Source organism: Nycticebus coucang, chromosome 13, assembly GCF_027406575.1.
Source record: "Nycticebus coucang isolate mNycCou1 chromosome 13, mNycCou1.pri, whole genome shotgun sequence".
NCBI classification, from domain to species: Eukaryota; Metazoa; Chordata; class Mammalia; order Primates; family Lorisidae; genus Nycticebus; species Nycticebus coucang.
Genome location: NC_069792.1, coordinates 45890274 through 46034452, shown reverse-complemented (window position 1 = coordinate 46034452; position 144179 = coordinate 45890274). Strand labels below are relative to the sequence as shown.

Below are 144179 nucleotides of genomic sequence, written 5' to 3'. Positions count from 1 at the left end.
TCTTTTTTTCATTGTATTCCTACTCTCTGGAACAGTGCCTAACACATAGTCAGGGTTTATTAGCAATTTCTAGAATGAATGAAAAGTAAATTCCATTAGTGTATTCCTTGTGGGGAAGGGATACATCAGCAAGAAGTCAAGAAATCTAACAATGTGGATGATGCTGTCTGAGGCAATTGTGACTTTTCTTCTTTTTCCTTAGCAGAATGTATCCAGGATATCAGCTAAGCTACTACTATTATTTATTTGTTTATGTTTGGACACAGAGTCTCACTCAATTGCCCCGAGGTTGATTGCTGTAGTGTCATAGCTCACAACCACCTCATACTCTTGTCTCAACCTCCTGAGTAGCTGGGATGATAGACACCTGTCACAAGGTAGAGAGGAGGAGTCTTGCTTTGTTCAAGAGCTCCACCCACTTTGGCCTCCCAGAATGCTAGGATGACTGGCATGAGCCACTGTGCCTGGCCTGAGCCACTGCTTTTAAGTACTTCTTCCTCTGCTACCCCACTGAAAATTTCTGCAATGTTTTCTAGTGAAAAACTTACAATCACAGAGGATAGATCAGCTTTTGGTAGAGTTATAGTGCACCCCATGACTGTTGAATGGAAATTTTCCTCTAAGGAATATTACTTTTATAATAATCCATTCATTGGTATTGCATTCTTCTCTATTAATACAGTTTTATTATTTTTGAACTTCAAAGAATATTTAAGGAAACATTTGTGTGTATTTATTATTGAAATGAAATATGATTATGGCAAATGTGAGTTTATATGGAAGCAAACATACCTCTGAGTTCCTGAAAATAGTCTGTTTATTAGGTTCAAAAACGCTTTCATCCAGGTTAGACGTGACACACGAATCACTGCAAACTCATTGAATTAAAAGTTGATGGGAAGCAAATTTCGGTAATAAAAAAAACTTTTCAAAACAGTCACAGAGATAGCATAGACATGGTACAGAGACTGGTATAGTCCTGATTCTATTTCAGGAAGATAAAACTTAAGGGTTGACCTAGGCAAAGCACAGGTTCTCCTGTGAAAATCCAGAACAGGAGGTTATTAAATTTTATCTTAATAAATCTCACAAAAAGATAAGGTCCACAAGGTGGAAGTTATTTTTGATTGTTAAAGTTCAGGAAAATAAATCCATATTACACCAATCTATTTATATCTTTTTTAAGCAATCAGAACATCTGATCATTTAGAGCACACCCTCACTCTCCAACCCCATCATAAATCAGTATGAACTACGTGTCTGAAAGACATCTACAGACTTCACAGAGCAAGTACATTACATATGCCACTTGGTTTTTTAAGAAAAGCTATTAGAAATTCCAGAATGAAAAGGTACACTCCTCATATTTTTTCTGTCTGTTCAAACAATTGGAGAGTTAGGTTACGATGTCAAACTTCCTTCTCCCGAGGAAAATCTAGTCATGCTCCCTCTGTCCCATCTGGTTTGAGTTTGCCATTAGCTGAGTCACTTAGCAGTCTTGGGTCAATAGGAGAGTTCCCTGATTTCCTGGAGTGGGTTTTTTTTTTTTTTTTTTTCCCAAGGCTTGACTTGAGAACAGTACAGCTTCTGCCTGTGACATGATTGGAAAGTCCAGGTCATTGTATCTAATTGTTGGGTATTGTTTTAATAAAGCAGGCATACAGAATCTTGCATCTATACTTAGTGAGGAGTGAGAGAAAGTGGTTGTGGTTTTGGGACAGAAAATAAAGACGAAAAGGAAATCTGATTTTTCCATATGGCAAACAGTCATGGTCAGTGAAGGATTTTGCTAGTGTGAAGAGGAGCAGTTGTATGCTTGAGCTCACGAATTCAAGACCAGCCTGAGCAAGAGCTAGACACCCATCTCTAAAAATAGCCAGGTGTTGTGGTGGGCACCTATAGTCCCAGCTACTCAGTCCCAGGCTGAGGACAGAGGATTGCTTGAGATCAGGAGTTTGAGGTTGCTGTGAGCTATGACACCTCAGCACTCTACCCAGAGGGACAAAGTGAGACTCTGTCACAAACAAACAAACAAACAAACAAAAACAAAACAGGAGCAGTTGTAAAGTTATTTCCTTAGGATTCTAAAGCAGTCTCCTCCTACTTGGCAAATGATGTACTGGCCTTCTTTGAGAAGCCAAACTCCATTGGTGGCTGCTAAACAGGACTATTATTGCTCAAGTACTCAGTAGTGCATGCATTAGTGCTATTGCCCAAAGACCATTCATTTTACATAGGCACAAGATGAAAGGGATACCAATAAAGAGGGAGGCTCCTAAAATAAATTTAGTTGAAGTCATTTTTTTAATTCTTTCCCCTGCTGGTAAAGGGATACTAATTTTTAAAGAGTTCATCTGAAAAGATTAGAAACAGTAGGCAGTGATCGTTTTTTCATTTTGCCATGAAGAAGTTGCTAATTTCTTAGCCTGTGAAAGAATTTATGTTTTTAAGAGCAATATTATTACGATGTGATTGACTCATGGCCAGCTTAATGGTTAGTATTCTTTTAAAAGCATCATATTTTTTCTATTACAGACCAAACATCTGTTTATTATATTATAGAAACCAATTTAAATACTGATAATTCAAAAGATTAAAATAAGATAATCAAAGATAATTCAAAATAAGATAATTCAAAAGATTAAAATAAAATAATCTCAACACCGAGACTGTTGTTGAAGTTTTTTTTGTACACTCTATATGTGGTACATACCTAATTTATAGATTTTTAAATCAAAGTATACATATATTTTTCAAACTCACAATTTTCACCAAATATATTCTGTTCTTTTTTTTTTTTTTTTTTTGAGATAGAGTCTTACTCTGTTGCTCTGGTAGAGTGCTGTGGCACCATAGCTCACAGGAACCTCAAACTCTTGTGCTCAAGCAATCCTCTTGCCTCTGCCTCCTGCGTATTGGGACTACACACACCTGCCACAATTCTCAGCTAGTTTTTCTATTTTTAGTGGAGATATGGTCTCACTTTTGCTCAGTCTGGTGTTAAACTCCTAAGCTCCAGCAATCCACCTGCCTCAGCCTCCCAGAGTGCTAGAATTATAGGCGTCAGCCACCCTGCCCTGCAATTCTGTTCACTTTTTAATGACATAAGATAGTTTCCTACAATTCCAGTTAAGGATGTGTATATATATTCTATTATGGAGGTGTGCAATAATTTATTTAACAACCTTCAAGAAATATCAGTTGACAGGCACTCTGCTAGGCTTATTAAAAGTCACTACAAGTAAGACATAATTCTATTTATTTATTTATGTTATTAAATCATAGCTGTGTACATTAATGTGATCATGGGGCACCATACCCTGGTTTCATAGACCGTTTGACACATTTTCATCACACTGGTTAACATAGCCTTCCTGGCATTTTCTTAGTTATTGTGTTAAGACATTTACATTCTACATTTACTAAGTTTCACATATACCATTGTAAGATGCACCGCAGGTGTAATCCCACCAATCACCCTCCCTGTGCCCACCTCCCCCCTCCCTCCCCTCCCTTTCCCCCTTCCCCATATGCTTAGGATATAACTGGGTTATAACTTTCATGTGAAATCCATAAACTAGTTTCATAGTAGGGCTGAGTATATTGGATACTTTTTCTTCCATTCTTGAGATACTTTACTAAGAAGAATATGTTCCAGCTCCATCCATGTAAACATGAAAGAGGTAAAGTCTCCATCTTTCTTTAAGGCTGCATAATATTCCATGGTGTACATATACCACAATTTATTAATCCATTCATGGATCGATGGGCACTTGGGCTTTTTCCATGACTTAGCAATTATGAATTGGGTTGCAATAAACATTCTGGTACAAATATCTTTGTTATGATGTGATTTTTGGTCTTTTGGGTATTTGCCTATTAGAGGAATTGTAGGATTGAATGGCAGATCTATTTTTAGATTTCTAAGTGTTCTCCAAACATCTTTCCAAAAGGAATGTATTAATTTGCATTCCCACCAGCAGTGTAGAAGTGTTCCCCTTTCTCCACATCCATGCCAACATCTCTGGTCTTGGAATTTTGTGATATGGGCTAATCTTACTGTAGTTAGATGATACCGCAAAGTAGTTTTGATTTGCATTTCTCTGATGATTAAAGATGATGTATTTTTTCATATGTCTGTAGGCCGTGCACCTGTCTTCTTCAGAGAATTTTCTCTTCAAATCCCTTGCTCAGCCTGCGATGGGATCACTTGTTCTTTTCTTGCTTATACGTTTGAGTTCTCTGTGGATTCTCGTTATTAAACTTTTGTCGGAGACATAACCTGCAAATATCTTCTCCCATTCTGAGGGCTGTTTGCTTGCTTTACTTACTGTGTTCTTGGCTGTGCAGAACTTTTTAGTTTGATCAGGTCCCAGTAGTGTATTTTTGAAGCTGCTTCAATTGCCCGGGGGGTCCTCCTCATAAAATACTCACCCAGACCCATTTGTTCAAGGGTTGTCCCTGCATTCTCTTCTAGTATTTTTATAGTTTCATGTCTTAAGTTTAAATCTTCAATCCAGTGAGAGTCTATCTTAGTTAATGGTGAAAGGTGTGGGTCCAGTTTCAGTCTTCTACAAGTTGCCAGCCAGTTCACCCAGCACCATTTGTTTTTTTTTTTTTTTTTGTAGAGACAGAGTCTCACTGTACTGCCCTCGGGTAGAGTGCCGTGGCATCACACGGCTCACAGCAACCTCTTAACTCTTGGGCTTACGCGATTCTCTTGCCTCAGCCTCCAGAGCAGCTGGGACTACAGGCGCCCGCCAGAACGCCCGGCTATTTTTTGGTTGCAGTTTGGCCGGGGCTGGGTTTGAACCCACCACCCTCGGCATATGGGGCTGGCGCCCTACTCACTGAGCCACAGGCTCCGCCCCCAGCACCATTTGTTAAATAGGGAATCTTTTCCCCACTGAATGTTTTTAATTGGCTTGTCAAAAATCAAATAATGGTAAGCAGCTGGACTCATCTCTTGGTTCTCTATTCTGCTCCAGACATCTACTTCTGTGTTTTTGTGCCAATACCATGCTATTTTGATCACTATCTATTTATAGTGTAGTCTGAGATCAGGTAGCGTGATTCCTCCTGCTTTGTTTTTATTTCTGAGTAATGTCTTGGCTATTCCATGTTTTTCCTGATTCCATATAAAACGAAGTATTATTTTTTCAAGATCTTTAAAGTATGACAGGAGAGTTTTAATAGGGATTGCATTAAAATTGTATATTGCTTTGGGTGGTATGGACATTTTAACAATGTTGATTCTTCCCAGCCATGAGCATGGTATGTTTTTCCATTTGTTAACATTTTCAGCTATTTCTTTTCTTAGAGTTTCATAGTTCTCTGTATAGAGATATTTCACATCCTTTGTAAGATAAACTCCCAAATCTTTCATCTTCTTTGGCACTACTGTGAATGGAATAGAGTCCTTAACTGTTTTTTCAGCTTGACTATTGTTGATATATATAAAGGCTACTGATTTATGAATGTTGATTTTGTAACCTGAGATGCTGCTGTATTCCTTGATCACTTCTAACAGTTTTGTAGAAGAATCCCTGATGTTTTCCAGATATACAATCGTATCATCTGTGAAGAGCAAAAGTTTGATATCTTCTGAACCTATGTGGATATTCTTGATCACCTTTTCTTCCCTAATTATCTAAAACTAAAGTCTAAAACTTCCATTACAATGTTAAAGAGCAGTGGAGACAATTGGGCAGCCTTGTCTGGTTCCTGCTCTGAGTGGAAATGATTTCAATTTAACTCCATTCAATATGATACTGGCTGTGGGTTTACTATAGATGGCTCTATCTGTTTGAGAATGTCCCTTCTATACCAATTTTCTTAAGTGTTCTGATCATGAAGGGATGCTGGATATTATCAAAAGCTTATTCTGCATCAATTCAGAGAATCACATGGTCTTTGGTTTTTAATTTGTTTATGTGCTGATTTATATTTATAGATTTATATATATTGAACCAGCCTTGAGACCCTGGGATAAAACTGACTTGTCATGATGTATAATTTGTTTGATGTTTTGCTGGATTCTGTTTGTTAGGATCTTGTTGAATATTTTTGCATCTATATTCATTAGTGATATTGGTCTATAATTTTCTTTTCTTGTTGAGTCTCTTCCTGGTTTGGCGATCAGGGTGATGTTTGCTTCATAGAATGTGTTGGGTAATCTTTCTTCTTTTTCTACATTTTGGAACAGGTTGAGTAATATAGGTACTAATTCCTCTTTCAAGGTTTGGTAGAATTCTGATGTGAAGCCATCTGGTCCCAGGCTTTTCTTTTTAGGGAGATTTTGTATGGTTGATGCTATTTCAGAACTTGATATGGGCCTGTTCAACATTTCCACTTGATTCTGGCTAAGTCTCGGAAGGTGACGTGCTTCCAAGTATTGGTCAATTTCCTTCAGATTTTCATATTTTTGAGAATAAAGTTTCTTGTAATATTCATGAAGGAGTTTTTGAATTTCTGAGGAGTCTATTGTTATTTCATCTTTGTTGTTTCTGACTGATGAGGTTAGAGATTTTACTCTTTTTTTTCCTGGTTAGGTTAGCCAAAGGTTTATCTATTTTATTGACCTTTTCAAAAAACCAACTTTTTGATTTATTGATCTGTTGTATAATTCTTTTGTTTTCAATTTCAATTAATTCTGTTCTAATTTTGGTTATTTCTTTTCTTCTACTGGGTTTGGGGTTGGAATATTCTTCCTTTTCCAGTTGCTTGAGATGTCCCATTAAGTTGTTAAGTTGCTCTCTTTCTGTTCTCTTGAGGAAGGCTTGCAGTGCTATAAATTTCTTTTTTAGGACTGCATTTGCAGTATCCCAGAGGTTCTGATAATTTGTGTCTTCATTGTCGTTTTGTTCCAAAAAATTGGCAATTTCCTTCTTAATCTCATCTCTGACCCAGCTATTGCTCAGCATAAGGTAATTTAACTTCCATGTTTTTGTATGAGTATGCAGATTCCTGTTGTTACTGAGTTCAACTTTTATTCCATGGTGGTCTGAGAAGATGTAAGGAATAATTTCTATTCCTTTAAATTTGCTGAGGTTAGAGTTGTGACCTAAGGTGTGATTGATTTTGTGTATGTTACGTGGGCTGATGAGAAGCATGTGTATTCAGTTTTGTTGTGATGAAATGTTCTGTAGATGTTTGCTAAATCCAAATGTTGGATGGTTAGGTTTAAATCTAAAATTTCTTTGCTCAGCTTCTTATTGGAGGATGGATCCAACACTGCCAAAGGAGTGTTGAAATCTGAACTATTATGGAGCTGGAGGAAATCAAGTTGCTCATGCCTGTGAGAGTTTCTCTTATAAATTGAGGTGCATTCTGGTTGGGTGCATGGATTTTAATAATTGAAATCTTATCATATTGAGTATTACCCTTAACAAATATGAAGTTACCATTCTTATCCTTCTTTATGTTTGTTGGTTTAAAGCCTATTGTATCTGCAAATAAATTGCAACATCTGCTTTTTTCTGATTACCATTTGCCTGAAATATGGACGACCATTCTTTCACCCTGATTCTATATTTATCTTTTAAGGTAAGATGTGACTCTTGTATGCAGCAAATATCTGGCCTGAGTTTTTGTATCCAGTCAGCTAACCTATGTCTCTTTAGAGGACAGTTTAAGCCATTCACATTAATGGAGAATATTGATAAGTCTGGTAAAATTTTGGGTATTGAGTTTTTCAAAAGTCCAGTGGACGTTTTTAATCCTTTCGCCACTGTGGAAGGTGTAGTTTGATCAAAAGTTTCTGAGTGAGTTTACTTTTTTGGTAGAGGATTGGGCTGGTCGTTATGGAGGCTAGGTCTGAGAATATCCTGAAGAGCTTATTTGGTTATGGCAAATTTCTTCAACATATGAATTTCCTTAAAGTATTTAATTTCTCCATTATAAATGAAACTCAGTTTAGCTGGATACAGGATCCGGGGTTGAAAGTTATTTTGCTTTAGGAGATTAAAAGTCGATGACCACCGTCTTTTGACTTGAAAAGTTTCAGCAGAGAGATCTGCAGTAATTCTAATATTCTTCTCTTTGTAGGTAATGGATTTCTTACGTCTGGCTGCTTTCAGAATTTTCTCTTTCATATTAACTTTAGTGAATTTAATTATGACATGCCTGGGGGATGTCTTATTCAGATGGAGTCATGCTGGGGTTCTGAATCTGTCTGCTATCTGAATTTCAGAATCTCTTGTCATGTCAGGAAAATTCGCTTTCGTTATTTCATAGAGACGGGCCTTTGTGCCTTGTGAAGCCACTTCATCACTTTCAGGGATTCCAATGAGGCGGATATTAGCCTTCTTCTAATTATCACAGAGCTCTCTGAGAGAATGATCCATTTTTGTTCTCCATTTCTCTTCCCCCTTAAGAGTTTGGGAGCATTCAAAGCCTTTGTCTTCAATGTCAGAAATCCTTTCTTCTGCTTGCTGCACTCTGTTACTGAGAGATACTGCTGTATTTTTCAGATCTTTGAGGGCTGCAAATTCTTGCTTCAGTGTTTCAAAATCTTTGATGGGTTTCTCATTAAATTCATTAAACTCTTGAGACAACTTTTGAATTGCTCCTTGAATTTCTAATTCCAAATTTTTCTCCAATCTATTAATCTTGTTTGCAATCCAAATTCAGAATTTGATTTCTGACATCTCGGACAGCTGTTTATGAATGGGATCTTCAGTTACATCTGCCACATGTTTCCTTGGGGGGGGGTTGATCTTTTCTGGTTATTCATTTTACCAGAGTTTTCCCACTGATTCTGCCCCATGATTGTTTTACACCATTTGATTTTTCCCCTGGAGCTCTGTCGAGGACCCGTACAGTGGTATGGCCTGAGAAACTGCGGCCCTGTTTGGTGTGGTGGGGCTAAGTGGTTCTGTCTTGTTTTCAGCTGGTCTCTCTTTGACCCTAGTGAAACAGTTACTCTGGGTTGAAGTCTCAGCTGTGGAGAAATACTAGCAATTAAGTCACCCTGCCCCCCACAGGCAACAATTGGAAAAGGAAAATGAAACCTTCCTAGAACCACACACCCAGGGCACCACTTGAATAGTCCTCAGGCAATTGGCTCAGTTCAAAAGGTCCAAATCAATTGTCTCAGTCAGCACCTGTTTCAGGTTGTAGAGTTTAAAAGGTCTCTGGCACCTGTATCACAGGGGTCTGGTGACTACTCAGATATGGCTTGCTCCGGTGCTCCGTGTAGTCAGGAGGACCCATCCAGGAAATAGATCAGTCTGGGAAGGTTGATGCCTCCTTCCCCACCTTGCACCTATGTCACACCCAGTCACTGATAGCCTGGCAGTTGCCTGTAGTGAACAGATACTCCAGTGGTTTTCACCTGCCTGAATCACAAGGAAATCTATTTCTACTCAGCCAGGCAATTGCTCTCTGCCTCTATCTAGCAGGGGGAGGTGAGGCCTGACCACCTCGGGTGCTTTATGGAGGTTGGGGGGGTGTTCACTCAGTTCCAGCCCTACCCTGATTCCTGTTACTGACAGAACAGAACAGAAAAACTTTGTAGGAATTTGTTTCTGTCCCTGCTAAATTCTCCTGCAGAAGAGAAGTTGTTTTGAGTTCCCAGAGCCTGCGCCTCAGGCCCTGTCTTTGCTCCTGTAGGTTTGTACTTGGTTACCTGTCAGTTCTAGCCTCCTGTCTTCCTTTGTCTATAGGCTGACAATCCCCTGAGGGTCGGGTGCGTTTAGGCTCAGTAAAGTCGTCATCTGGGTCAGCCCCACCCTGGGAACTTCCCAGCTCTGTGTGTGTGTTTCTAGTCCTCGTGCTCCATCCAGGCTGGTACCACCTCAGGCAAACCCTTTACTCACGGGGCCTGCATTTCCATCCCAGATCTGTTCCGTGGTGGTTGCCACCTGAGTAGATCTCCAGCCTCCTCTGGTTGCCCAGGGAGACAGGTGGTGTGGCTTCGAAATATATAGGAGTGAGCGCTATTGTTGCCAAAAAACGGCTGCTGCTCTGCACCTTGGGGCACCGCTGCTCTGGTGTGGTTCCCTCTCAGCTGACCATCCTCTCCTCACTCCCATGCCATAAAGTCAGCACTGACCACCTGCAGTTTAGGACCTGTCCATACCCCTTGAAAAATCACCCAAGAATCTGGGCTCCTGGGCGACAGGCCTCCAGAACTCAGAGTGAGAGTGGAGGGGAGTGCTGGGAGCTTAGAGTTGCAGGTAGAGAATATATACAGTTTTATACAGTTTTATGCCTGGCAGGAGAACACCGTGGCCCCCTAGTAGGGGAGGTAGGTCCAGTTTTTAGAGGGTCTCTCCCGTGGAGTGTAGTGGGAGGACCTTTGAACTCTGCTCACTTGTTTGTGGGGCACTCCGAGCCGTTCTTATGGGGGAGGAGGCTCCCATCCACTTGGTGGTGGATTTTGTACCTTTTGTTTGTATCCTTGGGGTCACAGCTGACCTCAGGGGGTTTGATGTGCATTCTTCAACCTTCTCTCTTGGTGCAGCTCTAATCCACCAGGTTACTTGCTAAATTTCTGTCCTTTAACTCTCCTTCTGGATGGGAGCTTCTGTGGAAAGCTGGCTTCAGTCAGCCATCTTGTCTCTGCCCCTGTAAGTATTGCAAAAGGGCTAGAAGATGGGTTTTCCAATACTCTGGAATAAATGCTCTTGTATACAATTTAGGTCCATGACGCCAGGAAGGCAAATGGAAAGTACACAGGGAGGAAGATGAACTGTGGCAAAGCCTTTGTCATATTATAGTGATCTCGCAGACTCACTGGGCTTGAGGGTGTGTGTGTGGCTCACCCTCAGCAGCCAGTCAGGGTTTCTCTATGGAAAAGTGGAGAGGAGCTCACGGAGCTGCTCTGCCTCTGCTTCACTGTACACTGCTCCACATACAGTACATGCAACCCCAAGACATAATTCTTGTCTCCAATGAGTTTACTATCTAATGTGGTATACAGACAAATAGCAGCCTTTTGCAAGACAGGGAGTTAAAACAGTGATGGGCTGGGTTTATCAGTTTTCTATTTCTGCTACGACAAATTAACACAAACTTAAAGCCTTAAAATGACACTTTTTTTTTTTTTCTTTTCCAATTCTGGAGGCCAGAAGTCTGGAATCTTTTTTTTTTTTTTTTGGAGATTCTCGGGAGGAATCCATTTCCTTGCTTTTTCCAGCTTCAAGAGTTGTGCTCCTTGGATTTTTGGCTCCTGGTCCCTTCTTCCTCCTTAAAGATAGCACCATAGCATCTTCAAATAGATGTTTGTTTCATTGGTCACATGCTTTGTTTCTTGGATATTAAAACCTCTCTCTCCCTCCCTATTATTGATGTTTGTGATTATATTTACAACCCAATCCAAAAATTCAGGATAATTTCCCTATCTCATGATTTTGCCAGAAGGTGCAATCATTTTTGTCATATGAAACAATATTCACAGTCACTTTGCTAAGTGACTTCTAAAAGAAGATATGCTAATAGCCTGCTGCTATATGAAAAAGTGCTCAACATTTAGTCATTAGAGAATTGCGAATCCAAACCACAATGAGATTAGCATCTTATCTCCTTAAGAATGGCTAGTATTAAAAAACCAAAAATTACAGACATCAGTGAGGATTTAGAGAAAAAGGAACTCCTAGGTATACACTTTAGTGGGAACATAAACTAGTGTAGACACTGTGTAATATTGTATCGGGATTTCCTAAAATCTAGTTAGGTTAAGTGTGAAATGTCTGATTTCCTTAAGTACTAAGTTTGACAGTTTCATTTGTATTGTGAAGGTACATCCTCATTTTTAAAAAAAAAATTCATAGCAATTTGTGTGAAACTGGATTAGTCAAAAATTCATATTATTTTTGAACGTGAGTTTTCTAATGCAGCCAAGACAGTGCAGACAGCTTCAAGTATCAGTGAAGTGTTTAGGAAGGATATAGCTAATAAATGCACAGTAAGTTGATGGCTTGAGAATTTCTGTTCTGATTACTTTAATCTTGAAAATGAATCAAGTGAGCAACCTGAGACCAAGGTGGATAATTATGAACTGAAAGTTGTAGTGGAAGTGAATTATCTCAAACTGCACGTGAATTAGCGGCAAAGCTTGATGTTACTATTCCAACAATATTGGACCATTGGAAACAAATGGGCAAGGTAAAGAAGCTAGATGGATACCATATGAATTAAACAAGTATCAGATGAGAAATCATTTGGAAGCTTGCCTTTCTTTGCTGTCACAGCATAAAAGTGAACCATTTCTACACTGTGTTATGTTAAATGAAAAAGTTATTCTTTGTGACAATTGCAAGCATTTGGCATGATGGTTGGATAAAGAGGTGCTGAAGCACAGTCCAAAAATCAAATATTCATCAAAAACAACAACAAAAAAGCTAATGGCATCTTTTTGGTGGTTGAGAGCTGGTATTATCCACTACAGCTTCATGAAACCTGGTCAGATGGTTATAGTGGATGTCTACTGTAACCATTTTGATGAAATGATGAGGACGCTGTGATTAAGCAGCCAAGATTGGTCAATAGAGACAGGCCATTTCTCTTTCAAGACAACACTACTGCACAATCAATGCTGCTCAAACTACAGAAGCTGGACTTGGAAACTCTCTGTCATCCACCATACTCACCAGATCTCACACCAACTGATTCCCCCTTCTTCCAGGTTTTGGACTACTTGCAAGAAAAATATTCAATTCTCAACAAGCTAGGGAAAGCGCCTTTTACAATGTCATCACCACTTACTCTAGGATTCTTAGCTGCTGGCATGTACAAGCTACCAGTACCATGCAGTACTACTCAGCCATAAAATGGCAATCTATAATCTTTTTTGACAACGTGAATGGAAGTGGAAACCATTCTTCTGAGTGAAGTATTATAAGAATGGAGAAACAAACAAACAAAAACCAAATTGAAACTTATCAATTAGCATTTAAGTGCACATAGGGAAGTAAATCTCAGTGAAAGTCAAGCTGGGGAGACAGGAACAGGGGATGGGTAAATTCACACCTATTGGGTACAGTGCACACTATCTGGGTGAGGGGCACGCTTACAACTTTGACTCAATCTGTACAAAAACAAAGTACATAAACAAAATGTGTGTACCCTAGATATTCTGAAATTTAAAAAAAAAACTTAAAAAAGGAATAGTGTGAAGGCTAAAAATAAAATAAAATAAAAGACATAGGAGGATCGTTTGAGGCCAGGAATTCAAGACCACCCCGAGGAACATAGTGAGACTCTATATCAACAAGAAATAGAAAAATCAGCCAGGAGTAGTGGCATGCATCTGTAGTCCCAGCTATCTGGGAGGTTGAGGCAGGAAGATCACCTGTGCCCAGGAGTTTGAGGCTGTAGTGAGCTATGATTGAACCACTACACTCCAACCCAGGCAACAGAGTGAGAGCTTGTCTCAAAAACAAAAAACTAAAAATCCTGCTTGTGGAGACTGACCTGCTTCTCTCTCTCTGGAAGTATTTTCACTTTGTATAGCTCCCTTCCCTCCTCTCCCCTCCCCTTCCTCTTTCTTTCCTTTCCTTTCCTCTCCTCTCCTCTCCTCTCCTCTTCTTTCCTTTTCTTCCTTCCTTTCCTCTTTTCTTTTCTCCCCTCGCTCCCTCCCTGATAATAAAGTTTGTGTAAGTTTGCCTTGTGTCTGTGATCACTCCATTATGAGCTCTACTTGGTACCAGGACTCATTCTTGACATTGGGAACAAAAGACTAAGGAACATTCACATCTAACAAGAGCAAACTATTGATAGAGATTAAAATCAGCCCTGTCTATTGTACAGACTGTTTTCTCTTTAATTCATTACTTACATTGGGGTCAGAGATACCACTAAGCGGGGCAAGGAAGGGTTTCCCACAGACTATCTCAAAAGGGCTTAATTTGAGCCCACTTTAGGGAGTGCCATCCTGATCCTGTACAGTACAGTAGGTAATACCCTATTCCATGTTAAGCCTGTTTCTTGCCAGAATTTGGTGGGAGGGTGTGTTAGTGTATGGCTCATCATTTCTGTTTGACTTATAGGTTGTGGTCTCCATGATGAGGGTGACCTGCGTGTGACTTACTGTAAGGCCTGTAAGGCCTGACTTACTCTGAGTAATTTCAGATGTAGAGAAAAGAGCATTGATACTCTGAACAGACCATAGTAGTCCAAATCTGGGAATTATCTCTTCTAACAAAACCTCTGTGACTTCTGTGGTCCTCCCAGGCCACATGGGGTAGGCTTCCAGCCTTCTAGAAAAGGCATTTACAAACACCAGTTGGAACTTGTAAATTCTAGCAGCCTTAGGTGTTTGAGTCAAGTCCACTTGCCAATCTTCAAGAGGGCACATTTCCTTGCATTGTACTCCTTGTTTAGACAAGTAATATTCAGTCTTAGGGTTATTTTTAGCACATAGTTGGCAGCTCTTAGTAGTGTTTTGTATAACTTTTCTTAGGTGTGAGCCTTCTAAATACAGTTGAGTCAGATTGCAAAGGCATCTTGGTCATAATGAGTCCCCGCATGTAGGTGTTTTAAGACTGGATACAACAATGGTTCTAGGAGCAAAATTACTTAATAATAATTAATTTTCTACTGTGTTTTTAAGTCCACAGTGGTAAAACCTCATTCCTGGGCTTGTTCTTCATCCTGTTTTTTATATTAGAGCCTAGAATCAAATAGGCTCAAATGACGTATTAAGGGAAGTCATGCTTCCTGGCTGCCCATTTGGCGTTTTGTCCGCAGAACAGTTGCCTTTAGCCACTTGGGAGTTGTCCTTTGATGTGCGAGGTGGTGTAGGAGTGCTACTTGGGAGGGCAGAGCAAGGGCTTCCAACAGTATTAATATTTCTGTCAGGTGTTTTATGCCTTTGTTATTAGATGTTGAGGGCCCCCTGTATTTCAGAACTGTTCTCTGTGTGTGGGCCGCCATCAAAGCGTATTTGGAGTCATTGTATATATTTCCTATTTTGTCCTCAGCCCACTTCAAGGCTCTAGTCGGGGTAATCACTTCTACCTTCTGGGCTGAGTTGTCAGTGGGGAGCACTGGGCTTTTATTTCCATAAAAAGACTGTGCTGACCGCAGCATGCCCAGCTCATCATTTTCCATCTTCCATGAAGCTGCTCCTGTTTGTGTGCAATTCCTGGTCTGGTAATGTCATTGGATGATCTTGAAAGTCTAGGTGACTAAAGTACATGCTATTGAGAATCTCTAGACAATTGTGTTTTTTCTTTTATCTCAGATCCAGTAGCAGGTAACACAGTAGCAGGATTTAGTGAAAAAGTTGTCTGTAAAGTGAAATATGGATTGGCTGAAAGAATGGCCTTGCAGGGTCCCATCCTTCCTGCCATTAGCCAGTACACCCCACTTCTGTTCCTGCAGGGTGAGCGCTTGATGCCAAAAGTATCCCAGAATGGACTGTCTCAAAGTGAATTTTTCTGCTTCTTGGAGTTTATTGTATGTGGCAGTAACTTCCCAGAAGCAAGTCCATCACTCTTTAACAAACAAATACAAATGTTTTAAAAAATATGCTATGGGCTGTGGAGAGCTTCCAAACATTGGATTAGAACGCCCAGTGCTACTCCTTATAAGAGTTAAGTATTTTTAGTCATATCTGATGTCTGCCCACACAGACTTGTTTACCTTGTTGTAGATGTCTAGTGAGAAGAGTTCCAAGAGTTTGTTACCATTTTCCTCTAAATAGGTGAGGCGCATCTGAAAACACAGAGCATGTTCAGGCAGAACCTGTAGGCAGAGTTGTTTTTCTGGAGAAAAAATTACTGTGCATTTAATTTACAAAGCAAGTCCTGACTTAACATCTGGATGGGGCATTCAGACATCTATGTGTATAGAAAACTCTCTTAGTTCCAGGTCGCCCATTAGAGACTAATGGCTGAAGACAAGCTTTTTTTTTTTTTATTTTTTGTAGAGACAGAGTTCACTTTATTGCCCTCAGTAGAGTGCCGTGGCGTCACACGGCTCACAGCAACCTCCAACTCCTGGGCTTAAGCGATTCTCCTGCCTCAGCCTCCTGAGTAGCTGGGACTACAGGCGCCCGCCACAACGCCCAGCTATTTTTTGGTTGCAGTTTGGCCGGGACCGGGTTTGAACCCACCACCCTCGGCGTATGGGGCCGGCGCCCTACTCACTGAGCCACAGGCGCCGCCCTGAAGACAAGCTTTGTGCTGTAATTTTCCAGTTACCCTTGCTATACACACTGTTTGCTTAGTGCTCTCATCCATTTTTATATTTAACACAGAATATGTAGCTCCTTTGTCCACTAGAAAGTCCCTTAGTTCCCTATTGTCATTTGTACCTAGGCTCCTGTGGAGATACCACAACAGGACTGGAGGGATGAAGTGGAACCCTGGCCCCCGTTGTCCAAGTCACATTCCTGTTCTAGCACCTGACATGAAGATTTTTCTCCATTTCCTCCATTTCCTCTTGGGGTTTTTTGTTTGTTTGTTTTGGCTTGGAACAATCTGCCTTCCTCTCCTCATGAGCAAACTGATTTTTACCAAGAGCAGCCTGTTGCCTTGGCCTCAGTGAGGGTTTTTTTCTGTTTGGTGATGTGCCTTTCCCACAGCGTCTATGTATACGATGGGTTTCTCTGGTATGGTGTACGTTAAAGTCTACATCCACCAACTGGAAGGGGTTTATGGGGAAGATGAGTTGATTAGTCTTTCTTGCCTAAAAGCCAGCAAGTGCCAGATTAGTTTGAGCAACTGTGATTAAATTGGCAGGTGCCATGTTACCTTAACTAATTATGATTAAGCAACGTGACATCATTCTTACATAATTAGTTCTTGACCCAGAGCCCCTGGTCCTCTGGTTCCTGGGCTTTCTGCTGTGTAGACTTCTGGTGGACTCCTATGGGGAAGCTTCTTAAGCTAGCTCACCTGCCCCAGGGCTGAATGAAGGCAGATGTCCCCCTGCTTGCTCACCGGCCACAATGAGCTGAGTTAAGGGCACGTCACAGCTATCTGCAGCTCCTCATCATTCCTCTGGTCTGTCTGAATCCAGTGCAAACCTCCCCAGCTCCAACCTCTGGCACCTCAGGGTTCATCCAAAACACACCACCTAATTTTTGCAATTTTTTTCTTAATATCTATGGTGCTTTGTAGAATGAAGGTCATGTTAACCATTCTCATATTTTCAGGGGCTTCTGGCCCTACATCTCTGTGTTTATAGTAGGCTTGATATATACATTCTAAAATTTCAGAGGACTCGGCAGTAGATTTTTGGGAATTCCCTTGACCTTACTGAAACTGTTTCTTTGGTACTCTCTTAGTTCAACCAAAATACCTTTCTTTAATAATAGCCTAATAGGCTTTCCCTCCATTATTAGGGTTCCAGGTGGGATCAACTGAAAAAACTGGCCCTGCTCTGTCAGAGGGCCCACTTGGGTCCTCCTCATGCGGTCTCTATGCTTCATCACCTGCCTTGTCTAAAACTTGCCTCTTTTTGTCATCTGTTAACAGAACATTTAATTGAGTCTAAATATCAGCCCACATGGGTCCGTGGGTAGGGGGAACGGAAATAAACAAATCATTCTCTGGAGATCTTCTCTGTACAATGGATAGGAGTTTTTTCAGTATAACAAATTAGAGGGTAAGAAAGCTCTAAGTCCAGTCTAAGCCCAGCAGGTTACTGGACTAAGATTACTTAATCTTTCTATTGGATGTTGACTTATTAGGAATTGTCCTAGAGCTCCAGTGGCGCAGTGGGCTAGTGCATGGCATCAATATGATGCTAGGAATTGTCCTGCCCCAGGACATGCCTGCAGGACTACGGCTGAATTGGGAGCATTGCTGGGTCTTTGAGAGGGAAGTCCATTTCAGCACCTTCTCCATACTGTGATGGAGCTGTTGCCCCTGACACAATTCCCCTGGAGGAACAGGGGCCATTCCCAAGGGCTAGGAGTCTTGCTACTATTGGTAGTGGGGTACTCACAGAATTAATCTGACTTAAGTCTTCATTATCTTTTTCTTCTTGTGTCTTACTTTCCAGGTATGGCTGTTCTTTTTTTACCCATTGCACCATCAAATTGGAGCCCTCATTAGTTGAATCGTTATTGTGTAAAATCATAAAGGCCTGAACATATGGTATCTTGCTGTACTTTCTTGATCTTTGACAGAACACAGGCTGCCAGAACTTGAATAAACTACCTTTCTTTCACCAACATTTGCCTTTTGTCTGGCTCTTGAATAGTGGGTAGCCAAGCCCATGTTTCTCAACACTGAGGGCTGTATCCGCCCTGGCAGGTAGAATGGTGGGAACACTCATGCTCTAAGGATAACGGCTTTAACCTCTAGAACTTGCTATCTTTCCTGTTGCTTTCTTCTGTATGTGCTACTGCTGTAGAGTACTGGCCCCTGCTGACGTGCACGAGCCCAGTTTTCTCTGATTCAGTTCTCTTACCCTTTGCCCTCTACTCTGGCATCTTTAGAGTGCTGTGCTTGAATGGTGTCCAAGTCAAATACAATACAGGAACAAATCTCTGAAATTAAAACATTTTAATTGAGAAGAAAGAATTGCAATTCAGGGCATACATACAGAATGAGTGGTCTTTGACACGCATGTCTGAAGAACAAAGAGAAAATTAGATGTTTTACGAAAAGGAGAAATGTTATGAATTGCTCCCCCAGTAAAGTTTAGGGACACTAGTAAGCATTTTGGGGAGCGGCAAACTCTGATTGGTGAGCTACAATGGGTGAAACTGGGTTTAGAATTGGAGCGGGTTGTTTCAGTAGCCAATAGATAAGACTGGTTTCAGGTCACAGTGGACAGTTTCAGAAGCCAGGATGGCAGAGAATTACACTCTGGGAACAACGCTGTGTGTCTGGACTGCTTTTTCCCACTGGCTACTTGACTCTGCTTTAGTTGAACGTGACAAGAAGGACCCAGTTTGTAAAAGCGACTTTCACACTGAGTGTAGTCTCTATGCCCCAAACTAAACCACCAGCAGGGAAGCCACTTTGCAATCAGTTACACTTGGATGTTCATGAACCCTACATACTTACACTTCGTGGGCTCCTTCCTCCATAAAATGTTTAAAGCAGTATATTTTATTATTGAATGCTTATAAAGACACGTAAAATCCAAGCTGTATTTGTTGTTATTATATTCAATTTCCCTTCTAATTTTGAAAGAATTGAAGTTAAAACATTTTCATGGTCTCTAGGCTGCCAGTATTAGTTTTCTTATTTCTCCCTTAGGATAAATTCAGCTTGATTGCTCAAAATGAACCTAAATTTCTAAAACTTTATTCTCTCCAGGGGTTGAAAGAAATTTAGAATTTTGAGTCTTTTAACCCTGCTCAGAAGACAATAAAATATCTTTCCTTTATTCGTGATGAAGTGTGTGTCCAAAAAACCAAAGAGTTATTTTTTTAATCTTTTCTTTTACTTGTCCCTTTAAATTTTGTATCATTTGAATAAGGTACACAGGTGGAAAGCAGACTGGTGGCCATCCTGCCAGCTCAGAGCCTTTCTTATTGACTATGACCTCTTCAAGACTCAGGGTTGAAAGCTACTTAGCAAGTGCCTTGGACACAGTGGGAGGGAAATGAGAAGTTTGTGAAAGCTCACCAGTGTATGATTAGTGAGGGGAAGATACTTTAGACTCACAAGCAATGACAAAAAATTGGAGCTGTTTGTTGACAGCTTCCCTATATGCTCAGAATCACTATACTCAAAAAGGAAATCAACAAAAAATATGAAAGCTTAAAAAAATATGAAAGCTGGAGTTTTGGACTGATTATCTATCATAACAAAGTGCCAGGTTAATCAGTCTTAATGAGAAGTAGAATAATTTTCAATGAATAGTTTCTGGGTTCTTATTTTGTGAATCATTTTTTTCCTACATCACTAGTTTTCTTTTTTTTAGTTCATGTCTTCTATTAATTCATATATAATTACTTGTCTTTTGATTGGCCAAAGCAGTTACATTTGCCACAAATACCTATCAAAGTGTCTGGCCATAAAAACTCCAGCACCAGGCTCGGCACCTGTAGCTCAGCAGCTAGGGCTCCAGCCACATACACTGGCGTTGGTGTGTTCGAACCCAGCCTGGGCCTGCCAAACGACAAATACAACAACAACAAAAACAAAACTCTAGCACCACGTTCATCTGAAGGACACCCTTGATTTAAGTGACTAATTCTGCCATTCTCATTCACCTTATAGTATTTCAGGACAGCCAAGTTAACCTACTTTCTCTTATGCTTATTCGTGGGAGTGGTATAAGATGACTTCTTCCTTTTCTTAGCACCACCACAAGTCTCAACACAAGATGAAGTGTGGACTCCTTTGAATGTTGTAGTCGAAGTACATCCATCTTTCAGTTGTTTGTCAGCAAAAATCAGTCTTCACTGATGAGGAGGAATTCTTAATTCAACAGTTACCACAGAACCAAACTAGGTGGCTGGGCTGAAGCTGAAGGTTATCTTCTGTTTTTTAGCATTTTTTCAGGTGTTGAATTTGGGAGTTCTTTATGTGGTTAATATCCTCAAATTGTGGTATTTTAGTGTGCCCAGTGCTTTACACTGGCTTTCATAAGCAGAGCCTAAGCAATGCCCATTTAATATTTTAAGAGATGAAACATGCCCCATTTTAATAATTTAATGTACCAGTAGCAAAAAAAAAAAAGTACACTTATATTTGAAACACACATTTTAGATGAAAAAACAAGCCAATGTTTTAAAAACTGGGAATTAGAGATCATCTGGGTTAAATTGGTGGACTACACTTTTTTTATATTAAACACTTGAAAAAATATTTCAGTTATATTCGTGATTAGATGAATGATCGCACCTGACTAGCAATGAACTTTGTCAAATTGAAGGGAAGAGGCCTTGTGGCATTTTGTAGACCTTATACTTGGCCTAGCACCATTCTACATTTTAATTAGTAACATGGATAAAATTATAACACCTGAAATTTGTCAAATATGTGAATGACAAGCTGGAAGATTCCGGATTTAGGAATAAAAAATATTTTGAATGAATGGAAGTAGGAATATATTTAAAAAATTTAAGAGGAATAAAGGCAAACTGTGATATATGGGCCTAAAAACCCAACTTAATTCCTTAAATGTAAAAAAGGAAGAAGGAAAAATGACACAGGTATAAAGGCAAAGGATTTGTCAGCTAGTAAATATCAATTCAACTATGTATGATATGTGACTTCTAAAAAATGGGCTTTTATTGTCTTACTTAAGTATAAGGGAGGAAATGTCATCTATTCTACCTGTGTTGGGAAGACCTGACTAGGAACAGTGTGTTCAGTTATGGCTAACATACTTTGACAGGAATATAGAACTTGCTTCTTAAATAACCATTGAAGGAAAGTAATTATTTGGATGCGGAAAGAAAAATCATCAGAAACAGGAGAGTTGCTTGGAAATATATAAAATGCTGTCATATGGAGGAGGGATTGGATTTACCCTGTAAGCTATATTAGAAAGGTTTGGAACCAGGACCAATAGATACATATACTACAGAGAAATAGATTCTTAAACTAATGTCTGAAAGTACTGATAGTACTGTTTGGAGAGGAAATAAATTGCCTAAAGAGGCAATTATCTCTCCCTTTATCAACAGAAGTATTTAATCACGAGATAAACATCTATTAACATTTTTACAAAAATTTGAAGCACCAGATGCATATGTATTCCCTTCAACTCATTTAGTAATCATATGACATCACATTTTAAATAATTAAGAAACAGGTTAGAGGAAATATAGAAACATTTCCAGGAAAAGTATTAAAAGCATTAGGCCAAGCAAAGACATTTTGTTTTTAAAGGGAATCTGGGTGTTTGAGTTTGAAAGACATGATCCAGAGGAGAGAAAAAGCAGGTATTAGTTTGGGAAGTAGGCTCTGTGAGATGGGAGGTATGATTTTTGAGAAGAAGCACATTTCTGAAACTAATATTTGTGAGGATGGCTAAGCATGAAAGTTTACTGATTTTTATTCCTTCCCAATTTGCCGTAATTTTTCATCATAAATTAGAAAATTTAGTATTTGACTTAGGGGGCAGAGGATTAAAGATGAAAGAGGAGGTAAAAACCAGCCCCGTTTGATACTATTGCTGCAACACCCCAGTCTTTCATAGCATAGCAAATTTCTTCAGTATAATTTCCAGCACAAATTGGTTTGTTTCTCGTATTGTTTCTCCTATTACCTGACTTTTTGCCTGTTATAATTCAAGTCTTTCTCCTTTCTGAAGATCTTCCCTAAAGAAATGAGTTGTAGATTCTAATCCATTGATCTTATTATCATATTTAAGTAAAGCAGTCTTTCCAAAATGCAAAACATGACTAAAATTATTTTTGGAATTCAAATTGGAGCAAAGCAAAACTAAAATTGTTTAATCAAACTTCAGTTCAGAGACTGTAAATTCTGAAGATAAGTGTGGCAATCAGACGTCAGGAAAACCACTGTGAACCTAAAGGGAAATTATTTTATGCACAAATCTCCAGTGTTTCTTAAAGCAAAAGGTCTCCAACTTCAACATGATTAAAAATTGCCCGGAGAGTTTTCTAGACCTCAGCCCGAGACTGAGTCGGTAGATCTGAGACAGCAGTCATGAATGTTCATTTCTAACAAGCTCCTGGTGATGCTGATGGTGCTAGTCTGTGGACTATACTTCTTCGTAGCACTGTTTTAAAATATGCTATAAGGAAAAATCTCTCTAGCATCATCTAATACTATCTAGTAACAAGGTAAGATTATTAGGTCCCTTTCTGGAGAAACTGAATCTTAAAATCTGTCATTCTCCTTATTACTTCTATGATTGTTAGCACTTTCATATACTACCTATATTATGATATTACTAATAATTAATCTTTTTGATTACAAAATGAAAATTTATACATTATAGATAAAAAACAGTACTTGTCACATGAAGAAATTTATTTTCAAACTGAATACAATTAAAAGATAACTATCAAATTCTTGTTCAATATTGTTTCTGGAGTTCTAAGTCCAAAGCCTTGACTGTTTTCGTTAAAAAGGGGGATAAAAAAGTGACAGCACAAAATTGAGATATTCTCCTTTATTTAATTAGAAGGCTCAGAAAAGAACTTCCTTACTGTATAAGTCAAATGTTACTTAGTACTGTCTACATAATTGCCTAAAATAATCCCACTTACTATTAGCTGTATTTGTACTACATCTGGGAAAGGTGATTTAAAGGAAACATCTTTCAACAAACTATTCATTAAAGAGTTATTTAGAAAGTGCCTGTTCTGTGTCAGATCCTATCCTATGACTGGTCATACTTAGCTTCATCTCCCCTAAACATCACTGCTAGGAAGGGATGAGAGCTCACTGCAGATTCAGCTTGATCCTTGATACCATCTCCTTATTCATCAATCTGTAATAATTCATGTAGAAAGTTTGCAGACTGTGATGATAGATGGCTGCCTGTGTGTCTTCCATATAATAAATTATGGAAGAAAGTGGCTGGTAAGCACATCATAGACTATGAGTTTTTAGATCTCTACAGAAACTGAAAACATCAGGGCAAAGTTGATTTTATTAATCCAGATATACCACATTTAATTGATATAAAAGTCAATTTGAAGCTAATAATATTCAAAAGGGGTTTCTTTTTAGAATATGTATAGAGAAAAGGAAAAGTCTTCAAAAGAATTTTCTCTATTTATTTCCTAAATTAAATCTTTAGCACTTTAAAAAATGTAAAAGATAACTCATGTGTTTGGTTTTCATTTTTCCATGTTGATTTCCTTATTTGCAGGTTAATGTCAAATTCCAAAATAAAGATTAAGGGCGGTGCCTGTGGCTCAAAGGAGTAGGGTGCTGGCCCCATATACTGGAGGTGGTGGGTTCAAGCCTGGCCCCGGCCAAAAAGTGAAAAAAAAAAAAAAAAGAGTAAAATACTTATTTTAAGATAAATCGCCTCAATGCCATCTAATTGCTTTTACTCTTATTCAACTTTTTTCAGGTTGTGGGTCTGGTGCTTCTTAAAAGTTTGTGCTTCCAAATTTATACTGTATCTCACATTTTGCTGACTTTGCTATTCAGAAAAGGGTCATTATTCTTTGTACATTTTCTTTTAGTAGTATATCCCATCAACCAATGGCCTAAATTTGGTGTAAATGAGAGTTAAGAAAATAGAAGAAACAGCACAGCTATTGTACAGTGATTAAAGAGCACAAGTTAGATCTACATCTGCTCTCTAAAGTTGTACACACTGTATTTATTAAACGTAAAAAGCAGGTGGCATATAATGTTGTACAATGATAATAATATGAAGAAACAACTTGCTCCCAAGAGTATATAGTTTAAACGTGGTCAGGAGGAAGAGTGCAGAAGAATAGACATCAGGCTGTTAACTTTGGTTAGCTTGGTTGTTTGGAACAATGGGGATGGCTGAGCTTAACAGTTAGGGCAGATAACCAGTATTTGAAGACATAATTTTTTTCTTTATATACTTGTATTATCTTACCTTTCAAACAACTTTTTTTTGAGACAAAGTCTCACTCTGATGTCCTGAGTAATGACCTGTGGCATTATAGCTCATGGCAACCTCCAAGTTTTGGGCTCAAGTGATCCTTTTGCCTCAGTTTTTCTATTTTTAGTAGAGATGGGGTCTTGCTATTGCTCAGGCTGGTCTCAAACTCCTGAGCTCAAGCAATCCATCTGCCTAGGCCTCCTAGAGTGTTAAGATAATAGGCATGAGCCTGAAACAACTTTTTAAGAAAGAATACATTCATAAAACTTTAAATTGTAATCTAAAAAATATAGTTTAAAATGAATAACCCTTTGAAAAACATTTGAATCTGGCATTATAGGGTAAGAATGCTGTACTTTCTCTGGTGTATAAAGGGTATATATTTCATAAAGTCAAACTGCATCTTAAGACAAGTAACAAATCATCTACCAAGAATGTAATGTTAAAGTAACTTTCTGTCAGAAACACATTATACCTTAAGACACTGTTATGGACAAGAAGAATAATTATACACTTTAAAAAACAGTTTCAATTAACAAAAGAGACAAAAACTTGCACTATGTAGCAAAATGCAAGCTTTTTACTTACATTAATTTAAAAAAAATACTGCAATGTCATGGAAGGAGACTAATATTTAATAAAAGCAGAATCTTTAGTAAAGTCTCTAACTTTCATATAGATTTTATAAAAACAATATCAAGGCAACATAGATATAAATATCCTTTTATAAACCAGTATTTTTCTTGTAAAAGACTCAATTATATGCTTTTATTTTGAAGTAAATTTAAAGAGGGTGATCTAGACGATACCAGTACTTCAGGGTAAGGCTGAAGACCCATTTGTTTGTTATCTTTCAACTTTTGTACTATAACTTTAGCAAATTCTTCTCCTTGGATGTCAGTGGTGTCCAGTAATTGTCTGACTTTTGACGTCCTTGTAGGCTTGGTACTAATAAGTTCATAGTCTTCCTTCATGATCAAGTCTCTGGACAGAAGGGCGTCTAGTGACTGGTTAAGGCAGGCTTCTGTCATTTGGCTCACAATGTCTTCCCTTTTGCTCTGGATCCACTGTTGGGCCATACCTGGCTGTAGATGCTCTGTTGATAAGCCAGCCGAGAATAAACAATTGAAAGGTGAGGACAGATATGTAGCAATGAGCAAAATACATGAAAAGGAAATAAGGCTTAAAACCTCATTTTCCTATGATTATGCCAATATGGAATACCAATATTTTTGGGGGGATGCTGTTATTTTTCAGGAAACATTCAGAAATTTGGGTTATCTTTCCCCTTACTACACATAAAACACACTGCCTTATTGTACGCTAGAAATCCTGGCCCAAAACTTACTTTTTCAGTTTTTGTCTTTAGGTCTGTTTATTTTTTTCCCTAAATATAAAATATACCTGCATATGTGTTAAATAAACAAGGGTAATTTTTTACCTTTAATAACATTAAGCAAAACTTCCTCTCAGTTCTCCCTCCGTAGTTAGATATTCATGGAATACTGTTTGGGCTGTTAGTATATGTCAGCATTCCAGTCTTCTGGGATTTGAAGTGCTTTCTTACTTAAGAAGGTATACATTTATCACATTAAAGAAATAAAGACAAATAAACCTTAGTGTATGCCAAATCTACTGATCTATATGCAAGATAAATGGCATCATTTACAAAGTGTCTTACAGTAAATATTTACCTGAATTTCCCTCAGCTGTGAGTGGATTAATTATTGGTGAAGAGTATGGAACAGTTTTATCACAGAATATCGCCTTTTGTGATGCAGAAATGGTATTATCCCAACTGTGATTTACTGAACAGCAATGCAGCTTCACAGAAAAAGGGTCTTGAGTTTTTCCTACAAAACATATCTTCATTAGGGGTAGAATAGTCTTCAGATATCCCTATTAGCTAAAATATCAACATCTGAGCATATGTTATAGAAGGTAGGCTCCAATGTACAGCAGAACCTCTGCTGATCACCTAGCAACTATAACATACTGGTCAACATATGGAGGTGGTGAACATAAGGATCTAGACCTACTATATTGATATGTACCAGTGGTGCACGTGTGGTCTATGACAATTAGGTCAACTGGAGGAGGAGGTCAATGCAGGGAGGTGGTCCACGTCCACTATGGAGGAGCTACTTGTATTTAGTTTTTTACTGCTATTATAGATGGTTAGGAAACCTAATTCTGCAAGCAAATATTTTTTAAACAAAAAAGGGTTTATAAAAAATATTTTTATCATACTGTAACTTCCATGTATGACTTGATGTCCTGTGTAAATTACGAATATGGATTTTTTCTTCTTCACATAGCCCTGCACTTCTTCTCATTGTCTTCTTACTCCTTCTGTACTTTCAATGTGTCTTCCGAATCTATATGTCTTTCTACTTTCTCCTTCGGCCATCCTATTCAAAGTCAGGGCCTTAATCATCACCCCTATTCCCAAACCCATATAATAAACTTCCTGTCTTCATTCAACCCTAGCCTTACAGTTTCAAAACCTTCTGGCATCACCCCCATATATGCTGCTAATACTTTAAATTAAGAGAATTAAAAAGTTAATTCCTCTTCATTCCTTTAAAACCTGCTTCAACTTCTATTATATTTTCACTAATTGTACTAATGTTCTCCCAGTCACAAGGGTCAACAACTTACTCAGGTTTACCTCATGTTTCTTCTCTTCCTCCTCGAAGTGAAAAGTTACAATCCTACCATCAACTTCTCCAGGACATCTCCCACCACCCTCCCTTCTTTCACATGGCATCAGTTCTCATACTCTCTTACTGGCACTACAGCAAATAGTATTCTAACTAGTCTTGCCAGTTCAAGTCACCTTTCCCTTTCAAAATTTCCTACATATTTTAACCAGAAAGAACCTTCCTAAAGAAAAAAAAAAATTAGTCACACACTTGCTCAAAAATTTGCAATAGTTGCTCCCTTTCAAAGCACAAAGCCCAAATCATTGAGTGTTAAAATCAGTGACAACTCACCCCAATTTTCTTTCATTGTCCACCCTCTTCATCAGCTCAACCAAACTACTTGCTATTCTGTGTTTCTTGCTTCTGTGCCTCCTTGTTCCTTTTGCCTGAGTTGTCCATCCTTTATAACTAGAGGCCCAGACTTCAGCCAGAAAGAATTTCTTCATGATGACAGCACAGAGTAGTGGAGTGACATGAAAATATTTATCAAATGACCTGACTTCAAGTTCTGGATTTGCCAGCTACATGATCCAGAGAGTCTTCAATCTATAAAAGGAGGACTATCTTCCCTCACAGGTTGTTGTGAAAGTACTTTGTAACTTCCACTGTTCAACCCTAGTTCTAGATGCACAGCTATTTTACATCACTTTCTCTTTCAGTGGGTTATTAGAAACACTACTCCTCTTACTTGTAATAGGTGTTGCTTTTTTCATTTCTTTCCATAGCATCTAGTGTAAATACCTTTAATACTTATTTGTATTTGTTGAAGATCCCACTACTATTTTATATCTTCAGCCCATGTCGCTTTTTAAACAATGAGTTACAAATGCAAATGAAAGAAATGTTCAATATAAACCATGATTTGCCAAGGATATGCTCTTGAAAGAAAATGGAAAACCTGTAAGTCAATACTGATTGGAAAATTTACGTACTAGATAGAAAGTCATTGTCTTGAGGAGCTGACAGGGACCTGGAGGTTCCAGGAGAACCACTGTTTTTGTGGAGCTGAGAGGATCCACATGATTCCTAAAGCAAATAGAAGGTAAACGGTTTACACTAATAAAAAATCATTTTTAAAGTTACATAGCTTTAATTTCTAAAAAGTTCTTGTTTGTGGCTTATTACAAATAAAGAATCAAAACTACTAAAAATTATACTTTAAAAAATTAAAGAAACACATGCATCTAAAAAATAACCAACAAAGATAAACTTAATTCTTAATCAACTCAAATGGCAGAAATGGGGCAAAAATGAAACATTGCAAATAATTATTTTTTTTCTGTATTTTCCACATGAACTCTAAGGATCTGGCCAGAGGACAGATTAATGGATGATAAATTTTATATCTGCAATTTTAGTCACTTACAGATTTAGAAATGTCTTTTCAAAGCACATAAAATTCCTTTTAACAGAGAGGGGTGGAATACCATTAAAAAAAGTAATGGACAATTTTGAGTCCACTTCTAGCTCCCTGGCTCTCAGGCTGTCTGTAATATGTGTACTGCCTAAATGCGTGAATGGACTCAAGGATCAAATGGCTCCAGGCATGGGCCACCATGGCTGGCTAACTTTTTTTTTTTGCAGATATGATGGTCTTACTGCACTGCCCAGGCTAGTTTGGAACTCCTGGCCTCAAGTGTTATGTCGAGGTGATTGAAAAACTATGTATTGTGTTTTAAGGTTCATTTTGAAGGTATTACAGATTTAGTATCCCTTAGCTGAAATGTTTGGGATAAGAAGTATTCCAGATTTCAGATTTTTTTAAAATTTAGAATATCCATATATACATGATGAGATATCGTGGGGATGTAACCCAAATCTAAATACAAAATTCATTCATGTTTCATATATACCTTATTCACAAAGCCTAAAGGTAACTTTATATAATATTTTAAAATAATTTTGTGCCTGAAACAAAGTTTTGACTGTGACTCATCACATAAGGTCAGATGTTGCTATGGTTTGTACAAAACTCATGCTGAAATCTCATCTACAAGGCAGTGGTGCGGGGAGGTGTGTGGTTGCAGGGGAGGATCCCATGAATAGCCTGGTGAAATTCTAGAAGCGGTGAGGGGATTTCTGAAACAGGCTTGTTAAGGAGCCCGGCCCCTGCAGTTTTACTCCCTTGCACTCTGTCTTGCCACCTAATATCTCTGCACAGCCTGCTCCCCCATTCATCTCCTACATGAGAGGAAGAAGCCTGAAGCCTGCACTGGATCTAGCTGTCCAATCCTGGACGTTCCAGTCAGCAGAACTGTGAGCCAATAAAACTCTTTTCTTCACATGTAGTAAATTACCCAGGCTTGAGTATTCTGTTATAGCAACACAAAACAGACCAAGCCAGGTTTGAAATTTTCCACTTATGGCATCCTGTTGGTTTTCAAAAAACTTTGAATTTTGGAGCCTTCTGAATTTCAAATCTGTGGATCAGGAATCTCAACCTGCATTATTTTTCTGAATCTATAAAGTTTACACACATACACATGTATACTTTTGTTTTGTTTTGATGAGACAATGTCCACTCTGTTGACCAGCTGGAATGCAATGGGGTGACCACGGCTCACTGTAACCTCCAGTCCTCCAGCCTCAGTGATCCTTTTGCCTTAGCCTCCCAAGTAGCTAGAACTATAGGCTTGTGCCAGCACACCCAGCTAATTTTTTTTTTTTTTTTTTGTAGAGATGGGTGTCTCACTATGTGGCCCAGGCTAGTCTTGAACTCCTGACCTCAAATAATCCTTCCATCTTGGCCTCCCAAAGCATTGGGATTATAGATGTGAGCCACCACACTGGGCCTGAATGTATTTATTCTTTTAAAAATGACAAATATGAAGTAAGTCTCAATGAATACAACTAAAGAAATCTTTCTTCTTTGATGGTAACACAAATGTCTTTTTCTCTTATTAATTACTGTAAAAGGTAAGAATCAAATGGCATAAATATAGTAGTAAAACTGTAACCACTGATTTGCCTATGTGTTAACCTGGGATGCCATTCCTTGCATAAAACAATGCCAAGGACAGAACTCAATGACAAAGAAGCAAGAATTGTGATTTGATGGGATGAACAATGAATTGAGAATAGGAGAGTTGGGTTTCAAATTGTAGATTGCCATGAGCTATCACACAAATCCTAAAAACATCTGTGGGCTTTAGTTTCCAATTTATAAAAAAGAGAGCTAGATGGAATGATTTCCATATTCTTCCCATATTTTGAGTGCAACATATTTCTTTTTTACCTCCTGTGGATCATGAATTACAGGTATGTTCAGAGATAATTCCATTTTCTTCTTATCACATGGGTGAGGACCACATGAAGCACTCTGTAACTAAACACAGACATGCACTTTAATTGGAGGTGATTAGAAGTAAAATATGTACATAAAGTATAAAGTATGTACTTAACATACTTTATATGTTTATACAAAATCAACGGAAAGAAAATCCAGACAGTTGAAAACATAACACATAACATATAGGAAGAGACAGTGTAGAATGCGAGAAATAACTTCAGAGACACAGACTTTGAATACTGCCTAATATTAATAGGTGACCTTCAGCAAATTATTGATCTTTCATAGTTTCAAGGCTTCATCTTTTAAAATGTTAATAATACAGGGTGGCCGTAAAGTTCACGTGCAATTTAAAATTGCATCCTGTATGTGCAGAATGTATATGCAGAATTGCTCTAGACACTGAGATAATGGATATAAAGTATCTGGCACAAACTAGATAATTAATAAATTTGGGTGTACATGTATTTTTGCATGTCTGTCTATAATTATTAAGCATTTACTATATTTCAGGCACTGTTCTTTTAAGTACTATTATTATTTTCATTTTATAGATAAGAAGCTGATACTTGGACTAGGTAAAGGAGGTAGTGTGTCACACTGGAATGGTGGGGCCATGCAGCCAATCATGGTTTAGATTCCTGAGATACCTAATTGACCTTGGGCATGAGATTTAAAAATATGTTTTGCAGGCTGGGCACAGTGGTTCACACCTGTAATCCTAGCATTCTGGGAGGCTGAGGCACGTGGACTGCCTGAATTCACAGATTCAAGACCAGCCTGAGCAAGAAGAAGAGACCCTATCTCTACTAAAAATAGAAAAAGTAGCCAGAAAGGTGGTGGGTGCCTGTAGTCACAGCTATGCAGGAGTCTAAGGCAAAGGGATTGCCTGAGCTCAAGTGTTTGAGGTTGCTGTGAGCTATTAACACCATGGCACTGTACTCCAGGTCAACACAAGAAGAATTGGTATCAAAAAAAAAAAAAAAAAGAAAAAAAAAAAGAAAATCTGTTTTCCAGGATTACTGCAAAAAGATAAGTATTTAATAAATAGTAGCTATTAAACAGATGATTTAAATATTATACTTTTGTATTAAAATTATTAAGTGATTTACTTCTGTAAAATCAGACTTGAATTAATTTGAATTAATTTCCATCACTACTGAGTAATTTAAAAATAAACCTTTTTAGTCTGCTTTTTTACCCCAGACCAACATAATGCCAACTACTCCTTAGAACTTTGGAGATTGGTGGGTTCCACACTAAGCCCTCCATTATTCATATTTATGACTATCTGCTCCATTACATGACTAAGGAACTTTAGGAGGAAAATACTCCTAATTCACCTGTGTAGACTGTGTATATAATGTACCTAGCTTAGTACTTTGTACACAATAGTTTAATGAATATTTATAAATTTTTGTATTTCAATTTTTTTTCTTAGAGACAGGGTCTTACTCTGATGTCTAGGCTGAAATACTATAGTGTGATCATAGCCCACTGCTGCCTTGAACTTCTGGGTTCAAGTGATCCTCCCACTTCAGTCTTTTGAATAGCTAGGACTACAGTTAAAGCCACCACTTTTTTTTTTTTTTTTTTTTTGTAGAGATTGAGGTGTCACTATATTGCCAAGTTGGTCTCAAATTCCTGGCCTCAAGTGATGCTCCTGCCTTGGTCTCCCAAATTGGTAAATTTACATATATTTTTAGTTTTTGGCTATGTCTCTGTTATGTAAGGTTTTTAATATTCTTATAAAATTTATCAAAACATTTCTGATAATGCAAAATTTTTGACTTAGTAACACTATTTTTCATAAATGATCAGTTATGATAATTCAAATGACTTATGAACTACTAAATCAGTCCTTAAAAGGAAATGAAATTAATATTAAGGAAAAATCATTTGTATTTACATTTTACTATTCAAGATACAGGAAGCATTTACCTATGAAAACCTGAATTGTAAAAGCCAGTTTAAAAGGACTAAAAAATGTAGGAAACTCAAACAAAAGAAATAACCCTAATAGTGATCTTTGTTTTAAGAATTTTTTTAAAAGAGGGGAGGTCTTGCCATGTTTCCTAGGCTGTACTGGAACTCCTGACTCAAACGATTCTCCTACCTCAGTTCCCTAGTATCTGGGACTACGGACATGGACAGTTGGTCCTGACATGAGCTAGCTGTGTGAATGGTTGCATAAGTAACTAACTTCCCTATATAGTTGTCCCCCCCGTTCTCCGTGGTTTCACTTTTTGCAGTTTCAGTTACCCTTAGTCAACTGCGGTCTGAAAATATTAAATGGAAAATTCCAGAAATAATTCATAACGTTTAGGTTACACACAGCTGTAAGCAACATGATGAAATCTCATAGTGTCTAGCTGCGTCCCACCCAGGATGTGAATCATCCCTCTGTCCAGTATCCCTGTGCTGTATGTGCTACCTGCTCCTTAGTCACTTAGTAGCTGGCTCAGTTACACTGGGTATTGCACTGCTTGCACTCAAGTGACACTTAATTTACTTAATGATGAACTCAAAGTGCAAGAACAGTGATGTTGCATATTGTTATAATTGTTCTATTTTATTACTTAATGTTAATCTCTCACTGTGCCTAACTTACAAATTAGTTTGTTATAGGTATACATATGTGTATATATATATGTGTGTGTGTGTGTGTGTATGAAAAAAACTATTAAAAACTATATATATATATATATATATATATATATAGGGTTTGGTAGTATCTCTGAGGTTTCAGACATTTACCGGGGGTCTTGCAATGTATACCAGTGGATGAGAACTACTGCAACTCACTTATCTCATCTATAAAAAAATGAGATGATATTCTTGCTTTCATAATTTCACAGAATTGATACAAAGGTTTATGTAAAAAAAGAAAAGAAAAAACAACTACGACAACTCTAAGTAAAAGTAGAACAGCAATGTAAAAATACTGATGAAAATAGCTGAGTGTGGTGGTGCATGCTTCGCAATCCCACCTACTCTGGAGGCTGAGGCAGGAGAATCACTTGGAGCTGGGGAATTCAAGGCCAGTCTGGACAACACAGCCGCCAGACTTTGTATCTAAAAAAAGAAAAAAAAGGGAAATAACACTGAACATTGAAGAAAGCAATGCTATTATTAAATAGCATTAAGATGACTGAAAATAAACTTTATTTAAAAAGTACAAATTTCTTCTTAAAATTAACAATCTTAAATATAGGATCCTAATGTTTAAATTGGGGACGAAAAGGGAGCGGGAATGGTTCTCTTCCCTTTCATAATAATCAGACAACAGGCCCTTTTTCCCACCTTTGTTTGGAAAAACTGAAAGAAAAGAGAAAGCTGTGAGGAGAAAAAAGGGAACTAAAAAGATCAGGCAAAAATAAGTGTTATCAGAAGTCTGTATCTATTAAGAAGTTAAGAACTTGGCATACTCTGGAAAAGACTGTGCCTCACCAGCATCATGAGAGTGAATGAAAAGTTATCCGAACTAAAACACAATTTCTCTCAGTTCCTTCTTTATGCACTTCCCTTTTAAACTTTAGGTTAGATCAACAGATACCACAAAGTACAGGGGCAAGCGGGGTCTTTCGGGAGTAAGTCATAGACTGTGCTCATTCACAACCCCAGAATTTGGTTAACTGCTGCTTTTTATCATCACATATTAAGAACATTGTAATAAAACCCAGCAAGTGTTAAGCTATGCTTACTTTGCCCTAAAGGACTGTAGCTGCTTTTTGGTAATAATATCAAAACAATTATTGATAATATTACAACATCCTACAGTTAAAAGTCTCCTTCAATTGTTTGATCCACAAGAGCCAGACTGAGTGAATATGACAACTGTCCTAGGAAATTCATATCAAAGTTAAATGCTACTGCCACTTTAGTCTATGTCACATGGAGTGTTTGAGATTAAAAAAAACAATTAAAAAGTACACCTTTTGGCCTCAGTTGTAATAAAAATTTGACAGCTTAACTGGCAATAAAAAATGAAGCGAAGAAAAAAAAGGGGAAATAACACTGAACGTTGAAGAAAGCAATGCTATTATTAAACAGCATTAAGATGACTGAAAATAGACACTTTATTTAAAAAGCGCAAATTTCTTCTTAAAATTAACAGTCTTCAATATAGGCTCCTAATTCTATTACTCCGAAGGTATTAAACTTTTAGGATAATAAAGGTAGACTAAAAATTAAACATCTCTGGTGTTTCAGGGCACTCACTGTACATAAGTGGCTTTTTTATTCATTAAAATTTGGATCTGATTATAAGAATGCTGGAAATGTCTTCAAGATAGGAAGGTGGGCATTTGCATAAAATAAAATCTCTTTGGTAACAAAGAAAAGGTAGTATTTTTTGGTAAGCTCTCCTACCCCAAACTGTAGCCTCTATCTGTGAAAGTATGTTAATTAAAAACTAAAAACCTCCATAATTAATACATAGTTGTTTGAAGTTTTAATTTCTGTTTCATTTGGCAATTTACCTTTGTTTTCTTTAGCTGAATAACAGCTTCAAGAAAAGTTATTTCTTCAAATGTTCTCAAAACAGGTTCAAGTTCTATTAAACATTCTAAATAAGAAAAAAATACAATTTAGGTTTATATTATTTGTAATCATTAAGTTGAAATGCTAATATTGAACTGGTAAGGCCCCAAGTCAATTTTCCCTTAAACTGATGATATTCAATTTCCAAAATAGCCTTTGTTACTGACATAAAGATAGACATAGTGATGAAAGGAATAGGATTGAGAGGTTTAAAAATAAACCTTTATAATTATAGGTAACTTCTTTTCAACAAAGGTGCTAAGCTAATCAAACAGGGAAAGGATTGTCTTTTCAATAAATGATGCAAAAAGAGTTGGATATCCACCTGAAAATAAGACACAGTTAGACCCTTACCTTACATCCTACATAGAATGAATGTGAAAAGGGACCATACATTTAAATGTAAATAAAGGAGAAAATCTTCAAGATCTTGGGCTAGGCAGAGTTCTTAGGATATCAAAAACAAAATTGATAAGTGGACTAAAAAAAATAGAAAACCTTTGCACTTCAAAACACTATTAAGAAAAAATGAAGAGAGAAGCCACAGACAAGGAGAACGTATTTCTAAATCAGGTAGCTGCAAAGGGATTTGTATCTGGAATACACAAGAACCTTGACAACTCAATAGTAGGATAAACAATGAAATTAAAAAACAAGTAAAAGTTATGAATGTCATTAAGAAGATATACACACGGCTAGAAAGCACATGAAAAGATGCCTAATATCATAAGGAAATGCATATTAAAACTGCAGTGAGATGCTACCCCATACTCACTCAAATAACTAATTAAAAAGACAGAAAATAACAAGTGTTGGCAGTGATGTGCAAACACTGAAATCCTCATACGTTTCTGGTGGGAACGTACAATGATACAGCTATTTTGAAAAATTGGCAGTTTCTTAAAAATGAAAGGCTACATTTGTCATATAACCCAGCAATTCTACTCACAAAAGAGAAATGAAAATACATTTATGCACAGACTAGTATATGAATAGTCATAGCATTATTGTCCATATACCCAACAAGTACAAACAATCAAAATGTTTATCAACTGGACAATGGATCAACAAAATGTGGGACATCTATATCATTTAGCAGGAAACTATTGAACATACTACTGACTCATGCTACAACCCGAAAAACATGATGCCAGGTCTAATGAGCTTGATGCAAAGGACCATATATTATTATCATTCCATTAATATGAAATGCCCAGGAAAGGCAAATCTATAGAGAAAAAAACAGATTAGTGGTTTCCTGGAGTTACAGGTGAGAACAGGTGGTGAATACAAATGAATATGAGGAATTTTTCTAGAATGATAGAAAAAATGAATTTTTTTTTTTTTTTTTTTTTTTTGGGACAGGGTATTGCTCTGTTGCCCAGGCTAGAGTGCCATGGCATCATCATAGCTCAGTGCATCCTCAAACTCCTGGGCTCAAGCTATCTTCTGCTTCACCCTGCTGAGTAGCTGGGATTACACGTACATGCCACCATACCTGAATAATTTTTCTATTTTTTATAAAGACAGGGCTTGGCTATGTTGCTCAAGCTGGTAGAAATGTTTTAATATTGAATTATGGTGATAACTTAAAACTGTAAAATTACCAAAAATCAATGAAGATATGCTTAAAATAGATGAATTTTATAGTATATGTATTATACTTCAATGGAAATTTTAGCGACTACTTTGAGCTGGTCATTTAATTTGCATTATTTTTCAAGGAATATTTTATTCAAGGTATATAAATTACTTCTATAATTCAAAAGGTCATGATTAAAACTGTACTCACTTAAGAAAGATGGTCTTTCATCTGGATTTTGGGCCCATCCACTTTCTATTAGAGAGATCATAAGCGTTCGATGAGGTATATCATATGGCAAACTTTCTTCACTGGTGTCAGGTCGATGTCCTTGTGACACACTATACATAATCTGCAAAGGATTGGTGACTTCTGCCAAAACAAACAGATTTTATTTCTTAGAAATTTATTGCGATCTAGTGTATTAAATATATTCTAAAACTAACCAAAAGAAAATCAGGGAATCTTAACATTTTAGGAATAATTAATTACCTCCCTTCCCGTAAATACATACATATATATATATATATATCTGTGTGTGTGTATATATGTATATATGTTTGTATATATGTGTGTGTATATACATATATCTGTGTGTATATATACATATACATGTGTGTGTTTGTGTATATATATAATATATATATATATAGCCTTTATATATAGCCTATATATAATATATATATATATAGCCTTTGCCAGACTTGTCTTTCTTCTATAGGAGGAGTTTACATTCTCATCTCATTAATTTAGGGTTTGGCTGTGTGATTTGATTTGGTCAATGTAATAAGAGTAGAGCAAAACTAAGTGAAACCTAGTACAATGATGAAAGGCTACAGAATTAATACCTAATGAAAATGAGAAACAGATGTTTATTCCATAAAAACATCTTGAGGTTGTTATTAGTTATACAACAAGCTGACTGATACAAATCTCAAAGTAATCCAGAGAATAAAATAGATTATTCTTTAATGTTTTTGGTCTTTACAGAAGGAACAGTGATTAAATATTCATATAAAAAGTTTCATAGCTAGAATGGAATTTGGGAAATGCTAATTCAAGACTCTCACTTTGTTTGTGCATGGTGGCTCATGCCTATAATCCTAGCACTTCGGGAAGCTGAGGCAGAAAGACTGCTTGAGGTCAGGAGTTTGGGACCAGCCTGAGAAACATAGTGAGATGCTGTCTCTGCAAAAATTAAAAAATGAGCTAGGCAGGTGGTGTGCACCTGTAGTCACAACTACTTGGGGGTGGTGGTGAGGCAGGATGATGACCTGAGCCTAGAAGCTTGAGGTTGCAGTGAGCTACGATGATGTCAGGGAAGTCTCATCCTGGCAACAGAGAGAGAGCCTGTCTCAAAAAACAAAACAAAACATTCCAAACAAACAACCCCCCAAGCCCCCCACCAAATCCCTCTCATTCTGCAGATGACAAAAATGAGAACTCAACAGAGCTAATTACTGTCAGACTAAGAATTGGAATGTAGAATTTTCTGATCCTTAATCCAACATGCTCTCCAGTTTACAGTGGATTCCTAGCTGATAAGTGTTATGTTTTCATAGCATATTTTCCATAAAATAGATGGTAGGCAGATTTAAAATAAGATGAGCTTCAGATAGTTCTGAACATGGCCTACCAACATGATTTTAATCTAGTATAAGAAAATCAAAGCTTATTTACCTTCAAAAGGCTGTTTTCTGGATAACACTTCCCACATGATAACTGCATAGCTGTTTAAGATGAAAACATACATGTTATACATTACAAATTAACTCTGCACAATAAATTAAAAGAGCACTGTGAACTAGGATACTATTTCTGAAATCAATAAGGTAATGAAATGCTATATAAAGAATCACTGTATACAGCCAAGATGGTGGATGCTCATATAAAGATTTGTTTTGAAGAAAAAACTAAAGTTAATTTGAAGAATTAAGAAATTACTCTAATAAAAGCTTAAAGTTACATGCAAGGAAAACTTTTTGTGGATGATTTAACACTGGTTTAATTCTTGAACACCCAGATAAGCCACGTTAATTACATGGTTATTATTTTTCATATAAAATAAAGAGCTATTAAAAAACAAAAAGGTCTTACATGGCTCTATTCAATTGACTCATTCTGGTCTCAGTACACTCTTCTCTGGTGGTAAAAGTATTCTCCCCACAATTTAACTACAGTACTCAATCACTTACTCAAGTTGCACAGAATTTATGTTTAAGATAAATGATTGAATAGGATATGTGCACTGGAATTCTGCCACATCATCAAATTAGCTATGCATTCAAAAAGGACTCATGGAATTGATTAGGTACTAGAACATTGTCCTAGTGGAGAGAGGACTACAGAGGAAATTCCTACCCAAATCAAAGAATATATATTTTTTCCCTGACCAGGAATACTGACATTGAACATAAAGGCATAATTCACAAAATTAATGACAGATTTAAATTGGTCTGTTTTTATAGAATCAAACCAGTTTTCAAGAATTGTTGACTAGAACATAGTCTTTGCTTTAAAAAATATATCCCCCCCCCCGCCCCACAAGGTATCATTCAAACTGAACTAAGAATAGTTCAGGTATAGCCACTAACATGAACTGGCTGACTTTGGATTTAATGAGAAGTAGCAAAAATTAAAATCTTTTTGGAGAAGAGGGATATATAATTTAAATATATAATTTTCTGGTAGAGATACATAGCCTTAATTTCTAAGATGATGCATTTTTACCAGGTTAATTTATTAAAGATAGCAAAAAGCTATTTTAAAGAGCTATAAAATGTGTTCATAGTAAATTTAGTAAGTATGATTTTGCATTCATTATTATGAAGAGACAAATGTAAGTCATGAATGAGGTGAACGCTCCAAATCCCTAGTCCTATGCATTGCAAATTATCATCTTCCTTTCTTCTGGCCAAATAATGTCAATCAAAAACAATGTATTATGTTTGTTACTGCATTATGAGATTGTAAGTACTTGTATACAAAATATGAAAACACGATCTTACCAAATACACTGATTTGTTACACAGAAATTTCACACATATTCAAATATTAGAGATCCTTTAAACAGAAACATTCCCAGTATGATTAAGAGTTTATTTCTCTATAAGATATATAGATATCAAAGGGTGAAAGGTTAAACAGGACGAGAAACTTAAAACTAAAATGTTAGGAACCAGTGTTTCCCTCTATTTCTCCAATCATATATGATTAAACCTTTAAGTATATTATAAATTGATACAACAAGAAGGTATGCTTTAAAAGTCTTTTTCTTTTCTTTTTTTTTTTTTAAGACAATTTGTTCTGCTGTCCAGGCTACAGTACAGTGGTGTCATCATAGCTCACTGCAATCTTCCTGCTTCACCTTCTTGAATAGTTGGGGACCACAGGCATGCATCACCATGTCTGGCTAATGTTTTTTTTTTTTGTAGAGATGGGGTCTTGTTCAGGCTAATGTTGAACTCCTGGCCTCAAGCAATCTTCCCGTTTAGCCTTCCAAACAAAGTGCTAGGGTTATAGGTGTAAGCTACCACACCTAGCCTAAATGTTTTTTAAAAATATAGAAGTTGCGGGCGGCGCCTGTGGCTCAGTTGGTAAGGTGCCGGCCCCATATACCGAGGGTGGTGGGTTCAAACCCGGCTCGGGCTGAACTACAACCAAAAAATAGCCAGGCGTTGTGGCGGGCGCCTGTAGTCCTAGCTACTTGGGAGGCTGAGGCAAGAGAATCGCTTAAGCCCAGGAGTTGGAGGTTGCTGTGAGGTGTGTGATGCCACGGCACTCTACCCAGGGCCATAAAGTGAGACTGTGTCTCTACAAAAAAAAAAAAAATATATATATATATAGAAGTTGCTTAAAGCAAGGTATTTTTAATTTGAGACACATTCATCACTCTGGCTTCTGTAGTTTATTTTTACCACAGTTATGAAAGAATAAAAATCACACTTCAAAATGTAGCTTCAAAGTCAACCCTGAGCAAAAGTAACTTTACTGTACCTGTATATATCATGCTTGACACTGGCCCTTGACTTTTGTCCAGGTTCATAGTTTTCAGGTGGCATATATATAATCGTCCCTCCTTCTGGTGCAGATTTGCTACTTCGTGATTGTGAGAGGGACATCAGGCGCCATTTTGATAAACCAAAATCTGCAATCTGCAAGGGAAATGAGTATGTAATTGAATTCAAAAGTTCTCTCCTTACAAACTTGAAGAATTGACTGTCTTTGTGTATATTCATTGTACTTGGATCATATACCAGAGGAAATGTTACATGTATTAATATTTTATTTCGATATATTCCATAGTTTTTTATGAAATTAAATTCCATACTGGTGAGCCGAACAACTCTAGATGTGATACATACTATACAGGCTTAAAGTTTAGCTCAACATAATGAATTTCTTTTCTTTTCTTTTTTTTCCCCCCTTTTTTAGACAGACAGGGTCTCACTCTATTGGCCAGGCTGGGACTTCTGGGCTTAAGCTATCCTCCCAAATCAGCCTCTGAGCAGCTGAGATTACAGGACTGGATCACTATACTTGGCTAATGTTTTTATTTTTTGTAGAAGAAGGGTCTCGCTACATTGCCCAGGCTGGTAACCTGGCCCGTCACAAATTTCAAAAGAGAGACTATGTTTGGAAAAATTAAAGACAAGTACTTTTTTGCCTGATTTTTAGATAAGTGTATATACTGAATACCTTACATTTTATGACAAGTAGCTTTCTAGTATATCCTTTCCAAAATCACCTGCTCACAGAACTGATAAGTCTATTCATCTCACATAATTGTCACTGGTCATTATTTACAGCTCAGGTTTATATGGTCTTATTCATAATACCTTAAACATAGCATCTTCAAATTCTGTAATAAGCAAAATCTCAATAGCAAAGGTCAATATTGTATAATTCATGCCTATTGCTAAAAACAATAATCTAGTGGCAATAGTATAGTTAGTACATAAGGAATGTTTATGTCCATTACAATGGTGCTTAAAAAATTAACAGTAACATATTTTGTATTTCTGATCTGTCCTTTACAGTTTTGCTTCATTTGTGTATGTGTGCAGACATTATACAGTATCTTTAGACTCTTTAAATATTTAAGAGGTTCTTTATGTTTAAAAAAATGAAAGACATAAGGACAAAAACATATTTAGTGAACAAAGGTAGTATGGGAAATATTTAAAGAAACTTAAATTACTTAGAACAGTATACTGTATACTTGAATTCGATAGAACAGAATGAGCTTCATCTAGCACATCATTTGAGTCAATTATTTAAGTCTTAAATTTTTACTAATTTGAACAGAAAAAATGTTTATTAGCATTTAGATGAATTGAAGATTAAAAAAAGTTATGGCTCCTAAAAAAGGAGGGAATAAATGAATCTTCACATGTTTACTATAACAAAAGAGTAAGTCTAAGAAAAAAATATACAAAGTCAAGAATATTTTAAATTCTATTCATAGAAAAAAAGCATTTCCTATTGATTGATGGGAAAGAGAAAGTAGGAGTCAACAACTATTACTGTTTCTGTTTTTTCTCTATTGAGAATAGTTTGTCACTGGGTTTGGTGACTCATGCCTATAATCCTGGCATTTGGGGTAACTAGCCTGAGCAACACTGCTAGACTTAATCTCTAGCAAAATAAATAAATAAATGAATAAATAAGTAAATAAAATAAAAATTGGCCATGCGTGGCTGTGCGCCTTTAGTTCCAGCTACTCAGGAGGAGTGCTTGAGCCCAGGAGTCAAGATTACAGTGAACTATGAAGGTACCACTGTAATCTCCCGCTCTGAGATGAAGAAAGTAAAGTCCAAGGAGGTCAAAAAGCTGATAAAATGCTAGTATCTTATACTTTAAGTTAGTGAGAGAACTTGCAAATACCTTCACAGGTATTAGTGTTCTTTGTGGGACAAAATGGAGGGGTCTACAGTACATCAGAAAAGTAAAGTCAGTTTGATTCTGAAAAGGAAAAAAATGTTGATTTTGCAAATCTACATACAGTAGTAGACCATCCCTAAACCCTGGTGTCTTAGCCCAACACTGTGTGAAATCTTTTTTCTTTAAGGGACTAAATAAATCTCTTTTAAGAGGGAGGAGCCTTCCTAGCCTAATCAGTTCTGTAAAGACCTCACCTTTAATAGAAGAATCACATTGGCAACACCTGAATTTTGGAAGGGACACATTCAAACTGCAGCATTCTGTTCCTAAAACTCTTCTGCCCACAAGGCCCTGCCACTCTGGGACTGTGATGACTTGAAGACTTCTGAAGTGCCTTTGGGATCATTCTCCCAAAGTCCTGATGAGTGGCACCTGGTTTCCTCGGTCCCTATTAATTCCGTCATTAAATAGTTGCTTCACTACGCATTTGATTTTCTCTCCTAAAAATGATTTTTAATTCTATATATGGCCAGGCTGAGAATTCTGCAAATCCTTACTCCACTTCCCATTTGATTGTAAACATCAATAAATCACTTCTCCTTATGTGCATGTTACTAAACTACACAGCATCCTGAACACTTTGCCTCTTAGAGAGAGTTCTGCTAAATATTTTAGTTTATCACTCTTAAGTCTGTCTTCCACAGAGTCCTACAACACAGGCATAAATCAACCAAGTTCTTAGCCACTTTACAAAAAGGATGTCCTTTTATTCAGTTTCCACTTTCCAACACCTTGTCTCTCCTTTCCATTTGTGACGGAATAGCCTACATTGTTCCTATCCTACCAACATTCTGCTCCTGACCACTCCAGTAATCTCTATGAAGAATGTGGCTTTCTCTAAGGCTCTTTCTTCTCCTCAGCTCTCACTAGCATTAATTGCCCCATTCACGGCAATCTAGGCTTTTTCTGGCATTTGCTTAAAAATGGTTTCAGTTTCTACCCGTTACCCAGTTTCAAAGCTGTGTCTACATTTTTAGGTAGTTGTTATAATAACACTCTACTTCTCTGGTACCAATTTCTATTCTCAGTCCATTTGTGTTGTTGTAACAGAATACCACAGATGAGGTAATTTATAACTAACAGAACTTCAGAGCCAGAAGCCGGGATGTGAAAAATCAAACTACCAACATTTGGTCTGGTGAGGGCCTTCTTGCTGTGCCCCCACATGGCAGAAGGCAGACAGGCAAGCTAGCCAAAGGCTGCACAAAGCCTTTTTTTTTAAGGGCCTTAATCTCAATCACGAGGGAGAGAAAAGCCCTCATGGCCCAATCGTCTTTTAAAGGCCCCACCTCTTAAACTATCACATTGGTTAATACCTAAATTCTAAAGGGGACACAGTCAATCCATAGCACCTACTTTAAAACAATTTTAAAAAGTTTACAAAAGGGATAATTTATAAGAGATTAGAAAATGAGAGTGCTAGTAAAAATTCATGAAAAATAAATTAGATCAGAGGTCAATTTCAGACCTGGTGTGATCTATCCCAAGCGTCTGGCACAATGCGTGGCACACAGTAGTTGCTCCACAAATACTTAATGAATAAAAGAATGATTAGTTTCATTTTCTTTTTTAACAGTATTACTACTGTCAGAGAGTAAAAAATGGTTTGGATGTTATAAAATATTTTGATGTATTTTAATAGTATTAATAGCACTGTCACTTATAAGTTATCAGGCCTAACTGGTATATACAGAAAATCAGGAATTCACTAATTTGTTCATTCAAGAAATAATCATTGAATGCTTCTATATGGCATGCACTGGGCACATAGCAGTTAACAAAAGACCAAATTTCTGTCATCGTGGGGCTTATATTCTAATTGGGAGAGATGGAATAAGTAAATATGATAATAAAAAATAGTATGTCACATGGTAAAAAGTATAGTGGAGAAGCATAAACAAGGTAAGTGAATAGAGAGGATGTAGGTGGGTGGAATAGGAAAGGCACTTTGATAATGAGGGTAAAGAAAGTGATTGAGTAAACATGAGAATTTGGTAAAAGCAGGTAAGCAAAGACTCATAATATTCCTATGACAGAATAGAAAAATGTGGGCTGTACGATAGCACTTTTAGGAGTATTCCAAACAAACTGAATCAGAAGTCTCCAAAAATGCTGATTAACAGAAGTGCTGATGTGGAGGGAGGTTCTCAGGGTCATGTTGGACAGATATGATCTGAGTTCTGTACTAGTTAATACCTAACCATGACCTAAACTTAGAAAAAACTAGCTAATTAAATTTGACGATGACACAAAGCTAGAAGAAAAACTTAAAACCAATCGGACTACAGAAATAACATTCAAAAAGTTCTTAAGAGGCTGAACCGATTGCTCCAATCTAACAAGATAAAATTTGACGATACCCAGAAAGTACTCTGTAAAGTACCTGAAAAGGAGAACCTCTCAGAGTTTTTTGTTGATACTAAGGCCAGTTTAAACGGTGTGATATATAGAATTGCCTCTGAAGGCTGATGGATTATTAAGGAACTCTTAAGAATTTGGGGCCAAGAAAATGATACTTTCATTCATTTCTACATTCATCAGACTACACCAAGAGTAGTATTTTGATCAGTTCTGAGGATCAAAATTTAAGAGAAATTTAAACAAACACGCATCTACATAACATCAGGGATTAAGAGTATTTAGTAAGGAGAAGGACAAAATGCAAGTGTGTCTGAGAGGCGGGAGATAAAAGCTATCTTCAAATATTTGGGGGCTGTGCTATGGAAGTAGAATTGTATTTTACTCAGTTTGTCACAGAAGTTGAACTAGGACCAACAAGTGGAAGCAGCCAGGAAAAATCTCAGCATCTTTCCATTTAAGTAAGGATGTTAAGATTCCTGTCACAGGATAACTGCTTTTGAAGTTAGGGATTATTGCAGCAAAGACTCAGAGGACAAGCTGACCATTAAAGTAAGTTTACCTGATGGCTCTATAACTAATACAACAGATTAGTTCCTCTCTCATTCTCTCTTTTTTTTGTTAGCAGTCTTGAGGTAGAAGCTTGCTTCTCCCTGCCTTTCCCTACCATTTTATTCTAGGGAGAGCAAGTATCTTCAATGAAGATTTACTTTTTTGCTTTTTCTCACATTTTTGTTTTAATTTTTCTGTTTTGACTTCTTTATTTCTTTGATCATTTTTAATATTCATAATATTAATATTCATAATAATCTGATCTGTATTATAAGATGTATAGCAAAATAATACATAAAAATATAGTGATTTACATTTAGCATTAATTCTTAAGCAACTACTTTTTATTTTTTGTCATCAGAGGGCAACTGTGCAGTCACTGTTGTCCGCAGCACTTAAGTCTTGTATCTTAATACACAAATTAATTTGAAATGAATCACAGATTTAAATGTATAACATAAAACTATAAAGGTTTTAGAAGATAACATAGAAGAAAATCTTTAGTACCTAAAGCTTGGTGAAGATGCTTAGATATGACAGCAAAGGCATGAGCCACAAGAGTAAAAAAACCCCAATAAATTGGATTTCATCAGAATTTAAACTTTTCCTCTGTGAAAGCCATTGTTAAAAGGATGAAAAGACAAAACTGCAAACTAGGAGGAAGTATTTGCAAACTACATATTTGATGAAGGACTCATGCTACAAATAATATAGAATTCGCATAACACTACAGTAAAAACCCAAAGAATCCAATTAGAAAATGGGCATAAGACATGGAAACATTTCATTGAAAAGAATGGATGGTAAATTAGAACACGAAAGGTATTCAACATCATTAGCTTTTAGGAAAATGCAAACTAAAACCATGATGAGACATTAATGTATAAGTATTATAATAGCTAAATAAAAAACAGTGATAATACCAAATGCTGGTGAGGATGCAGAAAAGCTGGATCTCTCATAAATTTCTGGTGGAATGTAAAATGGTACAGCCACTCTGGAAAATAGTTGGATAGTTTCTTAAAAAACTAAACATACCCTTACCATATAAATCAGCAGTTGTACTTTGGGGCATTCATTTATCCCAAAGAAATGAAGACTTACGTTTACTTATAAAGCTATATAGAATTGTTCATAGCACTTTTATTATAATTGCCAAAAATTGAAAAGAACCAAAATGTTCTTCCATAAGTGAATGTTTACATAACTGTTGTACACCCATACCATGGAATACTATTTATTAATAAAAACCAACCATCGATACAAGCAACCACTTAAGATGGAGCTCAAGGGCATTATGTGAAGTGAACAAAGCCAGTCTCAAAATATTACACATTATATGATTTCATTTATACAGTATTCTCAAAATAAGAAAATTACAGAAATGGAAAAGAGGTTAATGGTTCTTAAGGTAAGGAACAGTGGAAGGGAGAAGGTGAGTGTGACAACCCCATACAGGTAGGTGGTGGAACAGTACAGTACCTGGATTGCTGCGATGGTTACACAAATCTACATATGTAGTAAAGTGACACAGAACTCCATACAACCATTATACACACCAATGTCAAATTCCTGGCACTGAAATTGTGCTATAATTACATGTCATGTAACCATGGGGTAAAGTAAGTGAAGGATGCATGGAACCTCTCTGTATTTATTATCTTTGCAACTTCCAGTGAATCTGTAAGCTTGAAATAAAAAGTAAAGGGGAAAAAAAAAGTAATCTTGGTAATTTATTAATGAACACAGTATCTTTGTGTTCTGTACCATACTCTATCTTGATCTAGAAACAGCTAAGCCACTGCACAGGAAGGGGGACTGAGGACAGGAAACAGCGGCTAGAGAAAAGGGAGTGGTCTTAGATTGGCTAGGTAGAAGAAATAACTAAAGAGTCTTTGAAAAATCTTCAGTGTGAGGATACAGATAAGCTTTTTTATTGTAATTACCTTAACATGAAATTCATTATCCAATAAAATATTCTGAGTCTTCAAGTCATGATGAAGTAAAGGAGGGTTCATGTTGTGCAGGTAATTTACTCCAAGTGCAATTTCGTGCAGGATGCGAAATCTCAACGGCCAAGCAACGTCAGGATATTCAGTTTTCTTTATGCATATGAAAAAAAAAATAAAACAAAATGAAAAGTAGCCCAATTTTCACTTAGAAAATTAAACATTCCATAAGGAAATATGCATAAACTAAAGTTAAAACATACATGCATTTTCATAACAGCATTACTTTCCTATTGGTTAACATTCTTACATCTTACTGTCCTCACTCTATGGAGAAAATGATAACATTACAGTACCAGTAGTTCATTTCATTTTATGTTATTCATGCAACTACAAGGTATTGGGTCTTTTTTCTTCCACTGACACAGATATCAATTATTCCGCATCTGCAGATAGCCATACGCAAACATCTGTACTCCTATCTACCTCCCCATTCTACTTCTTAGTCATTTTTGTTTCTAAACCTATATAATAAGCCACATTTAAAACATGATATTTTACATTTCCTGGTACTTATAATTTATATCCACATGGACTTTATTAAAATAAATGTTTTAATGTAGCTTCCCAAGAGAATGAAGAGACTCAGAAAGATCAAGACAATTTTAAAAGACTGACAATGAATCAATCACCAGGCACGATGTGGCTGGGTACATTTTTCTGAAGGCTATGCAAAGTTTTCTGTAAATGGGTCAATTTATAGTTCAATGATCAACCTGGCAGGGGAGTGGCTCAAAATATTTTAGATCGTTTGCATTTAAATTTTTTTCAATTAATTTTGCCAAGTTGGGGAAAGGATGCTTCAAGATAAATTAACCCACCTTAAATAACACAACTTAGAAACCAAATGAAACACAAAAGATTAATGTGAAACATTACTTCCTTGGGTGTATACAGATAGCATTCCCTAGAGAAATTGAATCTTGTAATCTGTAGAAAATGTAGCTTTTTGTAAAACTATGCAGTTTAAAGTAGTAACCAGGCCTCTTTCTGTAGCACAGAGTGTTATACAGCAGCTTGTGTTAATGAGGAATGCTCACTGCCTATTTTATGATTTCTTCCAAGAGTTAGCAACCCCCTGGGGAAGGCTGTAGAATTTCCAGTGGACTCTAATTGGGTGCCAGATTGTCTATGGAGATGTGGGAATAAAATATTAGATTTCCACTTATATTCATTTCTCAAAAAAATAAAAAAGAGTACTTTATTAACATTTGTATCTTGATTACTGTAGTGGTTACACAAATCTTACAGACTGACACCAGTTACTTTGTACTCCATTCCTTTTTCAGATGGTCTCAAGTCATGAATAGAAAGTAATGGATTCTGAAACAAAGGGGAAGTTACTCCATGACTGGCTGACAGTGACACCCACTTTCCTCTGGACACTCACAGAGCATCATTATGTATTATTATTTAGGACTATTCACTAATTGGATCTTTCAGATTATCACACAGTTTTAATGAAATCAACCTCACAAAATGCATCAAGTAGTTTATAAAAATATTTCCTGAGAAAAACTGCAGATTAGAGATAATATACGTATTACTAATGTAATTCAAGCAAACAAGAATAATAGAATACACATATATTGAAGAGAAGAGTCCCTGAATTTGTTTACTGATAGACTTCACAATCAAAGCCAGAGTTACTGGTTGAGAAAACAGTGACTGGCTTATTATGCCACTGCCTATTATGAGAAAAGCTAATGTATTTGGTACTCACAGATAATTAATTTGGCCTGTTAATTTAAAGCTTCATGAACTGGTATTAGAAACATTAAATTTGAATCCTAAATTGTTATCAATGTGAAATAAGTGCTCACTTTGGCAGCACATATTCTGAAACGGCCGCAGTGGAGAGGATTAGCACAGCCCCTGAGCAAGGATGACATGCAAATCTACGAATCACTCCATGTAAATAATTTTTTTAAATGTACAAAATAAACAGTCAACTGTATAATGTGCAAAGTTTGCCTTTTCTTTTTTCAATTCCTACCTACATAATACCCATATGCATACTGTAATTCAGCATCAATGTCAGGAACAGTAACCCAAGCAAAATAATCCTGATCCCTTAGAATACAGGGCCTGACTCTCTAGTATTTTTACTAATATAAAAAAGCCATAAAAGGTAAAATTTTACCCTGTGACTGTTTTTCATTATTCTCACTTTGATTCAGTTACATACCCTCAAATAATCTTATCACATATAAAACCGAAGAACTAAGTATTATACAGTCTGAATAACAGAAATGGTAATTAACAGTCACTCAAACTGTGTCATACTTACTCTATGTAGGAGTTCATTTAATGACCCATTTGGCATGTATTCAGTAACTATTCCCAGAAATTCAGGCTCATTGCAAATTCCCAAAATTGGAAGAATGTAACTAAATCTGGCTTTATGTAAAATTTCAGCTTCCCTTAGAACATCATTTCTTTCACTAAGAAAAGAAAATGTACAATTAGTTAAGATAATGACAAATAGAGAATTATCATGCATATAAGATTAATTAATCCTGTACTTTTTCATTAAATAGCTACATGACCACATGTAAATTATGCAACTTCTCTGTACCTTAGTTTCATTATATAAAATAGGGATAATACCTACCCTCATAGTCTAGATCTGTTTAAAGACCAAAATAACTTCTATAAATCAGACAGATAAAAGTACTATACATAGGTTATTATTATTGTACTTTTCCTAGGTAAAGAACACAGTGTTAGAGTACATTTAAAAAGGTTATTTATGTTAGAATAATTGGTGCTTGAACTAATTAAACTATTATGTTTATGTTGTATTAAAATGAATCGATTAGAATACTATATTAAATTTTATGGGTACACACCATGTAACATTTTCCCCAAATCCTGACTATTACAAAGTTTAAATGCTTTAGACTTAAATAAATAGATGATAAATAACACTTAGCCATGATATCCCAGAACTCAGGAAAAGAACACTGTGAACAGGTAAATTCTTATAACAGACTCGTGGGGCAACTCTGCATCCAGGTTCATTTTGCTTATTCTTGCATAGAACAAATATTTAACTTTTATCATCAATAAATAACTATGCTAAATACTGTGGAGAATATACAAATTAAAAAATATAGTCTTTGCCTTCAAATTGTTCAGAAATCTTTTTTTTTTTTTAAATAAAAATATAAGGCATAATGTGAGAAGTCCCACCCCTCCTCCCCAAAAGAAAAGAACACCAAACAAACCATGAAAAATTCAGAGAAAAGAGTAAATTTGGACCCCAGGAGTCACCACAGTCTTTAGAAAAGTAGGATTTCAGCTGTACATTAAAGATGGATAGAATTTCAACAGCGGAAAGAAGGCAGGTAGGATGGCTGATTCCTCCTGGAAAGGAGAGGAAGGGAAGGAACTTGCCTTTGTTTTTCACCTGTGTACCCCTCGGACTTGGAACAGTGCCTAGCACATATTAATATAGCAGATGTCTAACAGATACTTATCAAATGAATTCAAGAAAGTTAAAAGTGAAGGCTATGTTTAGGAAACTGTACACTGTTTAATATGAATCAGCATATATAATATAAAAGGAGTGAAGGTGAATAAGGTAGGGTAGGGCTGTGTCTCAGAGTCTTAAAGCTAAGTTAGGGTGGTTTAAGTTTATTTGGTAGTCACTGAATTATAACTGAAGGACTTTTTTTTTTTTAACATACAGAATGTATTTATTTTTATTTTATTTGTTTTTTTATTTTTGAGACTCTCACTTTGTCATCCTTGGTAGAGTGCTATGATGTCATAGCTCACAGCAACCTCAAACTCTCGGGCTCAAGTGATCTTCTCGCTTCAGCCTACTGAGTAGCTGGGACTACCGGCACTTATCACAACGTCCAGCTAGATTTTCCATTTTTAGTAGAGACAGGATCTTGCTCTTGCTCAGGCTGGTCTTGAACTCCTGAGCTCAAGCAATCCACCCGCCTTAGCCTCCCAGAGAGCTAGGATTACAGATATGAGACATCATGCCCAGTCTATTTATTTATTTTTTAAGAGACCGGGGTCTTGATGTTGCCGAGTTGGGACTTGAACTCCGGGGCTCATGTGATCTCACCTCAGCCTCATGAGTACCTGGGACTACAGATAGTCCCCAGCATAACTGGAGGTTTTTGAGCAGCAGAATGATAGTAGAACAAAATTTTAGGATCGTTAACATGGTAATGAGATAGAGTTTGAAAGTCAGGTCAGGGGATTTTTAATACTGGTCAAGATGTGAAGTAGTAAGAATCTAAAACTATAAAGGTAGTAGTTGAAATGGGGGGGGGGAAGGCCCATGTTGTAGTGACTGACTGAATGTGAGGAATTTAAAACAAAAATGGAAGGAAATTGGCAATGTCGTCATATTTTACTCTAGATGACTGGGTATTGGTAGTACAAAAAACAGAAGTAGAAATGTTTCCAGGAGAAGCTCTTCAAACCCCCCAAGTTCTAGATGAATGGCTGCTGAAATAAAAAGACCGACAGTCTAGACCAGACTATGAGGCCTGCTTTACGCACAAACCAAAACCAAAATCTTAGTTGTTTATTTTTTTAATAGGTAATATTTTTTCCAAAATTCAAGACTAACAGAAAGGCATAAGATGAAAAGCTTCTTTCTCTATCCTTTAATCATTTAATAACCCAACTGTAAGGACACCAATTATATCAGTTTGTTAGACCTGTTGTAATTAAACGTATACTCACTAAGTTGGAACAGTTCCCTATCTGCCCCAAGAAATGCGGGCTAACAAGACACAGAGGATGAACCTGAAGATTCCGGGATACTGAGAAAGAATTAAAGAGAGGGCATGCCACAGAAGTCTCACTGATACTGATACACTCTTTCCTCCTCCCATTAGAGTTTGAGGCATTCTTCCTTTCACTGTGACCCTATGATGTGTCAGCTACTTTATAAGCACTATCATGCGAAGCTCAACCCTCTAAAGTGTGTTTCATTATCAACACTTTATTTATGAGGGTTTGGAGGCTCAGAAAAATTAATAATTTTCTATAGCCACACCAACAAGTAGCAGGTTTGAGTCATACTGGAATTGCAAACATGGGACTCTAAAGCCCGTGTTCTTTCTACTCCATTGATTGATCAGAAAAGTTAGTTGGAAAAATATTAGTAAAATATATTAGTAAATATTATATTTTAATAATATAATATATAACTAATATATTAGTAAAATATATTACTATATTATAGTAAAATAATATAACTAATATATTAATATATTAGAAAATATAATATAAAAAAGTAAAAATATAAAATACAACTTCTATTGACATATCACTAAAGTTACCCAACTCAAAATTTCAATTAAAAAAATTTCTAATTGACAGGATATTTGAAAAACCAAATAAACTCAACTGCTCATCACAGGTAGGAAGATTGTTGGGCAAGATCTACTCACTGGAGGGAAGTCAGGTTATGGAGAATGATTCACCAATCACTAAAATAGGAACACGTAACATCACATAAACTTATTTTTCTTTCAGGTGATCCCAAAGAACAATGCAAACATTAGCCATACCAAAGCCCATGCAGTACACATGTTTATTATTCCTACTTTACATGTGAGGAAATAAACACCCTGTGAGTCAACTGCATTAGCCTATTACTATGCTCAGACTGCATAAATACTGCTAGTGTTAAGACCTTACGTAACACACTGGAGAAAAGCATGTGATGTAGTAATACCAGAGTGTTTCAGTCATCTTACAGCTTCTTTAAAGACAGAATTACTTCCTACCCAATCGAGTGAAGAATATTAGACTAGGAAAATTGTTATTGAGTATGGGAAGGGAACTCCCTCTTCAGTCCTTTGTCCTCAATGGCACGAAGTTTAGATAAATTAAATTCTTGAGAAGCAGTATCCAAAATGGGAGGATCAATTGGACCCCAGTGGGTCCATCCATGCTACATTTCCATGTACTATTTGCATAATTATTTCTAGAGTATAACTACCCTGTAAAGTCAACAGCATTCACATACACAACACTTGCCCAGCACCAGCTCCACAGAAAATTAGGCCTGGAGTAAACAGCACACCCTGTTTAGCACTGAACCTGAACTAGGGTGTACATGGTATGGAAGAAATCTCCATAGGTGACCCAATCTACTGTGCCATCCAGCCCATCCAAACCCAACAGTGACAGGCAACAAAGAAAAGCCACAGGCAATAGCTTTGGCAGGGCTGAAGCTGAGGAATTATCTGACACTGGTTACTAACAGCCTTTGGCCAATCACAGTATCTGTGATGATGTGTTTGACACCATTTGATATATAGGGAGAAGGGAATGTTGCAGTCACAGATGTTAACTTTCTTTTATTTTTTTTATTTTTTTGTAGAGACAGAGTCTCACTGTACCGCCCTCGGGTAGAGTGCCGTGGCGTCACACGGCTCACGGCAACCTCTAACTCTTGGGCTTAACGCGATTCTCTTGCCTCAGCCTCCCCAGCAGCTGGGACTACAGGCGCCCGCCACAAGGCCCGGCCATTTTTTTTGTTGCAGTTTGGCCGGGGCTGGGTTTGAACCCGCCACCCTCGGTATATGGGGCCGGCGCCCTACTCACTGAGCCACAGGCGCGGGAGTGAAAGCAAGCTTTAGTTAAATCTTTTTAGGAAGGAAAATACACAAAACTAGTGACCAGACCAACTGATAAATACACACAGTCACGAATTTACATTCTAAAAGATTGGAATGTTTTTCTGGAAACAGAAACTTACAGTAGCCTTCCCTGAAAACCTGCACAAACCGGGATGTGAGGGGCATTCACCAATTTTGGCCATCTAAGAGTCTTTTGATTCAATTTATTGTTAAGAAAAATAAGACACATTTCCTCTAGGGATAGTCTTCCCTGCAAGAGGGGGAAGGACTGAACTGCTAATGTTGAATTTGATATTTAACCTTTCAAGACAACACACAGTAAACCACAAACAAAACAAAAACAATAAAACGCTCAAACCAAAAATCCTAGACTCTGAAGCAGTGCTGTCCAATAAGCATGTAGTGCAAACCTCACATGCACGATTCTAAATTTCCTACTGGTCACATTAAAAAAAGAAAAAGAAACACATGAGTTTTAACATTATCTTATATTGAGTTAAATATCATTTCACCATACAATCAATATAGAAATATTAATAAAATATTACGTTTTTTAAATTGCTACTAAGGGTCCAAAATCCAGTGTGCATTTACACTTACAGCATATTTCCGTTTGGATGGCCACATTTCGACTACTCAATAGCCACCTGTGGCTAAGAGCTACCTACTGGACAGTGCCGCCCTACCTCCCAATTTCAAAAAAAGGTAAATATTACAGCGAACACAACGGCACCCACTATATAAACACGCATGAATATCAATAAACTGGGCGTTGAGAGTTTGACTGTGATTGCTGATTTTTGGAATATGGAGAAGACGCTCGAAGAGGCGGGAGGAAGGGTCGCGGAGCGGAGGAATGCGACTGTCGCCTCTGTCCGGAGAAGGCGGTCCTCCCGCCACGCCAGCCCCACGCTCGGTTTGCCCCGGGGTGACCAGGGGTGGATGGGCCTCAGGGGTCACTGCCCTCTGGGCTCCAGAGCCCGCTAGCCCTAGGCAGGGTAGGGAGGCAGATGCAGCAAAGCTGGGGACTCTCCCGGCCACTCCAGCGGCGCCCTACCTGTCGAGCACCGGGGTGTGAATATGCAGGTGCTTCACGGCCACCTGGATGCGCCAGTCCGCGTGGCGGGCTGACGACACGGTGCCCGAGGCGCCGCGGCTCAGGTAGCGCAGGTCGGCGAGCTTGCGGTAGGGGATGGCGGGCAGGGCGCTGCAGATGGTCCCGTCGCTCATGGTGGCCGCGGCCAGGCCCGGGGTGCCGGCGCCCGAGTCCGCCCGACCGTTCCTGCCCCGGGAGTCTAGGTCGCGGGGCCGCCCATTCCCGGGGGCCCGAGCAGACTCTCGGAGAGAACCGGTCAGCTCTGCGGCGCTCCGAGGAGGAGCTTCCTCCCGCCGCCCGAGCGCGGCCCGCCGAGCTCCTCCCTCCCCAGACGCGGGCTCCGGCGGGAGCGGGGCCGGCCGAACTCCTCCCTTCCCAGATTTCTCCGGCTACGTCAGCGGCGGACTCCGGCGGAAGCGCGGCCAGGCGGAGCTCCTCCCTGCCCAGACTTCTCCGGCGCCGGCGACCGCAGCGGCGAACTCCGGCGGGAGCCGAGCCGGCCGTGCCCGCGGCCTGAGGCCGGGATCCACCCCGCGTCGTGCCGCCCACGCGGAGGCTTGGGGCGCCCGGGCCGTGGGAAACGCAGCCAGGCGCCGCGCCTTTTGTCTTCTCTCCGCCCCCCAATCCCAACCTCCTAGTTTGGAAAAGTTTTCCTTCTGGGAAAGCCCCTCTTTCCCGCCTGTTGGCAGGTTCAGATTGGCCAGCCCAGGAGATTCCCCTCTGGGCCCCAGTCTCTCGGGATTCTCCAAACCTCCAGGTGGAGGAGGTGTCTGGGCGCTTTGGGAAAGGGATCTGGCTCACTAGGAGGGAGGGGTGCATGATAAATCCTGCCATAGGTCGAGTCCAGTGTTTATTCCCGCTAAAAGGGATGTGCTTCTCTCCCTCTTACAGGAATGTGTTCAGAGAGATTGAAAAATAACCTTGAGAGATTCCATCCCTCTGACTCCAGGTAAGCCTGCAAAGATTTCTTTATTACAGATCTGGGAAGAATGCAACCAGCGTTTAATGCCAAATAAAAAAAGCTGCAAACATTTTATGGTCTTTCAACTTTAACAACACTTTTCTAGTTAGATGATTATTTTGTAGAATGTGAGTACAAATATTGTCTACAACACCAAATCCGTATTAAGTGTAATGGATTGTAGAACAGCAGTAATAAGGAATGCCTGCCTGGATTTCAGCCTTCAGACAACCACTTCTATTTCTGTATTACCTGAAGTAAGTAGCAATGTTAGGTTTTACAGTAGTGGGAAGTTGTAATCAAATAGAATATTTAAAAATTTTGTAAATACGTAATAAAACGTTTAACTCTACAGATATGGTCTGATACGCTATGTTTTATTGCTTAATAAACTTTTTGCTGCAAAAACGTGCTAGAAAATTTTGAGAAAGATGAAGGACAGGGGTCTTCTTACTCAAAGGGCCTACCAAGTAAAAAGACTTATATAAAGCAAATCATATTAAAAGGCGAGAACATTAAGAATAAGGAGAATATGCGCAACGTTTTCAGAAGGAAGAAACAAGAATAAGTTAATGGGAATTAGAATAGCATTGAATTTCTTAACAGTTACACTCTGTTAAAACACAATAAAGTCAAATTTCTTTAAAGTTCTGAAGGATGATACTTACAACATAGAATTCTTTGGTCAGTCAGACTATCCATCAGGTAGACAGCAGAATAGAAACATTTTCACATACTTTTATGTATCCAAGTATGCAAATACTTTACATTCACTTCTTTTTTTATTTTTTTCAGAAAGATACTAAAGGATGTGTATCCAAAGATCCTAAAGAATGTCTCCAAAAACATGAGAGTAAGCCAAGAAAGAGAAAACCATGAGATTCAGAAAATAGGACTAGGAAAACGAGAAGGGAAACCCCAAGTTGAGAGAAATGTGGCAGAATTAGAGAGTAGCCCATTTTCACGGGTGCAGGAAGATGGCAGGCTTCAGGAGAAAAAAAATTGGTTAAAATACTTCATATTGTAAATTACCTTATTTTGTGTATTTGGAAAATTATGTTGATAGATGTTTGATAGCTCTTACAAAATACATATCGAAGATAAAACAAGTGAGAAATTAATAAAAATCCAAGTTAAAAAAGACAATTATTCCATAAAAGATAAAAATTATACAAGAAACAACCTTTCTCTAAACTTTTCTATAGGGGTGAAAAGTATAGAACTTTTGAAATGCTAATATATTGTAAGTCTCTAAGAAGGAGATGAGGAACCCTTGACTGGAGATAAAAGGGAAACGACAGAGGCAGCTGGGGAGCACTGCCATTTTTGGACTCAAGTCTGCCATGGCTTGGCTGGCTGAAATAAAGCTCTTCCTCTTTTAAACATGTGTGTTAAGGTATTCTTTCTCTCCTCGGGCCTCATCTTCCTGCAACCCTGGAACTACAGGTGCCCACCATCACACCTGGCTAATTTTTCTATTTTTGGTAGAGATGACCACACCTGGCTAATTTTTCATTTTTTGTAGAGACTATGGCTCCCTACTGCCTAGGCTGTACTCAAACTCTGGACCTCAAACTGTTTTCTTGCTTCAACCACCTAAAGGATTAGGATTAGAGGTGTGACCACCATGCCCAGACAACATTCTAAATTTCAAGAAGTTCTTCTGGCCTTACTGTTACAAAGATGATACTTTGAAGACAGGTATGTTACATTTAGTCTTTAGCATCTTCATTTGCTTTTCAGACTCACAGAAGTTGGATGAATCCACTTTACTTCATCGACATTCACCTAGATTAGAAAATTCCATATGGTATCTGATAGGTAACAGGGATTATGGCTGTGCTCATCTTTGATCTGAATCTATTAATGCAATGGAAGACAGCATTCATTTTTTTAAAAGCAGTCTTGTTAAACTATTAGGTAGAACCTATCCCTAAAAACTGGGTGTTTCATTTGTTAATTTATTTTTTCCTTCTTTTTAAATATGAATTGCATTTAAACCAGGCTTTTTTCTCCTGTACTTATCCAATTAATACTCTTAGACTCAATATTATGGGTTGAATTGTGTCTCCCAAAATGACATTGATGTTCTAACCCCCAGTACCCTATGGTTGTGACTGGCCGTATTTTGAAATACGGCCTTCACAGCTGATAAAGTTAAGATAAGGTCATTAGGATGGGCCCTAATCCTGACCAGACTGTCTTTAAAAGAAGGGGAAATTTGGATATGACGACAGGTATCCATAGAAGGACAATGTTGTGAAAACACAGAATACCAAGGAATAGCAAGGCTCCCAGAAGCTAGGAGAGAAGACTGGAACAGATTCTCCCTCATAACTATTAGAAGGAGCCACCCTGCTGGCACTTTGATGCTGGCTTCCAGCCTCTAAAACTGTGAGACAATAAATTTCTGTTATTCAAGCCACCTGGTTTGTAGGTTTTCTTTTTGTTGTTGTTATAACAGCCCCAGGAAACTAATACACTCAAATAAATTTTTTTTTTCCAAGTATGAAAGGTTTTTATTGGCGAGGGAGGGATGCTACAGAGCAGCACCAAGGAGGAGAGAAAAGAGAGAGAGAGGAAAGGGGGGGAGATACGGGGAAAGAGGAGAGAGGGGAGGGGAGAGCCACTCAAATAAAATTAAAAAAAAACTGTTTACTATGCAATATTATCAATTAATTAGAGAGTCTAAAGATAATACAGAGAGGTCTCATGTAACCTTATCCAGTTCCCCAACCCCTGTTGTTATGTCTTAGATAATTATAATATGAACCGGAGTAATTTAGCATTCATTCAATGTGTATTTTATCACATGTGTAGGTTTCTGTACAGAACTATTCCATTATCACAGAGCACCCGCCTCCTCGTGTTCTCCATTTATAGTCACACTCACTTCCTTACCCTCCACCATCATTAAGCCTTGGCAACTGATAATCTGTTTTTCCATCTGTCTGTTTTTGTCATTTCAAGGATGATATGTTGATGGAATTAAAAAGTATGTGATAGTTTGAGATTGGCTTTGTTCACTCAGGGGAATGCCTTTAGAGTCATCCAAATTACTGCTTATGTTAGCAATTGGTCCTTTCTGTTGCCGAATAGTTCCATGGTATAGTACAGTATCTCAGTTGTTTAACCATTCATCTATCCTGGGACATTGTAGTTGTTTCTAGGTTTGGGCTATTAAAAATAAAGCTGGTATGAATAATTGTGTACAGGTTTTTGTCTGGAAATAAATATTTGTTTCTCTGAGATAAATGCCCAGGAGTATAATTGCTGGTATTACCTGGTGAAAGTATGTTTTGTTTTTGAAAGAGTGACTGTTTTCTATTTCTGTGCTCTAGTGTGATTGTACCATTTTACATTCTCACAGCAATGTGTGGAGAGCAGGCCATGAGGCAATAGAGCCTCCACAGCCTGGGGAACATTCAGGGAATGAACCCCCAAAAGCTTCTCCTCCATTCTTGAAATAGCCATTTTCCTTTCTTCATGCCCTCCCTGCCAGAAGTCATGTAGCTCTTTGTCTAGTTAACCATACAGAGATCCTTGTGATCTCTCCCTGCCTTCTCCTTGTCATATGCTAACAAAGTTGAGTAGTAACTACTAAGTCACATAGTTCTTCCTTTGTTTTGTTAACTACGTAGAGATTCTTGTGATCTTTCCTTCTTACTTCTTATCATATGTTAACAAAGTTGAGTAGAAATCATTAAGGAGATGATTTGTTTTTATGCGAGTCATTTGCATCTTCCTGTCTTCCTGTCAGAGCAAAAATATGTCTTTTGTTTATACTGTTTCCCCATACTGTCTATGCTATTTTCCACTGGACAACCCTGTACAGATACTATGAAATTAAACTGATTTTGTGCTTTGGAGCTGGCTGCAGCCATCAGCTAAGTCAGACCTCCTGATCCCGTCTTTCGTTTCTGTGTCTTCTCTTATGCTGTATTTTTGTCATTCCCCGTCAATTCCACTCTGGTTCGCTCCCCTTCTCCGTGCTGGTTCACAACAGCAATGTATGAAGGATCCATTTATTTGCATCTACCTCTTTTTTTAATTTTAGTTAATATGTGTAGTAGCATCTCATTTGTATGCACACAATATTTTGAATTTAAGCAAGTTTTATCATATGCGTGTAGTTCTTAAATTTATATTTTGAGATATGGGCTATCTAGAAAGTAAACATATGGAATTATTTATGTCTGGCTTCAGTTCTTTGCTTTGTCATTTATGAGCACAGTGACTTTGGGCAGCCTGGTTAACCTCTTTGAGGGTTATTTTCTCCTTCTCTTTAATTAGTGCTATTGAGAGAGGATACCCAAGAAGGGTGAGGTCTTGAAGAACAGGTCTTCTCAAGGAGACCACAAGGATACACATGCAGGGTCCTCTCCACGGTGACTCAGCTCTTGGGAATTTGTAAACTTAACTTCCTGAAACTTGGAAATTTCCAAGTTCTGTGAAATCCTGTAGTTCTGTAGGGGCAGGAATAGCATCTCCCGCTTGATTCAAACTGGCCAATGAGAAGGGTAGCTGTGGGGTGGAACTTTTTGACTGTCAATAAAAAAGGAAAGACCGAGGCAGTCTGGGAACGCGGCCATTTGGAATTCTTCTATGCCGTAAGCTCTGGCTGGTGAATAAAGCCCTTCCTCTTATAAACATGGTGTTTGGGTGCTCTTTCTCTCCATTGGGCCTTGTCTTCCTGCAACACTATAGCTAATATTATACATTGAAATATTGATACAAATATTCAAAAACAAAATTTGGAAAGGCATTATATTAAAAAACCATGTTGCCAAATATGATGTATGTGAAGGATTATGTCATGAGAATAGAACAGTGGAATGAAAGAAGTTTTCTTCTCAATAACATTGTTAAGCCAGGTATGGAAAGCATGGCAGATATAATTTGCCCTGAAAAAAGGGATTTTTAAAAATCAGTTTTTCTCACCAGATTATAATCAGGCTAGTTGAAGAAATTAGAAATTCTGTCAAAAGAAGTTTGGAGAGTAAAGCTGTTAATTTTAAATTTTATGCTTTGGTGATGGATGACAACACTGATGATACAAATGTAGCTCAGCTTACCATTTTTATTAGAGGTATTGATGATGGATGTAATATCATTGAATAAATGGGTTCTTTACTGCAATTAAAAGATACAACTAAATCAAGAGATTTATAGAAAGCAAAAAATACATTAAAGCAATATCCTTTGTCCAGGTGCCCTGGTAGTGGTAGGTAAAAGAGAGGGACTTGTTAAATTAATAGAAGATGATGCAATTGCCACCCCGAACTTATTTTTGATGAAGTATCATTACATAGTACATCAAAAAAATTTATTCACAAAAGCTTGAAAAATGGATAATAATGTCACACAAATCATCATCAAGATTGTGAATTCCATAAGGAATTCCTTAACAGTATTGATGCTGACTACGGTGCCATTATTTGTTTTTTAGATGTAAGATGGCTAAGTTGAGGTGAAATGTTGAAAAAATTGTATGATTTGTGACCTATTATGAAGTCATTTATTATTCCCGAACTTGACAACAAAACTGACTTGCAGATTTATCATTTTTAGTTGATTTAACCACTCCTTTAAATAAACATGAGTCTATAAGGTGAAAACCAACTTGTCAACTTAACCATAACAGCATTCCAAATGAAACTGAAATTATGGGAAATCAAATTAAGGTAATCAATTTTATGCATTTCAGCACTTTGGCTAAACACAGTCCTGTGAGGAGCAAAAGATATGCTGCCTTACTTTTTTATTTGATACAGGAATTTGAAAACAAATTTCAAATTTCAAATATATTTCAAAAAATATATTTCTGGGAAATATATTTTTGTGCATTTGTGACTCCACGTTCAGTTGGCATAAATATGTTACCTGCCAATTTTCAAATGGAATGCAATCTGACATTCATCTTAAAGAAAAATTCGACCATGTCTCTTTACTGTATTTTATAGGTCCTTTCTTGCCAGAGACAAGTATCTCTTGCTTTACAATCATGCCTTATTTATATCTTGCTTTGTGGCAGCAGCTACATTTGCAAGCAATTATTTTCAAGAATCAAGCATATTAGAAGTAAAATTAGAACCAAAATATCTAATGAGCACCTTGAGAACTCACTGAGAATTACAACTGCTTCCATCAAACCAGACATTGATGCATTAGTTTCTGAAATACAATGTCAAATATCTCACTAGTTTTATGTTGCCCACTTTTACTTTTATAATGAAGAAATTAAAAAAAGCACAAAGACATTTTATTACTTAGCTATATACATTTTCTATGTTAGTGATGGCAAACTTGGGCCTGCACAAAGATTTTAAAAGATTCTCTGAATGGGTAATTGCATAATTAGGATTATTATGTGAGGACTTTTTGCTGATCTGTGGTGGTAGATATCATGAAAATTATGTGTGGATCTTGTTTTTGTTTTTTTTGTTTTTCTTTTTCTGCTCATCTCTTTTGTTAGTGTTTGTGTATTTAATGTGTGGGCCAAGGCACTTTTTCTAATGTGGCCCAGAGAAGCCAAAAGTTTGGACACCCCTGCTTTAGATATTTTTATTTTTGTGTAGCTATTATAGACTTTTGCTTTATGAGTGTCCTGATACTTACATAAAACATCTTATACTTTTAACGGTGTATTTAAAGTTGATAACCACTTAATTTTGATTGCATACATAAACTTTATAATTGTTTACCTTTTCCTCTTACGTTTTACATTTTTAATGCCTCATTTTACATCTTTTGATAATTTATATTCCTTTGCATATTGTTGCTTAGTTGATTTTAATAGTTTTGTCTTTTGATCTTTATACTTGCACTAAATAAAACTGATTTAGCCACAGCCATTACTGTATTAGAGGGTTTTGGATTTGACAGTGTACTTAATTTTACCAGTGAATTTTATACCTTCATATCTTTTCATGTTACTAATTAGCCTCCCCTTCCTTTAGCTTGAAAAACGCTCTTTTGGTGGTGGTGGTAGGGGGGTAGGTCTAGTGGAGATAAACTCTCTCATCTTTTGTCAAAGAACATCTTTAACATTCCAGTTTTGAAGGAGAGAATTTCTGAACATAGTATTACGGCCTACAAGGTTTTTGCTGAGAAATTCACTGATGGTTGTATGGCATTTCCTTTATATGTGGTGATTCATTTTTCCCTTACTGCTTTGAACATCTCCTCTTTGTCTTTAAATTTGACAATTTAATTATGATATGTCTTCATTTCAGTGTCTTTGGATTCATCTTATTTGTTGTCCTTTGGGCTTCCCAGATGTTCCTATTTTCTTTCTTAGGCTTGGGAAATTTTCTACAGTTATTTCTTTGAATATGTTTTCTTTTTCTTCCACCCTGATAATACATTAATTGTTCCACTTAATGCTGTCATATAAGTCTTATAAGTGGGCATCACCCCTTTCCATTCTTTTTTTGTTTTTCTCTTCAGATCAAATGATTTCGAGTGATCTGTCTTTGAATTCACTAATCTTTTCTTCTGCTTGATCTAGTCTGCTGCTGAACATTCTAGTGCGTTTTTCAGTTCAGTTATAGTATTCTTCAGATCTATGATTTCTGTTTAGTTCTTTTAAATACTTTGTATCTTTTTGTTGGAGTTTTCAGTTTGTTCTTGCATTGCCTTCCTGACCTCTGTGAGCATCTGCATGACCCTGATATTAAATTTCCTGTAGGATAAATCACATATCTCCAAATCACTTAGTTTAGTTTCTGTAGACTTATCTTATTCTTTTTCTGGACTATGTTTTTCTCTTTCTTCATTTTCTTTGATGATATTTAATTCAAAATATATACATGTAGCACTCTTTTCAGCCAGTGCCGAGCAATGGGCATCTCTCGGGACAACTGGCACAAGCAGTGCAAGACTGGGGCCAAGAGAAAGCCCTACCACAAGAAGCGGAAGTATGAGTTGGGACATGTGGCTGCCAGCACTAGGATTGGCCCCCACTGCATACATACAGTGTGCAGGGAGGTAACAGGAAATGTGGTGCCCTGAGGCTGGATGTCGGAAACTTCTTTTGGAGCTCAGAGTGTTATACTAGGAAAACAAGGATCATTGATCTTGTCTACAGTGCATCCAATAATGAGCAGGTTTGTACTAAGACCTTGGTGAAGAACTGCATCGTGCTTATTGACAGCAAGGCCATATTGACAGTGGTACGAGTCCCACCGTGCACTGGCCCTGGGCGGCAAGAAAGGAGCCAAGCTGACTCCTGAGGAAGAAGAGATTTTAAACAAAAAGGATCAAAAAAATTCAGAGGAAGTATAATGAAAGGAAAAAGAATGCCAAAATAAGCAGTCTTCTGGAGGAGCGGTTCCAGCAGGGCAAGCTTCTTGGGTGCCTTGCACCAACACCAGGCCAGTGTGGCCGAGCAGATGGCTATGTGCTAGAAGGCAAGGAGCTGGAGTTCTATCTGAGGAAAATCAAGACCCAGAAAAGCAAATAATTCCTCCTCTCTCCTGTCTTAGTTCATGTAATAAAGGCGTTCATTGTTCTAAAAAAAAAGAAAAAAAAGAAATACATGTAGCAAAAAGGCATAGTAAGCCATTAAAACATAATAAAAAGATATATATGTATGTGTGTGTGTATATAGTAGGGTGATGATCAGTGATCCTTGTTTTCCTAGTATAACACTCTGAGACCCAAAAGAAGTTTCCGACGTCCACCCTCAGAGCACGGCATTTCTTGTTACCTCTCTGCACACTGTGTCTATGCAGTGGGGGCCAATCTTAGTGCTGGCAGCCACACATCCCAACTAATACTTCTACTTCTTGTGGTGGGGCTTTCTCTTGGCCCCAGTCTTGCACTGCTTGTGCCAGTTGCCCATTGCTCGGTGCTGGTGAAAAAGAATGCTACATGTATTTCTTCATATATATGTAGGTACATATGTATGTACCTACATATATGAAAAGTGTGCCTTCATCATATACCAGATTTCCAGTCCACCTCCTCTAAGGCAATAAACAAACAGATTTTTTTGGTGCTGTTTTTCTAGGTGCTTGAAATAGAAGGATAAGAAAACACATGTGGTCCCTGCTTTCAAAATGCTTTGGGTGGGAAAATAGACACCAGAACGTAAAATTTCACTGTGATAAATATTCAGATCACAAAGTCCAGGTTCTAATAGGGAAGTCTAGGGTACTTTCCAATAATAGTGGAGGGGAACATGCTTGATAATTTAATAAAAGTGAGGTCCATAGAGGTTAGGTAAATTGCCAGAGGTCATACTTTGTAAATTACAGAGACAGGATTCCTGAACAAATCTGTTTGAATCAATGTTTCTACACTTTCTGGAACTGCTTCATTTATTAGTAGGGTATTTCATTTTCAGTTTCACTTTCTATAATGTCCAAGTAGAGAAATTTAGTGACAAGAGGGAATTTCCCAGTTACAAAAACACAGTGCTGGACAAAGATTTATTAATAGACATTTCATGGGAAATTCCATTTTCCTTTAAGATTTTACTTGGTAAGTTTCCAAGAATGTGGAAGGATGGGTAAGTAGTAGCTCAGCCTATAGTTAAAAATTTCAGCCTCTGAATTTAGCAGGATATTTTGCTTTAAACATTTTCTTTTAGAATTCAAAATTATTTTTTCCATCTGTTGCTTCCAGGTTGTAAACAAAATATACTAAGGTATATTAATTTTTTAAACAACACACACACACACTTTTTTTCTAGAAGTAGTAACTGAAAGAGGTCATAAGTTGAATATCCTTTTTAGCATCCTGTTTTAGGCAGACAAGGACAAGGTTGTGGAAGGAGGAGGAGCTTTTATTGTAGTAGTCAATGCAATCTAGGTCATAACAGGACATGCCGGTTATGACTGGAAGGGGAAACTATGACTGCATTAGAGATCTAACATCAGCAGCTGAAGTGGTTGTCATAAAAGGACTTTAAGGTTTATTGGGAAATAAGAAACTCAGGAATTTTCTTTGATTCAATTTTCATAGTTGTCATGAAGGTACGTCATGGGGATAGAAATGTCTGCCCTGTTGGGGCAGCTTTGTTATCTAATTTCAGGAGATCTTATTCACACTAAGTTGGCTTCATTCTCATGGAACATGCAGTGAGTGGGGCCCTGGAGTTATGCAATGTGGAGGTGCTGTGGCCTATTTATCTTCTAGGATTGTTCTGAGAGGCTCAGGTTACACAATGAATATAAAAGGACTTTGTAAACAAAAACCTGTCAGTATAAATAATGGCCATAATAGTTGTTATTTTCTGTTATTTGATCTGTCCTCTCAGCAACTTTCTTATCTAGTTTGCTAGATAGATAGAAATAGCAAAGCAACCTTGCTAGCCAAGAGCTGGCCTGGCACTCACAATGAAGCTGTGGAGTTCTCCTGTTTGATATATAATACTTTCATGGAACACCGTCACACACAAGACCTCTTTGTGAATGGAGCAAGACAACAATTAGGCCATGACACAATATATCTGAAAAGACAAAAATAAAAACTTGCCCAACTATAAAAATGAGCAAACATCCCCCTTTCCTGGCTAATAATGAGCACATGCTGTCTGTTTTCCAATTACAGTATTAGTTCTACTCAATTCCTTCTGATGTTTAGATAATAACTATTAGGATACCAAATCAGAGGGTTACCCCTGCTTCAAGGCAACCTTCAGTTCAAGGTAGATCCCCATATCTTTGAACACTCTCCCAAATCACCTCCCACAGGCCCATATCCTATAATAGGTTCTTTCTAACACCCTGTTATTGGAATGGTCCATTGTTCCCCATGGTATTTGTTTTTGCTCCTTGTCTTGAATTAATAAACTCGGCTCTGTCAAACTGCAGATATGTTCCTGGTGATCTTTGGCCAGAGGACATCGCTAAGTTTATAGAATAGCTAATACTCAGGCAGAACCCTCTCTGTGTGTATCACAGGCAGACAGCTGGCTCCTCTGACTTCTCTTGGGATTTGTCTATGAGGTTTGTGCTATTTCAGCAGCAAGACCTAGACATGAAAGTGTCAGACCCAAATATAAATTTGAAGCTTTCTTTACATTTGCTTTATAATGAGGTGGTAAAGTCATTAGAATAAAGGCATTCTATATATTTATATTTATTCTATGAGTACTCAAGTGGTTCACACATCTGAATTAAATGTCAGAGATATGTCATTTATTAAGCAGCTTACAGTGGAGAGAGAACACAAGGTCCATATATATCAGTGGTTCTCCATCTTCCTAATGCCTCAATGTATTTTCATTGTTAAAAGGGGTGGTGACCTACGGATTGAGAACCGCTGATATATATGAACACAGTTATTTAACAGAAACACTGTAAAGAGATTCAATAATATTCATGCTTAAATTAGAATACTAGGGAAGTGTGAATGGGGGATTGAATCAGTAGTATTTTTTAGGGATACTTTTGGTCATCTCTGGGCAAGAAGAGAGTTGTTCCAGAGTCTGGGTGGAACATTCCTGATGAGAACCGTGTCTTCTAGGACCACTAGTGGGCCTGCACGCTGCAAGGGAGCCACGGTCATGGTTAATCCAGTCTGTGTCCTATTATACTCTGGGGAAATAAAATGTTTTAAGGCTTAAGTACTATAATTAGTTTGTACTTTCTTCTCTGTAATCTGTAATAGGTGGACAATAGCTCTAAAAGTCTGCATAATGTGTGGCCTTAATCACACATATAAAAAGACATTAACAGGACTTGCTTGGCTTCAAACCAGTCTTTATTTTAGTACTGACATTGCCTGTATTGTTAAAACTCACTTTCCTCATTTATGAGAGTTACGGGAGGAGTGAATGAGATAATGTGTGTGGAAGTGCTTCACGAACTGTGACACATTAGCTTTAGTTTTGGATCTTGGTTCTGCTGTAAGGTTTTCTTTAGCTTGGTGTTGTTTCGAGGGTGAATGTTGTTCTGGGCACATAGAGAAAAACACAGAGTATCTTGCAGGAGTTACATGAGAAGAGAGAACAGATTTTAGAGGTTTAACAATTATTCCATTCTTGAATATTTTCCTTTTAACATAATTTCTAAAATTACTCAGCTGTGGGGAGCTCAATAAATATTTTTCTATTGACTCACACATGACAGGCCAATGGATTAATTGATGCAATACTTTCATTCATACAATGTACCATGTGATCTTATACATCGAAATTGGAATATGTAAAGGGTAAACAAACTGGATCTCAGGAACTAGATGTGCCAGTAGATTTTGGTCTATCATTCCTTTATGCCTGCTATAACTTCTATTTGTTTATATAATCTCATGTATAACATCTAATCTCTCTCTCTCTTTTTTTTTTTTGAGACCAAGTCTCACTATGTCACCCCCAGTAGAGTGCTGTGGCATAACAGTTCACAGCAACCTCAGACTCTTGGGCTCAAGTGATTCTCTTGCCTTAGCCTCCCAAGTAGCTGGGACTACAGGCGCCTGCCACATCCAATATCTTAGCATTCAAAACTCTGGTTTTGAATGCATTTATATCTCAATCTGTAGTCATTTTTAAAATACATTTTATTCACATTTATGTTTCGATTTTAGTGTGCTCACAGAAAATTAGAACACCTTAAGCAGGTGTTTAATAGCAATTTTTGTAAGCAAAGTTACAAAGGAACCATTTTTTAATACAACTCTTTCCTTAGCCTCAAAACATTTAAAGAATTCCAGAAGGTAACTTCATTTGCCTCAATTACCAGTCACAGCACTAATGCAACAGGTTGGCTGCCTGAACATTATGGGGCACTTGCTTTAACTGTTGAGCTTTCCAATATTACAAATACAGCAAAATAACAGTGGAGGAAGCATGGATTATTCAGAAAGTGTAGAGGGTCAACATCTTCTTACAAAACAATGGTTGAGTCATTTCATTAGTTAGCTTTTCACAAAACAAAACTAGAATAATAATAGGATACCACCGTTTGGGCTGAGATAAAAATTCATTTGAATTGCATACTAATTTCAAAAGATAAATATTGATGGCAACTGACTGGTGATGATGTGGGAGCCCAGGGTGTGGGGATGAGTCCCTGGTTGGCAGGCATTGTGTGAGCCAGGAGCCTGGGCTGGGTTGGGTTATGTAGGCCTGCTGACTCTTTTACTGCCTGTGGATCCTGGAGGTGAATGAGAGCATCCTGTGAGATTGATGAGTCACTTCTGCAGTAGGTTCTTACTTAAATTGGGCAAATATAAAATGTCTAGGCACCAGGTGAATCCGGAGTTGATGCTCAGATGAGATAGGTAGACAGTGGACGCAGAATTAATATTTTAAGCCAGTGAGAAAAGAGTTGAAGTAAATAGCTTTATGATGGGAAGAGTGACAGAATGGTGGGGTGTTTTTTCCTGAGTTCTCAAGCATGCAAAGAGCAGATGCTGTGTTTTACTATATGGCCCTTTGGGTCAGCAAAGGTAGTTTTTTGTTTTTTTTTTAATTTCAGATTGATATGTGGGTACAAGTGTTTAGGTTACATTGTTTTCATTTCTAAGATAATGTTCAAGTTGTAGTTGAGCCCTTCACCAGGGAGTGTGATATTGTATACTCTTACACTGTGCACATTAGGTGAGAACTTGCCAATCACCCTCTCTAGTAAAGATAGTCTTTTATATATACATATTTCTATATTATTGTCACACACATATGAATCATAGATAATCCAGAGGAATTAAAGGGTCATATAATGAAAAGTTAGTCTCTGCCCCTTTCCTATCTCCCAGCCACCTAGTCTCCCTCCCAGAGGGTGACTGTGATTGCAAGTTTCTCCCCAGTTCCTTTCTCCTTGCTCTTTGTTCTAGTGCTGGTAAGGATCTTTCCAGATTATGTATTTTCCTGCCTTGTTAAATTTTACCTTATGCACCTGTATTTCAAAGCTTTAATGCTTTTAATATTCTCCTTTAATTAATCTTCTTTTCCAGTTCTCCCTAACAAGCTTCTGGTATCTCTCCCTATTTAAACTTGTTTGTACCTCCCAGACATCATTTGTATTCTGTGTTCTTCTCTGGTCTATTTGAAATTTCTGCTTCTTTAAGATTGAGGTTAGACCCCATTTCTTCTGACTGCTCCATCACCAACAATCTTTTTCTCTGAACTCCTAGATCACTACTTCAATCTAGGACAATCTATGAGGCATCTACGAAGGTGATTATTTAAGGTCCTCTTTTCGGTATTCCAAAGTAATACCTGTGGAGAGACCTGTAAGACGACGACGGCCGCTGGCCTAAAATGGCGGAGGGATGGGAAAAACCTAACCTGTAGAGATAGCTGCTCCCCAGAAACAGATGACGCGCTAACTGCTTGTACTACATTAGGCAACCTATAACGGAGCCCCTTCCCTAAGCCCGGGGGCCCCCTCCTCAGCCCGTGAGACTCAGTGCAGAGGCGTCCCTCCAGGAGGGTTTTAGACTCTGTAGGGAAGATGAGACAATTAGACTTTCTCGCCTGAGGGCCACGAGGAGCCAGATTATTTTGAGTAAGGATGATTAGTCAGGCAGGTGTCCGTGCTTTCTTAAGTAATGGTCATTAGGCGTGATTCAGAGCCACTGTTGTTCTGGCCACTACTTAAGGCTTTCCACCCGGGGGGATGCTGAGGCGCTTGCTCACCTGTCCTCCGCAAGCTGCCTGCAGGGCGCCCCACGGGTCTGTCCGAATCCCGTGTGAACCTTCCTGCCTCAAACCCTGGCAGTACAGATTCCATTTCAGGAGAAAGAAGAGGAAGGAAGAGGAGAGCTTGCTTTTTTCCGAGCTGTATCATTTCTACAATAAAGTGCCCTTGATCCTTCCGTTGGTGTCCTCGTCCCTGCTGGTCAGCGGCCCTGCGACACTCGACAATACCAAAATGTATTAAATAAAATATTCAGTTGTGTTTTGGGGGAGCTGCAACTATATAAATCCAAAAAGAAATAAGGAGATTAATTTTTTAGCTCAAAGCTATGAGATATTGCAATTAGAAATTTGCCTTTAGTTAATATGCCCTTTTTTTTTTTTAATTTACAAAAATTGTCAACATAGGATTCCAGGTGAAAATAATGAAAGGAATTCCTGATTGAGTTAAATTACAAACCACCAAATGTGCATACATTTAGTACTTAGTTATCCATGATGAAGTGGTAGAGTGCATGATGTCTGAAACCAGGCAGGCCTGGGTTTGCCACTTTCTATCTGTGTTACTTTGGGAAATAAGCATTATCATTTGGGAGCCTTGGTTTCTGAATAAGGAAGTGAGTCAAGGCAAATAAAATATCCAGCACAATGCTGGCAACATAGTAGATGTTAATTATCTGATATGTGTTATTGTTGTTACATCTTACTTGCTATTTTGTATGGTTTGTCTCCTTTTTAGGCAGAATAGTTGCCCATGTCACTTTTCCACCCTGTCAAAAGTCTACACCCTAATATCCAGAACCTCTGATATCTTGCACTGCAAAAGTGAGTTTGAAGATATGGTTAAGTCTAGGGTTTTTAAATGGAAAGATTAACCTGTATTATTCAGGAAGATGTTATATAATCACAAAGGTCCTTCAGAGATGGAAGAGGGACGCAGAAGAGTTAAGAAGGAGATGTGACAAAAGAGACAGCGTCAGAGTGAGAGTGAGTCAATGTGAGGATTCAACCCACTCTTGTTGACTTTGAAGATGGAGGAAAAGCCCAGGAGCTGAGGAATACAGGTGACTTCCAGCAAGAAGTTGGAAAGGAAATGGATTCTGCCCTAGAATATCTAGAAAGGAACTTGGCCCTACTGACACCTTGATTTTAGCCCAGTGAGACCTACTTAAAATTTCTGACATCTAGGATTGTAAGATAATCCGTTTGTGTTATTCTAAGCTCCTGGGTGTGTGGTAATTTGATAAAGCATCAATAAGAAAGGAATACTTCCTTTTGCTTGGACCCTTTTGAAGACCAATTCTATATACCTCATTGTATTTAGTGTAAGGGTTAGATGTAAATATAGATCAGTAAATTGGAACTACGGAGGTTTCCTGAAGGAAGGTGCAACTTGTAATTTGCCATTTTTAGTGAAGAGTTACCCATGAGTCAGCTGTCTTTCTAAATACAGATTTGCATTTCAGTGCAAGTTCAAGATACTGAGGAAATTTCCCATTTCACTGCCCAGGACAGATGCTCACTGCTAATAAATTCATCTGTAGCCAGGCAGGGTTTTCCCTTCAATGCCCTCTGCCTTCCCAAATTACATCTACTTTTCAAAATGATCAATGATAATGGCTGCTATGTATTGAGAACACAGTATGCACCAGGAGTTGTGTTAAATCCTCTGCATAGCTTATCTTAGTTAATCCTCATAAAACTTCTATGGTAGTAAGAAGAAATGTAGTCCTTTGTTTTTCAAACATCAGCTCATGACTCTCAATGGATTTCACCATCAATTTTTGTTGGGAGTGACCGGCACTTTTTAAACAGTAAAATAGAATAGAAAATATCTGTGCATTGTATGAAATAAGAGTATGTATAATTTCATCACATTTTGGTTTCTTTTATTTCATATTTCTTACTATGGGTTGTAGTGATATTTTTTATAGTGGATCATATTTAACATTTTTAAAAAGTACCTATGCAGTGATTAAGAATATAGGCTCTAACAGGGCTAAATGAACTTAATCCCAATTCTTTTTTTTTACTAGCTCTGAGATCTTGAGCATATTACTTACTGTCTCTCTATAAGTAACTTCATCTGCAGGCTCCCATCTCACAGGGGCTTTTTGAGGAATTGAATGAGTTAACCCAAGTAAAGAACTGTCAGCAGTGTCTTAGTAATTAATGCTCAGCTCATGTTACTTTCCTAAAGTCACGTGGGGTAGTAAGTGGCAGAACCTGTCTGATTCCTATTCTGTCCAGCAGAGTCTAGAGTCTTAGCTACTACATGTCATTGCCTGAGTTTGAAATATATCTAAGGAAATTTTATACTAATTTATATTCACCTCAAAACAAATAATAAACAAAAGAAGAGGTCTCCTTTTACAAGTTGCCAGCATACTAAAATACTGGGGACCTTCATTCAGGAAGTCGGCCTGTGTTGACATAACTCATCTCTGTGGTAATACAGGCTTTATGACTTGTTCCACTCTGGATTTCAGGAGAAGAATCTATGGAAGATACTGGGTAGTTTGACCAAACTGATGACACACTCAAATCATGGCAGTAGGGTACCATATAAATTATTACATCTAAAGGGAACCAGGTTAAGGAAAAAATCCTGCAAGAATCTGGAGGGAGGCCTGCTGTCTAAATGCTTATCAGGTGACTAAGGCACTGGTTCTGTTATTGTTTGCTTTTGTCTTTTGTTTTCTTCCTGCTCTATTTCCTCCCTCTATTCCAGCAGGCAACTTAGGAATTGTATTAATCTCGTAAAACCCGTTCTAACACTACCTGGTGATTGAAATATACAGGCAGCTCCGTGGCTTTTATAAGCTCTGAAAATTTAAGAATATAGGAAGCTAATGATGCTCTTCAATTATTGGTGAATCTAATTGATAAAGTTATTCTTGGCTTTTAAACCACTGACTTTAGGATTCAGCCAATATCCCATTTAAAATGAATTACACACCACTTCCAACTTGCTTGACCATAGAGTAATTTTGTTGCCAGTTACCATATTGCTGGAAAATGTATTTCTAGGCTTTAGGATTTGGGAAGGGTGTGAGTCTAACTTCTCTAACAAATCTGGCAAGTAGACAGCAGTGTTTTGAATGATCAGGGAAAGGAAAGAGGTATATTCAGAGCTGCTACCCCCTTACGAGATCCATTTCGTCATCTTCACAGTCATTATCTTTCATTGGTTATTTTGGTTTGAATCTTGTTTGTGGCATATGACCCTGCTACCTCAGTCTCTAATAAAATGGAAATTAATGCCACTAATTCTCTCACAGAAATGTGCCTCTTTCTCTTTTTAAGTCAGTGAATGATCCCTGAGGTCTGTTGTGGCCTAAGTGGATAGTACATCGTGTTTGGTCATTTAATGGTGTACTTTTGCAAGGCACACTATGGAGTTGTTTATTAACCTCATGGCATAAGATTCCAGCAGCTGACCCCAGGATTCTACAACCTGTTCTAAGAAGTATTTGTGGAAAACTGAGAGAAGCTGAACCATGTATCTCATTGGTCTTCAGTGGGCAAATACATGGAATCGCAGCAAGGCTTGGGAAAGTGGCCTCACAGGATGTGCGTGTGTGCATGTGTCTGGCCTCAGATATATGTTGGATGGCCATTTTCTTCATTAGAACCAAGAAAAAGCAGAAGTATGCTCGCCTTTTCGGGGGAACTCGGTGTTCCTTTATGCCGAACACACCTGCCTTATAGGGGCAGGGACATTGTATTGGACCACAGATACTCTGAGAGGAAAAGAGTTTAAGAGTCAGAGCCTGGGCTGAGCACAGGGCCTCACACTTGCTATCCTAGCAAAATTGCCAAGGCAGGAGTATTGCTTGAGGCCAGAGTTCGAGATTAGCCAAGAGCTGTGGCAGGCCAGGATTTTGAGACTAGCTGGGTATTACAGCAGGTAACTGTAGTCCCAGCTGCTCAGAAGGCTGAGATTGGAAGATTGCTTGAGGTCAGTAGTTTGAGGTTGCAGTGAGTTGTGATGACACAGTACACTCCAGCCTGAGTGACAGAGTGACAACCTGTCTCAAAATAAAAAAGGCAGAGCCCATGTTGGATGGTCTTTGGAAATACTCTGTTCATACCGCTATATCAAAATACCATAGATAGAATAGCTTAAAAACAACAAAAATTTATTTCTTACCGTTGGGGGGACTGGGAAGTTCAAGCAGCGTCACCAGTGAAGGTGGTTTCATAGATGGTAGTCTTTCTGCCTTTGTTTCATAGGTGGTAGTCTTTCTGCTGTGTCCTCACTTGGTGGAAGGGGCAAGGCAGCTCTCTGGGACTTCTTTTAGAAGGGCACTAATCTTATTCTGCCCTCATGACCCAATCACCTCCCAAATGCCCCACCTTCATTTATTTATTTATTTTTTATTAAATCATAGCTGTGTACATTGATATATTCATGGGGCATCATTTACTAGCTTCACAGACCGTTTACCAAGTTTCACATATACCCTTGTAAGATGCACTGCTGGTATAATTCCACCAATCCCCTTCCCTCTACCCCTATTTCCCCCTTCCCCCTATACTTAGGTTGTAACTGGGTTATAGCTTTCATGTGAAAACCCTAAATTAGTTTCATAGTAGGGCTGAGTACATTGGGTGCTTTTTCTTCCATTCTTGAGATACTTTACTAAGAAGAATATGTTCTAGCTCCCTTTCCCTCCCTTTCCCCCTTCCCCCTATTCTTAGGTTGTAACTGGGGTATAGCTTTCATGTGAAAACCCTAAATCAGTTTCATAGTAGGGCTGAGTACATTGGGTACTTTTTCTTCCATTCTTGAGATACTTTACTAAGAAGAATATGTACCACCTCCATCCATGTAAACATGAAAGAGGTAAAGTCTCCATCTTTCTTTAAGGCTGCATAATATTCCATGGTGTACATACACCACAATTTATTAATCCATTCGTGGATGGATGGGCACTTGGGCTTCTTCCATGACTTAGCAATTATGAATTGGGCTGCAATAAACATTCTGGTACAAATATCTTTGTTATGATGTGATTTTTGGTCTTCTGGGTGTATGCCCAGTAGAGGGATTACAGGATTGAATGGCAGATCTATTTTTAGATCTCTAAGTGTTCTCCATATCTCTTTCCAAAAGGAATGAATTAATTTGCATTCCCACCAGCAGTGCAAAAGTGTTCCCTTTTCTCCACATCCGCGCCAACATCTCTAGTCTTGGGATTTTGTGATATAGGCTAGTCTCACTGGAGTTAGATGGTATCTCAAAGTAGTTTTGATTTGCATTTCTCTGATGATTAAAGATGATGAGCATTTTTTCATATGTCTGAAGGCCGCACGCCTATCTTCTTCAGAGAAGTTTCTCTTCAAATCCCTTGCCCAGCCTCTGATGGGATCCCTTGTTCTATTCTTGCTAATGCGTTTGAGTTCTCTGTGGATTCTGGTCATTAAACCTTTGTCGGAGACATAACCTGCAAATATCTTCTCCCATTCTGAGGGCTGTTTGCTTGCTTTACTTACTGTGTTCTTGGCTGTGCAGAAGCTTTTAAGTTTGATCAAGTCCCAGTAGTGTATTTTTGAAGTTGCTTCAATTGCCCAGGGGGTCCTCCTCATAAAATACTCGCCCAGACCGATTTCTTCAAGGGTTTTCCCTGCACTCTCCTCTAGTATCTTTATAGTTTCATGTCTTAAGTTTAAATCTTTGATCCAGTGAGAGTCTATCTTAGTTAATAGTGAAAGGTGTGGGTCCAGTTTCAGTCTTCTACAGGTTGCCAGCCAGTTCACCCAGCACCATTTGTTAAATAGGGAATATTTTCCCCACTGAATGTTTTTAATTGGCTGGTCAAAGATTAAATAACGGTAAATAGCTGGGTTCATCTCTTGGTTCTCTATTCTGTTCCAGACATCTACTTCTCTGTTTTTGTGTCAATACCATGCTGTTTTGATCACTATTGATTTGTAGTATAGTCTGAGGTCTGGTAGCATAATTCTTCCTGCTTTGTTTTTATTTCTGAGTAATGTCTTGGCTATTCCATGTTTTTTCTGATTCCATATAAAATGAAGTATTGTTTTTTCAAGATCTTTAAATTATGACAGTGGAGCTTTAATAGGGATTGCATTGAAATTATATATTGCTTTGGGTAGTATGGACATTTTAACAATGTTGATTCTTCCCAGCCATGAGCATGGTATGTTTTTCCATTTGTTAACATTTTCAGCTATTTCTTTTCTTAGAGTTTCATAGTTCTCTTTATAGAGATCTTTCACGTCCTTTGTTAGATAAATTCCCAAATATTTCATCTTCTTTGTCACTACTGTGAATGGGATAGAGTCCTTAAATGTTTTTTCAGCTTAACTATTGTTGGTATATATAAAGGCTACCGATTTATGAATGTTGATTTTGTAACCTGAGATGCTGCTGTATTCTTTGATCACTTCTAAGAGTTTTGTAGTAGAGTCCCTAGTGTTTTCCAGATACACAATCATATCATCTGCGAAGAGCGAAAGTTTGATCTCTTCTGACCCTATGTGGATACCCTTGATCGCCTTTTCTTCCCTAATTGCGGTGGCTAAAACTTCCATTACAATGTTAAAAAGCAATGGAGACAATGAAAATGCCCCACCTTCATCCTAATGCCATTATAGTAGGCGTTAGGTTTCAATATATAAACTTGGGGGGTGGGGCACAAACATGCAGACCACAGCAAGAGGAAAGTGAGAAGCCTGTGGGCTTTCATGCCTCACTGTCCTCCTTTTCCATGGTGCATTTAGTAATGAGTGGATTTGCTCGTTAGACAGATGCTCTTTACTCACACATGTAGGAGGGTCATAGAAACACATGATTTAGCTAACATGGCTGTTGAAAAGTAGTAACAGCTCTGTCATGGAATAAATACACTTAAAATTAAAAGTGCTAATGATAAAAATGTTAGGTATTAAGGTACCCAATAAATAATATCTTTCTTCTCCTCTTGAAGTTGGAACCACGTGAGGGATAAACACAATAACTGTAGGTAGCCACTGGATGCCAGCTCTAGCGCTGATCATGCTGGATCAGAGCACATGGCCTGAGAGTTCAGCCTCAGTGGACTGCAGACTTCACCTCTGAATTATACCAACTGGCTTAGTTATGGGCACAGCTGGACAACTGCCAGCCTTTGTGGAGGTGGCAGGCCTCTCACCAGCAAGGCAAAGGGGATTAATTTATACAAAAGAAACTTATTCATTGAACACTCAGTGTGGTCTAGGCATTGTTTGAGGTGCTGGAGACACAGTGGTGGGCAGACACCAAACACAATAAGGAAATGCATGCTTCCACTTGACAGATTGACTTGGAAAAGATTGTGAAAGGGCCCATGATTGGCTCCATTCCTTGTCCTAATTCACTAATCAGATAATTTTGGTGGCAGATCCTGTAAAAGGAAGGAGAGATGCACAAAATATTAATATAGTACCAAGTACCCTTGGGCAAATATGAGGAAGAACAGTGGGTGTTTCCTTATAATAAAAAGTCATAATTATACATAAAAATTCAACAGATGTGCATAATGTAATAAGTGAAAACCTTCTTAAAGTCTCCTTAGAGTGTCACTTCTTTCATTCCCCACAAAATAACTTATTGGCACTTAATTTATCAATATATGTTTTTCTATGAACATGAAATGTACATAGTACGTATACTTTACCACATAGTATGTATGCTTTACCCTAGTATTTGCTAGGTACCACGCATAAACATGGTAATATAAAGTAGAAAAGACAAAGTGAGGGAATGCACAGACCCTGTAAGTGTATCCTTATTAAATACAACTGCTAGTAAATACTATAGGGGTTAACTACTTTGTTGAAAGGCTGCATTGATTTACCTGTAATCAAAGCCACATTCAAGAAACTTCAATAGAATATACTGAAAAATGTACATCATTTTATAGAAATCTAACTACTACACGCTTAATAATTCAAAAATGAAAACTATTTGTTAATTTTAAAGTTAACTAACATTTTAATGACTTTGTTGTGTCTACTTTTTGTTGGAAAGCATTTGTATATTTGGTTGCAGCATGGAGGTCTGTTGTTTTAGCTGATCCTCTAGCCAGGGGTCCTCAAACTATGGCCCGTGGGCCACATGAGGCAGCGTGATTGTATTTGTTCCTGTTTTGTTTTTTTTACTTCAAAATAAGATGTGCAGTGTGCATAGGAATTTGTTCATAGTTTTTTTTTAAACTATAGTCTGGTCCTCCAACGGTCTGAGGGACAGTGAACTAGCTCCCTGTTTAAAACGTTTGAGAACCCCTGCCAGGTATCGGTCATTTGTGACTTTAATCTTGATTTGGGTTAGGCAGGAAAATGTTTATTTGCAGCAATAAGTGGTTGAAAAACAAGAAATCATTTTTTCAGGCATGTTGTCAAAGGTGTGGGTATTCGATGGCTTTTTCCATATTTCAATTTGCTCTTTCTTAGCATCAGATAATGACTTTAAAATGTCGTCTACTGAGAGCTGAGTCAATTCCATCGGTTACTCTTTAGTTGTCTTGGTGATATCAACTAGGTGAGGGTGAAATGCTTATTTTTTACGTGATGTCATGATTCTCAAAGTCAATGAGTCTTTCACTGTATTCACCAATCAATAGGTCTATAACAGCTGTGTATCTTCAAATTATTCAAATGTATCATCCCGTTCACCAATGACCTTTGCTAAGTGGGGAAAATATTCAACCAAAAAAAAAATTTTTTTTTTTTTGAGACAGTCTCATTTTGTCACCCTGGGTAGAATGCCATGGTGTCAAAGCTCACAGCAACCTTAAAACTCTTGAGCTGAGGTGATTCTCTTGCCTCAGCTTCCCAAGTAGCTGGGACTACAGGCATCCTGTCACAACGCCCGGCTATTTTTAGAGACAAGGTCTTGCTCTTGCTCAGGCTCATCTTGAACCTGTGAGCTCAGGCAATCCACCCACCTCAGCCTCCCAGAGTGCTAGGATTACAGGCGTGAACCACCTTGCCTGGCCTTTGTTTTGTTAAATTTTGTAATAAATATTCTGTAAATAAAGGTACATTTAACTACAGTTTCCCATTTTCCCTATGTATGGTGACTTTAGGGGTGACTTTAGGGATGCCCTGTATGTTTTCCTTTTGAAGTATTGCATGAGTGTTCTATTAAGTTTAAGGCTCATTCATGCTACTGATGCAGCTATGGTTCTCCTTGAAAGAGGCAATTATTTGTACTTAGAAACATTATTGGGGTCTAAGCATTTTACAACTTTGATAATGCATTATTTCATGATTTCTCTGTCACTGACTGTCCAGCTTCCCTTTTTCACTGAGTATATAAAGTACTTTAAGTTGTTTTAGTGGCATCATTTCTAGGTCTTTTTGCTGTTTAAAAGATTTGTCTTTGCTTTTGAGCTTTTAATTTCTTCAATATAACTTTTTAAATCTCTTCCTCTAATTTAAAATATTTGGGATCCTTATGAATGTTATAATGCTGACGAGCAGTGAATTTCTTTAATGTTGATATTGCAGTACACAAAGCAAGCAAATCATCTTGTCTTTAACAGAAACAAAATGATATTGCAAATACTAGTCCTCATTGAAAAAATGTTTTCTTCCTTGAGCATTCTCTTAGTCTTCTTTAACATGACGAACTATGAAGCAGACAGAATTAAAAAATACTGTTTAGCTGTGCAGCTATTCACAAATTCCATTTCAAACAGAAACATAGTGTACCCTTGTCAAAAGCTGGTAACAGACTCGTGTACTTGACTCTTATAAGGTCTCGCCAACCAACCTTGTGTAGTAGTGGCACTAGTCAGGTGGGGAAAGTTAGAACTAAATCATGAGCATAGCACCCATCAATTTAGCCCTCATGACTTACTAATGTTATAATTGTGCAGGTTAATCAGGGAGGATGATTTCATTGAAAATTATTCTTTGGTACTTTAAATACATTCATTTAAAATACAAAATATAAAAGATGTACAAGAAAGTATTAATAAAAATAAAAGAATTTGTTTTATCAAATGTGTTTGTTTGTTTTGAGACAGAGTCTCACTCAGTTGCCCTCAAGTTGAGTGCTGTGGCATCATAGCTCCCACCAACCTCAAATCTTGGGCTCAAGCAATTCTCCTGCCTCAGCCTCCCAAGTAGCTGGGACCACAGGTGCTGGCCCCAAGGCCCAGCTAGTCTTTTATCTTTAGTAGAGACAGGGGTCTTGTTTTGCTCAGGCTGGTCCCTAACACCTGAGCACAGGTGATCCACCCACCTGGGCCTCCCAGAGTGCTAGGATTGCAGGCGTGAGCCACCAAACCTGCCCCTACTTTCCTAAGATTTGGATTCAATCAAAAGGTTGCGCTTACAAACCAAAAGGCCATATGTGGCCTTAAGGCATCATGTTTCCCACCCCTGAAATGCCATTTCCTCAACATTCACTTTCTTTTTTCTTTTTCCTAATTCAAGGAGAAAAAAATCCCAACATTTTAATTTTTATGCATCTACTGTGGTTGTAGGCTTTGAAGTCTTGAATTATTCATTGATTAAATACCCACTATTCATTAGACAGTGTGTGAGGAAATGGAAAGAATAATAAAGGCTGGTGTCCTTTTAAAGTTTGCGTTTATTCCTATTGTCTGTATTTCCAGGAAAAGTACTCCCAGGGGTTGCTTCAGCACTCTCCTTCCATGGGCAACGATCCAGGTCCTTTCTGTTGCATTGCCCTCACATTCTTTTTTTTTTTTTTTTTTCTCTTTTTTTTATTGTTGGGGATTCATTAAGGGTACAATAAGCCAGGTTACACTGATTGCATTTGTTAGGTAAAGTCCCTCTTCAATCGTGTCTTGCCCCCAGAAGGTGTGGCACACACCAAGGCCCCACCCCGCTCCCTCCTTCCCTCTCTCTGCTTTGCATGATCTTACTAATTAGCTGGGTTTTCTCTTGAAATAGGGAGGCCTCCCTGCTTTCTAGGCAGACCTCATGCCCTCCTTCATATTCTGTGATTTCCTCTCTTACTCTCAGTGACAGAAAGATGGTGAAAAGACATCATTTCTTTCTTCGGAATCACGGTGTTAGCTTACACTTGAGCTGTTTAAATTAGGTGAAAGGTTATTTTGTGTAGAACAAATCCAAGTTTTTTTTATTATTATTAAATCATACCTTTGTACATTAATGAAATCATGGGGTACAATGTGCTGGTTGTATTTCAGTTTGAAATATTTTCATAAACTGGTTAACATAGCCTTCACTGCATTTTCTTAGTTATTGTGTTAAGACATTCATATTTCACACTTAGTAACTTTAACATGTACCCTTGTAAAATGCACCATAGGTATGGTTCCACCAATTACCCTCCCTCCACCCATCCTTCCCTTTTCCTCCCCTCCTTCTCCTCTTTCCCCTTCGTCTTGGGCCATAGTTGGGTTATAGCTTTCATATGGAAGTGTGGGTGCTTAAAAATTAGTTTCATAGTAGGGTTGAGTACATTGGATACTTTTTCTTCCATTCTTGAGATACTTGGCTAAAAAGAATATGTTCCAGCTCCATCCATGTAAACATGAAAGAGGTAAAGTCTCCATTTTTTAAGGTTGCATAATATTCCATGGTGTACATATACCACAATTTATTTTTTATTTATTTATTTTTTATGAGGATTTTTTCTTTTTTTTTATTGTTGGGAATTCATTGAGGGTACAATAAGCCAGGTTACACTGATTGCAATTGTTAGGTAAAGTTCCTCTTATTCTTAGTAAAGCATCACAAGAATGGAGAAGCATAAATCCTAGGTACTCAATTTTGATATGAGGACAATTAATGACAATTAAGGTTATGGAGGGGGAATACCACAATTTATTAATCCATTCATGGGTCGATGGAAACTTGGGCTTCTTCCATGACTTAGCCAAAGTTATTCTTTAACTAGATTTCAAAATATCCCAACTTTGCCATAAGCTGTTTCGTAAAGGCTGGTTTTAATGATTATCTTCATAAGAGATTATTTAAATAAGATGCATGCAAATCTTGTCCTTTTCTTTTACAATATCATATACAGGCTTTTGTGTGAGAAGTAAAATCACTATTTTTCTCAAACTAAAAAATTATCCAACTGAATTGCAATACCAGAAAGGATTTCATCAGAGTTGGGAGAGGACAAATAACCAGCTTGAGCCCGGACGGTGGATTCTAAGTTACCCACGATTAACGGTTGCAGTCATACATCAATGACAAAAGAGATATTCTTTAGCTTGTTGAAATGAGCAGAAATAGAAACAGAGGCTGAGTGATTCCCAGCATCACTTGTTTGCTTACTTGGACCAAGGATATTCTCTTCCCTTCCCAAAAACTCTTCCCCAAAACTCTTCTCCCTGTTCTGCCTTCATTTTGTTACTTATTTTCTGTTCCTGCTCCTGTCTGATTGTGCTGCCTCACATTTTTGAAACTTATGGTTTTGTATTTAATTATAAGTCAGTATTCCAATTATGATTCCAGTAATTCTAATTCTATCCCTTCACTCTGGTACCTCCTCAGTACAGTCTTTTTCCTACTTCAATAAAAGAGTAAAATAAATATTTCTAAATCAGTAAAATAAACAACATCTTACTCATTTTTTTATATTTGATGGAAACTATTTACAAGAAAAGTTTTAATTATTTTACTTTGATTAAATATGTCTAGTGCTCTATGCAGTAGGTAATCATGAGAGTACCAGGGGGAGCATTTTTACTTAGGGCACAGGTCTACTGAGACACTTGAGATCTTCTATTTGTGTGACTGAAAGTGTGGTATCTGTGCGCTCAGGTCTCAGCATTGACATCACCTGGGGGGAGCCGGTTAGAACTGCAGTATCTCAAGCTTCCCCCGTTCCTACCGACTGAGAAGATTTCCAGGTGATTCATATACACAATCAAATTCAAGTGCTATATTAGAGGACGCACAGCAATCTGTGGCTTTTCTGCTAGCGATTCTCAACCTGTGCGTCACGACCCACAGGATCTGTATTAAAGGGTCGTGGCATTAGGAAGTTTGAGAACCACTGTGCTAGAAGGTAGTCAATGTACAGAATTTCCTAAATAAATACCACTAATTTAGTATATTAGAGCACTGAACTGAAGACTATCTTGGCAGCTTCCAAGAGTTGAGGTCATGTAGTGTAAACCACAATCTAAGGGTGACTTAGAAGAGAGAATATAACTTACTAGATGTTTGGGGCTGTTTTAGTAGGGGATTTATGAGTATTTCTATATTGTTCTCAATAAATAATTATTAGATTTATATAGCTCTGAACAGGTGTGGATAAATAGGTAGTCTATTTCCATCATCTTTATTTGGATGGCTGACCAGTTGGAGAAGCCAGACATGTATAACCAGTTCAGTCTTTACAATCAAGTTGAGAAAATTACATGTAGACTTACACACCTAGTTCCTTTTCTGGATAATGTTACAGACTTAAGGAAGCTGGTAGGAGTCCAAAATTCTCTGGGTGCCTTTGTGAATCACTTCACCTGATTGATATATGCACCTTTTTTAAATGATGGCTTTTAATATTGAGGGATATTTGGAGATTAAATGATCAGAGTAATTCTGAGCCCATTAAATTATAGGTTGTCATCTTTTATGAGGTTTTACTTTCCTGATACAGCATTTTTTTTTTCATCACGGGTTTTACTTTTCTTTAATTTGGGGCATAGATTTTGAGCTCTCTATTCATGAGAAATCATGGTTCCTTTTTTTAGACTTGCTGCTCTGCTGTGAGAAAGCACGATAGGAATGCCTATTGTTCTCCAGCCACATCCCTACCAGTGAATAAAGGAATGAGTTCAGGACAAGATTCATGAACTTCAGACTTGATTTTCAGAAACTTCAAGAGTTCTTCAAGTTCTTTTCAAATAACTTGGTTATGGTTTTGAATGACTAGGGAAATAATCTTCTCCTTCTTCAGAAGAATTGCTAAAAAATACAATCTCATGGAAAACACAGAAGTGTTTAAGAATGCAGGGACATTGTACCAACCTACAAGATATTGTGTATAGAATCAGAATTCTGATGTTGCTCGAAAGGAAACTTATTCAATAATACTTTAAAAGTTGGCAGTAGAGTGAGGGCTATGGAGAAAGGGACAACTGGATCTAGCACCCAGGACTTCTGTACCTTGACCCTTGAGGAGCTCACTAATCCCTGTTGCCACCCCACCCTGGCACTAGGGAGGATAGCCATATCTCCAACATTCGCACCTAGGCCTTGTTAGCACATATAACCCTTCCTGAATTTCCACAGTACCATCAAGACCATACTGTAGCGTCTAATAAGAATTCACCAGTGGTTCAGGGATAACAACAGAAAATTGCAATATAGTGAGTAACAAATAACCACAGCTCAGATTTGGAATGCTCTTTAGAGCTTGCCAAATGCCACCCTCACTTCACCAGGAGAACTGGGAGCAAGAGAGCAACTTGGGAAGGTCTCTTCATTTTCATTTTCCCAGGCTGCTGCCTCTTCTGCCTGTTTCCTTGTCTCACTTAGGAGGAAGTGGTTCTCTGATTATCGACCACTCACTTTCTCACAAGCTTGAGTTCAGAGGCTTCTCTGCTATGAGAGGAGAAGCACAGTAAATATATGTCATGTGAGCTCATTTTTTTTCTCACCCCATCATGCAGGCTGGAGTGCAATAGAATGATCATAGCTCACTGTAAAATTAAACTGTTGGGCTCAGGTATCCCCTTGAGTAGCTGGGACTACGAGCACATGCCACTGTGCCTGGATAATTTTGTAAACTTTTTGTAGATATGTGTGTCCCTATGTTGCCCAGGCTGGTCTTGAACTCCTGGCTCAAGTGATCTTCCCACCATGGCCTCCCAAAGTGCTGGGATTACAGGCTATATCCACTGTGCTTGTACACATTCGTTGTGTAAACACTTGACAGAAAATGCCTGGAAACTGAAGATGCCTTTATCATTGTCATTCTCAGAAGAAAGCTCAGTAAGCTGCGGACATTTGAAAACGAACAAGTAACCAAAGGCCTTAAGAAAATTCAAGAATAATCTTCAAAGTATGCTTTCATGTGCTAAAATTTCTCTAATGAAAAAGCTTTCTCAAAATTTGTATCTCCTGTGGCCTCAGAGACTGGAGTGGTGATAATAGTTGTGGTGTGGGCTGCATTTTTCCTTGTTTATTTTCCAAAACTTTTATTTTGGAAAATTTCTTCTGTCTCCATTATAAACTAAAGATACATATGCTGGATAATATAACTTTAATTACTATGAGCATATTCAGTTATGCATTTTTGCAGTGAAGCATTATGCTTGCCATCTTCTGCCAATTGTTAAGAAAGCAGCTAAAATGAAAGGGGTGGGAGGGAAAGAATCAGTGAAAGCTGCTTGAGCTTGGAGTAATGCTTTCCAGACCTGGTGCTCCAACCATACCCTAAGAACTGCCTGTGGTGTTTATTGATAGCAGATTCCTGGATTCCCAGTCCACACTTACATAATCGGAATCTCTGTGGGTGGGGAAGGAATCTGAGTTTGCAGTGAGAAGTAGATGATCCCTTTGCCCACTAAGGTTGAAGCACTGTGGACTCAGAGAGTTGGCATAGACTTTGAGACCAACCTTTCCTGTTGATGAATTATGTTAACCCAGCTGCCTTCTATTGTGCCCACACTTCATGTCTCCATCCCTACCAGTACCCTTGGCTGTGGGGAGGCTTGGATAGGCTGTGTAAGTGGCATCAGCTCTTCTATCCTCCCGAGCACACAAACATTGCAGGCAACCCAGCTCTTAGACTAGTTTCTCTGACTCAGTAATACCATGGGACGAAATTGTCTTCAATTTTAACATGAAGCTCCACCCTGTCCCATGTATGTAAACACATATATATCATATGTGTGCCATGCATGTGTCCAATACACATGCCCTGCATATATGTCCCATGCATAGATATATCTCACGTAGATCATATGTATGGGGCAAACATAAATGGCATATGTGACATATGCATGATCCACACATCATATATATGTGTCTCATGCATACATATAGTCCCAAGAGAAGTTCCTATAATTCTCTTTTTCATACATTTTAAATTTGCAGTAGTTTCCTCAAAGATGTTATTTCTTATTATGTAAAAATAATCTTTAAGGTATTTTTTCCAATGCCCCCCAGAGATTCCTGAACTTCTTCATTAATTTCGATGTGTGTCTGGCAGATAGAAAATCAGACTTGTCCTGGTGGGATGATGGACTCTCTGTGGAAAGAATTTATTTATAACAATGGAATTAACTTATTAATTCATTCAGGAAATATTTATTGAACACATGTTATGTACAAGGCGCTATACCAGGGGATACAGAAGTAAAAAAAACATGCAAAAACTATTTACTCTTTTGCATTCACATTTCTGTGGGGGGAAACAGACAATAAAAAAAAATATATTATGAGTGCTAGGGAAAGAAATAATGCAGAGAAGCCTAGGGAGCATTGAAGCTTTTGAAATGATAAATGGGACACTCTTTGGAGACCAGTAAGAAGGCTGCATTTGAGCAAAGATCTGAAAAAGGTGAGAGAAGTCTGGGAGAATAATGTTTCAGAGAGAGGGCATTCCAAGTGCAAAGCCCTGAGATGGAAATTTGCTTAGCCCCTTCCAGCTTGGCGAGGAAGACTGTGTTGCTGGGACTGACAGTGAGGGAGCACTGGGAGAAAATGATGTCACAGAAGTGACCAGCTGCAGAATAAAGGGTTTGTAGACCCCGTATGGACCCTGAATGAAACAGTAGTCACCCATGGGTTTTTAGCAAAGGATGATGCTAGTGTGTTTTAAGATAATCATTCTGGATGCTATGTTGAGAGCAGACTGAAAAGGGCAAGGAAAAGAACAGGAAGACTAATTAGAAGGCTATGGAACCTTATTGTTCCCAGCTGTCTTCCTTCCCAGGGTGGAACACATTCTCCTGTGTGGCTTCCACTGGATTAGGCCACTTGACTTTCTTTAGTCAATGGAATGTGAGTGAAAGTGACTATGTGCCAGTCCAGAGGTGAAACTTTAACAGACACAGCAAGTTTGTTCCACCCTCTTGTTCTTGTGGCAAAAGAATATCCCAAATAGCCACGCCTCCTTTAGCCTGGGCCCCAGACAGGTGTCCTCAAACTTTTTAAACAGGGGGCCAATTCACTGTCCCTCAGACCGTTGGAGGGCCGGACTATAGTTTAAAAAAACAACAAACTATGAACAAATTCCTATGCACACTGCACATATCTTATTTTGAAGTAAAAAAACAAAACGGGAACAAATACAATCACACCACCTCATGTGGCGCATAGGTTGCAGTTTGAGGACCCCTGAGGATACCTGGCAGCTTAGAGCCTAGCCAAGACAATCCAGCAACTCTCCGCTAAGCATAGCAAAGCAGCGGCAGATTTGTAGACCTATGAGCAAGAAATAGTTTGCACTGAAAGCCACTTTGATTGGAGGAATACTTATGTAGGATATCTGTTAAGTTTGACATGCCTATTATATTTGTAAGTGAGATATCTTCTTATATAATATTTGCAAAAATAGGTCTCCAGAAAGCAGCTTGATATCTAAATAAAAATTTTATGATAACACTTGTGCTCTGGCAATGATTGGGTAACATGGAATGGATTTACTTTCTATCTCAAACAACTAGAAGATTGGACAAAATAATGCTTTTCAGGCACTGGGAATCCTGAGAAATGGAAAACAAAGTACAAATTGAACCTTATTATTACCCTAGCGTGGCTTGCCATCTAGAGGCAGTTTCATACTTCGGTAAGTGGAAGGAAAACTCAAATGGAGCCTGATGGTTTATCTTAGTGGAGGGAATAGAGGTAGGTGTTTAAGGAAGGCGAAGGTAGCTAGGACCTTTCTTTTGGTAAGGGGGAGAGGTGGGAGGAGAGAGGGGAGGAGAGAGAGAGAGAATATGAGTCCACATAGCTATAAAGATGTCTTTTGATCTTTGTAAAATATTGAAAAAGAGAATAAAGTACCCCAGTCAGAAGAAAGAACCACTGAGAATCAATAAGCCAAATAATTCCCGAAGGTTGGGAAAAATTGGTGTTTCCACCAGAGTAGAAAGCCCATTTAATTGTACACTCTGGGGCATCAAATAGCATTATAATAAGGGCACCTTAGTAGTGAAGTTAGTAGTGAGGCTGTAGTCTCAGACTAAAATATGCTCTTTGTTAGGATTTCTCTAACAAAGTTTAAAAGCAAGCCTCAAAAGGAATAGGCTGATTCTAAGTAACTTAACTGTGTGCCAGAAGAAAATCCAACACTTTAAAAAGTTATGTAGCAAAGTCTACCACCCAATTAGGTAAGGTTTCAATGTCCAATGCTGTAATAAAAAATTACCAAGCATTAGAAAGAATGAGAAACATGACCCATGATTAGAAGTAAAATTTCAATCAATAGAAACAACACCAGAAATGACAGAGGTAATGGAATGACTAAAACTGACGATTATAAAGTCATGATGCTTCATGTCATCAAGAGGTTAGAGGAAAACATGAACATGAGGAAGACCCAAATCAAATCTATGGAGATTAAAAATGTAATATCTGACAAAATATGTAATCATATTACATCTGATTAAAATGTAATATCTGGCCTCCCTATGAACAAATTTCCTGCATGGGAAGGAGAAGAAAATAAATTATAAAATGTATGTGGTGAATGTGTGGGTGATCCCTGTATAATTCTTTCAACTGTTCTTTCAATATGTTTAAAGAATTTCCTAATAAAATATTGGAAAATTAAAAAAAATCTGAAATGGAGAAAAATGGAATGGGATCAATAGCTGATTAGACACCACAGGAGGCACTGAAGACAGAGCAATAGAACCTGTCAAAAATGCGGCTCAGAGAGAAAAAAGGCCAATAGAAAAGTAAGTAGAACATTTCTGACCTCAGAGACAACATCAGGAGATCTGACATAATTGCAGAAGGAAGGTGGCGGGGGCAAAAAATATTCAAAATGATAATATGGCCATATTTTTTGTCTCTATCTGATGCAAAATATAAATTCACAGATCCAAGAAACTCAACAAATCCTAAGAAGGAAAAGTACAAGGAAAACCATACCAAGGCACTTTATAATCAAATTTTAGAAAATCAGTGATGAAAGAGATGATCCTAATAGCAGCCCAAGGAAAACAAAGTCACTGTCTTAACAGAAACTTTTCATCAGAAGCTATATAAGCTACCAGACAGACCTCAAAATGTTGAAAGAAAAACCAAGGGTCAATCTAGTCAGGTTATTCAAAGGATCATATTCAAAAAAAGAAGGTGAAATAAACACTTTTCCAGACAAACAAAAGCAGTCAAAATTTAATGTCCAGTGGACTGAAACATAAAAGATATCAAAAAGGAAGTTATTTAGGCACAAGCAAAATGATGCCAGATGGAAATTTGTATCTTCATATAAGAATAGAAAATGCTAGGAATAGTAATTTATGTGGATAAATATTAAATATCTAATTTTATTAAAGTATCTTTCACAGATAACTTACTGCTTAAAGGAAAATAGAATATTGTATAGCTAGCACTGTAACACACTAGAAGTAAATGAGAAGGACACTAACTTAGCACAGTTGTGTTAAGCAGCTTAACCTGCTTACTGCTTATGATGCTCCCGAATGGTCTCTGAAATCTGGAGTTATAGTTTCACCCTGCACTGAATAGGGCTAAACTATGTGAACAATAGCAAGTGGAGAACTGACAGAGTATAACTTCTAAGATAAAAAAGATCAAAAGGATATTGCATTTTCCAACTTGTTCTTTTATTTTCCTTATTTTTTTTTTTTTTTGAAACAGAGTCTCACTTTATTGCCCTTGGTAGAGTGCTGTGCCGTCATAGATCACAGCAATCTCCAGCTCTTGGGCTTAGGCAATTCTCTTGCATCAGCCTCCCAAGTAGCTGGGACTATAGGTGCCTGCCACAATGCCCAGCTATTTTTCACTGCGATTTGGCTGGGGCCAGGTTGGAACATGCCACCCTTGGTATATGGGGCCAGCACCCTACCCACCGAGTCACAGGTGCTGCCCCCAACTTGTTCTTTCTTTCATTGCATTGCGGAGGAAAGCAAGCTGCTCTGCCCCAAGAACACTCTACACCTATGGCAAGTTCACATGGAGAGAAAATGAGATCTCTGGAGAACACCCAGCACCAATTAATTTTCCAGTCACATGACTGAGCCATCTTAGAGGCAGATTCTCCAGCCCCTGTAAAGTATTTGGATGACAGCAATTCCTTTCAACATCTCGACTGCAACTTAATGGGAAACCCTGAGTTGGAACCATCCAGCCAAGTCCTGATGCACAGAAACTGTGTCAGATAATAAATGTTTACTGCTGTTTTAAGTTGCTAAATTTGGGAGTAATTTGTTATTAAGCAATAGATAACTAAAACAACAGTCTCTAGCATCTGACAAATGACAAATGACAAATCATTTCAGACATAGTGTCAAAAACCTTCAACAGTACACTTCTGTTTCACTGTTCTGGCCACATACAATGCTTTCTTTGTATGTTTTATTATAGATCCTACCTAGCACAGTTTGGCAAGAAAAAGAAACAAAAGATATAGATATGGATAGGAAAATGCAAAATGTCATTTTGCAGATGACAAAATCATCTATATTTAAAATCATGACTCAAGAATCTACAGAGAAGCTACTAGAACTAATGTGTAAGTTTAGCAATGTTGCAAGATACGAGGTTAATATTCAGAAATTAATTGCATTTTTATATAGTTATAACCAACAATTAGAATTTGAAATTAATGTAATAATACTATTTTAATGCATTTAAAAGAATTTCAATGGCATTAAAATAGGAAATATTTAAGGCTATCTTTCATAAAATTTGTGTAAGATTTATTCACTCAAAAGTAAAAAATTTATTGAAACAAATTAGAGAAACCTTAATTAATGGAGACATAAACCATGTTCACAGATTGTTAAAAATTGACAAGTTAATTCAAAAATTTATACACAAATCCCAAAGTCCTAAAATTAACAAATGTTGAAAAAGAAGAAAATTTGAGAGCTTACACTATCTGATTTCTAATTTTACTCTAAAGCTGCAGTTATCTACTGGCATGGTGTTGGCATGGGGATGACATACAGAAAAATGGAAACGGATTGTTCCCAAGTAGAAGCATATGCAAGTAGTCCATTTATTTTGGATACAATTTTCAAATTTCAAGGTAATTTTAATGAAGGAAAGGGTAGTCTTTATAATAAATGGTGCTTGAAAATTGAATAGCCAAATGAACACTATAAAAATTAAATTAAACGGACTATACACCTAAATGTAAGTGCTAAAATAAGTATTTTATATAAGACACCATACACAAATATCCCTGTAATTTTGACTTAGGAAACAAAACGCATGAACCAGCAGAAAAAAAAGATAATAAAAATAAAAATCAAAAATTTTTGCTCTCCAAAACAAACTGATAAGAAAAGGAAAAGGCAAACTACAAAAAGGAAGACAATATTGTCAAAATGTAGATCTTATGAAGGACATTTATTCATGATATTAAAAAAATCAGAACTCAATAATAAGATAAACATCTGATAACAAAAGTGGGTAAATAATTTGAACACACTTTACCAAATAAAGTGTATGAATGATAAACAACATATGAGAAGATGTTAAAATTATTATTAATATTTACTAAGGAAATGCAAAGCAAATCACTATAAAATATCCACACAAAGAGTAGTATGTCACTATTTATGGTAGCTTTTTTTACAGCAAGTGAAATCCAGAAAAGCCCAAATGTCCCTAAAATGGGGATGAACAAATACATGTTTTACATACATACATGGAGTTCTACTCAGCAATAAAAAGAAAAGAACTACTGAGAGATGCAGTAATGTGAACGAGTGTCAAAAACATTATGCTAAGTGAAAGAAACTATTCTCAAATATGCCACATACTATATGATTCCATTTATCTGACTTTTTTTTTAATTTCTTTTTTTTATTATTATTAAATCATAGCTGTGTACATTAATGCGATCATGGGGCACAATATGCTGGTTTTATAAACAGGTTGACACATTTTCATCACACTGGTTAAAATAGCCTTCCTGGCAGTTTCTTAGTTATTGCATTAAGACATCTGTATTCTACATTTACTATTTCACATGTACCCTTGTAAGATGCACCACAGGTGTAATCCCACTAATCACCCTCCCTCCACCCATCCTCCTGCCTCGCTCCCCTCCCTTTCCCCCTATTCTTAGGTTATAACTGGGTTATAGCTTTCATATGAAAGTCATAAATTAGTTTCATAGTAGGGCTGAGTACATTGGATACTTTTTCTTCCATTCTTGAGATACTTTACTAAGAAGAATATGTTCCAGCTCCATCCATGTAAACATGAAAGAGGTAAAGTCTCCACCTTTCTTTAAGGCTGCATAATATTCCGTAGTGTACATATACCACAATTTATTAATCCATTCATGGATCGATGGGCACTGGGCTTTTTCCATGACTTAGCAATTATGAATTGGGCTGCAATAAACATTCTGGTACAAATACTTTTTTATAGTGTGATTTTTGGTCTTCTGGGTATATACCTAGTAGAAGAATTATAGAATTGAATGGCAGATTTATTTTTAGATTTCTAAGTGTTCTCCAAAAATCTTTCCAAAAGGAATGTATTCATTTGCATTCCCACCAGCAATGTAGAAGTGATTACTTTTCTCCACATCCACGCCAACATCTGGTCTTGGGACTTTGTGATTTGGGCTAATCTTACTGGAGTTAGATGATATCGCAAAGTAGTTTTGATTTGCATTTCTCTGATGATTAAAGATGTTGAGGACTTTATCATATGTCTGTAGGCTGTGTGCCTGTCTTCTTCAGAAAAGTTTCTCTTCAAGTCCCTTGCTCAGCCTGCGATGGGATCACTTGTTCTTTTCTTGCTTATACGTTTGAGTTCTCTGTGGATTCTTGTTATTAAACCTTTGTCAGAGACATAACCTACAAATATCTTCTCCCATTCTGAGGACTGTCTGCTTCCTTTATTTACTGTGTTCTTGGCTGTGCAGAAGCTTTTTAGTTTGATCAGGTCCCAGTAGTGTATTTTTGAAGCTGCTTCAATTGCCCGGGGGGTCCTCCTCACGAAATACTTGCCCAGACTGATTACTTCAAGGATTTTTCCTGCATTCTCTTCTAGTATTTTTATAGTTTCATGTCTTAAGTTTAAATCTTTAATCCAGTGAGAGTCTATCTTAGTTAATGGTGAAAGGTGTGGGTCCAGTTTCAGTCTTCTACAGGTTGCCAGCCAGTTCACCCAGCACCATTTGTTAAATAGGGAATCTTTTCCCCACTGAATGTTTTTAATTGGCTTGTCAAAGATCAAATAATGGTAAGTAGCTGGACTCATCTCTTGGTTCTCTATTCTGCTTCAGACATCTACTTCTCTGTTTTTGTGCCAGTACCATGCTATTTTGATCACTATCGATTTATAGTGTAGTCTGAGATCAGGTAGCGTGATTCCTCCTGCTTTTATTTCTGAGTAATGTCTTGGCTATTCCATGTTTTTCCTGATTGCATATAAAACGAAGTATTATTTTTTCAAGATCTTTAAAGTATGACAGGAGAGCTTTAATAGGGATTGCATTAAAATTGTATATTGCTTTGGGTAGTATGGACATTTTAACAATGTTGATTCTTCCCAGCCATGAGCATGGTATGTTTTTCCATTTGTTAACATTTTCAGCTATTTCTTTTCTTAGTTCTCTGTATAGCGATCTTTCACATCCTTTGTTAGATAAACTCCCAAATATTTCATCTTCTTTGGCACTACTGTGAATGGAATAGTGTCCTTAAGTGTTTTTTCAGCTTGACTATTGTTGGTATATATAAAGGCTACCGATTTATGAATGTTGATTTTGTAACCTGAGATGCTGCTGTATTCCTTGATCACTTCTAAGAGTTTTGTAGTAGAATCCATGGTGTTTTCCAGATATAAAATCATATCATCTGCAAAGAGAGAAAGTTTGATTTCTTCTGACCCTACATGGATACCCTTGATCACCTTTTTTTCTCTAATTGCGATGGCTAAAACTTCCATTACAATGTTAAAGAGCAGTGGAGACAATGGGCAGCCTTGTCTGGTTCCTGATCTGAGTGGAAATAATTTCAGTTTAACTCCATTCAATATGATATTGGCTGTGAGTTTGCTGTAGATGGCCTCTATCAGTTTAAGGAATGTCCCTTCTATACCAATTTTCTTAAGTGTTCTGATCATGAAGGGATGCTGGATATTATCAAAGTGTTTTCTGTGTCAATTGAGAGAATCATATGGTCTTTGTTTTTTAATTTGTTTATGTGCTGAATTATACTTATAGATTTACATATATTGAACCAGCCTTGGGACCCTGGGATAAAACTGACTTGGTCATGATGTATAATTTTTTTGATGTGTTGCTGGATTCTGTTTGTTAGGATCTTCTTGAATATTTTTTCATCTATATTCATTAGTGATATTGGTCTATAATTTTCTTTTCTTGTTGGTTCTTTTCCTGGTTTGGGGATCAGGGTGATATTTGCTTCATAGAACGAGTTGGGTAGTCTTCCTTCTTTTTCTACATTTTGGAACAGGTTGAGTAATATAGGTACTAGTTCCTCTTGAAAGGTTTGGTAGAGTTTTGACGTGAAGACATCTGGTCCCGGGCTTTTCTTTTTATGGAGATTTTGTATGGTTGATGCTATTTCAGAACTTGATATGGGCCTGTTCAACATTTCCACTTGATTCTGGCTAAGTCTCGGAAGGTGACGTGCTTCCAAGTATTGGTCAATTTCCTTCAGATTTTCATATTTCTGAGAATAAAGTTTCCTTTAATATTCATTAAGTTAGCCAGAGGTTTATCTATATTATTGACCTTTTCAAAAAACCAACTTTTTGATTTATTGATCTGTTGTATAATTCTATTGTTTTCAATTTCATTTAATTCTAGTCTAATTTTGGTTATTTCTTTTCTTCTACTGGGTTTGGGGATGGAATGTTCTTCCTTTTCCAGTTGCTTGAGATGTCCCATTAAGTTGTTAACTTCCTCTCTTTCCATTCTCTTGAGGAAGGCTTACAGTGCTATAAATTTCCCTCTTAGGACTGCCTTTGCAGTATCCCAGAGGTTCTCATAATTCGTCTCTTCTTTGTCATTTTGTTCCAGAAATTTGGCAATTTCCTTCTTAATCTAATCTCTGACACAGCTGTCATTCATTCAACATAAGTTTATTTAACTTCCATGTTTTTGTATGAGTATGCAGATTCCTGTTGTTACTGAGTTCAACTTTTATTCCATGGTGGTCCGAGAAGATGCAAAGAATAATTTCCATTCCTTTAAATTTACTGAGGTTAGACTTGTGACCTAAGATGTGGTCGATTTTGGAGTATGTTCCGTGAGCTTATGAGAAGTATTTGTATTCAGTTTTGTAGGGATGAAATGTTCTGTAGATGGCTGCTAAATCCAAATGTTGGATGGTTAGGTTTAAATCTAAAATTTCTTTGCTCAGCTTCTTATTGGAGGATGGATCAAACACTGCCAAAACACTGTTGAAATCTGCAAGTATTATGGAGCTGGAGGAAATCAAGTTGCTCATGTCTGTTAGAGTTTCTGTTATAAATTGAGATGCATTCTGGTTGGGTGCATAAATATTCGTAATTGAAATCTCATCATATGTTACCCTTAACAAATATGAAGTGACCATTCTTGTCCTTCCTTACTTTTGTTGGTTTAAAGCCTATTGTGTCTGCAAATATAATTGCAACACCTGCTTTTTTCTGATTACCATTTGCCTGAAATATGGATGACCATCCTTTCACCCTGATTCTATATTTATCTTTTAAGGTAAAATGTGACTCTTGTATGCAGCAAATATCTGGCCTGAGTTTTGTAATTAGTCAGTTAACCTGTGCCTGTTTAGAGGACAGTGTAAGCCATTCACATATAGGAGAAGTCTGGTAAAATTTTGGGTATTGAGTTTTTCGAAAGTCCAGTGGATATTTTTAATCTTTTCACCATTGTGGACATTGGAGTTTGATCGAAAGTTTCTGAGTGTGTTTACTTTTGTGGTAGAGGATTGGGGGGGCTGGTCATTATGGAGGATAGGTGTGAGAATATGCTGAAGAGCTTGTTTGGTTATGGCAAATTTTCAACATATAAATGTCATTAAAGTATTTAAATTCTCCATCATAAATGAAACTCAGTTTAGCTGGATACAGGATCCAGGGTTGAAAGTTATTTTGTTTTAGGAGATTAAAAGTCGATGATCACCCTCTTCTGGCTTGAAAAATTTCAGCAGAGAAATGTGCAGTCATTCTAATATTCTTCCCTTTGTAGGTAATGGAGTTCTTATGTCTGGCTGCTTTCAGAATTTTCTCCTTCATATTAATTTTAGTGAAGTTAATTATTATATGTCTGGGGGATGTCTTATTTGGATTGAGTCGTGCTAGGGTTCTGAAACTGTCTGCTATCGGAATTTCAGAATCTCTTGGCATGTCTGGAAAATTCTCTTTCATAATTTCATGGAGAAGGGCCTCTGTGCCTTGTAAGGCCACTTCATCACTTTCAGAGATTCCAATGAGGCAGATATTAGCCTTCTTCGAATTATCCCAGTGCTCTCTAAGAGAATGATCTGTTTTTGCTCTCCATTTCTCTTCCTTTTTGAGAGTTTGGGAGCACTCAAAAACTTTGTCTTCAATGTCAGAGATCCTTTCTTCTGCTTGTTCCACTCTGTTACTAAGGGATTCTACTGTATTTTTCAGATCTTTAAGGGCTACAAATTCTTGTGTCAGTGCTTCAAAATCTTTGGGGTTTTGTCTTTAAATTCATTAAATTCTTGAGACAACTTTTGAATTTCTCCAGGAATTTCTAATTCTGACTTTTGCATTCCTCTTTGAATTTCTAATTCCAAATTTTCCTCCATTCTATTAATCTTGTTTGCAATCCAAATTCTGAATTTGATTTCTGACATCTCAGCCAGCTGTTTATGAATGGGATCTTCATTTACATCTTACATATCTTTCTTTGGGGGGGGGGGTTGGTCTATTCTGGTTATTCATGTTACCAGAGTTTTTCTGCTGATTCTGCCCCATGATTGTTTTACACTGTTTGATTTTTCGCTTTGTCGATGACCTGTACAGTGTTATTGCCTGAGAAACTGGGGACCTGTTTGGTTGTGTGGGGCTAAGTGGTTCTGTCTGGTTTTCAGTTGGTCTCTCTGTCCAACTCTAGTGAAACAGTTACTCTGGGTTAAAGTCTCAGCTGTGGAGAACTACCAGCAATTAAGTCACCCCTCTCCCCCACCAGGCAACAATTGGAAAAGGAAAACCAAACCTTCCTGCAACCACACACCCAGGGTACCACTGGAATAGTCCTCAGGCGATTGGCTCAGTTCAAATGGTCCAAATCAATTGTCTCAGTCAGCACCTGTGTCATGTGGGAGAGCTTAAAACGTCTCTGGCAACTGGATCACATGGATCTGTTGACAACTCAAATATGACTTGCTCCAGTACTCCATGAAATCAGGAGGTCCCACCCAGCAAATAGATTAGTCTGGGAAGGTTGATGCCTCCTTCCCCACCTTGCACCTCTGTCAAACTTAGTCACTGATAGCCCCGCAGGGCTGTGACCCAGTTGCCTCCAGTGAGCAGATACTCCAGTGGTTTGCACCTGCCTGAATCACAAGGAAATCTATATTTGCTCACCCAGGCTGCTGCTCTCTGTCTCTATCCAGCAGGGAGAGGTGAGGCCTGACCACCTTGGGTGCTTGATGGAGGCTGGGGTGTGTTCACTCAGTTCCAGCCCCACCCCTGATTGATGTTACTGACAGAACAGAACAACTTTGTGGGAATTTGTTTCTGTTCTTGTTAAATTCCCCTACAGAAGAGAAGCTGTTTTGAGTTCCCAGAACCTGTGCCTCAGGCCCTGTCTTTACTCCTGCAGGTTTTTATTCTCAGCATGGTTAGCTGTCAGCTCTAACCTCCTGCTTGTTCTTGTTGAATGCGATAATTGGAGTTAGGGAAAATAGCCAACCCAAGGATTTAGCAAAACACCAAACTCATTGAGACCAAATGAGCAAATAGACAGATAAAAAGGCTACCAGACACACAAGCCCACAGATGCACAAACAGAAACACATAGACATACAGACAACAAAAAACCCAACTACAATAAAAATAATGATAATCATAAGGTAATTGAAAAAAAGGTAAAAACAAAGAAACAAAACGAACAAACAAAAAACCCTCCAAAAATCTGATGTAAGCACTCTCAGAAACTATAAGAAGGGAAGAAAAGGAAGAGAGAAGGGGAAAAGGAGAAAAAAAAGTTGTGTTCATAAAAAAGTTAAAAAAGAAGAAAGAAAAAGTTAAAAATAGAAACAATAAAATAAAAAAGTATATTAAAAAAACAATAAAAAAATGAACAATAGCTCCTCCAAGAAAGTGATGAGAAAAGAAAAAGAAATGCACCAACCACAAAAATATTATTCATGTATATATGTAGAAATATACATCTATATGTATGACATAGGGATCAACTTTCGTAGGAATATATTTGTACTGCAATATACTTTCTGGACTTTCTGCAATATACTACCTGGTGGCGCTGTGAGAGGTTCCCAGACTTATACCTGGTTCATAGTTTACACTGTTACCATGGTAACCACACTACCTGGCTGATTACCATTTTGGAGTTTCTCTAAAAGTTTATTACCTAATTATTGTCTAACCTCAGCTGCTCTGTTACATACAGGACTCCTATCCGACTTCCCAACTTGATGCTGGAGTCCACACTTCACAAATCTTTCCACTCTTCTCCCACATTTTCCTGTAAACTGGTAACTGCAATTGGCTGTTGGGGAGGGTGCTGGCTGCCACACCCTCAGAGTTTTTGTGGCTCAGAGTCTCACTTTTGAATCTGGACTTTTGAGTCCAGACACCCGCCAGTTCCCTGCACAGCCTGAACTGCCAGCCCACACCAAATATTCCCCACCAGGAATGGTCCAGTCTATTTAATCACTCCCGTTGTTCTGAAGGAAGGTGTCTGCCATTTTGGACAATTCAAAATATCTGTTTCCCGGGCGGGATCCTTTCCCTTCAATTTTCCATCGGGTTGCCTAACCCCTTTTGGCTCTGAGTGGGACCCCTTTTGGGTCGTTGAATTTGGCTCAGGAATAAATTTTTGTCAATTGGGTTTTGCCAGGAATTGCAAGCTGCTGTCCTTCATGAGGGAGGGGCCTGCCGGCCAGCACGGCCAAACAGGGAAAATCTCTGCAACAGAGTCCATGGTTTTAAATTACACCTCATATACAGCAATCCACCAATTTGCTGCACGTCTCCAGCTGTCTGTCCACACCAACAATCCACATGGGGAAAAGGTCCAGACTACCCTTCCTCTCATCTGATGACCTGGGAGAGGTGGGCTTCACATCGTTCCATCTGCCATCATGTTTCGCCTCCTCCATCTATCTGACATTCTCAAAACCAAGAACCCTCCAGGAAGCTGACTAATGTTTACCCGGGGCTGAGGGTGTAAAAAGTGAGAAGATGAGAGAGATGCAAGGGAGTTGAGAATGTGTACATGAGAATGATTATGAAAATTAATTGTAGATTCAAGCTGTGAAAGGAAGTGAGGACTTGAAGAACAATAGATAGTGGAAAGGTGGTAGATTAATGAATGATAGGATCCTACAGGGTGTGAGATTTCTTAAAATCAGGGCATTAGAGAGAGTAAGTTTGAAAGATAGGAGGCAATGGTTGGTGAAGGAATTTTTAAAAACTGTGGATTGAGAAAGGGCAACAACCAGATTAAGACTTATCATCACAGAAGTCACATCTACATAGGGAGGTGTTCTATGTAGAAGTTCTATGTAGAAGTTCATCTACATAGGGAGGTGCTGAGGGCAATATTGGGTGCTCTAAATCAGCTTTTCTGCCATGAGACTATTTACCTGTTCTTCCAATTGTCTGATCTGAGTAGCCATAATGGCCATAGAGGTAATTCCTTGCTTATTTGTGTCTGTATCATATGCTCTTGATTCCCAGTTCTCCTTAGGTCCAGCTTTCCTCTGAACCTCACTTTCAAATTCTGTTTGAACATCACTTTCTTCCTTAGTTTCTAATTCTCACAACTCCCCAAACAGGAAGTTACCCATTGTTTTCTCTAAATGTCTTTGCTTATTTATGAAAGACCTCACTTATTCTGAGTGAGGTTCCCTAGATTCTAGATTGGCCAAAGGTCCCACTTTCCCTGAGTGGAGTTTCCCTTTGGACTTCCTCCCCCTGTCTACCAAAGGCCTCACTTACTTCTGAGTGTCACTTTCCCCTTTGGTCCACATCCCTGGTGTCCTGTTGTGTCCTGCTGGATCCTGCTGACTACGCCAGATGTTGCTGCCCCTATGGCCCCTATGGCCCTGGTCTCGATAGCTGCAGGAAGGAACCAGGCATGACATGGAGTAGAAGTACAAGCTCGCAGGAGGCAGGCTAACCTTGATTGCAGGATAGCCCTGAGCAACCTCTGCAGTAGCCTTTTATTGAGATAGTACAGGACAGGTGAGGGGCGTATTAGACAATGACTACGTGCCATGGGCTCGGGCTCTTTCTCCGCAAGGAGCACCTGCAGATGAATCGCCCGAGGGTCTACCTCCTAGCTACAAATCACGTTGCTCAGAGGTTGTCTGGCTCTTGGCATCCTGTACATAGTGTTATAGGATATCACATTGGTTAGACCAATTAAGGTCTGTTTCATAAATCTAGAAACGTTTATGTTGGGTGCATAAATATTTAGAATTGAAATTTCCACTTATTGTATTATTCCCTTAATCAGTATGGAGTGACCATCTTTGTCTTTCTATAGTTGCCTTATATGCACTTGTATCTGAAAATAAGACTGCAACATCTCCTTTCTTCTGATTCCCATTTGCCTGAAATACTGTTTTCCAACACTTTACCTAAGTCTTGCTAGTGGTCATTGTGGAGAACAGGTCTATTTCCTGTAGAGTTAGTCTTGTGAATTTCCTCAGTGTTTGCATATCAGTAAAAGATTTGATTTCTACATTGATTTTGAAACTCATTTTAGCTTCAAATTCAGATACAGAATTTTGAGCTGATAATTGTTTTGTTTAAGAAGGTTAAAAGTAGATGACCATTCTCTTCTGGCTTAGAAAGTTTCAGCTGAAAAGTTTGCTGTCCCCCTGATGGATCTGCCCCAGAGGTCAATTGATAATCCTAGCTGCTTGAGGAATTTTCTCTTTTGTCTTGATGTTGGACAGGTTTCTTACAATGTGTCTTGGAGATGCTCTATTTATGTTGAGATAGTGGGAAGTTTTCATTTATAATATCCTCCAGTAGGGCTTCTATTCCTTTGGGATAACTTTCTTCCCTTTAGGGATATCTATACTTCATGTGTTTGAATACTTCATCTAGTCCCAGAAAGCTGAATGAATGAATGAATTTCTTCTTTTCTGCCTCTTTAACTACCTGTGTTAACTCAAGAGCTTTTCCCTCTAGCTCTGAGATTCTTTCTTCTCCACAGTCTAATCTGTTATTGCTATTTCCTACTTCATCTTTAATTTCTCTGATTGATTTCTTCAATTCCTTAAGCACTTCCATAACCTTTTTATATTCTTCAAATCTTTTTTCCAATTTTTGTTCTGTTTTCCCACTTTCTTGTCAATTCCCTTTGTTGTTTTTGCCATCTATATTTTAAATTCCCTTTCTATCATTTCCATTAACCTTCTTCAGTATCTATCTCATAATTCCTTGAGGGGATTGTTCTGTTTTAGTTTTTCATGTTGTCAGAATTTTTCTGTTCATTCCTCTTCATGACTATACTTTCTTCCCCTATTTTTTCCTTCTCACTACCTCCTTCACGTAAAATTGCCTTGTGTCAAAGCTTAGGTATTGAAGCAGCTGGTTGGTATAAGGTAAAAAGGAAGATAAGACTAAAGAGCAAGAAGAGGGGAAGAAAAGAAAACTATAACCAAAATAAAAGAAGGGGAGTGAAAGAAAAGAATTAGAGAAATAGAGAAAAGAAAGACAGAAAGTGAGAAAGACAGAGATAAGAGAAACAGTTGTGTTGAGCAGAGAGTTTTGATCACATCCATAATTCTGGGACTTTGTGGGTCCAGGTTAGGTAAGTCCCTGCAAGTCAGGAGCTCCTTATCAGCCTGGGAAAAAGTAAGACCTCCACCTCCACCAAATATAGGTATAAAAAAATCAACAGTATTTTTCAGTGAGGATCTGCCAATACCACCTTTCGAAAGGCCAGAGCTAGAAGGAAAACCTAAACCCTGAGCTTGTGGCCTTGTTTAGTCAGACCAATGCCATGAACCCCCAGACTTTTAAGAAAAGACACAATAACTTTAAAAAATCAAAGTAGATAAAGAAAATTTAAAAATACCATTATATGTGATAAAGAAAAAAAGGGATATCTTAGTTGTTGTATAAGAAATTTATGTGGTAAAGTTGCAGAAAGTAGAAAAATCTTTACCAAAAGGGAGAAAAAAGGGGAGAAATAAAAAAGAAAGAATAAAAGGGCTGAAAAATGGTAACAAAAAAAGGAGGAGACTGTGTTATTGAAGAAAATAAAAATTAAAAGATAAATATACAACCAAAACAAACAAACAAAAAACCCTAAAAACCCAAAGAACAAAAACAACCAAAACAACAAAAAAGAAAGAAAAACTAAAGAAAAATTGAGAACAGGAGCAAAAAATGAAAGTTGTGTGTGTGTTTGTGTGTGTTTTGCAATATATTGCCTGGACATAAGGCAGTACTATGGTGTTAGGAGACAGAGAACACACAGGCTGGTTTTGCTATATAAATTGGGGGCTGGGTACTGTATGTGGAACAGTGTACAGTGAAGCAGAGGCAGAGTGGCTCCGTGAGCTCCTCTCCACTTTCTCATAGAGAAACCCTGACTGGCTGCTGAGCGTGAGCCACACACACACCCATATGCCTGGCGAGCCAGTGAGGTCACTATCATATGACGTAGGCTTTGTTGTAGTTCATCTTCCTCCCTGTGCACTTTCCATTTGCCTTCATGGGTATTTGGCTTTAGATAAGAACAATTTCCATGGCTACAATTCTTAAATAATAATTATATTTTTGGGTGCCCGCCCAGACTTCCGTAAGAGCAGCGCTGCAACCGTGATTGGCATGTGGACCTTGGAAAGAGCTGCACCGCAACCCAAGACCCACACCCGCCGGGCCTCTGAATGCCCTGACCAGGAACTGAGGGAGCCGCATAACCCAGCATCCTCCCTCCTGTACCCTCCCTGCCTCCACACCAGCCTGTTTGTCTGGCCAGGGACTCTGGTAGCCACGTGCCCTCCGGAGCCCTCCCTGCCTCTGCACAGAACCTTGGCCTTGTTCTGGCCAGACACTGATTGAGCCTTGGGGTCTCTGTGTCAAAGTCACTGGGCACCAGGCACTCCCAGAACCGTGTGCACCACCTCCCGCCCTGTTGCTGGATCTGGGTGTGTCACACTCCAGAGCTGCTTCCACAACCAGAACTCCCTGGCTGGGGCAGCTCTAGCTTTTGAATGCTCCCAAACTCTCAAAAAGGAAGAGAAATGGAGGGCAAAAACAGATCACTCTCTCAGAGAGCTCTGGGATAATTGAAAGAAAAACAATATTCATCTTATAGGGATCCCTGAAAGCAATGAAGTGGCTTCACAAGGCACAGAGTCTCTTCTCCATGAGATTATGAAGGAGAACTTTCCAGACATGCCAAGAGAGTCTGAAATTCAGATAGCAGACAGTTTCAGAACCCCAGCATGACTCAAGCCAAATTAGACATCCCCCAAGCACATCATAATCAATTTCACTAAAGTTAATATGAAGGAGAAAATTCTGAAAGCAGCCAGAAAACCATCACCCACAAGGGGAAGAATATTAGAAAAACTGCAGATCTCACAGCTGAAACCTTTCAAGCTAGAAGAGGATGGTCATCGACTTTTAATCTCCTAAAACAAAATAACTTACAACCCAGGATCCTGTACCCAGCTAAACAGAGTTTCATTTATGATGGAGAAATTAAATACTTCAATGACATTCACATGTTGAAGAAATTTGCCATAACTAAACTAGCTCTACAGGATATCGTCAGACCTATCCTTCATAAAGACCAGAGTAATCCTCCACCAAAAAAGTAAACCCATCCAGAAAATTTTGATCAGATTCCAACTTCCACAGTTGCAAAAGGATTAAAAATGTCCACCAGACTCTCAAAAGGCTTATTAACATTCTCAGTTAATGTGAATGGTTTAAATTGTCCTCTAAAGAGGCACAGGTTGGCTGACTGAATGCAAAAACTCAAGCCAGATATCTGCTGCATGCTATAATCTCATATTACATTAAAAGACAAATATAGACTCAAGGTGAAGGGATGGTCATCTATATTCCAGGCAAATGGAAAGCAGAAAAAAGCAGGCATTGAAATCTTATTTGCAGATGCAATAGGCTTTAAACCAACCAAAATAAGGAGGGATAAGGATGGACACTTCATATTTGTTAAAGGTAATACTCAATATGATGAGATTTCAATTAATATTTATGCACCCAACCAGAATGCACCTCAATTTGTAAGAGAAACTCTAACAGACATGAGTAACTTGATTTCCTCCATTTCCATAGTAGTTGGAGACTTTTGTTTTTTTTTTTTGGAGAGACAGAGTCTCACTATACTGCCCTCGGTAGAGTGCCGTGGCACCACATGGCTCACAGCAACCTCTAACTCTTGGGCTTATGCGAAGTTGGAGATTTTAATATCCCTTTAGCAGTGCTGGATAGATCCTCCAAAAAGAAGCTAAGCAAAGAAATTTTAGATTTAAACTTAACCATTCAACACCTGGACTCAACAGACATCTACAGAACATTTCATCCCAACAAATCTGATTACACATTCTTCTCATCAGCCCAAGGAACATACTCCAAAATGGACCACATCCTAGGCAACAAATCTAACCTCAGCAAATTAAAAAAAAAAAAAATAGAAATTATTCCTTGCATCTTCTCAGACCATAATGGAATAAAAGTTGAACTCAATAACAACAAGAATCTGCCTACCCATACAAAAACATGGAAGCTAAATAACCTTATTCTAAAGGATAGATGGCTTATAGATGAGATTAAGAAGGAAAACACCAAATTTTTGGAACAAAACAACAATGAAGACACGAATTATCAGAACTCCTGTGATACTGCAAAGGCAGTCCTAAGAGGGAAATTTATAGCACTGCAAGCCTTCCTCAAGAAAACGGAAAGAGTGGAAGTTAATAACTTAATGGAACATCTCAAGCAACTGGAGAAGGAAGAACATTCCAACCCCAAGCCCAGCAGAAGAAAAGAAATAACCAAAATCAGAGCAGAATTAAATGAAATTGAAAACAAAAGAATTATACAACAGATCAATAAATCCAAAAGTTGGTTTTTTGAAAAGATCAATAAAATGGATAAACCTTTGGCCAACCTAACTAGGAAAAAAAGAGTAAAATCTCTAATTTCATCAATCAGAAATGGTAATGATGAAATAACAACAGACCCCTCAGGAATTCAAGAAATCCTTAATGAATACTACAAGAAACTCTATTCTCAGAAATATGAAAATCTGAAGGAAATCGAGCAATACCTGGAAGTACGCCATCTACCAAGACATAGCTAGAACAAAGTGGAAATGTTGAACTGGCCTATATCAAGTTCTGAAGTAGCATCAACTTACAAAATCTCCCTAAAAAGAAAAGCCCAGGACCAGAAGAACTAGCACCTACATTACTTCCAAAATATAGAAAGAGAAGAAATATTACCCAACACATTCTACGAAGCAAACATCACCTTGATCCCCAAACCAGGGAAAGACCCAACAAGAAAAGAAAATTATAGATCAATATCACTAATGAATATTGATGCTAAAATACTCAATAAGATCCTAACAAACAGAATCCAACAACACATCAAAAAAATTATACACCATGACCAAGTGGGATTTATCCCAGAGTCTCAAGGCTGTTTCAATATATGTAAATCTATAAATATAATTCAGTACATAAACAAACTAAAAAATAAAGACCATATGGTTCTCTCAATTGACACATAAAAAGCTTTTGATGATACCCTGCATCCCTTCATGATCAGAACACTTAAGAAAATTGGTATAGAAGGGACATTTCTTCAACTGATAGAGGCCATCTACAGCAAACCCACAGCCAATATTGTATTGAATGGAGTTAAATTGAAATCATTTCCACTTAGATCAGGAACCAGGCAAGGTTGCCCATTGTCTCCATTGCACTTTAACATTGTAATGGAAGTTTTAGCCATTGAAATTAGGGAAGAAAAGGCGATCAAGGGTATCTACATAGGGTCAGAAGAGATGAAACTTTCACTCTTCGCAGATGATATGATCATATATCTGGAAAACACTAGGGATTCTACTACAAAACTTTTAGACGTGATCAAGGAATACAGCAATGTCTCCCGCTACAAAATCAACACCCATAAATCTATAGCCTGTATATATACCAACAACAACGAAGCTGCAACAACAGTCAAGGACTCTATTCCTTTCACAGTAGTGCCAAAGAAGATGAAATATTTGGGAGTCTACCTAACAAAGGACGTGAAAGATCTCTTTAAGGAGAACTATGAAACTCTATGAAAAGAAATAGCTGAAAATGTTAACAAATGGAAAAACATACTATGCTCATGGCTGGGAAGAACCAACATTGTTAAAATGTCTATACTACCCAAAGCAATATATATTTTTAATGCAATTCCTATTAATGCTGCATTGTCATATTTTAAAGATCTTGAAAAAATAAGTCTTCATTTTATATGGAATCAGAAAAAACCTTGAATAGCCAGCACATTACTTAGCAATAAAAACAAAGCAGGAGGAATCACACTATCAGACCTGAGACTGTACTATAAATCAATAGTGATCAAAATAGCATGGTATTGGCACAAAAACAGAGAAGTAGATGTCTGGAACAGAATAGAAAACCAAGAGATGAATCCAGCTACTTACCGTTATTTGATCTTCGACAAGTCAATTAAAAACATTCAGTTGGAAAAAGATTTCCTATTTAACAAATGGTGCTGGGTGAACTGGCTGGTGGTCTGTAAAAGACTGAATCTGGACCCACACCTTTCACCATTAACTAAGATAGACTCTCACTTGATAAAAGATTTAAACTCAAGACCTGAAACTATAAAAATACTTGAAGAAAGTGCAGGGAAAACTCTTGAAGGAATTGGCCTGGGTGAATATTTTATGAGGAGGACTCCCCAGGCAATTGAAGCAGTATGAAAAATACACTACTGGGACCTGATCAAACTAAAAAGCTTCTGCACAGCCAAGAACATAGTAAGTAAAGCAAGCAGACAGCCCTCAGAATGGGAGAAAATATTTGCAGGTAATACCTCTGATAAAGTTTTAATAAGCAGAATCCACAGAGAACTCAAATGTATTAGCAAGAAAAGAACAAGTGATCCCATCTCAGGGTGGGCAAGGAACTTGAAGAGAAACTTCTCTAAAGAAGACAGAGGCATGATCTACAAACACATGCAAAACAGCTCATTATCCTTAATCATCAGAGACATGCAAATCAAAACTACTTTGAGATATCACCTAACCCCAGTAAGCGTAGCCCACATAACAAAATCCCAAAACCAGAGATGTTTTCATGGCTGTGGAGAAAAGGGCACACATCTACACTGCTGGTGTGAATGGACACTAATACGTTTCTTTTGGAGGGATGTTTGGAGAATACTTAGAGATACAAAAATAGACCTTCCATTCAATCCTATAATTCCTTTACTAGGTTTATTCCCAGAAGACCAAAAATCACAATATAACAAAGACATCTGTACCAGAATGTTTATTGCAGCCCAATTCATAATCGCTAAGTCATGGAAGAAGCCCAAGTGCCCATCAACCCACGAATGGACTAGCTAATTGTGGTACATGTGTACCATGGAATATTATGCAGCCTTAAAGAAAGATGGAGACTTTACCTCTTTCATGTTTACATGGATGGAGCTGGAACATATTCTCCTTAGCAAAGTATCTCAGGAATGGAAGAAACTGTATCCAATGTACTCAACCCTACTATGAAGCTAATTTATAGCTTTCACATGAAGGCTATAACCCAACTATTATACAAGATATGGGGAAAGGGCCAAGGAAGGGAAAGGAGGGGGGAGGTTAGGTTGAAGGGAGGGTAATGGGTGGGGCCACACCTACGGTGCATCTTAGAATGGGTATAGGCAAAACTTACTAAATGCAGAATACAAATATCTATGTACAATAACTAAGAAAATGCCATGAAGGCTACGTTGAACGGTTTGATGAGAATATTTCAGACTGTATATGAAACCAGCACATTATACCCCTTGATTGCACTAATGTACACAGCTATGATTTAACAATAAAAAAATAAATAAATAAATAAAATAAATTGGGGGCTGGATGGCACTCTCTAACGTGGGGGAGACCAGTCCTGTCTTCCTGATTTATTTGCCCTCAGTCTGGGCCTGGTTGCTTCATTGGAATTCAGTCCCCACAGGATTGGAGTCCTACAACTCTCACCAGATTTCTCAGGAGGCACTTCAAACAGTGGCCCCTGACAACAAAGTGGACTTCCCAGGGTGTGGGGGCCACTCAGCTCACCCCAAGGATGGTTGCCCAAGCTCAGCAGGTGCATCAGAGCTAGCCATGAACTAGGACTCTACAGTCTGTTCCTCTGATGTGGCCTTCCCAGAATGACAGCATACTGCTTGTAGCCAAGCTGGTGGGAGATCCACACCCCTCAGTGGATCAATCTCAGCTGCTTGATACTGTTTGAGTTCACTCACTTGTTAAAGCCTTCCAAGGCAGCTCCAGTGTGCAGCTCAGTCCAAAGTAAAAACACTGGGTAGTCTTTTGCTGTCCCCAGTCCTCTGCAGGAGTGCTATCCAGTCAGCCCTTGCCTGTACTCAGGCAATTGCTTTCTGAGCTGGTTTTTCCTCAGCTCCAGACCTCCTCAGTGGCTCCTAGAGTCTCCCACTGCTTCACTCTGTTGTGATGTCCCTGGGTAGGCTCCCCCAACCAGAAATAGCTGGAGTTCTCTTTCCCCTGTCTTGCCGCAAGTGGCTAGCAGGGAGATGTCTCTAGTCCACATCTTGCCTAGAACTCTTTCTGTCTTCATCTAAGTAGTGGACTTTCTTTGTCCAAAATCCTTCTCTGACCTGGGTGTTGCCAGAGTCTCAACCAGCTGAGCATGAGCCTTATCACCACTCCCAATCTAATACTTTTCAGTAAATAACCAGACCTGTTCTTCTACAGAAAATTCAAAGCAGCATGATTGATTATTCCGACTTAGTGATGGTTTCTGGCCTCAGCCAGCCATCAGGCCTATTTCTATTTGTCAGCTCAGTGTGGTATGGACGTCACACAATGGATAACAGAATGATTCTTCAAGAAGTTCGTATATTAGGAAACTGAAATTCACAGAACGGGGGTGTGAAGGATCAGAGTGCTTCATTCATTGTTTATTCAAAAACTATTTACCAATCATTACTAAGTGTCAGGCACTAAGTTCTGTGCTAAGTTAATGCACCACTTGTTCCTTGCAGATTGTAACTCCTAGATTACATCATTTGCTCCAAAATTATTATCATTTTTAAATATCAATTCAAATGATCCTTTGAATAATCTGGCTTCTCAATTCCTTAAATTGGATTTCCTAAAGCATGTTTCAAGGCAAGTACTTGAAAGCAGGCAGTTTATTGAGAGATAATTTCTAGAAGTAACAGTTAGGGAGAAGGAAGAGTGAGATTGAGGTGTATGCTATCATATTCATTACCAGAATACACAGTAGTTATTCAATCCCTCTGAGGACCCTCTGAAGAATCACATTCAACCAAACTACCTTTCCAAAGATGAGCAACAGGGGCATTTATCCAACTCCTGTTCCTAACCAGCTTAGATTTTCCACCAGAAGTACAAACTCCTCCATGCTTGCAGGCTGCCTTGCTTCAACTGAGGGAGCTCTCAAGCCTCCAGAGAAAGCCCTGAGGCAGGAAAGCAGGGACAAAGCAGGTGCTGAGCTTGGGAGGGCATCAGTATCATATGCAATCCCCATTTTCTAGAGGTCTGTTACAGGGGCTTGCACAAGAGCAGCAGCTCATTCCTTATGACTGGGACATGATAGCCAGAACTGTTCTTGAGTCTGGACAGTTCAAAAAGTCTTTACAGTTCAAAACCTGGTGGAAGGAGGAGGCTGACCTGATGAGTCACCAAAACCAGCAGAGAGGAGTCCCTATGACATCAGAACAGCTCACTGGTTCTGGTCAGTGGCTGGGGATTTTCAATCAACTTCAGTATAATGACATAGCCATAGTCCAGACAAGGCTGTGTTGTCTTAGGGCAAGGAAAGGGAAGATCTATGGCAAAAACAATGATTATGGGTCTCCCTAAATCTATTAAAACTGATAATGCACCTTCTTATTCTACTCACAAATTAAATACCTTCCTATCTTTTTGGAATTTTTACTTATCTCATGGCATTCCTTACAATTCTCAAGGACAAGCCATTATTGAATGACATCATAAAACATTGAAAGATATGTTAGATAAACAGAGAGGGGGTGAGGATATCCTACCCTTGTATAATAGTCCTAAGTATATGCTCTCTAGAGCTCTTTTCGCCCTCAATTTTCTGAATCTCAGCAACGACAGAAAAACAGCTGCAGGACGCCATTGGACATCTCTTGTTCATCCACCATCCTCTCCAATACAACAACCTATTTTTTATGGAAAACCTGACATGCCAGGTGGAAGCCTGGTTGTATACTACACTGGGGTTGAAGTTTTGCCCATATTGTTATAGAACACCAAGAGAAGCAATGGTTACCAGCCCGCTGGATTAAGCCTCAACATGAGCAGGAAATTTTGCCAGCATCTTAACAAATTTGTTTTCACTAACTTTTCTTTTATTCCCAGGATTTTTGGAGGCTAGGTAATTTTGTAATAGAGAAACTCTGGATCAATCTCCTCTGTGGAAACTCTAGCTGCCTCTCCCATATCACCGTCCATCTTCAGCAGGAAGCAGTTAAGAGTGGTCAGTGTCCTGTTTCCCTAAGAGGCAGTTGGAGTTTCTGTGCAGAGTGGGAAGATTGATACAGGATTTTATTGTTTTGGGCTGAATAACAAGCCCCAGTTAAGCTTAGTATGCATCTTCTAAACCTTTGAAGAGTATGACAACAAAGATCTTCAACAGCAGGCTTAGAGGTAATGGTAAATACTGGTATCGGCTAAGGTAAGATAATTTCATTTCTTGGATTTATATCTGTTTCAGTTGGGCACCTGATCTTTACTTAAAGTTATACTGCTCTTTGGAAAGGGTCTGAGTTCAGTACAGCCCTTTCCCCACCTAATGTAACTTCGGGTGGTGGTTAATACTTCCCATGGAAGCGTCATGGGCCCTATGGGTCAGACCATAGCACGTAGTTGGGTGGTGATTAGCACAAAGGGGACATGTTTTCCCCTATGCCTAGTTTGGCTAAAATAGTTTCCCTTATACTGGGATGTTACATTGGTGCAATTCAGTGTTATACTTATGTGCCCTTTTGTTTGTTTTACTTAGCAGGAAGGAAAGCTCCTTGGTGAGGAGAACAGCTGAAATAACCAATGACAGATTTTCTCCCTTGCCTATCCAGGAATGCATTTAATACACTAGAGGGGGGAAATGTAGAGGACACCAAGAGCCAGACAACCTCTGAGCAAGGTGATTTGCAGTGGGGGGACAGACCCTCGGGCGATTGGACAGCAGGAGCTCCTTGTGGAGAAAGAGCCTGAGCCCATGGCGATCCTTTTCCTTAGGCACGTTACATGTGCAAATCACCTTGCATTTCTGGATATTTTTAAACAGTGCTCCCACTTAATGGGCACAATGTAGGGGTGTATGGCAGACCTTTTGTGGGACACAACTACAAGAGGGACTTTACCTAACAGATTCAAATATTGTGACCTGGTTGTTTGTACCTCACATTAACCTGAAATTAAAACAAACAAACAAAAAGGAACAGATTGGAAACATTCTATATAGTTTAGGGAATGGCAATGAAATATCCCAAGCCTGCTCAAGGCTTCTTTATCTTCCTCTTCAAATTGTGCTCAGGAAACCTTCTTCTGGGCATGATTACTTTCTCAAGATGATTTAATAGAATGCAAGAGTCTTTCTATTGCTGCACTTATTTTGTATCAAAGGACTCTAAGTTAATGAAATGTTACTGTGAATTTGTTAAGAAATGTGTTTACAGCTTCAATATTTGTGCTCCCTGATGTATTACTACATGTCTCCTGAAAGCTAAACAATAATGTAGGCAGTTGATTAACTTAAAATATTATATCTAAATGAAACATAGTATATTTCCAGGGAAAAAGTTGATTAATGTTGAACAGGAAAGTGAGGGGAACTGATGGAAATATTCACCAAGGAGTTATACCCAAGATGCTGAGTTTCTAAATGTAATGCCTCTTCTCATCTTTGTAATGAAAATCGTCATTAGAAAGATAGCAGAACTAGGTAGTTACTGCTGGTAATGAAATAAGACCCAAAACACTTCAGAATATATTCATAAAATTGTACTTACTGGTAGAAAGGAAAATTGTCCGAGAAAAACAACAGATTCTGCTGTATTATTCTAATACTTTCAGGCACATATTCAGCAAATATTCAGCTATTTGTTTTTAAAAGTCTGAATACCATGAAAGAGGCTACTTTATAGTTCAAAGTTAGGATTTATGGTTTTATAACTAACAAAATGGTGTAGACCTATAAATATGTAATTTGGTGTATGTATGTATGTGTCTATTATATATATGTAGCCATGTATTTATGTTTGTATGTATCCGTAGACAGAGTGATACTTTTGAAATAGCCTGGGTATCTCAATTAGTTCATTGTATAATAGAAAACATGTAAAACAGATAAAGCAAAGAAACAAAACAAAACAGGTGGGATCTCACCTAATCTGCACGTTGTGAGGGTGTATAACACCCCCCCTGGAGGAGGGGCTCTTCTACAAATGGAACTTTATCCTGCAAGTGAGAACAATGTAACCTAAATATTGTATCCACATATTAATTTGAATAAAGTTTTTTAAAAAACAAGGATATTTAACACTCTATAATTATACTTCAGAGTTTATTACTATGATTAGAATACCATATTTTGGGAAATTTGACAGTTCGTTATCAAAAGATGTATCTAGTTCTTGACTCCCAAAGGGATTTACCTTAAGAAAATAGTTGCCATGTGCTGCCTTAGCTAGTTCAGGCATCTGTAAGAAAATACCATGAACAGAGGGGTTTATAAACAACAGAAATTCATTTCTTAGAATTTTGGAGGCATGGAAAGTCAAAGTATTAAGGAATTTGGTGTCTTTCAAGGGTCGGGTTTCTTGATCACAGACAGCCATCTACGTGCTGTGTCCTCCCAGGGTGGAACAGGTGGGGAATCTTGCTCGAGTCTCTTTTATCAGAGCACTAATCCCATTCTTGGGGACTCTGCCCTAGTGACCTAATCACCCCTCCAAAGACCCCACCTTCTAATACTATTGCCTTGGGGTTTGGGTTTCAACATATAAATTTGAGGTGGATACAAACATTCATCATTTAATTGGGTTCCTAGGGTATTTATTTCAGGGTTGTAAGTAATAAGTAGTTTTAATAAAATGACAATATGTAAAGCTATTTATCACATTCATCATTATTAAGAGATATGATAAAACACTAAATAGCAAATAATGATATTGTAGAAAAATAACACTGAAAGATCTACACTATGTATAATTAAGTGAAAATAGTAGTATCTAAAATTATATATATATATTACATATACATATATGTACACCTAGGTATATCATATAGATATTGTGGGTTTGGTTCCAGACCACTACAATAAAGACAATATCACAAAAAAGTAAGTCACAAATATTTTGGCTTCCTCGTACGTATGGCGAAGTACATATGTTTACACTATTGTCTCTTAAGTTTGCAATAGGATTATGCCTAAAAATATATAAATCTTAATTAAAAACACTTTAGTGCTAAAAATTGCTAGAGATTATCTGAGCCTTCAGCAAGTTGTAATCTTTTTGCTGGTGGGAAGTTCAGCCTCAGTGTTGATGACTCCTGGGTGATCAGATAGTTTCTGGTGGTTGCTGATGGTCAGGGTGATTGTGGAAATTTCGTAAAATAAGGTAATGATGATGTATTGACTCCTCCTTTCACAAAAGGTGTCTCTGTAGCATGTGATGCTGCCTGACAGCATTTTACCCACAGTAGAACTTCTTTCAGAATTAAAGTCAGTCTTCTCAGCCTTGCTGTTGGTTTTTTAAAAATTGTTTTTAATTTCAGCTTGCTTGTTCATTCTTCTTCGTTCGAAGTACTTTTTGTTTGTTTCTTTTCTTTTCTTTTTTTATAAATGTTCTTCCTTTGGCTATTCTCTTTCCCGTTGTTGCCTCCCCAGTAGCTGGGATTACAGATGCCCACCACAACGTGCGGCTGTTTTTGATGTTAGTAGAGACCCGGTCTCACTCTGGTCTCGAACCTCCGAGCTCAGGCAATCCACCCGCATTGGCCTCCCAAAGCGCTGGGACTACAGATGAGATCCACCACGCCCGGCGGCTGTTGCTTTTTCAATTAAGTTTATATAATATTCTCAATCCTTTGGTGTCATTTCAACAGTGTTCACAGCATCATCACCAGGAGTAGATCGTCTCAAGGATCTCATCCTTGTGCTTATTCCATGAAGCAACTCCTCCTCTGTTAAGTTTTATTATGATGTTACAGCAGTTCAGTCACGTCTTCAGATTCCACTTGCGATTCCAGTTCTCTTTGCTATTTCCACCTCATCTGTAGTTACTTACTCTAATGAAGCCTTGAAGCTCTAAAGGTCATGCATTAGGATTAAAATCAACTTCCCCCAAACTCTTGTTAATATCAATAGTTTGACCTCCTCCCATGAGACCCCTCCAGAAGGTTTTCAGTTTATTTTGCCCAGATCTTTCAGAGGAATCATTTATGACAGCCATGGCCTTATAAAATTTATTTCTTAAATAATAAGACTTAAAAGCCAAAATTACTCTTTGACCCAGGGCCTGCAGAATGGATGTGGGGTTAGCAGGCATAAAACAGCGCTGATTTCCTGGTACATCTCCATCAGAGCTCTTGAGTGACAAGATGCATTGTCAATGAACAATACTATTTGGAAAGGAATATTTTCTTCTGAGCAGTAGGTCTCAATAGTGGGCTGAAAATATTTGGTAAACCCATGCTATAAACAGATGTGCATCTCATCCAGGCTTTGTTTTTCCATTTCCAGAGCATAGGCAAAGATTTAGCATCATTCTTAAGGGACTTAAGACTTTTGCAATGGTAAATTGCAAAAGCTGGCTTCAACTTAAAGTCACCAGCTTCATTAGTCTACAACAAGAGAGTTAGCCTGTCCTTTCAAGCTTTGAAGCCAGGTATTAGAGGTTTAAGTTATGTGTTTGCTATTTTTATTTTATTCACAAATGCTTACATTGAACTTCTTAACAGAATCTTATTTATTGTAGAAAAATTTAAAAAATACAGATAACAAAAAGAAAATTGAAGTACCAACACCTAGAGACAACACCATGAACATGTGGGTACATCTGTAATCTTTCTTTACATAGACACATGCATAACATTTAAAAAAATTGCTACAATAAACAAGATACTTCAAAAGGTAAATGTAGGCAATTATGAATAAAAAAGCACACACATAACTTAAACGTCTAACTGGAGCTATTAAATTATAGAAACGAGAGAGAAGCACATTTATTAAAGGTCTGTTAACTTTATTTTATAAAAAGCACAATGTTGGAATATTCCCATGTTATCTTTGCCTCAAATTTGAGGAATATACCTGGAGGCAGAAGACCCCAGAAAAGGAGGCATGGAGATAAACAGAATTCACTTTGAAATAGTGCTTTATCCTTTTCACAGAGAACTGATAGAAAATGATTCCATTTCAGAACTGATAGAAGTGTGGGTGGCGTGGCTCACTGTCTACTCCCTTATTCTTCTCAAGAGAGTCTGTGATAGAAGCTGAGAAGACAAGAACAGGGCTGGCAGAGCTGTGGACATATTAGTGTCCTTCAGACGTTATTCTAACAAAATTTGTTTTTCATTAACAAGTTACAAGCCCCTCTCTTAAAAATAGGAGGATTGAATCTAATACGCAGTCAAAACCGACCATAAAATAATTATGTAATCCACTTTCTTACCTTCTAATTAAAATACATGTAATTGAGAGTCTCTTGGGAGAAAGAAGGTCAGAGAAGTAATGGAAGGGGTTATTGGTGGTGGTGGGAGCAGCAGGGCTTTCATCAACCAGAGGGATCAGAGGTCAAAGAGAGAGGGCACCAGTAAGTGAGGGAGAGACAGATGTGCTGACAAAATTTTTTCTGTAAAGGGCCAGTGGGTGAATACTTCAGGTCCTGCAGACCATGTGGTCTCTGTTGCAACTGCCTGACTTCTGTGTGGTACTCGAGCAGCCATGGACAATATGTATCTTGTCAGAGTGGCTGTGTCCCAGTAAGACTAGAAAACTTAGGTGACAGGCAGAATTTTACCTACAGGTTGCCATTTGCTGACTCCTTATCTAGACTTAAGAAAGTAATGTAGAAAATGTTAATGCTGAGTAAGTCGAAAAGTGTGTTGTCTATAGACGGTGCAGTGAGAATAGGACACGAAATTGAGAAAATATTCTTTTAGTATTTGTAAAATATTCTCTTAATTTTGCAAAAGAGTTGCTCACATCATTGACAAGCTCATCTATATTGAAGCCTTGTCTCTCTCATGCTTTCTGTTCCCAGCTACGCTCTCTGATTACCATCCAGAGGTTGGGAACGGGGGGTTGTTTTCTAAAGTAGGACTTTCCACATCTGCTCCAGACTGACTCTTTTTCTTATGGTAAAGAGCATGTTTCAGCTTCTGCTGTTGAAGAGGTAAAGCTTCATTTTTGGTTGGTCAGCCCACTATGACTAGGAGTGTTTTATTTTTTATTTGACACATAAAAATGGTATATATTTATTGTGTACAACATGTTTTGCAATATGTTGTAGGTGTGTTTTAAATACATTATATAAGAGTAGTGGGGAGAATATTCTAGTGACAGAATTTTTCATAGGAAGAGTCATCTTTTGTTTTAATAAATCACTTTAAGTAGCCACTTAATTGTGGAAAGAGGGGGCTTAGGGCTTCCTCTGGAAGGGAGAATAGATAAGAGGCCTGAACTGCTATAAATGAGAGAATGACAAGATGTTGTGGCTACTATGCAGCAGTTGCTATTCTAGGCACTGGGGATGGGGTGGGAAGCTCATAAGGGGCTCCTGCTTTTTAAACAGGGTATTTTTAGTTTAGCTGGAATGGGAATGAAGAAGAACTGCAGGTGCAGGGAACAAGAACAAATTCAGAATATGATGACAAAATGAGCGAGATAAATTAAGCCCTATGAGAATCATTTGTAGGCAGGGGGTGGGGGAACAAATATGAGAGGTAGTATATTTCCTCATCTATGTGGCATGGGAGCTATGGCCAGTTTTTAAACAAAAACAGGATGATTTTTGAATATTAGAGAACATGGAAACAGCTGCCTTGGGCTACATATGTTAAAGCAAGCTGGCCATTTTTTTTTTTTTTTTTGCAAACTTTCTTTTATTCCCCTTCATCCCCATCCTCCAGCCAAATGGCACAGTATCAGATATTCTGTAAGATCTTGATGTAATCAATGTTGGAAACATGTTACGTGGACATATGACCGAAATGAGACACTCTGCCTGGAACCACACTTATCTGATTTAGTGCTACTTTTAGACTAATGCTTTAGAAATTGGATTAGACAGGTATAGTGGCTTTATACAACTTCACACACTCTCCACATTTTGCAGTTGGGCCAACATATAAGCTTGCTTCCTGCAGCTTTGAACTTTAGCTCTTCACATTGTATGAAATACTGCTTACTTAAAATTTGTACAATGCAAGAGGCAGAGGACCAACTTTGTTCTGGGATTCTTTATAGTTGATGCCCAGAAAAATCACAATTCTTTATCGCCTAGATCCCTCTACTAAATGTTTTTGTTTCTTAAAGAAAAGATGCTCCTATATGGAAATTAAAGTTTAGAACTATGTATACATATAGTAAAAACTCCAGGTTGTAAAAGGAAACAAAAAGAAAATGAATGGTGACATTTTTCTTTGCTCTGATGGTTAAATAGTAATATAAAGTGAGTTATTAGGAAGTCTAATTTCAACTTACATGGTGACTTTAGTAACTGCCTACTGCCTATGGCTTCACTTCCAGTTTAAATTTATGGGCTGAATTTCTCTAGTTTCATGTAAGTACTCTAATACACAAATAAAATGGAATTTTAATTGTTTGCGGAGCACCAGACTTTCATTAACTTCACCATTTTCATGCTGTTATGGAAGTACATTAGTGATAACTTTTGGAAATGCTATGAAGGGAAATTGGTGATTCAATTTTTTCTTGAAAATGTACTTCCTCAACTTTGCCACTGGATGTCACTGTTGTAACATACAGGTAGAAGCAAATACATTTGAGGCCTTAGGGACAAGAACAGAATGTGAATGTGACAGCTTCAGCAACACATTTGTTCATAAAATAAATTAAAATAAAAGAGAGTTCTTAATACAATTATAGTCTTTCTTGGAAAGCTCAAGGAACTTAAAATTGGGCAGGTGTGGTTTAGGAGTTTTTACTTGGGTAATTTTTAGTGTGTTATTACTCATCTATCTTCGTAAGAATTTAGGTCATAAAACTTAAATAGTGATTTTCAGGTTTCTATTGTATCTGTTTCAAAAAACATTTTATTTTTTTTGAGACATAATCTCACTATGTTGCCTCACCTGGGCCTGAACTCCTGGTCCTCTGCCTTCAGGGTAGCTGGTATTCTAGGCTCACATCACCATACCTTGCTTGTCCTTATTTTTAAGACCTGAGAAAAATGTATTTTTCCATACTCTCCAGTCTCTGTACCTTTATGGTTTTGCTGAAATGGCTAAAAATAATATAGGAATTGCCCACTCCCCACTTGTATATTTTGTAAGTCTTGAATTTTTAAAAAATTACCTTCACTAGTATGTTCGTCCAGCCAAAGAGTGATGGTATCCCTTAGAGAAAGATATGGCCATTTATCTTTTTCAGCCACCTGAAGGCTAGAGGCTGGACAGTCCTAAACCATCAGGGGGAGATTTCTTCATAAGTTTGTGTGGTCTAGGAAGAAATATGACACTTTTATTGTCTCCTCATCACTATCTCTCTATTTACCATCTCTTGTTCTTTAAGTAGTATTGATTCCCTCTCATGATAGGAATATCTTGCACTTTCCTGAGAACGTGAGGTAGTCTTTGACTTCTCATTCCTCTGAATTGCACAAAGCAGTGTCTTGGGCAACATCCTATAATCTTTTAGAGCTGATCTGTGGCGTAAGGCAGTCCTGGCTTCTACCCAAAGTGTGCCACTTTTGTGATCTTTGGTCATTTGCTTACTCTCTCTGACCTTTGCTTTTCCCATTTGTAAAATGTATATACATTTCCTATGTGGCAGGTTTCTTGTGAATTTTAATGTGATAAGATGTACAGAGTGCTCAGCAGAATATCTTTAATTCATAATACAAAAAGAATATTGTTAGCATTACTTGAAGTATGCTTCAAAGACTAGAGTTTGTGATTGGTTCTTGATTCTCCCATAGTAAACTGAGTGTGGTCTTTGTCTAGTATACTTTAATTTCTGAGGGAAGGTTCTATAGTTAAGACAGGATGAAGAGAGTTCACTAGAGTAGGAGAGGAGGAAATAAATGAAAACGGATGGAGGAGGCAGAGGCAAAGTGGCTGACTAGCCAGCTTTCCACAGAGGCCCCCATCCAGAAGGAGAGTTAAAGGACAGAAGATTAGCAAGAAACCTGGTGGTTTTGAGCTGAGCCAAGAGAGAAGGTTGAAGAACGCACATCAACCCTGCTGAGGCAAGCTGCAACCCCAAGGATACAAACAAAAGGTACAAAATTTATGGTCAAGCAGAAGGGAGTCCCTCTCCCATGAGAATGGCTTGCAGTACTCCATACAAACAAGCAAGTAGAGCTCAAAAGTCCTCACATTCTATGGGAGAGACCATCTAAAAACTGGACCTACTTCCCCTACTAGGGTGCCATGGTGCTCTCCTGACAGATATAAAACTGTATAAAACTGTATATATTCTCTACCTGCAATTCTGAACTTCTAGCACTCCCCTCCACTCTCACTCTGAGGTCTGGAAGCCTGTCCCCCAGGAGTACAGATTCTTGGGTATTTTCTCGAGTGGTGTGGACAGGGCATGAACTGCTGCTGGTCAGTGCTGATTCTGCAGCATGGGAGTAAGGAGAGGATGGTTGGCTGAGAGGGAACCATACAGGAGTGGTGGTGCCCTGAGGCAAAGAGCAGCAGCCACAGCGGCAACAATAGAGCTCACCCCTGGATATTCTGAAGTCACACCCCCTGTCTCTCTGGGCAACCAGAGGAGGCAAGACATCTTCTCTGGTGGCAGTCACCAGCAGAACAGATCTGGGATGGAAAATGCAGGCCCCAGGAGTAAAGGGTTTGATTGAGGCGGTACAGGTCTGGGCAGAGCACAGGGACTAGAATACCCACACACAGAGCCCGCAGATTCCCAGGGTGGGGCTGACCCAGAGGATGGCTTTACTGAGCCCAAGATGCACCTGGCCCTCAGGGAATCATTAGCTTAGACAAAGGAGGGCAGGCAGAGGCTGGAACTGATAGCTAACCATGCTGCGCCAATACAAATTGCAGCTGAGACTGGGTAGCGGCACAGACAGGGCCTGAGTTGCAGGTTCTGTGAACTCAAACAGTGTCTCTTCTGCCGGGGAATATAGCTGGGACAGAAACAAATTCTGCAAAGTTTTTCTGTTCTGTCAGCAATATCAATCAGGTGTGGGGCTAGAATTGAGGGAAGAGCAACAGCCTCCATTAAGCACATGAGGATGTCAGGTCTCACCTCCCCCTGCTGGATAGTGGCAGAGAGCATTGGCCTGGCTGAGGAGATATAGATCTCCTTGTGATTCAGGCAGGTGCAAACCCCTGCAGTATCTGCTCATTGGAGAGAACTGGGTCACAGCCCTGCAGGTTATCACTGACTGGGTGTGACAGAGGTGCAAGGTGGGAAAGGAGGCAACAACCTTCCCAGACTAATCTATTTTCTAGGTGGGTCCTCCTGATCTCACGGAGCACCACAGTGAGTCATATTTGAGTTTCTAGCACCTCTGTGATCTAGTTGCCAGAGACCTTTTGACTCTCCCACCTGAGACAGGTGCTCACTGAGACAATTGATTTGGACTTCTTGAACTGGGCCAATTGCCCAAGGACTATCCAAGTGGTATCCTGGGTGTGTGGTTGTGGGAAGGTTTGATTTTCCTTTTCCAGTTGTTGCCTGTGGGGTGTGGGGAGACTTAATTGCTGGTATTTCTCCACAGCTGAGACTTCAACCCAGAGCAATTGATTCACTAGGGTAGGACAGAGACCAGGTGAAAACATGACAGAGCCACTTAGCCCCACGACACCAAGCAGTCCCCCAGTTTCTCAGGCCATACCACTGTACGGGTCCTTAACAAAGCTCCAGGAGAAAAGGTACAGACACTAGTCCCAGCTTTTGGACAAAGGGCTGGTTAATCACTACTCCTAGAGCCCCCAACCCAACTTCTTTTTATTTGCTTATCTAGTCAAATGGTGTAAAATAATCATGGGGTGGAATCAGCAGAAAAACTCTGGTAACATGAATAACCAGAGTAGCTCAACCCCGCCAAGGAAAGATGGCAGATGCAACAGAAGATCCAATTCATAAACAGAAGGCCAAGATGGCAGAAATAAAATTCAGAATTTGTGTTGCAAACAAGATTTACAGAATGGAGGAAAACTTGGAATTAGAAATTCCAGGAGCAATTCAAAAATTGTCTCAAGAATTCAACAAATTTAAAGACAAAAGCACCAAAGATTTTGACACATTGAGGCAAGAATTTGCAGCCCTCAAAGATCTGAAAAATGCAGTAGAATTCCTCAGTAACAGAGTGGAGAAAGCAGAAGAAAGGATTTATGACATTGAAGACAAAGCTTTTGAATGGTCCCAAACTCTCAAAGAGGAAGAGAAATGGAGAGCAAAAACGGATCATTCTCTCAAAGAGCTCTGGGATAATTTGAAGAAGGGTAATATTCACCTCATAGGAGTCCCTGAAAGTGACAAAGTGGCATCGCAAGGCACAGAGGCTCTTCTCCATGAAATTATGAAAGAGAATTTTCCAGACATGCCAAGAGATTCTGAAATTTAGATAGCAGACAGTTTCAGAACCCCAGCACGACTCAATCCCAATAAGACATCCTCCAGGCATATCATAATTAACTTCACTAAAGTTAATATGACGGAGAAAATTCTGAAAGCAGCCAGATGTAACGAAACCATAACCTACAAAGAGAAGAATATTAGAATGGCTGCAGATCTCTCTCTGTTGAAAACTTTCAAGCCAGAAGAGGGTGGTCATTGACTTTTAATCTCCTAAAACAAAATGACTTTCAACCCAGGATCCTGTATCCAGCTAAAATGAGTTTCATTTATGATGGAGAAATTAAATACTTTAATGACATTCACATGTTGAAGAAATTTGCCGGAGCTCAACCAGCTCTTCAGGATAGTCTCAGACCTATCCTCCATAATGACCAGCACAATCCTCCACCACAAAAGTAAACTCACTCAGAAACTTTTGATCAAACTCTGACTTCCATAGTGCAAAAGGATAAAAAATGTCCACTGGACTTTTGAAAAACTCAATACCCCAAATTCTACCAGGCTTATCAATATTCTCCATTAATACGAATGGCTTAAACTGTTCTCTAAAGAGGCACAGGTTGGCTGACTGGATACAAAAACTCAGGCCAGATATCTGCTGCATGCAAGAATCTCATCTTACCTTAAAAGATAAATATAGACTCAGGGTGAAGGGATGGTCATCCATATTTCAGGAAAACGGAAATCAGAAAAAAGCAGGTGTTGCAATTCTTTTTGCAGATACAATAGGCTTTAAACCAACAAAAGTAAGGAAGGATAAGAATGGTCACATAATATTTGTTGAGGGTAATACTCAATATGATGAGATTTCAATTATTAATATTTATGCACCCAACCGGAATTTGCCTCAATTTATAAGAGTAACTCTAACAGACATGAGCAACTTGATTTCCTCCAGCTCCACAATAGTCGGAGATTTTAACATTCCTGTGGCAGTGTTGGATTTATCCTCCAAAAAGAAGCCAAGCAAAGAAATTTTGGATTTAAACTTAACCATTCATCATTTGGATTTAACAGTTATCTACAGAACATTTCATTCCAACAAACTGAATACACATTCTTCTCATCAGCCCATGGAACATACTTCAAAATCGATCACATCTTAGGTCACAAGTCTAACCTCAGTAAATTTGAAGGAATAGAAATTATTCCTTGCATCTTCTCAAACCACCATGGAATAAAAGTTGAACTCAGTAACAACAGGAATCTGCATACTCATACAAAAACATGGAAGTTAAATAACCTTATGCTGAATGATAGCTGGGTCATAGATGAGATTAAGAAGGAAATTACCAAATTTTTGGAACAAAACAACAATGAAGACACAAATTATCACAACCTCTGGGATACCACAAAGGCAACCCTAAGAGGGAAATTTATAGCATTGCAAGCCTTCCTCAAGAGAACAGAACAAGATGAAGTTAACAACTTAATGGGACATCTCAAGCAACTGGATAAGGAAGATCATTCCAACCCCAAACCCAGTAGAAGAAAGGAAATAACCAAAATTAGAGTAGAATTACATGACATTGAATACAAAAGGATTATATAACAGATCAATAAGTCAAAAAGTTGGTTTTTTGTAAAGTGAATAAAATATATAAACCTTTGACTAACCTAACCAGGAAAAAAAGAGTAAAATCTCTAATTTCATGAATCAGAAATGACAAAGATGAAATAACAACAGAGTCCTCAGAAAATAAAAAAATCCTTAATGAATATTACAAGAAACTTTATGCTTAGAAATATGAAAATCTAAAGAAAATTGACCAATACTCGGAAGCACGTCACCTTCCAAGACTTAGCCAGAATCAAATGGAGATGTCGAAAAGGCCTATATCAAGTTCTGAAATAGCACCAACCATTCAAAATCTCCATAAAAGGAAAAGCCTGGAACCAGATGGCTTCATGTCAGAATTCTGCCAAACCTTTAAAGATGAATTAGTACTTACATTACTCAACCTTTTCTGAAATATAGAAAAAGAAGGAATACTACCCAATATGTTCTATGGAGCAAACATCACCTTGATCCCCAAGCCAGGAAAAGACCCAACAAGAAAATAAAGTTATATGTCAATATCATTAATGAACATTGATGCAAAAATATTCAACAAGATCCTAACAAACAGAATCCAGCAACATATCAAGTAAATTATACATCATGACCAAGTCGGTTTTATTCCAGGGTCTCAAGGCTGGTTCAATATAAGTAAATCTATAAATATAATTTATCACATAAACAAATTAAAAAACAAAGACCATATGATTCTCTCAATTGATGAAGAAAAAGCTTTTGATAATATCCAACATTCTTCATGATTAGAACACTTAAGAAAATTGGTATAGAAGGGACATTTCTTAAACTGATAGAGGTCATCTACAGCAAACCCACAACCAATATCGTATTGAATGGAGTTAAAATGAAGTCATTTCCACTCAGATCAGGAACCAGACAAGGTTGCCCATTGTCTCCATTACTCTTTATCATTGTAATGGAAGTTTTAGCCATCACAATTAGGGAAGTAAAGGTGATCCAGGGTATCCATGTAGGGTCAGAAGAGATCAAACTTTTACTCTTCACAGATGATATAATTGTATATCTGGAAAACACTAGGGATTTTACTACAAAACTCTTAGAAGTGATCAAGGAATACAGTAATGTCTCAGGTTACAAAATCAACACTCATAAATTGGTAGCCTTTATATATACCAACAATAGTCAAGCTCAAAAAACAGTCAAGGACTCTATTCCATTCGCAGTAGTGCCAAAGAAGATGAAATATTTGGGAGTTTATCTAACAAAGGACGTGAAAGATCTCTATGAAGAGAACTATGAAACTCCAAGAAAAGAAATCGCTGAAAATGTTAACAAATGGAAAAACATACCATGCTCATGGCTGGGAAGAATCAAATTGTTAAAATGTCCATACTACCCAAAGTGATATACAATTTTAATGCAATCCCTATTAAAGCGCCACTGTCATACTTTAAAGATCTTGAAAAAATAATACTTCATTTTATATGGAATCAGGAAAAACCTGGAATAGCCAAGACATTACTCAGAAATAAAAACAAAGCAGGAGGAATCACGCTACCAGACCTCAGACTATACTGTAAATTGATAGTGATCAAAACAGCATAGTATTGGCAGAAAAACAGAGAGGAAGATATACGGAACAGAATAGAGAACCAAGAGATGAGTCCAGCTACTTATCATTATTTCATTTTTGACAGGCGAATTAAAAACATTCAGTGGGGAAAAGATTCCCTATTTAACAAATGGTGCTGTGTGAACTGGCTGGTGACCTGTAGAAGACTGAAACTGTACCCACACCTTTCACCATTAACTAAGATAGACTCTCACTGAATTAAAGATTTTTAACTTAAGACATGAAACTATAAAAATACTACCCTGTTTCCCCGAAAATAAGACAGTGTCTTATTTTAAGGTGTGCTCCCAAAGACGCGCTAAGTCTTATTTTCAGGGGACATCTTATCTTTCTTGTAAGTAGGTCTTATTTTTGGAGGCTGTCTTATTTTCGGGAAAAAAGGGTAGAAGAATGTGCAGGGAAAACTCTTAAAGGAATCGACCTGGGCGAATATTTTATGAGGAGGACCTCCTGGGCAATTGAAGCAGCATCAAAAATACACTACTGGGACTTGATCAAACTAAAAAGCTTCTGCACAGCCAAGAACACAGTAAGTAAAGCAAACAGGCAGTCCTCAGAATGGGAGAAGATATTTGCAGGTTATGTCTCTGACAAATGTTTAATAACCAGAATCCACAGAGAACTGACACGTATTAGCAAGAAAAGAACAAGTGATCCCATCTCAGGCTGGGCAAGGGACTTGAAGAGAAACCTCTCTGAAGAAGACAGGCGCATGGCCTACAGACATATGAAAAAATGCTCGTCATCCTTAATCATCAGAGAAATGCAAGTCAAAAGTACTCTGAGATTTCATCTAACTCCATCTTAGCCCAAATCACAAAATCTCAAGACCAGAGATGTTGGCATGGATATGGAGAAAGGGGAGCACTCCTACTCTGCTGGTGGGAATGCAAACTAATATGTTCCTTTTGGAAAGATTTTTGGAGAACACTTAGAGATCTAAAAATAGACCTGCCATTCGATCCTACAATTCCTCTACTAGGTATATACCCAGAAGACAAAAAAATCACATTATAACAAAGATATTTGTACCAAAATGTTTATTGCAGCCCAATTTGTATTTGCTAAGTCATGGAAGAAGCCCAGTGCCTATTGATCCTATTAATATTTACCTATTAATAAATTGTGGTGTATGTACACCATGGAATATTATGCAGCCTTAAAGAAAGATGGAGACTTTACCTCTTTCATGTTTACATGGATGGAGCTGGAACATATTCTTCTTAGTAAAGAATCTCAAGAATGGAAGAAAAAGTATTCAATGTACTCAGCCCTCCTATGAAACTAATTTATAGCTTTCAAATGAAAGCTATAACCCAATTATAACCTAAGAATATGGGGGAGGGGGAAAAGGAGGAGAGTGGAATGGGGAGGATAGGTGGAGGGAGGGTAATTGTTGGGATCACTCCTACGGTACATCTTACAAGGGTACATGTTAAACTTACTAAATGTAGAATATAAATGTCTTAACACAATAACTAAGAAAGTACCAGGAAGGCTATGTTAACCAGTGTGATGAAAACATGTCAAATGGTATACACAACCAGTGTATGGTGCCCCATGATTGCATTAATGTACACAGCTATGATTTAATAAATTAAAATAAAAAGGCTAGAGTTTACTTCAAAAGTTCTGAGACAGAATTAAAGAGCAATCCTAAGATAGTTTCTTTCCCCTCTTTGCTTAGAGAATATACATAGTGAGTGTGTCAGGAAGATTGTAAAAGTATTTTTTATATAAATAAATACATAAAATAATAATTTCCATAATTATATCAAAAAAAATTTTTTTTGAGACAGAGATTCACTCTGTTACCTCAGGCTAAAATGCAGGGGCATTATCATCATAGCTCACTGCAGCCTGACACTGCTGAGCTCAAGCTATTCTCCTGCCTCAGCTTCCTGCACAGCTGAAATAGGCTGAAATAGGCTCCTGGCCACCATGCCCAGCTAAGTTTTCTTTTGTCTTTTCTTTTCTTTTCCTTGCTCCCTTCTTCTCTTCCCTTCCCTTCCCTTCCCTTCCTTTCCCTTCCCTTGCCTTCTCTTTCCTTCCTTCATTTCTTTCTTTTTTTTTTCTTTTATTGTTGGGGATTCATTGAGGGTACAATAAGCCAGGTTACACTGATTGCAATTGTTAGGTAAAGTCCCTCTTGCAATCATGTCTTGCCCCCATAAAGTGTGACACACACCAAGGCCCCACCCACCTCCCTCCTTCCCTCTTTCTGTTTCCCCCCCCATAACCATAATTGTCATTAATTGTCCTCATATCAAAATTGAGTACATAGGATTCATGCTTCTCCATTCCTGTGATACTTTACTAAGAATAATGTCTTCCACTTCCATCCAGGTTAATACGAAGGATGTAAAGTCTCCATTTTTTTTAATGGCTGAATAGTATTCCATGGTATACATATACCACAGCTTGTTAATCCATTCCTGGGTTGGTGGGCATTTAGGCTGTTTCCAAATTTTGGCGATTGTAAATTGAGCTGCAATAAACAGTCTAGTACAAGTGTCCTTATGATAAAAGGATTTCTTTCCTTCTGGGTAGATGCCCAGTAATGGGATTGCAGGATCAAATGGGAGGTCTAGCTTGAGTGCTTTGAGGTTTCTCCATACTTTCTTCCAGAAAGGTTGTACTAGTTTGCAGTCCCACCAGCAGTGTAAAAGTGTTCCCTTCTCTCCACATCCACGCCAGCATCTGCAGTTTTGAGATTTTGTGATGTGGGCCATTCTCACTGGGGTTAGATGATATCTCAGGGTTGTTTTGATTTGCATTTCTCTAATATATAGAGATGATGAACATGTTTTCATGTGTTTGTTAGCCATTCGTCTGTCATCTTTAGAGAAAGTTCTATTCATGTCTCTTGCCCATTGATATAAGGGATTGTTGGCTTTTTTTTTTTTTTTTTTTTTTTGCCGGGGCTGGGTTTGAACCCACCACCTCCGGCATATGGGACCAGCGCCCTACTCCTTGAGCCACAGGCGCCACCTGGATTGTTGGCTTTTTTCATGTGGATTAATTTGAGTTCTCTATAGATCCTAGTTATCAAGCTTTTGTCTGATTGAAAATATGCAAATATCCTTTCCCATTGTGTAGATTGTCTCTTTGCTTTGGTTATTGTCTCCTTAGCTGTACAGAAGCTTTTCAGTTTAATGAAGTCCCATTTATTTATTTTTGTTGTTGTTGCAATTGCCATGGCAGTCTTCTTCATGAAGTCTTTCCCCAGGCCAATATCTTCCAGTGTTTTTCCTATGCTTTCTTGGAGGATTTTTATTGTTTCATGCCTTAAATTTAAGTTCTTTATCCATCTTGAATCAATTTTTGTGAGTGGGGAAAGGTGTGGGTCCAGTTTCAGTCTTTTACATGTAGACATCCAGTTCTCCCAACACCATTTATTGAATAGGGAGTCTTTCCCCCAAGGTAAGTTCTTGTTTGGTTTATCGAAGATTAGGTGGTTGTAAGATGTTAGTTTCATTTCTTGTTGTTCAATTCGATTCCAAGTGTCTATGTCTCTGTTTTTGTGCCAGTACCATGCTGTCTTGAGCAGTATGGCTTTGTAGTACAGACTAAAATCTGGTATGCTGATGCCCCCAGCTTTATTTTTGTTACAGAGAACTGCCTTAGCTATATGGGGTTTTTTCCAGTTCCATACAAAACGCAGAATCATTTTTTCCAAATCTTGAAAGTACGATGTAGGTACTTTGACAGGAATGGCATTGAATAGGTAGATTGCTTTGGGAAGTATAGACATTTTAACAATGTTGATTCTTCCAATCCATGAGCATGGTATGTTTTTCCATTTGTTAATATCCTCTGCTATTTCCTTTCTGAGGATTTCATAGTTTTCTTTATAGAAGTCCTTCACCTCCTTCGTTAGGTATATTCCTAGGTATTTGATTTTCTTTGAGACTATGGTGAAGGGAGTTGTGTCCTTAATTAATTAGCTTCTCATCTTGACTGTTATTGGTGTACACAAAGGCTACTAACTTGTGGACATTGATTTTATATACTGAAACATTACTGTATTTTTTGATGACTTCTAGGAGTCTTGTGGTTGAGTCTTTGGGGTTCTCTAAGTATAAGATCATGTTGTCAGCAAAGAGGGAGAGTTTGACCTCCTCTGCTCCCATTTGGATTCCCTTTATTTCCTTGTCTTGCCTAATAGTATTGGCTAGAACTTCCAGCACTATGTGGAATAGTAAAGGTGACAGAGGACAACCTTGTCTGGTTCCAGTTCTAAGAGGAAAAGCTTTCAGTTTTACTCCATTCAGTAAAATATTGGCTGTGGGTTTGTCATAGATAGCTTCAGTCAGTTTTAGAAATGTGCCACCTATGCCTATACTCCTCAGTGTTCTAATTAGAAAAGGATGCTGGATTTTATCAAATGCTTTTTCTGCATCTATTGAGAGGATCCTGTGATCTTTATTTTTGCCTCTGTTAATATGGTGGATAACGTTTATAGACATGCGTATGTTAAACCAGCCTTGCATCCCTGGGATGAAGCCTACTTGATCATGATGAATGACTTTTTTGATGATAAGCTGTAATCTATTGGCTAGGATTTTGTTGAGAATTTTTGCGTCTATGTTCATGAGTGAGATTGGTCTGAAATTCTCCTTTTTGTTTGGGTCTTTTCCTGGTTTTGGTATCAGCGTGATTTTTGCTTCATAGAATGTGTTGGGGAAGATTCCTTCTTCCTCAGTTTTTTGGAATAATTTCTGCAGTACAGGAATAAGCTCTTCCTTGAAAGTTTGATAGAATTCTGGAGTGAAGCCATCTGGACCAGGGCATTTTTTGGTTGGAAGCTTTTTTATTGTTTCTTTGATCTCAGTGCTTGAAATTGGTCTGATCAGGAGCTCTATTTCTTCCTGGCTGAGTCTAGGGAGAGGGTTTGATTCCAAATATTGATCCGTTTCTTTCACATTGTCACATTTCTGGGCATAGAGTTTCTGGTAGTATTCAGAGATGATCTCTTGTATCTCTGTGGGATCAGTTGTTATTTCCCCTTTATCATTTCTGATTGAGGTTACTAGAGATTTTACTTTTCTATTCCTCATTAGTCTGGCCAATGGTTTATCTATTTTATTTATTTTTTCAAAAGACCAATTCCTTGTTTCATTAATTTTCTGAATGATTCTTTTGTTTTCAATTTCATTGATCTCTGATTTGATTTTGGATATTTCTTTTCTCCTACTGAGTTTAGGCTTAGATTGTTCTTCTTTTTCCAATTCCATAAGATCTCTTGTGAGATTGTTGATGTGCTCTCTTTCAGTTTTTCGAATGTAGGCATCTAAAGCGATGAATTTTCCTCTCAAAACTGCTTTTGCAGTATCCCAGGTTTTGGTAGCTTGTATCTTCATTGTTGTTATGCTCAAGGAAGTTAATGATTTCCTGTTTTATTTCTTCCTGCACCCATCTGTTATTCAACAGAAGATTGTTTAATTTCCATGCCTTTGGGTGGGGTCGAGCATTTTTGTTAGAGTTGAGTTCCACCTTTAGTGCCTTATGGTCTGAGAGGATACAAGGTAAAATTTCAATTCTTTTGATTCTGTTGATATTTGTTTTGTGTCCCAGGATATGATCAATTTTGGAGAATGTTCCATGGGGTGATGAGAAGAATGTATATTCTTTATGTTTGGGATGGAGTGTTGTATATGCATCTATCAAGCACAGTTGTTCTAGGGTCTCATTTAAGTCTCTTATATCCTTGTTTATTTTCTGTTTAGAGGATCTGTCCAGCTCTGTAAGAGGAGTGTTAAGGTCCCCTGTTACTATGGTATTATCAGATATCATTTTGCTCAGACTGAGTAAGGTCTGTTTCAAGAATCAGGGAGCATTTAAATTGGGTGCATTGATATTTAGAATTGAAATGTCTTCTTGTTGTATTTTTCCCTTGACCAATATAAAGTGACCATCTTTGTCTTTTTTGACTTTAGTTGCTTTAAATCCACATCTATCTGAAAATAAGATTGCATCTCCTGTTTTCTTCTGAATTCCATTTGCCTGAAAAATTGTCTTCCAACCCTTGACTCGGAGCCTTAATTTGTCTTTTGAAGCCAGGTGTATTTCTTGAAGACAGCAAATTGATGGCTTGTGTTTTTTAATCCAGTCAGCGAATCTATGTCTCTTCAGTGGGGAATTGAAGCCATTAACATTTACTGAGATAATTGATAAGTGTGGTAGTATTCTATTCGTCTTATTTGGTGAGAGTCCATTGCTTAGTTTTATCTTTTGCATCAGTGTGGAAGTTAAGTTCTGTCCTTTAATTTCTGAGTTCTTACTTTGCTGCTGATCCATTGTGGTGGTCAGTGTGCAGAAGAGGTTGAAGTATTTCCTGTAGAGCTGGTCTTGTTGTGGCGAATTTCCTCAATGTTTGTATATCTGTAAATAATTTGATTTCTCCGTCAATTTTGAAGCTTAGCTTAGCAGGGTACAGAATTCTGGGCTGGAAATTGTTCTGTTTAAGTAGATTAAAGGCAGATGACCATTGTCTTCTTGCTTGAAAAGTTTCATTAGAGAAGTCTGTGGTCAATCTGATGGATTTGCCCTTGTAGGTCAACTGGCGCTTACTCCTGGCAGCTTGCAGAATCTTTTTTTTTTGTCTTGACTTTGGACAGGTTCATCACAATATGTCTTGGAGAAGCTTGGTTAGAGTTGTGGCGACCTGGGGTCCGATATCCCTCTGAAAGCAGTGTGTTAGAATCTTTGGTGATATTTGGATAATTTTCTTTTATAATATTCTCTAGTATGGCTTCCATTCCTCTCGTGCATTCTTCTTCCCCTTCTGGAATTCCTATAACTCGTATGTTGGAACGCTTCATAAAGTCCCATAATTCTGACAGTGAACGTTCTGCTTTCTCTCTCTTCTTTTCTGCCTCTTTTACTATCTGAGTTATCTCAAAAACTTTGTCTTCTACCTCTGAAATTCTTTCTTCTGCATGGTCTAACCTGTTGCTGATACTTTCCATTGCATCTTTAAGTTCCCTGATTGACTGTTTCATTTCCTTCAGCTCTGCTATGTCCTTTTTATATTCTTCATATCGTTCATCTCTGATTTGATTCTGTTTTTAGATTTCCTTTTGGTTATTTTCCACTTTATTAGCAGTTTCCTTCATTGTTTCCATCATTTCTTTCATTGTTTTCAACATGTGTATTCTAAATTCCCTTTCTGTCATTCCTAACATTTCTGTATAGGTGGAATCCTCTGTAGTAGCTACCTCATGGTCCCTTGGTGGGGTTGTTCTGGACTGGTTCTTCATGTTCCCTGGAGTTTTCTGCTGATTCTTCCTCATGGGTGATTTCTTTTATCTGTTTCCTTGCCCTAATTTTCCTTTCACTTCCTCTTGCTCTTTAAGTTCTCGTGCCTGTGCACTAGGGTTACAGGACCAGAAGGGTGAGAAGGTTGAAGAGCAAAAAAGGGATGAAAGAAAGGAGGACCGAGTGATAAGGGAAAAAAAAGAAAAATAGAGAAAGGAGAGGGAGTGGGTAAAAGGAATATTGACAAAAAGAAGAGCGGCACAGAAAGAGGGAGACAGAGCAATATAGGTGTACAGTAGGGTACTTTGATACAACCTTAAAAATAAAAACCATCTTCTGGGGGTGCCCAGTTGGGTGGTTCCCTTGAGGTCAGCAGCTCTTTGCTAACCTGATCAGACACAGTACCCCACCTCCACCAAGTGTAGAGGAAAGACAAAAATGCTATAAATCAAACCAAAACAAGCAAACAGAAAACTTTACAGGATAAAATTGGGTGGAAAAAACAAATAATAGTGGTAGAAACACTAACAAAAATGAAGTTCTAATTATTGAAATAGGCAGCAATGGGAAATTATAATTAAACTAGAAAAATTGAGAAAGAAAAAGGATCTGTATGGAAAAGGTTGAACTAAAAAAACAAAACAACAATCCACATCAAAATAGACAAAAAAAACAACCATCCTTCATTTCTTTCTCATAGAGACTTGGGCTTTCCTCTTGTTCAGGCTGGTTTCAAATTCTTATGTTGAAGTGGTCTTTCCTTCCCCACTTGGCTTCCCAGAGTACCAGGATTACCAATGTGAGCCATCCCTCCAAGCCAAGAAATCTACTTTTTACCATCTATTCTAGATTTGATACTCAAAAGGTAAACATAAGTAGTTCATGACTTATAATCCTTTAAGATCAACTGTGGAGGAAACATTTTAACAAATATAAATGAAATACATTCAGTTGACTATTCTAAGAACAAATTTATAAAAGGTATTATATTGCTTACAATAGCTGGAACATAGTGGACACCCAATAAATGTTAAGAGATGCACTTGAAACAATAAATTTAGAAGTAAAGACTTAGCTTATATAATATATAAATTATTGGCCAGGCTCTCATTGTATGAATCCATATCTCTTTAGAGTAAACATATTATTTCAATAAAATCTATAGAAGGTTATGAAAAGGTACAGAATTAGGCATTATTGGTAACCTCTGCTTTCTCATACTGAAAGGCCATGGTCTTTTGAGTACATGATTTTTAGGAGCAGGTATAAGCATGGCATATCAACAAAATGCTGGTGTTGATCTGATTTATTATTGAATATAAAAACTAAAATATCCCATTCTTATTAAAATAATGGATATTTACAAATATAGAATTATAGATGCACTTTCTGAACCAGGGTCTTACTACGTTGTCCAGTTTAGAGGGCAATGCCATCATCATAACTCGCTGCAACCTCAAACTCTTGGGTGATCCTCCTGCCTCAGCCTCCTGAGTAGCTGGTACTACAGATATACACCATGATGCCTGGCTAATGTATTTAAAAAATTTTTTTGAATGCTATGTTGCCTAGGCTGGTCTTTCATTCTGGGCTTTGGGTGTTTCTCCTGCCTGGGCCTCCCAAAGTGCTAAGATTATAGGCATGAGCCATTACACCTGCTGATAAATCTAACTCTTATAAAGGCACTTGTTTATCAATCACTGGGGTAAAATATGAAAGGTTTTATTTATCTCAAGGTCACTGCTTTCAACTATATTATGTCTAATCTCTCTTTCCTATCATTTAATATCTCAGGCATACTCTATAACTTTCAGCTGACTTTTAGATATTTAAACTCATTCCACTACAATTTAAAATTTCCAAAGCTCTGTGATCTTGATGGCTCTCAAATTTAGTATGTCTCAAAAACACCTCGGTGGGGATGCTTGTTAAAAATACAAATTATTTGATTATAACCCCTGAGTTTCTGATTCAGGTCTGTGGAAGAGAGCCTGAGAATATGTGTTTCTAGTAAGTTCTCCAGTGATGCTGTTGCTGCTGTCTGGGAACCAACATCTGAGGTTGCTGCTGCATACCTTTCCTCTTGTTTTTTTTCTAGGCACTTGAGAATATGTTAGAGTAGAGAGGAGAAGGGGGTGGGTGGGGCAGAAAGGAAAGTCTTTTCACTTAGCTGGCCATGGCTGGGTCCATTCTCGGATGGTTGTTTCTCTCTAGTACCACTACCAGAGGTTGATGTTGTTTGATCTTGTAGTATCCAAATGATGGCTCTCTTGGGATGTCCCACATGTGTGTTCTTTGAGCAGCCAGAAGGAGTGTGTTTCTCCCCACTGTACAGTTAGTTTTTTGATGTGTTGGATTCTGCTCTGGTGTGACCTCTTTCTCCTCCACCTGTTTCCACCTTTGGTGGTCCACCCTATTCTCTCACATGAGCCTGTAAACCAGTCTCCAAATGACTGTCAAAGTGTTTTTGTAAGATCCCAAGTTAAGTCATAGCCTCTCTCTTATTCCCCCTTCTCAGCTGTTGTTTAACACATTTCAATGATGTCATATAATCTCCCTTCTTAATGTGTCCCTCAAAGCCCTGAATGATCTGACTCTTGTCTGCCTCTCCAACCATCATCAACTGTTTAAGCTTCTCATTTGTGATGCTGCTATCTCAAGCTCTTCTTCAATCCAAGCCTTCCTATGCTGGCCTTCTCCTTGGACTGCTGTTTCTAATATCTTTACAAGACTGGTTATTCCCTTCCTTTACTCTCAGCAGAGGAGGAGACTCAGATGCAACAGGCACCACCTACGAAGCCTCAGACTACAACTTCAACAGGTCTTAGGTTCAGGGAGAGAACCTTGTCCTACATGGTCCCTGGGCTGCTGAGACAAACCCCTGACTCCACAGTGGAGCATCAGCAGTCTCCATACTGGCAGAATAGCCCTCCATATTGTAGCTCTGCACCCATAATCCCCAGAGCAAGTTCTGAAGCTCTCTGCACCTGAGGGTCTGCCTCTGAAGCTCTAGGGACCCCACCAGAACTGCAACACCACCCCTGAGATTTCAGAGTTATGCCTGGGTCCCAATACACTACCCCCAAAGCTCTACCCTTGCCACTAGGCTGGCAGAAACTCCCTGCGGTCCAATGCTTCACAGAGGACCCCCAGCCCTGAGCAGATATTACTCCTGTACAGGGGTCATGCAAAAGCCCACAGACTCTGCCAAGATAAACTCACCCCTCTGATACTGTCATCTCTTTTGGGTGACTCTACACTCAATCCCCTATAATAACAGCCATGGAATTATTTTTATTAAAGAGTCCAAAAACAGTAGATGCTGGTGTGGATGCAGAGAGAAAGGCTATACACTGTTGGTGTCATTAAAAATTAGTGCAACCGGGCGGCGCCTGTGGCTCAGTGAGCAGGGCGCCGGCCCCATATACCGAGGGTGGCGGGTTCAAGCCCAGCCCCGGCCAAATTGCAACAAAAAAATAGCCGGGCGTTGTGGCTGGTGCCTGTAGTCCCAGCTACTCGGGAGGCTGAGGCAGGAGAATTACCTAAGCCCAGAAGTTGGAGGTTGCTGTGAGCTGTGTGACGCCACGGTACTCCACCGAGGGCCATAAAGTGAGACTCTGTCTCTACAAAAAAAAAAAAAAAAAAAAAAAAAAATTAGTGCAACCTCTATGGAAATCAGAATGGAGATTCTACTAAAAGTAGACTTACCTTTGATCCAGCAATTCCACTACTAGGTATCCACCCAAAGGAAAATAAGTCTTTCTATCAAAAAGACAAACACACTCAAATATTTATTGCAGCACAATTTACAATTGCAAATATGTGGACTCAACCCATGTGCCCATCATTTCATGAGTGTATTAATAAAATGTAGTATATGTATGCCATGGAATACTACTCAGCCATAAAAAGGATGAATTAACACGTTTTGTAACAATTTGGATAGAATTGTTAATCCTTATCTTAAGTGAAGTATCTCAGGAATGGAAAAACAAACACCACATGTACTCACTGTTAAATTGGAGCCAATCAATGAGCACACATGTGCACAGAGAGGAAGTAAAACTCAGTGGGAATCAAGCAAGATGGAGGGGAGGGCTGGAGAAGGACAAAATCAAACAGGTAGAATGAGCACTATTCTCTGTAATACCCACAGTTGTAATATATTACAATTTCTGTATTTATCCTACTATCGTTGGATTTTTAGGTTTTTCTATCGTTACCATATTAATGATGCTGTGAGCTTTATGTTTGATGTCTCTAGTTGTACATACATGCTCAAGAGTTTCTCTCTGGTGTTTTAAGAGTGGAATTATTAGGTTATAGGTGATGTGCATGTTTAACTTTCCTCAATAATGCCATTTGTTGCACAAATGGTTGCACCAATTTACCCTTGCACCTGCAATATAAGAGTCTATGTCTATTATTGTTAATTAGAGAAGTTTCCCAAGAGTCAGCTTTAAAAGACTTTGCCTCATCAGAGGAAGGATGATTGCAATGAGTCACTTCAGAATTAAACGATTGAGTGTAGAAAACTGACAGCTTGAGTAAATCTTTCTGGCATGGGGTAAATTTAAAATAAATGTATTTAAGATTATAAACCTTGAGAGTTTAATTAAAGTTTTGAGGGGATTATAGCAGAAATGTTTAGGAACTAAAATTCTCCTTTCATGTCTAATGCCAATTAATTTTTCTACTTTTCCATTTCTAATTTATCAGCAGTGAAGGAAAGACAGCAGCACTGACAGTGTTGTTACAATTTTCTACATGGTGGTCATTTTAAACCCAAGGGGATGAATTTACCAAGCAGCAAACTTACAAAAATAGTTTCCAATGTACTCTTTGTATTAATCACTGGGAGTCCTAAGTCCATGATGAGAACTGAATTGAAAGATGAGGTAGAGCTGAATCTCTGGGAAAATAATAACCAAAAATAAAAACATGTATAGTACATTTATCAATGAGATCATGGTCTATTTCTTTATCTTCTTCACAAGAACACATGTGCTTTAAAATTAAATGTCAGAATTAGGGTAGATGTCATGCATAATTAGCAGAACTTGGAAACAATTTTCTCAAACTTGTGCTTTCCACACTTTTGAGACTAATGGGCATATTAACATGAATTGCATTGGAAATGGTCTGGAATTTAGATTTTTAATTTGCTTTATTAGATGTCTGTGAAAATGTTTCAATTGCATTTCATTATCTCTTTAGCTTTTTACTCTAATCATCCACACACATTGGCTACATTTTTAAAAAGTTTCTTCTTATCACCTCTTATCTGTAGGAGATCTTTTCTTTGATTGATGAGAGAGGGGCAGATGGGAACAGAAAGGGAGGGAAAGAAAGAGGGAAGCAGGAAAGGGCGGGGAGAGAGAGAAAAAGAACATGGGGGTGGGGTGGGGAGGAGCTGCAGAGTGGTCAGTGATAATAATGAATTGCCATTTCTACCAGACGATTTTCTAATTATGAGCTGAAAAGGTAAGATATCTCCAGCTTATGAATGAGTCTGTTTTCCCTGGAGGAGAGACAGGAGTCAGGGTTATTCATTGATAATTGCCTTAGCCCAAGTTTCCTAGAAAAATAATCTGAGGCAAAATGTGCATGCAAATGCTTTCCTGGCCTGCAAGCCCAGGACAGCAAGAGTGAGGAAAAGTATGGCTATGAGGGAAGGAGAGAAAATAGCAGGTACTGTACTGCTCAGCTGGTGACATCTTTATAAGCGACACAGCCAGTTTCTTGGTCACATAGAAAATTTCTGGAGCAGTCATCTGGAATCACAATTATCATAGAAAAAATTATTAGGATTGAAGGGGAGACAGGGAAAGGAATTTATCTGACATCTTTTTGTCATCTCCATTTTATCATTGGTTTATTTTTTTCCTCAAGGACATTAACCAGGCCAAAGACTTGTGAGCAGCTGATGGAGAAGTCAGATCCAATGGTGAGTCCTTCATCTGAACCTGGAAGTGGTGGAAAAAGCCAGTCTCTCAGGTTGGGTTAGCTTATGCTTGGAAGTGATTGGTATTAAGAGAGAGGCTGACTGTGCAGCCTCAGGGCAATGCATGAGTACATGCCCCTGTGGCCCCCGACCTTGGCCAGCTCCAACACCTGGGGACCACTTTTGTTGGGGAGGCTGGAGTGTCTTTTCAAAAGGTGACCTTGAGATTGCCCTAGTTAGCTCAACATCGTGCCAATTATCTCAGGAAAGTTTGTATCAAGATTCAGAGTGCTCTTTTCTTTCTTTCTTTCTTTTTTTTTTTTTTTAAGAATATGAAACGTAAGTTTATTTTATATTAAAGAAAAGGGAAATAGTGAGGGAAAGATGAGAAAGAGAGAAAGAAGAGAGCAGGGAGTGAGAGAGGGCAGGGCTGGGGAGAGAAAAGGAGTGAGAGAATGGTGGGGGGTGGCATCCCAAAGAAAGGAAGAAGACCAGAATGCTTCTCTTTGCTGCACAACCCCCAGTGCAGAAATGCACTGTTCACCTAGGAATGTGGTTGTGCAAGTTCTGACTCTCCCTTGTTCAATGGGGGCAGGTCTGGGGTAATGGGACCAGAAGAAAGAGGAGTAGCAGACAGGCCATTGAGAGCATTAATTTAGTTTTTAATTAAAATGCATGTTTCTTATATTAGAGCTATTACGGCATAGGCAGAAACATTCAGGGATGTTTGGGGATAGACTAAGATTGCATAAGTTCAGAAACGGTCTTGACTATAAAAGTATAAACCAAATAAGTTAGAGGCCTATGTGGCCTAAACTGCCAGCGGAGCCCATTGGGTTGGAGGCTTGGAGTGGCTGGGTCTGGAAGGATGAGGTGTCCGGGGCTGGTGTTGGTGTGAAGTCTGGCAGGACCATCATAATGCCTTCATGGCAGGCACTGCAAACATGGGAACAGAATCCTGTCCGCAAGACTGTAAGCAAGTGGGAAAGAATTCCAGGTAAGATTTCATATTTAGTTGAGGACTAGATGACAGCAGAGAAGTACATGAGGATTCTTAAGAACTGAGCTAAAAAATAAGAGAAATTGAAGGGAAGAGGAAAAGTGAGAGATCATTTCTCAGGGGTCTAATGGAGACCCTGTCATTGAGGCATGCTGCACGCTGAGTGTGCTTAGAAAATGAGGTTTTCTTAACAAATGAGGTAAGAAAAACATAGAAGAAAAGATGCAGGGATTGGAAATATGTGTATAATCTGTTGTTTGAAACATTCTCTCAAATATGTTATAGGAAGTTGATGTTTGTTTGGGTGAAGGTGGTTTCTGGAGGTGTTTTTTTTTTTTTCCCCTTAAAAACTATATTGCTTACCTCAAAAATATATAGAATTCCTGTTTGGAGTCTCTGTTACTGAGATTTCTTTTTTAAAACCACCCTGTTATGGGTGCATGTCTTTATGGTGCATTTTGCTTATAGCATCGAAAGATTATTTTCTCATGTGCTTTGAAAATATTTGATATGAATAACTCCAGAATAACCTTAATCTGCTATTTTGCTTGCATCTAGATTGGATGGAAGCAGAGGTACATATAACTTTTTAAAGTCCTCCTAATCAGTTATGCATAATGCACATTAATGGCAAATTATTTGTTCCATATTTAATTTAACTTACTGATTTTATTTATTTTATTGAAGATATTAAAAGTTTCTTTTAAAAGACAGAAAACTTTCTTGGAAAAGTATGATTGCCACTCTTGATTACTCTTCAGTAATCATTTCCCTCTGAATAGAATTAACTTTCAAAAAGTTGTTGATCAGAACACAGAATTTGTGACAATAGTCTTGCAAATTTGTGCCCAATTCCTCCATTTTTCCACATTCCACATGCTCCCAATCTTTGGGACTTTCCTTTCTAAACTTTTGTGTCTCTAGTGTCTGCTTTTTATGCACTGTGCAGTGACACATCTCCCTCTGGCAGCTGTTCTGCTCTGCTCTGCTGCTCTCTTCATCCTCTGTCTATTTTTCCTCTTCTCAGATCACAGGCAGAGCAGCTTAGAAACCACCAGAGTGGCAAAACAGCACAGCTGCCCAGGAACAGAGAGTGACATTTGTAAGATGAAGAGCTGGGGGATGTGGGGTGGGATGGGGGTGGGGAGACTCAAACAAACCAGCTGATATGCCTCTGCAGCTCAGAACATTTGACTCAGAAATGTTAGGTGCACAACTAACTCCTGAGACTGGCAAGTCTTTCTAGCTTGACAGGATAGTTCTACCTCTGACAGTCTTCTCTCCCTCACTCACCTTCGCATATATTAGTGAACAAAAATATCCCTAGGCTTTGGAAAAAAAGAAAAAAAAAGCACTATTACTTTAAGCAAGGCTTGGAGATGTAATGAGAATATTTTTGTAATTATCCATTAAATTAGGAGGGGATGAAGAAAGGTTGTGATATAAGTAGGTCCTATTGAACTCTTGCTTTTAAGTCATTAAATTCTTTTCCTTTATGTATAATTTGAACAAGTCCTGTGAGATTCACATTCCCTAAGATGTTTTGAAGCTTCAACAGTCTCATTCTGTGTCTTTTCTCCTGTGCACACTCAGAACAGTTGCATTCATGCATTGGGATTTCAGCTGGGATCCCTTGGCATAATTCTAATTACCTTACTCCAGTCTTCTTGCTTCTGTGTAGTCATGCTTGCTTTAGTCAAGGATGCCCCATTTGTGAGTTCTTCATGTCTGTAGCTTTTGTATTCATTTTTCTGCCTTGGTGGCATTTCTGGCAATTCCATGGAGTATTATGATATTATTGATTGTCAGAGTGGAAGGGGCCAAGGTCCATTCTGTTCAGTTTACCAGTGATATATTTGAGTCTCAGATAGGAAAAATGACATGTTCCAGGCTTTCAGCTTGCTCAGGAAGAGTAGGATTAAGTAAGGCCAGCACTTACTTCAATGCACTACTGGAACTCATTTTGAAAGGCACTTTTGATTTTCTATCTGCAATTTATTCATTATGGTGCATTATGCAAAGAAATGTACATTTATTTATTATTTCAATTGACAAAATAACCTTTTCTAAAGAATTGGATAGGTGTGCCATTCATTTAGATAAAAAAGTGAAAAAATTTATAAGCTAAAGAATGAAAAGACCCAATGTCTATAACTTCTGTGTTTTGCTTCTGAGTTAGGAATAAAAAAGATAGAATGAATATTTTCTTTTATTATACTGTTTATTTATTCACTATTTATTTATTCTATATATTTATTTATTACTTGTTTATAAGTATTGACTATCTGCTATGCAACACACAGTATGCTCAATTCTGCAGAGATACAAGGATATTTGGGTCTCCTGTGGAAAATTTCACTTTCAAATGGGATACAACAAACATGCATATATCCACAATTATAGTATAGCATGCCTAATGTTATAATAGAAGCAAATCCAGAATCATATGAAAACATAAAAAAAGAAAGATTAAGTACCAGAAAATCTTTATTGTGGAGAAGGCATTTTAATTGTGCCTTGAAGAATGTGTACGCATTGATCAGGTGGTAAAAAGGGATGGATATAAATGAGAATCACATGCAGAGGGTTTTTTTTTGTTGTTGTTGTTGGGGATTCATAACCAACTTATGTAAAATATATAAACCTCAAAACAATATAGGTTATGTATTACCTATGCATTCTAACATGATTTTATGCTTAAAATGTCACAGGTATTAAAAGCTTGTTACATACTTTTTTCTTTAAATGTTGATTTAGATTTTCAAGATATTAAGGGGGAAAATAAATCTTTAATCCCAATGCAGATACTCACCAGTTCCATGTTTGGTATTCCTCTTGCAGTCTATATTTCTTTCTTTTTTTTTTTATGTTGGGGATTCTTGAGGGTACAATAAGCCAGGTTACACTGATTGCAATTGTTAGGTAAAGTCCCTCTTGCAATCATGTCTTGCCCGCATAAAGTGTGACACACACCAAGGCCCCACCCCGTCCCACTGTCCCTCTTTCTGCTTTTCCTCCCCCCCCATAACCTTAATTGTCATTAATTGTCCTCATATCAAAATTGAGTACATAGGATTCATGCTTCTCCATTCTTGTGATGCTTTAATAAGAATAATGTCTTCCACTTCCATCCAGGTTAATATGAAGGATGTAAAGTCTCCATTTTTTTTAATAGCTGAGTAGTATTCCATGGTATACATATACCACAGCCCAGTAATGGGATTGCAGGATCAAATGGGAGGTTAGCTTGAGTGCTTTGAGGTTTCTCCATACTTTCTTCCAGAAAGGTTGTACTAGTTTGCAGTCCCACCAGCAGTGTAAAAGTGTTCCCTTCTCTCCACATCCACGCCAGCATCTGCAGTTCAGAGATTTTGTGATGTGGGCCATTCTCACTGGGGTTAGATGATATCTCAGGGTTGTTTTGATTTGCATTTCTCTAATATATAGAGATGATGAACATTTTTTCTTTCTTTTTTTTTTTTTTAACTGGTTATATTTATTTATTTTATTTATTTTTTTTTAATTTTTTTATTAAATCATAACTGTATACAATGATATGATTATGGGGCATCATACACTCACTTCATAAACCATTTGACACATTTTTATCACAGTGGTTAACATAGCCTTTCCGGCGTTATCTCAGTTACTGTGCCAAAACATTTACATTCTACATTTACCAAGTTTCGCAAATACCTCTGTAATATGCACCAC

At 38.1% G+C, this 144179-nt stretch overlaps 2 protein-coding genes, 1 non-coding gene and 1 pseudogene across 10 annotated transcripts; 3 read left to right on the top strand and 1 right to left on the bottom strand.

The window, feature by feature from the left end:
* Positions 1-24984: 24984 nt before the first annotated feature.
* On the bottom strand, positions 24985-55280 carry RIPK2 (receptor interacting serine/threonine kinase 2). 4 transcript variants are annotated; one of them, XM_053559152.1, is made up of 12 exons: positions 55087-55280; positions 49697-49850; positions 47344-47499; positions 40541-40698; positions 38225-38274; positions 36755-36916; positions 34902-34987; positions 33415-33495; positions 30367-30456; positions 28064-28157; positions 26121-26279; positions 24985-25522 (listed from the first exon to the last, which is right to left on the bottom strand). In XM_053559152.1, the coding sequence occupies exons 1-12, from the start codon at positions 55257-55259 to the stop codon at positions 25185-25187; spliced, it is 1701 nt and encodes a 566-aa protein (XP_053415127.1). In that variant the 5' UTR covers positions 55260-55280; the 3' UTR covers positions 24985-25184. The 4 variants fall into 4 exon arrangements, with proteins under 4 accessions (XP_053415127.1, XP_053415129.1, XP_053415128.1 ...); XM_053559154.1 differs by lacking the exon at positions 26121-26279; XM_053559153.1 differs by lacking the exon at positions 33415-33495.
* LOC128564129 (U6 spliceosomal RNA) lies at positions 49222-49326 on the top strand. Its single transcript, XR_008374004.1, has one exon. It is a non-coding gene; the product is annotated as a U6 spliceosomal RNA (small nuclear RNA).
* LOC128563728 (serine/arginine repetitive matrix protein 3-like) lies at positions 55222-139436 on the top strand. 5 transcript variants are annotated; one of them, XR_008373868.1, is made up of 4 exons: positions 55222-55882; positions 56017-56074; positions 57612-57787; positions 139414-139436. XR_008373868.1 is itself a non-coding variant. In XM_053559156.1 (4 exons), exons 1-4 carry the CDS (start codon positions 55222-55224, stop codon positions 57881-57883), a joined length of 864 nt encoding a protein of 287 aa, XP_053415131.1. In that variant the 3' UTR covers positions 57884-58493. The 5 variants fall into 5 exon arrangements, 1 of the variants encoding a protein (XP_053415131.1); XR_008373869.1 differs by lacking the exon at positions 139414-139436 and adding an exon at positions 103792-103828; XR_008373867.1 differs by lacking the exon at positions 139414-139436 and adding an exon at positions 84371-84414.
* On the top strand, positions 63929-64573 carry LOC128563729 (40S ribosomal protein S8-like; annotated as a pseudogene).
* Positions 139437-144179: the final 4743 nt, after the last annotated feature.

Bases quoted from the DNA above. Each gene is read 5' to 3' on its own strand.
- LOC128563728 (XM_053559156.1), top strand. From the start codon at position 55,222: ATGGCGGGCAGGGCGCTGCAGATGGTCCCGTCGCTCATGGTGGCCGCG. The intron at 55,883-56,016 runs GTGGAGGAGGTG...TCCCTCTTACAG, and splicing joins GGGATTCTCCAAACCTCCAG to GAATGTGTTCAGAGAGATTG. The intron at 57,703-57,829 runs GTGTGACCACCA...TTTGCTTTTCAG, and splicing joins CTAAAGGATTAGGATTAGAG to ACTCACAGAAGTTGGATGAA.
- RIPK2 (XM_053559152.1), bottom strand. From the start codon at position 55,259: ATGAGCGACGGGACCATCTGCAGCGCCCTGCCCGCCATCCCCTACCGC. The intron at 34,988-36,754 runs GTGAGTACAGTT...TTTCTTATTTAG, and splicing joins TGAAAGACCATCTTTCTTAA to AATGTTTAATAGAACTTGAA. The intron at 33,496-34,901 runs GTAAATTGCCAA...TTCTTTTTTTAG, and splicing joins TTCAGCTAAAGAAAACAAAG to ATACAAAGTCTGGCGGCTGT.